We start from the raw sequence: 115734 nt of genomic DNA on the forward strand, positions 1-115734 counted from the left end.
CATATGTCAATATACATATGGAATTTTCTTAGAAAAATAAAAAAAAACAAATACCTATGGAAATTATATTATCCTATTGAAAATTATAATTAATTTACGAAAATAAATCAATCATCAACCTTTCAACATAAAGGAAGGAAGGACAAATAATAAGATACATGACAAAGTCTTTACTAATTTTTTAATAAGGTGAGGTCCAACCAAGAGGATAATAATTAATGCCCACCACGTCCAAAATGTCTCATTTAGGTGGTCCACATTGCTTGAATTCGCTTCCAAACCACAACCGTACAAATTCCAGCAATGTTCGACCCCATAATGATGCAACTTATAAGCCAAGCAAAAAAATCAAGAAATGGTTAAGTGTTTTGGTCTTGTTTTCTATGAGCAAAACTCGATGTTGGCATTGCATACATTGGATAAAGTAGGGTTAATGAGCTTTCGTTGGACTTTCTCCATCATCATACATAGTTCATAATGTCAGTCAGATTATTACGAACCATTTGATGTTTGAGTTAATGATGAATTGGTTTCTTTTCTTTGGAATCAGTGGCACATGAGAGAGAACGCAAACACATCTCATGCATCTGACCTACATCATGATTGGCCTCACTCTCCCACATGGATCCTCACGTGACTATGTTTTGCTACATCGATAATGAATCCAAATCGTGCAGTCCTACTTACATACAGGTGATTCTAACCACCGATGATTTTTCTCTCTTAATATAAGTCAAAATTTCATAAATAGTATAATATAATATTTTTTATTTAAATTATTATTGTCTATTTATTTAGTGTGATTAAAAAGATTGAAATTGATTTTCTTAATCATGTTGATAAGTTAAAACTTTTATCAATCAATTAGATTATTAATTAATTTACTTCCTAACGGATGATATAATTTTTAAAAATAAATTATTTGAAATTATTTTTATATATGAAATATAATAAATAATTATTACTTATATTTTTATTTGTGAAAGTAAAATAAAAATAAATAAATTATTATTTATATGGTGAAGTATAGTTTAGTTTATGTGACCAAACATGATACGATCATGACCGGCTATAACTCAGCCAATGTGACCAAAATGACTCCGCCCATGTGATCAAGCACGATCTAACTCGTATTATTAGACATGACCTATCCCATGTGGTTAACATGAACTAACTCGCAAGCCAAGTGTGACACGACTCATGAGTAAGACTTAGCTCAGCTTGTAAAGTTAGGCCTACGTAATTATACATCCTGGACACATTGTCGCCCCTCTACCTAACTCATTGTACTTAACCTAATCTACTATCTAGGACAAACATATGCCGTGTGTGTAACCCATCCAAAACTCATGTGTATTGGTTTGGTCTGAGCTAACACTATATGACATAGTCCAATTTTCTCACCCTTTATTAGTTTAAATTTACTAGTTAATTAAATCATACAATTGGTCTAAATTAGACCAATATATAATGATTCCACATTAGTTTTATAAATATTTAAGGTTAGTTCTATTTAGTTTAAATTGAGTTTGGTTTAAATTAATTGGATCATTCCAATTAGGTCATGTTAATCGAGGATTATTAAGAGATTGATGTCTTGTATCTTTATTATTTAATATACTTAAAATTTTTATATGAATGTATTATTTAAAAATTATTAGTAATTTTTTATTTTTATATTAAAATAATAATATTGATATGATTGTTACTAATATATATAACTATAGTAAGTGGTTCACGTTTGAACTGCAACTTGTGAAAGAAGTTATACGTCCATCGTAGTTTAGTATATCACTAATGGATATAGTATAGTCTACCTCAAGATCTCTAATAATAGTTTATCATATTGCTTCTTAGATATATGCATGAATGAATAGATATGTAAATGAATAATTATAGTTGAGTACGTATCTTAACCAAGGGCAAATAAGGTGATTTTCTTTCGGGATTAGTGAGTCGTTAGACATGATGGTTAATGAATGATCATAGTTGACTATGTATTTCTATCGAGGGCAGATAGATTTATTTCCTTTGAGAATTAACAAGCCATTAGATAGGATGGTTAAATGATTTTTTCATCTGCTATTGGAAAATATATTATTGGGTGTAATATACATTTTTGTTGTTTGACTATTCTATATTTTATGGAGATGTCTTGACATATGATTTTGTTTACCGTATAAAAATTATCATTATTTTTATGATATATTAGTTTCATAATAAATTTATATGTTATCATTTCATATTAAATTATTGATATTCGTATATATTTTATGAGTATCGACGAATCTTGTGGTAAAGAAACTTTTTAATCATTTATGAACATAGGTAAATGTGATTTTTTTTCTGATAAAAAAATTAATGTTGTAAAGACAATATTTGAATTCAATCAAATTTGTTGAATGATAGATTTATTTTTTATAAATATGAGTGATTCTTTGGGAAAATACTTTATTTTTGAGTTTTTTCTCAAATGATATCCCTTTTTCAAAATTTTCAAACCATCATTTCCTATTTCTAATATTTTAAAAAAAACCCTTAAAAATATTATTTTTTGGGTCAGTTGTTTATAATATTTTATGAGTTAGTTTTTAATCCATAAAATACAATATATTATTCTTTAAAAACACTATATAGTATTTTTGATATCATAGTTTTTTTGAAACAAAAATACTATATAATATTTTTTAAAAATATTATATACAGTTGGTGAAATTTTTTTGGAATTTGAGCTAGAAAAATACTGTAAATTATTTTTGAGGGATGATACTTTTAAGATTTTTAAAATAGAAGATAATGGTTTGAAAATTTTGAAAAAAAAAGTAAGGAAATTAATTATTTTTATAAATAAGATAGACGATTATAATAAATATGAATCACATGGTAACCCTAAGAAATCGAAAAATAAGGATAAAAGGAGGAAGATATCGAGTGCCTCCACCGTCTTCTTCGACCGCCAAATCTCTCTCGTTTTGCTGTCCATCACTTTTTCCCACTTACGCCATGTTGATCTGAAGGAGCTGCTTCCTTCTTCTTTCCCTTGTTAAGGGTTCGAAAGAGTACCTATAGCCAGGCGTGGCAGGCCTTCCTCACATTCATTATTATTGGAGTCGAGGAGCCGAAGGAATCCAATTCTGACAGATTGGTGCCGGCTGTCGCTGGAAGAAGCAGTCGTGCTCCCTTTCTGATCGTTCCTTTCATTTTCGGCTCTTCCGAGCAGGCAGATAGGCCGACGAGATCTTCCCACTGCCATTTGGAGTTTCTGGAGTCCGGAATCTCCTAGTCGTCAGAGACGGAGGCATCTGCCGTTTGCAGCTCGAAGATCCGATCTTGGAGTGTTTTCTTGCGCTTGAAGGGTCGGTTTCACTGTTTTCTGGCGGAAAGTTGAGATCTTGGCGGGTTTCTCCGCGGAACAATCCCCAAGAGGCCACTGCATTGGCCTTCTTCGAATTCTTTATCCCTGAATACTTCCACAGATCTCAGTCTGCAGAGAGATAGGCTTCCAATTCCAAGATAGAAGAGGAGGCAGTGCGTCTGGTGAAAACTCCCAAGTGTCGGGTTGTGAGGAGGGGTACTGTTGTCTCCACCCTGACTGTTGTTCACCTTTGTTTCCTTTGGTTTTTCTATTCCGCCACCAAAGAAGTATATGCTTTCCGTTCTGTGAACACTGTCCCCACGCGAAGACCACCTCTAATGAGCGCATCTAATCTGTCCTAGGGTTCCCGAGGAGCCATCGTCCTTTCCTCCTCCCGATCTGGTGCCACTCCTGGGGGCTCACTCGTGGAAGTGGCTTGTCGTGGCCACCGTCTTTTCCATCTTTGAATCTTTGGCCCATCCATCAACAGATCTTGGTTTGTCTTCCAAGGTATGAAGATTCATGGAATTCTGATTTGTTCTTGAAGTTATTTGTTCTTGTTTATTTTAGCTCAGGAAGTTACGATATCTATTTTCTGATGAGTCCCTAAGATTTACAGTAACTGCATAATCTACTGAAGATTTAGCTTTTTGTTGGTTTACGCAAATAAATCTGATCTGATACCTTCTGTTGCAGGCTCCCTAATTTTTTTTAAGAGGTGCTAGTCGTGTATAAGAAGATGCAGGGTGCTGTTCTTGTCGCCATAGCTGCCTCAATCGGTAACTTGTTGCAGGGGTGGGATAATGCCACCATTGCAGGTAAAACTTGTAGTTGTGACTATTTCTTGTACTTGTCTGTCGATCACTATCAGCAAGTATTTTATTCGATAAATTTTTGCTTGATTCATAGAGATTAGAGCTGAAATTAATATTATGTTCATCTTTTATGTACTATTTTTAAATTCCTAGAGTCAGGCTACACAACTTAACCATTCTCTATTGTTAATGTTTCTTGCTCTTGCTATTTTTGTGAATGATCCAGTGTTTTTCCTTCTCCTATTCTCGAAGGACTTTATTGCTCATATAAATAATAATATCGCAACTTGAGCATGATTTGTTATAGCACACCACATATTAGACATCCATGAATAATCTTGTAACTATTAGTTATCTCAGTTCCTAAGTTCATTATATGAACTCACTGAAATTAAAATCTTTTTTATTGAATTTCTTCAGGTGCTGTTCTGTACATCAAGAAGGAATTTAAATTGGAATCTGAGCCTACCATAGAAGGACTAATAGTTGCTATGTCACTTATTGGGGCTACTATTATCACAACATTCTCTGGAGCAGTATCAGACTGGGTTGGCAGGCGTCCCATGCTAATCATCTCATCAGTTCTCTATTTTCTTAGTGGTCTAGTGATGCTGTGGTCGCCAAATGTCTATGTCCTACTCTTGGCAAGGCTTATTGATGGATTTGGGATTGGTTTGGCTGTCACACTTGTTCCTGTATATATCTCTGAGACAGCTCCATCAGAGATAAGGGGATTATTGAATACTCTCCCACAGTTCAGTGGCTCTGGAGGAATGTTCCTATCGTATTGTATGGTTTTTGGGATGTCACTAATGGACAACCCTCACTGGAGAGTGATGCTGGGTGTTCTCTCTATTCCATCCCTCCTTTATTTTGCATTGACGGTTTTCTTTCTGCCAGAGTCTCCAAGGTGGCTGGTAAGCAAGGGAAGAATGGTAGAGGCTAAGCGGGTTTTGCAGAGATTGCGTGGAAGGGAAGATGTCTCAGGTACATGGTGCCTCAGAATGACACTAATTCATTTTGAGCAGACTAATAAAACCCTCTATTTAGTTTATTGGTACCATTCACTTTTGCTTTGAGCGGTTACATATGTTGCATATATGTTCTTCAAATACTTTAACGTTGCCTATATCTATATTTCTTTTTTCTTGTCTTTAAACCTTCTCATCCACATATGAACTTATACATGCACGTGAGGATTTCAGTACCTTTGCACTGGTTTTGGGTTGTAACTTTTTGGTGTAGCTGTGTGATGTCCATGGTGATCATGTGACATTTTTGTGTCAATCACATGCTACTTAGTATCTGCAATTAATATGTGGTTAGAATGCAGCACAAGGCAGCTACCACATCCAATCAATGACCCAGTTCAACTTTAAAAAAGCTTTTGATTGATCCAATTATTACTTTGAGCTATCCAATCTTGTTAGCCGTGATGTAATTTCCATTAAAGTACTTGCAAACTATATGAGGTCACAAGGAATGCTATTGGTGGCCAGCAAAACAACCTCTCAGAGTTAGACATGTTTGGAATCGTGAAATGAACTTTCAGTTTGTTTCTTGTGAATGCCCTTCCTAAAATGATTCAATCTAAGTTTGCTTGAATCCCGGAGAAGAAAGATAATTAATTGGTATGATATACCTTTTGAACTAAAATTTTTATAAGACCTGAAAACATATGCTAGATTAAACCTATTTGTAAATACATGCTATCCAATCATGTTATCTGTGATGTAGTTCGATTAAAGTACTTGCAAGCTATATGAGGTTGCATGTAATGCAATTTGGTGGCCAGCAAAACATGTCTCAGAGTTAGACATGTTTAGAATCATGAAATGACCTTTCAGTCTGTTTTATGTAAATGACCTTACTGAAAATGTTAAATCTAAGTCTAATTGAATCTTAGAGAAGAAAGATACTCTAACTGGTATGGTATATCTTCTAAACTAGTATTTCTCTGAGACCTCAAAATGCATGCCAGACTAAACATTCTTGAAACCTCTCTTGATTTGATCTTCTATATTTTGTATAATACTAAGTTGATCCTTTTTTCCTTTATGCTACATCAAAATACCCCATTCATTCTTTAACATAAAGTAGCTAAACCCTTAAAATATAGCACTATCATTCCACAATAGCTTATTATTTGATAATTTTTATGCCCAGTAATTTGTGATCTTGGTCTTCAAGTAAAATAGAATGGATATATAAGAAACTTCAAGATGTGATATGCCTTATTTTCTTTTTAAATATACAGGAGAATTGGCTCTTCTTGTTGAGGGTTTAGGGGTAGGCGGTGAGACTTCCATTGAAGAGTACATAATTGGTCCGGCTAATGAGCTTGCTGATGACCAGGGTGCAATTGCTGATAAGGAGCATATCACACTGTATGGTCCTGAAGAAGGCCTTTCATGGGTTGCTCGGCCTGTAAAGGGACAAAGTTCCCTTGCTCTTGTATCTCGCCATGGTAGCATGCAAAAACAGCAAAGTGTGCTGCTGATGGATCCTGTGGTTACCTTATTTGGGAGTGTCCATGAGAAGCTACCTGAGATGGGAAGCATGCAAAGCACACTGTTCCCCAATTTTGGAAGCATGTTTAGTGTGGCAGATCAGCAACACAAAACTGAGCAGTGGGATGAGGAGAGTCTTCAACAGGAGGGTGATGGTTATGCATCTGATGCTGGTGGAGGCGATTCTGATGACAATTTGCATAGTCCTTTGCTTTCTCGCCAAACAACAGGCATGGAAGTGAAGGATATTGCTCCACGGCATGGAAGCGGTATGAGCATGAGGAGAAATAGCAGTCTCCTGCAGAATGGAGGAGAGGCAGTTAGTAGTATGGGTATTGGTGGGGGATGGCAACTGGCATGGAAATGGTCTGAGAGAAAAGATGCAGATGGGAAAAAGGAAGGTGGGTTCAAAAGAATCTATCTACACCAAGAGGGTGTTCCTGGGTCAAGGAAGGGTTCCCTTGTTTCCCTCCCAGGAGTTGAAATTCCTGAAGATAGCGAGTTTGTTCAAGCTGCTGCTTTAGTAAGCCAACCTGCTCTTTTCTCTAAGGAACTTATGGATAAGCACGCAGTGGGGCCAGCCATGGTTCATCCTTCAGAAGCAGCTGCTAAAGGACCAAAGTGGGCAGATCTTTTTGAACCAGGTGTTAAACATGCTTTACTAGTTGGAGTTGGGATCCAAATACTTCAGCAGGTTAGTTTTACTAAATTCAAAATAAAGATGATGATGTTGACTTACATAGACTTTTTATTTTGTAGAAACATTCAGATTGTTTGTCAAAATCGTCATTCCTTTCTATCACTTCAAAAAGTCGCTAGTTAATATTTTCTTGTATTGCCTTTTGAGCCCTGAGCCAAACCGTGTTATGATTATTTACAGCTACTTTAATGGGTATATCCATCAGCTGTCTGTAAAAGTTCCCTAGGAAGCTGGTTTAACTTCAGACATCCATTAGCTTCTTCTCAACTAACATGATATTTATTGCCATATGTTGTTTTTCTTGAACTTAGAAGACTTGGCTACAGATTTATATTACTACTTATTCTCTACATTAGCAAGGACATTGTACAAAGAGAACTTTCCTTTGTTGTCGTAAGTTTGTTACCGTCAAGTACGATAAGAAATAGAAGACAAAGGTGAAGGTTATATGTCAGCCAAAATTTGGCAAATATTAGTCTAATAATTATCATAATGTGATATCCATTCCTTTATATCTTCACAAATTTCTGATCACTTGTCACTTAAATTAATCCATTTGGGTTACTTGGGTATAAATGTCATTAAATAAATTTGTCATTTGATCTCAACATTTATTAACCTGTCAGTCATTCAACTTGCTTGTATATTTCTTCATATATATATAAAATGATTTGAAAAATATTTTCAAGATCCTTTTTACATTGAGTTCTAACCAAAATTTGAAGATTACAACCAAGAGTTATTGCTTCTTACGCCTATGACTCCTATTGATTAGTTCTATTCCATGAAGTAAATTAATTTCATCTTTATTCTGTTGTTGATATTATTGCTAATATAAATTCTTTGCTCTTGCAGTTTGCTGGCATAAATGGGGTTCTCTACTACACCCCTCAGATACTAGAGCAAGCTGGTGTTGAAGTTTTACTGGCAAATATTGGTATTGGTGCGGCTTCAGCATCTATCCTCATTAGTGCTCTTACAACCTTGTTGATGCTTCCTAGTATTGGTGTTGCCATGTGGCTTATGGATATCTCCGGAAGAAGGTACTTAACCTTTTCTTTCCTTAAGTCAGCGTCCATCTCTTTCTTTGTTGCATTATAGGTTAAGAAAGAATCCCTATTCCCAATCTTTCAACTTGCAGGTTTCTTTTGTTGTCCACAATCCCTGTCTTGATAGCTTCACTGGTTGTCTTGGTTGTGGCCAACCTTGTGGACATGGGCACAGTAGTTCATGCTGTGCTTTCCACTGTAAGTGTTGTTGTCTACTTCTGCTGCTTCGTCATGGGATTTGGCCCAATCCCTAATATCCTTTGCGCGGAGATCTTTCCAACACGAGTCCGTGGCGTGTGCATTGCCATCTGTGCCCTCACCTTCTGGTTCGGAGACATCATCGTCACATACACACTTCCTGTTTTGTTGAATATGATCGGCCTTGCTGGTGTCTTTGGAATATATGCGGTCGTGTGCACCTTAGCTTTGGTATTTGTGTTCTTGAAAGTTCCTGAAACAAAGGGCATGCCTCTTGAGGTCATCACAGAATTCTTTGCTGTCGGCGCAAAACAAGCTGCACTTGATTAATGTGTTTTACTTATTTCGAACGGGAATGACAATTGTCATTAAATCTTTAGGTCATCTTCTTTGCTAGTTAGAAGATCGAAATTGTTAAAGCGGTGAGCTGGTTAGAGAGGATAGGATTGGGATGATTTGGAAATGAAAGAGGGATTGAACTTGATTTGGCTAAAGGCACAAGGTGGGATTCGATTTATGTTAAAATTTATATGCATTTACTTGGCTTTCTTTCGTCCTTTTTCTTCATCATGTTGTCTCCTATTTAGTTGGTACTTTTTCAAGAAGTTTCAGTTAAATCTCTGCAAATCTTTTACTACTAAATTTGGTCATATTTTGAGTGTGTGTGTGTGTGTAACATTTTGTCTCGTGTGTGTGTGTGTGTGTGGTCGAAGTTTCTTCAAGAAGCCTTCCGATTTCTCTCCAAGTCGAATCAACGTCAGATGTGGTCGAAGCTTCTTTAAGAAGCCTATTGTTGGATACAAATATGTTCTATATGTTCCCTCTTGATTCGCAATATTGAAGGAATAGACTTAGAAGCATAAAGAATAAATCCCTTTATAAATCCTTCCAAAGAATAAGGAAGTTCTTGGAAGTGCAGAAGATTGTTCATTGTTTCTTGAACCATATTCTACGATAGGATCCACATAAAGATCATCGACCAAACTGTGAGTGCCAAGGCAGCCAGCATGTACGTCCAGAGGAATATTACCGAGCATTCTTCTTGGCATGCATCGAATAATTGTGTCATTGTACCTGCAATTCATCCCCATCCTCATCATAAAGTTGCATGTAATAAATAGGCATCAGCAATCTTAATTTGGTTGACAGCAGTAACAGTGTTTCATGAAGGAAGTAAGAATGTTCATACCAATACTCATGGCAGGGGGCACTGTAAACTGTATAAGCAGCACGTAGCGGTACAGTGGCGATGGTGGCAGGAAACCCACATGCCCTGCAGCCATCACCACCGCAATGCCAAAGAGGGGAAGGATGACATACCGCACACAAACGATTGCTGTGATTACCAGCGGCCTCACCGTTGACTTGCGCAGTCCTGCTTGTGTATTCATGACAACAATGCTGAGTTTAATCTAGATTTTGACTTCCATCTCGACAAATAAGAAAAAGCTTGTAGATGGTAACCTTCCGTCAGATTGCCTCCTAGAATGATAATTGTGCAAGGTATTGTGCCATCCCTGCGCTTCCTCGTATCCAATGTTAATGACAAGCAATGGAAATCTTGCTTGTAAATATATGATCGAACATTGGCATAGTTAGCTCGGAAAAAAGAACATATCACTTACCCTAGCAATGCCACTGAATCTTGAACCACATGTAATGGGGCTGTTTCTCCTACAATGAGTGCCTTCAACCATGGCACAACACCGACGATAAAGCCACCTACCTAAGATGAATCAAGCTTATCGCAAGTCAGGCTTTTCCTTAACAAGTTCTATCCTCTTAGTTCATGTCCAACACTTGATAACTATTCTTCAGGGAGATGAAAAGATACCGCAGCAACTGTTGGTGGTGATAACAGTTCCTTCGATATCTGGTAAAAAGTTCCCTTCGATCTTTCCCATATGTGCACAATTATGTCACTGAGCTTTCTGCTGGATACTCTTTGTTCAATCTCCTTCACAACAAATATATGCGAATATTAATTCAATCGACCAAATTTCATTTCATGTTTTTATTCATTTTTACCCCACGAGGTTACTGTTTTTTCTTTCTCATCTCAATTTAAGATTCCATTTTTCGAGATCAAAGTGCAAATGTAGACCCGAAGGATAACACTTACATTATGATGATCTGCAGTTCTATCACTTGGTTCTGAATCTTCAGATGATGGCAGAAGTAAGGCCTCCTCCTGATCACTGTAATCTCGTGGATCAAATATTGTAGTTTTCCTGACCACCTCTGGATTCCTGTTCTTGTTTGTCGGCACATCATCTTTATGGATCCTGCCACAATGACTGATCGATTTTCTTATAAGACCGTAGGTATGGGTCCATATGAAGAAATTTCCAAGCTGCATGAACAGGTGAAAATGTATTATCGACATATATTGCAGTGCCAAATCTAATGACAGCCTCTACTTTACCGCCATCGATAAAGATGCGTATGAGATTCCCTGGACACGGCAAATCTTGGAAGCCCCAAATGGATTGCCCTCTTCCTCACAGATTGCTGGGATGATGATCAAGGGCATGGCACCTAAATTACCTGTTTATGTGCATGCAGGCTGAAGACCATGGAGATCCGCACACAGACATCAGAAGCTATCATCCATGGTCATGGTTACCTGCAGAGCAGCTCGCGATGACGAGGGCTTCAAGGTGACGCTCCGGTCTCAAGATCTTCACTGCAGCCCATCCAAGAATTCCACCAGCCAAGAACGTGATTCCAACGTTGACAGGCATAAACCACCTTAAGCACCCAGAAACGTGTTAATGGAAGCCACCTCATCCTGGATGAACGATACCAGACTTACCAAGAAATGATGTCCTTTGCTGTAACAGTCTTTGCTAGGCTTGCAAATGTTAGGGCTGGAACGAAGACGACGAATACAATCTGTATAGGACAAGTTCAAGTCATCGAGGCTCGAAGCAAAGAGAAGTGTATGTTTAGTTGTTGTATGAAGGCTGATGCTACGGGTATGGTTTGTCTGACCTTGTTGATATCGCTGCGGGCATTAGCAGAAAGGATGTTGATGTAGCCGGATGCAAGAAAGGCTCCTAGCAGGCCAACAAGCAGCACCTGCAGCACTGGCATGGAAGCCACCATGAGCAGAGACCAGAACTCCATCCTCTTGTCTTCCTTGAGGAGCTATAAGAAGTTGTTCTTGATCCAAGTTTTGGATGCTGCTGCTCATAAAGCTGTTCTGTCCGTGAACAACAAGGTGCCATCATGACAGATCATTGCAGCTCTTGCAGGTGATAGCTTTTCTGCTAGTTTGCATCCAGTGGTGCAGAAGAAAGAAAGGACAATATATAATTCTCTGGCAGATCTGAAGCTCAAGTGACTTTTCTCTAATTTAGTCGATCAAAGGTATGTTTCATGTACTCTCTTTTATCTTAGAAGTCAAAAGGAAATTACGAGGGTTTAACCTGTTGAAGTATCAAGCAAAAAGTTCTGATGAGTCAAAGTTGAAGATGATACGGTTCTCGTATCATGAAGCAGCTGGTGAAGCCTATCTGCATGAAATCTCAGAGAGAGAGAGAGAGAGAGAGAAACCTGGGAGCTACCCTGTCATGGCGAAGCCTTGAATGAGGAGTAAAAGAGCAGTACGAAAGAACAAGGCATCATCAACACGATTAGAAGAGAAAGGTGATGGGGTTTGTTCATGAGCTGAGCTGCTGGCTTCCATTTTAATAGGAGATTCGAAGGCTGCTTGGTCCCCTTTTGATGGGTCCCACCGTGAGCAGGTATATTTCCCAAACCAGAGGATCCAACGTTTCTATTTTTTCCCACCTTCTAAGCCACCTTATCACATTTTAATGGCAAAGAGAAGGCCGACATGCATAAAGTGGCGAGTGGATGCTAACAAAGAACACTTAGCACTGGTTAATTCTGTTCATTTAAATTGAAATTGAATCAGATCAGAACTGGATTTAGTAGGTTCGTTTATTTGTTAATCTTAAATCGAATGATTTGAATTTTAGAAATCAAAATCAGTCGAATCTGAACCAGAATCGACGGTATTGATTTTAGTTCGAACTGATGATTGATAATTAAATAAATATATATATTATTTTATTTTTAAAATATAATTTTTTTATTTCAAATTATTTTAATTAAAAATTAAAAATCAATAATTTGAATCGAAATCGAAACCATTCAATTTTCGGCATGGCGTAAGTTATTTTCTGGAACATAAATAATGGTCCACATTGGGGCCACTTATCGAGGAAAAGAAGAGAATACAAAGCCAAAAGGTAAAGACAAAGTAGATAGATAATGGCTGCGAAAAAGTATGTGGTCAAAGCAATAATGCAAAGCACGCATCATTTTCAATCCACTTTTGTGAGATGCCCCATTACAATAAAGAGGCTGAAGAAAGTTGTTGCTTGATAGCAACTATAATCATAATAAATATGATGATGATCTTATTATATGATAATGATATTGTAATCCAAAATGTGTTTTTGGTGGTTAAGAAGAATACCTGTAACATTTTTTAAGGTCTAATTTTTCCTAAGAATTCAAATAGCGATTATTATTATTTTTTATGTTTAATCAACATATATAATCAATCATACGGTACACGTGGCAGGATCATCATCGAGACTGGAACAATCCTAGCCGTTCAAAAGCCCCAATACTGATGTAATCTGACGATTACGAACGAATCTCCAGCCGCACCGGATCCGTGTCGCGCCCGAAAGCTCCCATCTATAGTCAACGGTACTGTTCGTCGACACGTGGCTCTTCCCTATCCTTTCTCCTTTCTTTATTAAGATAGGGCCGCAACCGGGTGACCTCCGATCGCCGGTCCGCGGCGCTACGATATAAAAGATGCCCGATTCCTCTTCGCGTGTGCCTTCCTCTCTTGCCTCCTCCCTGTTCTCACTTCTAAGCTATTTCCTTTTCTCTGTTTCTCGTTGCCCCTTTTGCCGCATTTATTGTTTCCATTTTCTCCTAAAATAAAGATTCGTTGAATTCAAGAAGAAAAAGGAGAAGGCGACGACCTCTGATCGGTGAATTATTCGGACGTCACAGAAGCACCTGTCTTTTAGAATGGTCAAGGGTCAGTTTTGAAGAAAATTTATGCGATTTCTGCATTTGGTTTCCCTGCTTAGATCCGTTTATCTTCGTGTTGGCATTGATAAAGCTGGGAATTTGGTGAATTTTTTTCAGGTTTTATTTTAATGTCGATGAATTTGGGGCTAAAGATCCGATCGTTGATTTCATTATGAGCATTCTCCGAAAGGAACCTTATTGGTTGCGTATTTTTCGATTAGGTTTCTATCGCCGAGGAATCTTATTTTTATACTTTTGCTGATTTTGATTGTGTTTGGCTCTGTTGATGAGTCTTAATTGCTTCAGAGCTATTCGCTTCTATTCTTCCGTCGTTGTCATTTGGAGTTGGGACTGATGTCTTAAAAAGAGCAGTTTTTCCTGAGGTATAGTTGACTTGAGGTAACCCTTCTTCGAATTGGATCTCTTCAGAGGCAAAAACCATCAAATCGTGCAATTGTATTTAATGTCTAGAGTGAGAATATTCCAAAGAATATATTACATTGACGACATGTACTAGATAGGCACTACTGCTTAAAGGTTGCTATGGATCGTTTCTTCTATTTCTGGACAGTTGCATTAATGGTTCCGAAGGGATCATGTCACCCGGCACCGAATCCTCACCCCCATTGATTATGGACAGCAACTATACAAGCAAAGAGATGGGGTCTTTAAACAATGGTGGCGCAGAAGGTCCTAAGCCTTCAGAGAGCATGACGGGGGCAAAAGCCAGGAAACCACCTCGACACCTCTCGATCATTCGGCATTCTGTGAGCAGTGCTCGCCTGGTTTGTTCTGGCTGAACTAGTGTTCTTTTATATGAGATTTTTGTCTATCTGTATCTGGTATTTGCATCACCATGTTTCTAATTATCATGACCAAATTTCCTACTTATTCTAGGGCTTCAATTTGGGGACTCTTGCCTTGATTTCTCCGCAGCAAGGACAGACTGGGTTCTGGCCTGTGTTTCGGTCGGGTTGCTGCTCAGAGATTGGGCCGAAACCACACATGGAGGATGAGCACATTTGCATTGATAATCTCGTCGAATATCTTAGAACTTCTGCCAATTTTCCATCGCCTGGTGCTTTCTATGGAGTGAGTGCCACTTACGTGGGTTCAATTCTGTGCATATTGTAGAGTATTACATGATTACTATTTGATCATTATGTGTTCTGTTATAGGGATGGCAGAGGGTCTTTTTTTTTGGGGGTACCAAAGTCTATTGAACCTGCTTAAACAAGATTTAACACCCTTTATCAGGTCTTTGACAAGTTCGGATAGAAAAGTAGGTATCTTTGAGCGTTCAAATTCAATTTCTGGTACCTACATAGTTGGCAAGTACCCTTTAATTGGGTTTGAGAAAAGTTCTGATAGGAAAGTAGGTGTATAAGTGGCATTTGGATTTGGATTCAGTTTACGAGCTGGTTAGTCAGATTTGTTTGGGTGAAAATGTGAAATTGATGTCTACAGAACTCGTTTCCATTTCTATTTTGTGGTTACTATTTGGTTGCTCTCTTACTCTTTTAGATGATGTGCTCAGCATTTCATGGTTGATATAGGTCTTGTAACTCATTCTCTTTTGTTACTATGATAAATGGCATTGATCATTTGGACTGTCGTTCCTAGGAATCTGATGAGCATTTACTGAGAAAATGCAGTCTGAATATGCAGGTGTTTGATGGACATGGTGGTATAGATGCAGCATGTTTTGTTCGAAATAATATCCTTAAATACATAATTGAGGACGTTTATTTCCCTGCTAGTGTGGAGAAGGCCATAAAGAATGCATTTATGAAGGTTGATCATGCGCTTGCCGATTCCCGTTCACTTGATCGCTCTTCTGGAACTACAGCACTTACAGCCCTTATTTTAGACAGGTAACATCTGATGTCACTTTCTAAAGGTATTCATCCTGTATCATGTAAGAAAGTTGAAACATATTGAGAGTTGCAATTTGACTGCAGAAAGAAAGATTCACGAACATTTGCCTGTTCGATAAATTAGAAATGAATTATGCAAGCAGTTCAAGGCCTTGGATGCATTATCCTTGGTATCTTGTGTGGCAGCACATTGTATTCCACTAGTGTTTAGTATCTGTAATTCACATTTAAGCTTCATCATTAATAAAGTTGTCAGGTTGCTGGAAAGATTATCTGATTGTTCAGTATTTTGATTTCATAGAGAAAAGGTAGTGATACATAACATATTTAAGGTTTCAATGCAATTCTTTTGTTTGATTTTCTTTTTTAAGTTTCTTGAGATTGGCACTCTTTACCAGCCATATCACTGGATAATTAGATCTACAGAATGTTTTGTGTTGTAGAATAATGTAACGTGAAGCCGAACAAGTGTCGGGTAATAGAGTTTTAATTAAAAACATTTTATTTTGATTGGATAATTTGATGGGGCATTTAGTATAAATCTATATCCAAAAACAACACAAGCTTAACTGGTTTCTTATATCTGCTCTCTTTCAAGGGATGCCTGTGCTGGTTAATATTTACTTAAATAGTTCTTCTTCTTTGATGAGATGCCTAAATATTGACTCCCAATTTCTTCCCTTTGTAGGTCGCTGCTCATTGCTAATGCAGGTGATTGCCGAGCCGTATTAGGGAAGCGTGGCCGAGCAATTGAACTTTCCAAAGACCATAAGCCTAACTGCAATGCTGAACGGCGTAGAATTGAGAGGTTAGGCGGTAGTGTTTACGATGGATATCTTAATGGTCAGTTGTCTGTCGCTAGGGCTCTTGGTGACTGGCACATGAAAGGCTCCAAAGGATCTGCCTGCCCGCTTAGCGCTGAACCAGAGTTACAGGAGACAATTCTAACAGAAGAGGATGAGTTCTTAATAATGGGCTGTGATGGCATTTGGGATGTCATGAGCAGTCAGTGTGCGGTGACAATGACTAGGAAGGAACTCATGCTTCACAATGATCCAGAGAAATGCTCGAGAGAGCTTGTGCGAGAAGCGCTGAAGCGAAACACTTGCGACAATTTAACTGTCATGGTCATCTGCTTTTCCCCAGATCCGCCCCCTCGCATCGAGATCCCTAGAACTCGAGTCCGGAGGAGTATTTCTTTGGAAGGCCTACATGTCCTAAAGGGAGCTCTGGACGATAATATATGATATCGGACTTCTAGTTATCCATTCTCCTATTCTGTAGCCTGTAGAGAATGGAGTCTCTTGACATTCTTGGCCTTCATTGGCAAATGAAGGTAAATTTTCAGTGAGGCTGTAGGTGAATTTTGTAGTTATTCATTGCGATGAATAACATTTGATGAGTCTGTAATTTAGATAAATTGTTTTTGAGAATGTGCTACGTGTTGCAGTTAATTTTAGCTTTTTGCAAACATTGATTACTTGATTCTTGTGTTCTATAAGAATTAAAAATAATGACTAAGAGACTCCAGTGTTTTTGCTTTTTGCTTATTTGGTATCATTTCTTTAGATTTTGATACCTTGAGTTACCAAATATCAGACCGTCTCCGTGCGTGGGTGCGGCGGGGGATGCGAGGGAGGAGATGGAGCCAGGGGAGGAGGGGGAGGAGGAGACAAACGGGCTCCCCCCTTATACTCCTTCTCCGCCTCCCCTCGCCCTCTGTGCCCTCCGACTCCATCCCTTCACCGTTCTCTCCTCCCCCTTTGCATCGTCCCCCCCCCCCCCCCCCTCTTTCTCTCCTCCTCTCCTCTCTCCGCCTCCTCTCCCTCCCTCTCCCTCATCGCCTCCTACTACCCTCCCCTTTCTCTCTCCTCCTTTGCCTCCACCCTCCTCCTTCTTTCTCTCTCTCTCTCCCCCTCCTAACTCTTCCGTCTCCTCCTCCCCGCCTCTATCTTCCCACTCCCCTTCTCTCTCTGATTGTTAAAAAACAAAAATGATTGTCATTTTCTTATTCGATCAGTTTTCTTACTTAGTCGGCCTCTCTTTCTCCCTTGTATTTTTTTCTGCATCATTCTCTCATTGTTTATCGGTATTTCAAATTTTATTTTAAATTATTTATATTTTTTATTTTATTTTAATTAAATATCAATTCAATTAGTGATATAGTAATCATTCATCTTATGTCTCTTGATGTCACTCGTCTTATTACATCATGCGATTAGACACTACATAGACTTGTGATCTAAGTGTTGCATATCTTATGTCTCGTACATGTATATCAAATCGATATATTTTGAAATTGCATATCTCATGCATTTATCCTCGTGTGCACTTTAAGTTGATCTTTTTTGAAATCCTTAAATACTTAAAGTTAATATTTTTTGAATTTCTTAAATATCTCTAGCATCCAATATCTCATACGTAAGTGGTTGACGTATCTCAAATTTCACATATGTCATTATGCTTGACACTTCCTACATGGGTGATTTAAGTGTGTATATTCTAACATCCTCACATGTTTAATACATTCGATATTCTTTATTTTGACAGATTAAGATGACATGTCTTAATGTCCTTATATCTAAAACCCCTTACATAGGAAGTTTAAATTGGTACACCTCAATGCTATCACATGTCTTGTGCATCCAAAACCCTATATACGTGCACTTTAATTTGACATGCCCTCGTACCTTCATAAGAATTAATATATCTCACATTCTATTATACATATATTTTAAGTCAGCAACGATCTTGCATATCTCATATATCTGACACTTTATAGGCATACATCGATATGCTCTTATATACTTATGTGTCTTATATGTTCGACACGTCTTATGTGGGTGATTCAATTCGATACCTTTGTCCTATGATAACCAATAAGAGTGATATACCTTTGTCTTATATACTTATGTGTCTTATACCTTTGTCCTGCGTTTCATGATTTAAATCATATGTGAGACAATATTTTCCAGTGCGTAATACACGCAGCTAAAGAATCTGCGAGACACCATTGTCAAACGTTAGACATGATACCTCACTTCCCAATAATATGTGAGACAACACGCAAATTTGTCCTCCTTCAGTGTTTGGTGGACATATATTTTCTCCACTGATCAAGCATACCTCTCATTTCACTTAGCTTACTGCTTAAACCAACACGACAGTTTGCATGCATCGTACAAATGGCATTCCAATCTCTGCTTCGTATCTCACAGAGCCCATTAATGTACTTGGTGTCCAAGAACCTAATCGTCAACCCTAATTCCCTGAGGAACGCGTCGTGCTTGATGTAGTTGAACACAGTCTGATCATGATCGTTAGGATGTTTTGTCCTTGCTGAGTACCAGTACTTGAAGAATGGTATGGTTCTATCGTTGGACTTCACGTAGTTAAATCCATTGCTAGGCCAGTTCTCCAGATCAGTGGCGTTGCCGAAGAACCTGTCACAGGATACCTGGAAGTCCCCCTCCGCGTAGAAGTGTGGTAAAGGATTCCGAAACCACAATATGTCTGTGTCCTGAAATCAGACCGTGGCATATAGTTCGTCGAGTTACATATTGACCTATAGCATTTTTGCTGGGAAAAAAAGTTTCATCTCGAGTAATCACAATTAAAGATGACAGTGGTGTCACAAACTTAACATGATTCATGCAAGTCAAATGAGTCCAGTTCGAGAACATACCGTGGCTATGAAGTTGTATCCTTTCTCGAGAACTTGGCGTTGGAAATCCAACCTTTGCCACATCATATTCAAGTAGTCGGGAGTATTGTAGTCCTTCTGTTCGGACAAGTTGGCGCCCTTGGTGTTGAGATCGAAGCAATGGCCACGCATCGACAGGCAACGCTCGTGCGCCTTCTGGTCCATGGTGATGAACACCATGTGGTTCAGAAGCTGGCTTGTCCCGTTGCCGATGCGGAAGCTCTCGAGGAACAGATCCAAAATCGATCCAGGTTCGGCCCATGCATCATTCAAGGTGGTCAGTATCACCGTCTTGTTCCCCATGTCTGCTGCCCTCAGAATCATCTCCTGGTACAGTATCATAACATGAGCACAATTAAAAGGGTGGCAAAACCGACAGAGGTGGAGCAGGGGACGGAGCTCGCCAATTGGTCTGCGGGTTCGGCGGCATCGACGGCCACGCCCATGGGAGAGCTGAGAGGCCAACGGAGGGAAGACGTCATGAGAGTGTCGTAGAGGAGAGCGCAGGAGACGGCGGCGGTGACGAAGACAACGATCGGGACGAGCCCCCTGCGAGCGAGAGATCTCAATTCCAGGCCGGCGGTGGCGAAGTCGGAGAAGGCCATGGACGACGTCCTGACCAAGCAATCGCCCCCTCTTCCACCAGGGAAGCTTGTTGGTGTGCGACCGTGGGTGAAGCAAGAAGCGCGCAGTTAAAGGGCGGGAGGAGACACGGTTGCTTGCGAATCCGTATTCGGATTCCGCGATCTGTCATCGAAATGTGTGCTCGCAACGTGATTTGCTTTATGTTACTGCTGCACGCGACCGTCACCACCAGTATGTATATATATACACACCACTCATTCATGAGATATGTTGACCATCTATTTATTTATTTATTTTTTATTAGGTTGACTATCTATTGGTTTTGAGATTCTTCTTCTCATTATTTATAGGCCTCGTGTCCGTCTTGGAACCTGCACCTCTAATCCCGAGAGAAGAGCACATGAGGAAGTGTGACTCACAAGTTGGAAGCATCAAAATCGTACATTAAAAGACATCATGCGCCGAAGTTTCTCTCCCCCCGAGCCAAATAAGTGTTGAACACAATTCTGGCACTGCCGTGCGGTCGAAGAAACCAGCCACTCGCCGGTAGATTAGGACTTGTTGAGGAGGAGCACATCTCCATGCCGCAAAGGAGTCGGTGGCTTTTACTTTGGAGGCCAAGAAGTGGACAACAGGAAGCATTGTTAATGCTTCACCCTCAAGAACTCGTTCAAAAGGAACACGATTTCTTTCGTGGATGCGTATGTACAACAAAAAATAATGATCTTCTTGTAGATAGGATTGTGCTCGGAGTTCTGAAACAATATGTGATATGTGACAGATTTTGATGACATCGACTGCAACAACGCCGTGCTACTTGGAAAGAAGCAAACAAATCCCTTCGTCATCTGACAGAAGGAATTTATATTTCTTTCAATGAACACCCAAGCATGTGAAAATTCCATCTTTTTCGTTTAGCCTAATCTTCCATTATCGAACTAACTTGTGGCAGGCTTTTCTGATCGTCTGAAGCATCTACAGACGTCGCATCAACAACGGATCGATGAGTTGAGGAAACTACGAGCAGGAATCAAGAGTGAAGTTTACAGCTTCCATGAGGCTGAGGTAAATCTCAGGTTGCTTATGCTCCCTCCTCACAGCAACATTGCGCCAGCATCTTCTATGCCATCTTTGAAATGTTCCCCACAACACAGTGAAAGAAGGTTAGAGATCCAAGAAGTCCCACCACAGTAGCATCTTGGACCTAATTCAAGTTGATTTTTTAGAAATTATTTATTCTTTAACTTTCCAAGTATTTGCATTGTAATTCACTGAATATAGCTTGTCATGATGATTTATTCAGCAAAACTTAATTACAGCTAAATTTGGTCGTCAGGTAAAACAGAGGAGTCTTGAACAACAAAATCTTTCAGAGGAATCACCTAAAGATCTCCAATGTCTTGAGCTAATTTTTCTTCTTACTCCAGCTGTCTTTTTTTCTGAATTAACCGGGATTGAAATGAAATCAGGAAACGAAAGAAAAGAAAATATTCATTTTTTTGTCTCAGGAAACAAGAATTTTTGGATGATTGTAAATAGAGAAAAATTCTGTGATTATCAAATGCCCATACTGTCGAACTCTTGATAAATATGCTTTTCTATCCCAACTTTCCGTTCAAAATGGTTGAATTTTGAGGATGCATGTCAATAAAACAAAATGATGTTTATCGTTTGTGAGTGTATATCGACAAAATTGACATCAGAGCATTCTCGACATCTTCATCTAAAACTGCTTCAACCTGAGGTCACAAAGCCGCTTGAGGAAGAATCTAAGGGTGATTGCCAGAGATATACTTCTTCCACTCTTCAAGCATGCCTCTCAATTCACTGAGCTTACTGCTTAACCCAATACGGCAGTTTGCATGCATCGTGCAAACGGCATCCCAGTCTCTGCTTCGTATCTCACAGAGCCCATGAAAGTACTTACTGTCCAAGAACCTAATCGTCAACCCTAATTCCCTGAGGTACGCGTCATGCTTGATGTAGTTGAACACAGCCTGATCATGATCCTGGGGATATTTTGTTCTTGCCGAGTACCAGTACTTGAAGAATGAGATGGTCCTATTGTTAGACCTCACGTAGTTGAATCCATTGCTAGGCCAGTTCTCCAGATCAGTGGCGTTGCCGAAGAACCTGTCACAGGATACCTGGAAGTCTCCTTGGGGGTAGAACTGTGGAAGAGGATTCCGAAACCACAAGATGTCTGTATCCTGAAACAAGACCATGGCATGTAGTTCATTGAGTTCCATCGTGACATATAACACTTTTGGTTGAAGAAAGTTACAGCTCGATGGATCCACAAATGAAGATGATACATAAACTTATATAACATGATTCATATGGAAGTAACGTGACATTTGTTGCCCTTCTGCGTCCTTCAAAAAATGGAAGGAGTGCAGTTGGAGAACGTACCGTGAATATGAAGTCGTACCCTTTCTCGAGAACTTGGCGTTGGAAATCCAACCTTTGCCACATTATATCCAAGTAGCCGGGAGTATTGTAGTCCTTCTGCTCGGACAAGTTGGCGCCCTTGGTGTTGAGATCGAAGCAATGGCCACGCATAGACGTGCAACGCTCGTGCGCCTTCTGGCCCATGGTGATGAACACCAAGTGGTTCAGAAGCTGGCTCGTCCCGTTGCCGATCCGGAAGCTCTCGAGGAAGAGATCCAAAACCGATCCAGGTTCCGTCCATGCATCATTCAAGGTGGTCATTATCACCGTCTTGTTCCCCATGTCTGCTGCCCTCAGAATCATCTCCTGTTGCAGTATCATAACATGAGCACACTAAAAACACTAGCATGCACAACTGGCAGAGGTGAAGCAAGGGGCGACGACGGAGCTTGCCAATTGGTCTGCGGGTTCGACTGTCTCGACGGCCACGTCCAATATGGGTGAGCTATCACGCCCACGGAGGTATGATGGTATGAGAATGCCGTAGAGCAGAGCGCCGGGGACGACGACGGCAACGAGGACAAGGATCATGGCGAGCCTCCTGACAGCGCGAGATCTCATCTCCCGGCTGTTGGTGGCCGAGTCGGATAAGGCCATGGGTGATGTTACGACCGAGTAATTGCGACGCCCAAGCGGCGTGATGCGGAAGCGTGTGTATATACTTTCATATGAATCAATTCCTTTAATAATTGGATTCACCCTCCATCATTACAATATATATATATATATATATTCTTGTCAATTTTATTTACAAAATATAATTCTTGTAAATTTATATAATCACTCTTACCAATCAAGTTAATTAATTTTCCTTCACCACAATAATGGAATATATTAAGAATGAAGTTAGGAAACATTTAAATAAAAATATGTAAGGAAACAATTCAAATCTTTGATTCAAATATATCTTTGTCGTCCATGTTTCCGAAATATGATTCATGGTGAATTAATGTGATTACTTTTAGAGATCATATTGATTATGTTTATTTTTAAATTATTATTATTATTATATTATACAAATAATGATGGAAGGTATTAGAAATGATGATTATGCAATGAAATGATTAAAATAAAAATATTTAACGAAATAATTCAAATCCTGGGTTCACATTTGTTATTACTATACATGTTTAAGAAATACAATTAATTAGAAATGAACATAATTATTTCTAGAAATGATTTACCTTGGTTTTAGATCATTGTTTTCTTGCTCCCAATCTCATTTGAGGCTAACACAACATAATTATCCTAGTGTTGGTTCATGGTATAACTTGCTTAGTTTCTACGGTAACATTGTAATATTTTTTACGAAGCATACGAGTAAAATAGATTATTTATGATTAATATTATCATCTGATTTGATAGGATAATTAGTATATCAATATAGTTTAACTCAAATAAAATATCTAAATTGATGTACAATAATATGTCCATTAAACTCTTATATATGCGACTAATCAAAGTATTATAAACTCTCATGCTTAAGGATTCAGTGTATTTGTTAAGATCTAATATAACCCAAATCAAAGCATGATACATGTGAGGTAGGCTTAGTGATGGCTCTATATTATAACGTATCATTTAATCTTGTCATGAATATTTATTTTCTATTTGAACCCCTCATTATGTTTCGAACATCAATTATTATGGCCCGACTTAATAGGATAACCAGTATATCAAGATAATTTGGCATAAATTACTAATCAAAATAATTAAGTTAAAATTAACATGGATATACTCATCATCATCATACTCTTATAATGAACGAGAAGTATGTTCGTGGTTCTCCACGTCTCTTCTTCATGCGACTCTTGCTTCACTTTCCAACTAATCAGTCCATTGGGTGGCATCCGTAGAAACTTCACTAGAAGTATGGATGAAGCTTCAAAAACTCTATGCTAATCGACACTGTTCACGCATCACTCATCTAAATTAGGGACTCCATGATGATTTATTTGAGCATGAAGCTTTTCTAATATAATGGAGCATCGGGTGCAAAAGTAATATATTTTTGACAAATATATTTGATCATGACAGATACTTCATATACTCTTTTGTCTCGATAGAAGCATCATAGAGAAGACACCTTTATTATATCGATCACTTTAGATGTTTCTTGTTTTTCATACATCATTACATCTCATGTAAAGGGTATACTTTAGTTGTGTAGAGAACTTTAGATTATTATTATTATTTTTTTGTATTAGACAGAAGTATTGCATATAAGGGATGCCTCAATCATGTTTCGTATTCTTTTTTTGTTTTGAGTTAACACATTAAGACATTTTAATCATTGGACACTTTGAGTATTTTTTTTTTTATCATGGATGACGGATGTATTATGCATGAAGAACACTTCGATCGCATTGAATATTTTCAATATTTTTTTCTCAAGCAGATGTCTTACATGCAAGAGAGACGCTTTAATTATGTTGGATATTTTGAATATGTTTTTCTCTTAAAATAAAATAGATCTTTTGTTTGTCTTGAATGTTTTGAATATATATTTGTTTACTTTATGCTAACTCATCATGAGTGGAGGAAACAGTTTTGAGTGCGTCGAAAGCTTGGTATGTTCTTCAATCGTGAATTACATTACTGCTTCTTATACATAGACATAAGAAGCTATGAACATGAGTTAGCACATATGCGCAAGCATAGATGAATGAAGAAGCTTTGAATTTATGTATGAAAACTGCTACTTTAATTGCAATTGCATTGATGAGATTCAGGTATCTGTGGCTCGCAGAACAGTAGACTCTGTCTGAGGGGATCCACATGGATCGTTTATGACTCGGGTGTCTTCTTCCGCAATTCTCTGCTGCAAAAGCTACAAATAATAAAGGGTACTTTGTTGTCGCCTGGCTTCAGTAGGAAATGGACCAAAGACCTTTCTCGTATTCTATTCTTGCGACTTTTCAGTTGGCAGGTCTGCCCTTCGACAGATGAGAACGAACAAGGCACGAGTAGCAGTGATATGACACCTGACATCTTCCTTTATTCCAATCAAAAGGCCACTGTTTGTGCTTACCATGAGAATTTTAACCTATAACATGTTCATGAATCCTGGTGACTTCCAACAACTGCTCAGAAACACTTGTCCGATTGAGGATAAGACTTGGCTGTAAACAGAGTATTCCCTTTCAGGTCTTCCAAGTGGTCTTTCATCTTTCTCACACTACCTTGGGATCTGTTCATCTTTCCCCTGGTACCAGGTCCTGCAGTATGGATAATGGTTGGCTCCTGCATCAAGTTCGATGAAGAGAACAAATGTTTTACCCACTAAACTCTGTTGATAGAATGCATCAAGACAAAGTTCACTGGTTTCATATCTTTTTACAGAAGCATTTAAAATACATTTCATACAATCACTTGCAAGAAGTAATCTTTTTATTTGACTAGTTTTTGTAAATACTTGGCACTTATCCCCGTGGATCATCTCACATCTGATTTTTCTTGGGGAGTTCTAATATGGAAGAGATACATCAGAATCAGTTCGAAATTTGTCACCGAAGGCTTTCAAAACAAGTCTTTAGTCGCTCTAAATCAGAACTTGTAGCAACCTATCAATTTTAACTCAGTAAATCAAGCCATAGAAAAAGAAACAATGTAAGAAGAGGATTCGCAAAAAATAGAAATTGAAGAACAAGATATGTAAGTGATGCAATTCAAGAGTCGCAGATCGACATGGAGAGCTCCAGATTAGCTCTGTTATGACTGACAGAATAATGTGAGTGATCATTGAAGTTTCTCCCTGAGGAAGAAGAGAATGCACAGCTTCCTTCACTTGATGATGAGTTGTTCCTTCGAGATGGATGCACTGACAAGGACAGTGACAGAGAACAACCATTGGTTTCCTTGCTCTCCACAAACTCATTGCTCAACGATGGGGATTTGTATGACGGATGCCCATTCTCGTACACCTCTGTAAACATGAACTCTTCTGTAGATCTGAGACACTGGCGATTCAGTACAGTGGTCTGCAAGGATGATAATGATGTTACACTGTAGCCGACGAGCTAATTTTTGACTCAACAATGAAGATTAACAACAAAGTCATAGGATTTAACGATCTGATTTAGGCCATGCAAAGAAAGAAAGCTTCTGAAAATGCAATAAGAAGCTTTTGTTTTAATGCTTTGTATGCACATGAGAAGCAAATCCATCTCATTTTCATTGTAGCCATTGTTATTTTAATTAGGATTCAATCTCAGACTATTACCATTATATAATCTGCAATGGTTAAGACATTGAAATAGTGATCTTCTTGAAAGTTAACAATGTCTCATCACTGTAAATCATCACATTACTTTGTATCAAATTTCATACCAAGAGATGTATAAAGACCACTAAATATCAACCATTCAATACTTGCATTTTTCATATATGCCAATATGATGCAGTTAATTATTCACTTGTACCTAATTTTGTGTCTTATTTTTACCTTGTGGATGAGTGAAGAAAAGAAAAATAAATGTTTAACATAGTAGATGCAAGAGGATTGTTTAGCTCCCAATCACTAGATAGACAACAAAAACATGAGGAACAAACTAGCCATGCATGATGATCCCTGCAATCTTTGACACAGCAACTTGATGAAAGAAATCCTGTGGCAGTTGATCAATCAATAGATAACTAGAAGAGAAATAAAGCTGACATTTAAGGAAGGAAGACAGAGAAGCTTTACAGGTGAGAAGATCAGCAGGGTGCAAAAGGCTTTCTCACTTTTCTCATTTACCTTAAAAGGGTCAGATTCTTCCACCATGTATCCAAGAACTTTGAGCTTGGTAGGGTGATCAGCTGCCATGTCCTCAGTCTGCAGAGCATCCCTTTGCCAGCTGATACCCTCCTCCTTTATTCCCCTATCCACAGCTAAGGTTTGCATGCAATTACCAATCCAGTACTGGGAGGTGACTGTCTCACAGATTTGCTGACTGCATTGCCCACTTTTGGAGTTGGGTTGTGCATCCAACCTAGCCCTGTTAATATAATGAACAAAAGAATGGGCAAAGGATCAGCAAAAGGTAAAGAGAAGAGTCTCGGATGAAGTCTTTATATGCTGCTCTATGACTGATACTGCATTAGCTGGAGATAAAGCTAGTAGCTTACCAACCTTTTCAGAAGGGGAAGAGAAGAGTACATCGGTTGATACTGGAACTCCTCCTTAGTTGGGTCCCAAGCTTGGGTAGAACCAAGATCATCTTGCTCATCGGCACCTTCATCATTGCCTTGGCATGAATGCTTTCTTCCATGGAACTCTGCTGATGACGAGGAGAGAAGAACAGGAATTATAGCCTCCTTTAGATGACATCTTTCTTTCGTCTTAACAAATGAAACAGTCAACGCAATGAAACCTATGGAACTGAAGAGGCAAAAGAAGGTGAAGTTGTTGCTTGCAGTTCTTAGTGACAGAAAATAAGAGATAGTCATAAAAGGATGGGAAGCTTAAATTGAGCAAGAAAAGGTTCGCTTTGCTTAATTCGCATCTTTTTGATGATTTTTGCTCCTCCAAAATCTCTGCAAACAGATTACAAAGAGATGGGAAGCAACGAGTGGTACAAATATCGTAGCTGAATGGAAAGCATGCCTTTCTTGTTTCATGGACTCATGCAGAACTGCTACGACGCCCTCACGAGTAGTTCCTTGTTTCTTGTCACACATACACGAAATGAGATGAACTAAGACAAAAATCACAAGGAGAAAACTATTTCCATACCTTGCCTGCCCATGTTATTCCTTGTGCTTCTATACATCTGATTAAACCAGTGAGTGGCATAAAGAAGAAGAAGAAGAAACAGAAAAGAATGAAGTCACAATCAATCGTGTACAGGAAGCTGCAGAAGCGAACAAACCTGGAGATGACTCTTGACATGGGATATGGTTAGTCCACTAGTATTCATCAACTGGAGCACAAGCTTAGGTGTGGCCTCTGCGTGCGAGATAACACGAACAACAGCGCAAACTCTACATCTCAGAAACCAAGCAACAATGATACGGGAAGTAGATAGATAAGGGAGAAGCAGATACATACTGTCTTGGCCTCCAAGCCTTTCTATGGCATGAACGAAGCATTGGTGGAGCTCAGGCGTCCATTTCAACCGAGGAACCTTCGATCTAATGTACTGTCTCACGGCTCCATTCCTTCTGCAGTTCCCCATCTCTCTCTTCCCTGCTGTAGGCTTCTATTGAGATCAACAGTGGTGTCTCATACAAGAAAAACTGAGAGGAAAGAACCAAACAGAAGTGTTTGGTGACTTGATGGTCCTGATCACCTATCTCAACCTGGGGCTTCCTATCAAAAGAGCTCTCTTTGTCTTGCACCTTCTAACACAAATATTTCTCTTTATCTAGAATGATTTATGTAAAGGTCTTCACCTTTGAGCTGCCTGTGCTACATGGGACCTCTACAGATCGATGGGACCGTCGAGGATTAACACAACACTCAGTATGGGAAGCCACGGATCACGAGAACAGTTCTTTGTTAACAGGATTTAATGACCAAAGAGAGAGAGAGAGAGAGAGATGGGAGAAGACAAAATCCTCATGCTGGCCTTACTGTCATACACTCCATCCCTCTACCTGAAAAGCGAGAAAGAATTCGCATATCATCACCTTCTCCAAATTATGACAGTTGGGCAGATCAGCTTTTGACTCTCTACGCTGAAAGAATTCGCGTGTCACCACCACCTTTTTAGCTCTTTGTGAGCTACCGTATTACTGGTAGAAACTTCACCCTCTCTCTCCTTCCTGTTGCAAACACAGCGTGGTATGTTTACACCATTCTATCCATCATTGTCCTATCTTTCTTTCTTCTCTCATCAATGTTTTTCTCCTCCTTTCCCGTCACTTGGTCAACTATGTGGTGCAGTATGCATGAGACCGAATGAACAGTCTTCGGTCCACATTATACAAACAATTAATATTCTTATTCCCAGTGAGATTTGGCCTTCTCAAATCTATCAACATCAGTGCCAACCCTGTGATGTAGGACAGAGACTTCCTGCAGTAGAGCTGAGATACACAGGAGAGGGGCTGTGGAGACAAGTTTCCAAAGGAGCGCTTGTTATGTTATATATAGAACATCGAAAACTTCAAAGGCTATCAGTCTCTGCCTAGTTCTGAATTCCTCCTGTCGCATGCAGGATTTGGCAGACCTAATATAGGGATGGTGGAACATGGTGAGGGTCCCTGCACCTTGTGGGTCTTCATGGCTTACAGTGGGAAGCAGAGGAGAAAAAGTAAGCTAGCATAATAATAATAAAGAGTTGGACTAACTTCAGCTACAACTAGATGACAGTACTGCTACCTCTCATTTGCTAGCATAAACTGTTACGATGGAGGAGAGGACAGGTTTGTTCCAGAGCTGATATATATAGCTTTTTTTGTACATTATAAAAGAATTTTTGGGTTGAGATCTCATGATTGATAAGTTTCTGAACCTACTAGCAAATCAAATGCAGCAGCATCATGCACAAAGGAAGCTGTCTTTTTCATATCACCTAGTATTATGACATCTGAGCTTTGAATACAGATCCAGAGATCAAGGAATTTAGGCTGTTCATCTCAGCAAATCATTTAAAAGGAATATTAGTTCATCTCTGTCTCTTAATTGTCCCTGAGACAGACAGGGTGATTGTAAAAAGGAACATTGATTGTGTCAAATTTTCTTGAATTATAAAATATGCACACACAGGTTATAGATTTCAAGCTATTCCAAAGAAATATCATGTCTATGTAGGAGAAGATAAAAGAATTGGAAGGTTTTAGTAAAAGAATATTTGCTTGGTCCTCCATACTTACAATCAATCCCTTTGAAGATCAAACAATGGGAGGTGAAACTCATGAACAATTAGGAGCAAATAATCCACTTTCTTGTCTTGCTTACTGCCCACAAGCCTAGTCGGCGGCGATGGAGAAGCTTTGCAGGACTACAGTACCACCCCAAGTTTCTCTTTTGAGATCCTATAATACCTACTTTGCAGCTACACAAACAAGTCTACACCTTGGAATGACAGGCCAGTTTTGTGCCTGAAACTAGGAGTTGTTATCCCATCACCATTCTGGTAACCCTGACCAACCCTCAGCTCCCAATCACCTCCCTCGAAGGATTATAGAGACGAAGAAAGAATTCTGACTTGAATTGATATAGTCCCGTTTACACATTACCTGCTTGCTTTTTGTGCTTTCCGCTAAATACCATTTCCAACTCCAAGCTAAAAAACGATTATTTTCTTCTAATTGTTTAAGCTCATCCTGTCACCATATAGAGAGTGGGAAGGGGTGGGGTGGCAGAGGAATGATGGGAGTTGCTGCAGATGGAATGATGGTGGAGAGGACGGCAGAGCGATCCAAATATGTGAATAATTATTTGCTGTCCTCCCGGGAAAAGGTTTCATAGACAGACAAAACAACAAACAGGTGGAGTGCATGGGAAGAGTCCAAACATGGCATTCAATGGCCTCTGTATGTGCTTGACTCGCTCCTCAATTTGTGCCTCCTACTTCTGGTGCTCTCTGTGAGCCCACTTCCTGTCATATTTTGTGTAGCTTTCTCTGCGTTACTCGAATGGATGCTCTGACATAGACGACGTGAAGCTGCCGAGTAGTCGTACCACGTACACATGCGTATGTCTCTCCAAGTTCATGTATGGATCCTTCATTACCGTTGAATACGTCCTATCTACCGCACATCACCATTGGTTCTGACTCGGTTGATCACGAGTAAGCTCTGCGTCGGAACAGAGAGAAAGATTCGGTCTCTCCAACTCTATAATTGACACGAAATTAATGTGGCATTATCAAATTTGAAGGGAATAGAAAAGCTATCACTTTAGGTTTGGGAACAACATCAGTATGTTAGCAATATTTCAGATGACGAGGAGATAATTCCGACATGGCAGAACTGTTGCCAATTGTCATCATCCCCATCTCAAAATCCTTCTTACAGAATAGGAATGTATGTGTGCGTTTTGATTCAAGATGGTCAGAGTTACGTCCACGTCGCCTATAATCAATCACATTTTGTGCATGCATTGGCTCGAAGTCTACGACAGCCAAAACATCGGATATACTGTAGCGGCGTAGCCCGTTACCTACCCCGGACACTGTGGTGATGAAGCACACGTGAACTGGCAGTGGTGGGCAAAAGGACCTGACCATCATCAACACGCCCTGAAAAGAGAGAGAGAGAGAGAGAGCTCGATATCATTGCATGCTGTTCGAGTTGAACGATCAAAAGACGAATCGATGGCTCCATCGATTCAGAAGCACACACAGGATGAGAGAGAGAGAGAGAGAGAGAATAGGGGGTGCAGGCACCTAAGGAGGTGGTCGGCGGGAGAGAAGGATGACCTGATGACATCGAGCAGGGAGGCGCCATTGGAGACACCACCGAGAAGTAGCAAATGCGTGCATGGGACCGAAAGCGCCTCTCCGCCATCATCATGATGGTGTCTCCTCTGTCTGTCATCTCCGTCTGAGGGCAAACGGGGGAAGTCTTTTGAACAGGATCCTTCACCGCCACCACGTACAAGACAATCATGGCGACTTCTGGTTCACAGGAAATTGCCCCCCGTCGCTGGCCTCTCTCCTCTGTAACACATCTTAGGAAAAGGTCGATTAAAAAAACAGATGATTGATCTTGGTGTCCCTGTGGTCGTTTAGTAATACAAACCCGCTAGCTGGGTCGTTTTGACCATAGTCGATAAGAACTAGCACAAAAGCTTACTACCAACGGATGAGCAACATCAAATAATATTCATACCAACTATAGGATTTCCCATGCTTTCTGCCATGTTTGGCATCTGGACACAAAAATCACGCTGATCATCTGCGGATGCAAAAAAGATGAATCCAACATGTACAGAAGCAGATCATTTTGCCAACATGGACTGAGAAATATATAGCATGCGATACTTTCCAATCACAACTCTATACACAGTTGATATGAGTACATCTTCAAACACATGGTTCTTTTAAACAAATATTTGCATATTTGTGAGCATCATTAGATATCAAATTATTACAGATAAATGAGCTCCACCTTAGAGGATGAGCATTCGGGTCTTATTGAAGATATTAGCAAAACACCGAAACTGAACATTCTCCAATTGTCTGATCAGAAATTATTTGTAGAACATTTCCAACTGATCTAATCAAGAGTCAACTATCCTTGTAGACGAGTGCGTATGTCTACATTTCCCAACCATACATTGCAATAATGGGAACAAAATATCAATGTTACAGGGGATCTCAAGGAAAAAAAAAAAGACGGGACTCTCGTTCACCAAGAAAAAAAATCATATAGAGATCACCCTCTACTCCAGTAGGATCTGTATACTCTACTACAATTCTAATAATATATACTGATCTCAATATGCAAGAAATTTTTGAAAAATAAAGTCTTTCCCGACCAGTTATTCATTAGGCACCAGGAATCCTCTTCATCTTGTAAAAGCAATCACTAATAAATTAATAGAAGTTTGAGTGATAGGATAGTAGGAACCTACATCATGGTGGTGTGCCTTCCAACTGTCAGAAGGATGGATCAGCTACTAACTGTGAATTAGCCTTAACATAGCAGGAACCACACTCGGATTGGATTCTGCTCATATGTGAGTCACTTCACAGGAGAAGTGCAGACAAAATTTCTCCCATAGTCTTCTCTGGTACATCGTTTTCATTGTCCAGTTCAGCTCCAGATTCGAGCACTGCAGCATCCAATACCAGCTTCCGCCTTGCAATCCCATATATGTTCTCGTCAACAGTATCCTTGGTTACAAACCTGCAAAGTATTTTCGAGTGAATAATGGCAAACTGGGGACACATGCAATGCTGGAAAAACCATTAAGAATAAACTGACATTTCTACCAGCAACTTGGCAACCATATTTTGTCTGTTCTATCAAATCCTTGATCAGAAGTTTATGGGCCTAAGAAATTCTCCAAATTATTTTGTGGAGCAGAACAGCAAGAAGCATAAATGTAAGTTTTGGAGGCCACAGAAAGTTCAATGATTCCAAATAAAAATACATCAGATAGACTTGTCTCCATCACTATAGGAGGATAGAGCTTGTCTCCATCGCTAATGGCAAAGCCACTGCTCAGCTCACTCTTCGTTTCAAGCTTGTTTGGTTAACTTTAACTCCGTGATTCTTACAATTGAAAACATGAAGCTGCTTTATTATAATTCTCAGTATCATGTGCTTCCAATTCCATAGCCTCCATATAATATTCATCATCACTAATAACTTAAACCATACCTGTAAATAGTAACCGGTTTATCTTGGCCGATACGATGACAACGATCTTCAGCTTGCCGGTCCATTTGTGGATTAAAATCCATATCATGGATGATGACTGTGTCAGCTCCAATCAAGTTAAGCCCCTGTCCTCCAGCTCTTGTTGAGAGCAAGCATGCAAAGATAGATGGATCATTGTTGAAGGTGTCCACTATAGTTTGTCTTTCTAGCACTTGAGTACTGAAACAAGCAGTCACTAAAAGCTAAGAAAACCACAAAGTTAAAAACTAGATAATACGAATAGCACAAACCACTGCACCTTCCATCCAAGCGTCTGTATGTGACACCTATGACTTCCAATGTCCATTCTAATATATCAAGCATCGTGGTCCACTGGCTAAATATCAGGACTCTGTGTCCATCCTTTTTCAGAAGAGGTAAAAGTTCGGACAAAGCCTGACAAAATACATCAAACTCAGATAAGCAAATGTATTTGATTATCATTGTTCACGATGGCACAACACATTGGTTTTTGTTTCACCAACATGTGAAAGATAATGAACACCCTTCACAGTTTTTATAAGATATCACAGTAACTAAAGTTAGCATGACATAGTGCAATCACCTTAATTTCAAGATGAACAGAAGGAAAAGTTACCTGACACTTTGCTGAAGCCAGGACATGTTCATCTGTTAAAGCACCCTTCGTACCATTGTTACCATATGAAATCAAAAGCTGCAGAAACGGTGAGAGAGATGTGAAAAGACATTCATGCAACTGCTCATTTTAGATAACCATTTTCTCATTCCGAAAGTATTCATTTGAAAATAGTCATGCATGACACAACCAACTTTAATATTGTCCATAAAAGAAAATATCAATGTTGACTTTGTATAGCAACATCAATAGCGTTGATATTTAATCCTACACTAATAGTGCATCAACAAATCAGGCTATAGACAATGACTAATGACAAAAGTTGAACGACGCTAGATTACGTCCAATTCGTGCGCAGAGTTTGAAAGTTCTTCATGCATATATAGTTTGCACAAACCATGACTGCTCACATTAATTCAGTATTTTCATGTAAAATACTAAAAACATACATGTTTAATATTGTTATGGCTTTGTAAAGTCAAATTTGATGCAAATTGCAAATATCAGAATTGCTTGGTGTGCTCCTAACCCTCTAATTTCCAGATTTAATAATATGTGTTACTCAACAAAACAATTAAAGGAAACAGCTAGATGCAAGACTAAAGGTCTAAGAACAAAATATGTGAGCTTGAAAGGATGAGAAGAAAATAACAACATGCAGGAAAAATGCATAAAATGCAAGAAGTAAAATAAGATAGTGAAGAAGATTGAAGAGAGAAAATATGGACTAGCTGGGCAAAAAGACCTTATTCACAATAAAATTTCACATTAGAACCTAAAATTATTGAAACTACTCACATTCATTGAATTATATGTAGACATCAACACCTACTAAAAATTGGACTCGTAAATTTTTTAGAATTTCTTAAGGTAGCAAGATAACAACCAACTAAAGTTTATAGCTGGAGACAAACTGAAAATAGTAGCAAGATGCTCATGCTTCATTAAATTTTACTCAGCCTAGAACATCGAAAATGAACCACCGTCAATCAGAATCCTTCTTAGTTGGACTAGGTTACATCAAATTCGCTTCTGTTGCAAAGTGAGGTGGTGTGGCAGTGTTAAAAAAGAAAAAGGATTAAACTCATATGGACGCCAACTTGACTCAGTCCAAACCAAAAATCAAACCAAGCTTGCATCTTAACTCTATAAACACCTAATGTATAGTTCTTTGCATGTAGTTTCCCTGGTTCCCTCTTTACCTTACATGGTAGGAACGAAGTCTCTTTTTAGACTTGAGCAGTTAATTTTTTGAAATACATAAGATAATAAAATACTTCTTTTTGTCTTCAATGAAGTGTATTCATAGCTTTTTCCATGTTTGTGTATTAAGCAACTGTCAACCGAAAGGTTTTAAACATCTAGCTAATCCAGACTCAAGCCAAAGGATGGAACAATATATGGCATGCTTGTGTTCCAAATAATAACCACTGGTTCTATGGTTCCAAAACTTGGTAAAAAGCAGGCTAGATGCATTAACAATTATCATATTAACATAATGGTCTCTGAAAATCTTAAATATTGTAAACGCTGAAGTAGATGCTTCCTCACTGAATGAACAAAAGCAACTCATACCATCACCACTTTATAGGACCCACAACAACAACAGCATGGCAAAGAAATAAGAACAAGTACAGTAATAGCAAACATAAATCAATTATAAGAACAAGAATTAAAATTAATACACTAGTTGGCATCCCTACTGGATGCATCTTCAAGGATTATCAATGATCAATCTGTAAATAACATTAAATGGCATCCCAAAATTACATCTGATTATTTATAAAGTTGAAGCATGCATGAAAATGAGATCCTAAGGCATATTCATTACATTTGAGACAAAGCCATTTTAGCCAATTTTCTAATGAACATTGTGGAGCATACCATGTTTGCTATGGAAGTTCTGCCTTGGTATTCAGGAAATAATGGCATCACATAGGGATATAATGGTTCTTTTTCAACTTATGCAATATTGGGAATGAAACTCAACTTCAAACGTAGTAGACATTTGATAAAAAGCAGTCAAAGATAAAAGTTATTGCAGAATAAATATAAAATCTACTACTGTCCTAAAACAACTGATTATGGATGCCATAGAAAGTAGGAGCAGATAAGTACTGGAAAAAATAATTACCCGGTGTATTTCAAAATCATTATAACTCTTGATCTCTTGAATGGCTCTTTGTATGCTACATTCAAATCCAAATACACCCTTTGGATACAACACTTTAGCAACACAAACAACATCTTCATCACTGTATATTTGTCTAACTAATAAGGGATGATTTGCTATCTGACATAAGAATGCCATCCATCAGATTCAGAACAGCAACAAAAATGAGAATGAAAGTAAATTTCAAAGAAAATTTAAACACCTTCCGGAACTGCATAAAATAGTTGGAAATCTGGCGTTTGGGGAGGAGACCACCAACACCACCAGATTTGCATGTGGTAGACTTCAAAACACGAGCCTCAGAAGCTGCACGGTACTCATTTATGGCTTTGGCATATGCCATTGATTGTTCTGAACCCATGTAAACATACTGAACCTATGAAGGTTATAGGAAAATATGCTAGAGTTATGTTGGCCATGAATGAAAGGACATGATATGTCTTCATCAGCTAAGTTAACTTCCAGAAAATACAAATGATCAAATTCAATTCAAATCAATCTAAAGGCTTACATGTTGTATCTTTGGAACAAGTTGCTGCATAACATCTGACTTCAAGCGCCTTAAGATGAATGGCCCTAAAATCGATTTTATACGTGGAATCAAATCACTATCTTCTGCATTCAATAGCTTTTTCAGGTCAACATCCCCAGTGGCAAAAATATCGGGCATCATGAATTCCAACAATGACCACAACTCCTGCATATATCATTTAACATTTTGTAAAAATTCTGCTGGACATTGATGGTGACAATTTTAACATACTAATCAATACATCAGAAACACAAAACACCAAGCAATTAGTTATACATTATACAAACAATAGTGATAAAAAAAACAAGTATAGCAAATTAAAAAGTAAAGGTACCAGGTGCCTGTGTAATGTGTTAAGCAACTAGCAACATGGAACATACCAGGGCATGTGGTGTAACATGCTGCACAAAGCATGGCTATCTGACCATGTAATGGGTTGCTGCTTGCTGGTGAGGTATCATCATGATAGGTACAAGGTTTACATATTGAGGTGCAGATAGGCACCATAATACATGTTATCATCACATCAAGTATATCAGTGCTAACCACAGAACATAAGCAAACCTAAAAGCATTTAGTTCCAAAAATAAACAGGAGCAAAATTTGTGAATTATATGATTAATTTGTAAAATATAAGAAAGAATCATTACAACATTCACAAGTCAACATAAAGTTAGGTACAGATAGTCCAGGTGGGAGAAAAGCATGCTGTTTAAAGCAAAAGATAAGGCTTCATCTCTTGATAAATAGGATGAAAAAGAGCTGAAGTAAATCATACAAATAAGAAAATTAGATAAAATATAGAAATACGAGCGTGTCAAAGAAAGACATATATATGCCCCAGCTAAATGAAGTCTAAATGATGCAAGAAGAGATGAAGAGAGACTTAGAAAACTTTATTAAAAATAATTTCTCATATTGCTGTTATATAATGAGAAAATTGTCCAGGTATTTTGCAATTTTCCTGTGTTATATACCTCACATTACATTTTTAATGGACAGCAAACCTTGATGAACAAATGCAAACATTAACTATACTTCAGCAGTTCAGCTAATGTAACAAGTTAAAAATTAGCATATGGCGTGAATTCCACAAAGATATATAGGTACCATCCATCACTTGCCACTGGCTGTGGAAGGATAAGAGACTAATGTGCATGCCTCTCAACAGAGGCAGTAGGTATAAACATAAATATCTCACATTAGTGGAACACAACATTTAGCTTATGGTGACTTCCAAAGTTCCTAGCATAAAGGCAAGAACTGAAGCACCTTTTGATAAGCCCTCCCATCCATGAAAAGATGCCATGCACATTTCCAAATTTTAATAGCTTTCAATATTGTCAAAGATGCTAAGTGCCAAGGTCCTAAAACAGTCACGGCGCTAGGCACTCACCTGAGCAAAGTGAGACGCTTACCAATATGAAATTATAAAAAATATAATTAAAATAAAAATTAAGATAGTGATAATCACTAAAGATAAAGACAATCATTAAAATAAAATGTGAGTTATGACATATGGTTATCATGACTTAAGATCCTATAACTGCAGTAAAAATTTAGTAATCAACACAATTAAATTTTTTTATTAACAATAGAAGACTATTATTAATAAGACAACTATTATTAACAAGAATTAAATGTGAGTTCAAAAAGCAAGAGCAAGGTATACTAGTGGAGTGCTGCGGTGATAGCGAGGAGAGGTTTAGTGGGCGAGAAGGGCAATGGAGTCCAGCTAAGTCCAAAGGCAACAAGGTGAATAGGGGCAAAGAAAGATGCTTGGTGAAGAGGAGGCTATGCTGGAGAGGGGTGCTGTCAAAGCTGGATGGAGGGCTGAGAATAGGCTGTCAGGGTGTGCGAGGTAGGAGCTGAGAGACTGATGACTATCAAGGGGAAAGCAGGCTGTCCAGTGGCAAAGCAGCAGGTGAGGAAAGTGGGGGGCAGGCAATTAAAACATTCTGTCAGGGGTCTGCACACCGGCTGTCATGTGATCGTCCACAAGAGCCAGTGCAGCCATCACAGGATTAGGGCTAGGGAGGGTGTAGTGGGATATCACTTCATTGATGGCTAGCTCCCACACCAATAAAATTTGTCTAGCCAAACATTGCCAAGATCATAAAAAATAGCATATATGTCTACCATTTATAAGTATGAAGTGATCATGTGCACTATATTAAGAACACAAGAAAATCTACCATTAATGGTGCTATAAATTATGATTATGAATAGCATATTTCAGGCACAACATGTATACAGTTAGGAAATAATTTAAGAATCCTATATTGTGTACGAATCATGTTAGTGCAATAGGTTTGCTAATAACTACAAAAATCAACCAATAACTTATTACAAAATCATCAAGGAATAGCTCTCACACAAATGATTAATCACTAAAGAACAAAAGAAAAAAGGAGAGGGAACGAAACAGCATACATGCAAATCATTTTGAAGCGGTGTTCCAGTTAACATCAGGCGTTGGCGTGCACTTTGTGCAATGGACATAAGGTTTTTCCATCGGTAGCTATTCCTATCCTTTAAAACATGAGCTTCATCCATTAGCACACAGCTCCATTGCCATCGCTTCAATATCCTGCGGTCATCTTTTTGTTGAGCACTGAAAGAAGACACAGGAAAGATATTTATTAAGCTTATCGTATGGATTCTGAACAGCAATATATTGATAAAATAAACAAAAATTTACAACTAACACACCTGTGACGTTCAAATAATGAGTAGCATGCAAGTAGAACATTGAAAGGAGGAGGCAAGCCAGCCTTGCCAAACGAGTTTAATTCCTTCGAGTAAGTTGTTCTCCCGCTTCCATGAAATAAGATGACAGAAAATGATGGACACCATCTTTTCAGTTCTCTTTCCCAGTTCTCTAGAACTGAAGCTGGGCAAACAATCAGGTGAGGACCTGGGTCCCTGTCCAGGTGTTTCAGCAGGTTTAGATATGTTACAGCCTGTAAGATGGAAAAGATCAATAAACAAACATAAGCAGCTCATGATTAAGCAGTAACAAACTTTCACTAAGCTAAACCTACCTGCACTGTCTTACCAAGTCCCATCTCATCTGCCAAGATGGCTGCACATGAAAACTCGTTAGAAGGCATACATGCATGTCATGGGAATCAACACTTAAAGAAAATTTGAACCCAATAAAAAAATCAGAAAGTTTGAACCTAATAAAAAAAATCAGCCAACTAAAAACCGCTCAGAAGTAGAAGCACAAAGGACAACTAGCTTAACATTCTAAAGGTCATGTTTCTAAACCAATAAATGATTTAGAAAAAAACTATGGGATCGTGTGGATTCTTGCCACCGTTGCCATCAATACGACAAACACAGACTAACTAGATAAAGCTTATATTATCAAGTATCAACAACTACGGATGCGTCAACCAAAGGTCTTGAAACACTTGCTTTTTGCAAATAAATATATTTAGGCTTGACAATTAGGTGCTCATATGATGTCATCACCTCTTTCAGCTCCATAGACAATCCAATATTCACATTTTGCATAACAGTAAGCAAGGGAAGGTAAGTTGTCCATGGTCAAAAGTTTCAATCTTGACTTAAGCTATAGATTGGTTTCTGCTCATGCTCCAAATAAAACAGGGAGATCAGTAGAGATAAAGAAACAAAGATAGAAATGTAAAGAGGTTCTATAAGTGGGGGCCTTCTATACAGTCTTCAAACAGGTCTTGGGACATGGGATTCTCCATAAAGAAATATAGTGCTGGGAAGTGGGAAAAGGAAACTATTAGAACTAGCAGAAAGACCCTTTTGTTGTTGATGTTCCAACTCTCCAATAACTTCTGACCACACCAAATATGCCACCACTCAAAACACACGTCGTTTGTCACCAGCAAAAGCTAGAGAACAAGGTCATCACAAAAAATCAACTGCTAGTCTATTATATTTCTTTTTTTCCATTTCTTTCTTGTCACAGTCCATTTCCAACACTCGTCACTTCACTTTGTCTAAACAAAGTGTAGCAAGTTTTCCACATTAAGAAAAAACTGATTGCAGCAGTTAGTGTGTCAGGTCTGAAGATGGGCAAAAGGATAACTATTGGAACATTAAGGAATAAATCTGTAAACACCATTTGACTCTCATTCTGTACAAGCAAAGTTATATTTTCCTTGCCAAATCCAGTCTCAAAGGAAGGGAGCTTGGGCTAGGTATATGGCAACCAACAAAATATTTGTACCAAACAAAAATGACTATGGACTTCAAGTGATGTAGTTGATCCCCAACAAAAAGGAGAAACAAAAAGAAAAAAAAAGAAAATCTCACTTCCTCTTATGTCTGCTCTTTTTGTTTCATTTCTGTGCCCATCATCGGCAATGGCTACTACTCTTTTGTGTGGAGAGAAAATTAGTAGACAATGCTATAACTTTTACACGACCCCAGGTTTTAAGCTGTAATCCACCATCTGCTGTCATCAAGCACCATGGGAATGATCGGCATACTCTAGCTACCTGCTAAGTTTCAATGATATGGCCATGCCAATCAACAAGATCATTCCCTATGGATCATTGATATATGGTGAAATGAAGATTGAGCAATGGGAACATGAAGAACATAACAAAGGTAAAAAGTTTCAGCTTTTTTTTTTTTAACAACAAAGTAATAACTTCTCGGGTCACCATTATCAAGGCAATCTTCGATGACTTAGCAAGAAACTTGAATTATTTTTTTATAACAACTTCAAATAAGTGTAATCAGCCAATGAATGACCACTTCAAAAAGCTCTAGACAAAGCAGGAAAAGTGAAAGATCAATTATGGTATCTGCCTGTTGTGCACCATATACACTACTAGAGGCTTCTTCAAATAATTTAATTATGATTAGATTTGGACCATCCAAGACCATGGATATGCATCTCAATTTATTTGCTTCATAATGCATGGTATGAATCTTTCTGATAATCAAGCTAAAACCAAGTTTAATCCTTGAACTTTAAACCGTGCTTGACTGTCTCAAATAACTTTATTCCTAAGGAATAATCTAAAAGTTCTCTGTAGAATCTGAAAGTCACAAGTCCAGCTTCTCTCTATCATTTAAAAGAACTCGGGCGTGAGCATCATGCAGCTCCCAAAAGTCAAACAGAGAATCACAAAGCTGAAGTATCATTGAGTCTCTCTCTCTCTCTCCCTAACAAACATCTATGGATATATTGCTGAAAGATACTCATTCTAACTAAAAGTAAATTGTCAGAAACTCTATGCATTAAAAATAGTACACCAATCCTATCCATAAACCTGCTGATTCAGGTTAAATACAAAGAATGTCCATACTCTCCTCTAAAAATAGATATAAAAGTTCAAATCACATAAAAAAAAAATTCTTATCAAGATAGTTCTTTGAAGCACTATCTCTCAAGAGGAATTAAATCGAATGGATTCCAGTATAAAATAATTTACCTCCACCAATATTTTTCCTGTACAACAGTAGAAGAAAATTTACACCAACAAGCTGATAAGGCTTCAAAATTGGCTCAAAGTCCGATTCTTCATCAAAAAATACAGCGTCTATATCTTCCTAAACATGACACCATCCAAAAGGAACATATTAACACGAGTAAATTATAAAGTAAAGGCTGCTAAAACAATACCACTTGAATTTTTAATCAACAGAATAGTAGAACAAGTACCTGAGTGACAATCCTACTGGAGAAAGCTTCGACCTCGGCATATCTATCGCAATTGGAAACGGACGAACCATACAGCTCCCGTCTCAGTGCCAACGATATCTTTGCACACTTCTGCAGAGCTTTGCCGACAACATCCACCTCTTCTACCTCCTCTTCCTCAGCCGTAACCACTGCCTCCTCCGACAAGGCCTCTACGTCATCCTCGTCCGTCCAAGAAATCTCCTCGTCATCAGCCATAGTAGACCGGACTTCTAATACCTCCACTGCGTTCCCCGCCTCACTATCTTCATCCACTACGAACCGCCGGCCCCGTCCACCGCCCTGCGGCGGCCGCACCACCTTCAGCTCCGCGTTTTCTTCCTCATCGTCGTCGTCCAAATCGACGGGGCTCTCGAAGGATCCGGTGGCGTTGGAACTGGAGTAGCCGCCAAGGGCTTTGGGACGATAAGCAAAGGATTCGATGGGGGGAGGCGAGGGGGTCTTCGTTCTCTTGAGGACTCTCGAGGGCCTGAAAGTGTGGCGCTCCCACTCGTCGTCGGATATCTCGTCGAAGGCGCGCTTCATGTGATCGGGTTGAGGCGGCGATCGAGCTAGGGTTTAGGAGGGATCGAGCGGTGGGGATAGAAACCCTAGCGGAGGCTCCTGGGGTTCCACGAGGGAACAAAGGAGAAAGCGTGAGAAGGGGGAAGAGGAGGGGAGATGGGGTGCACTGTGGATTTGGCCGTTCGACTATTATGGCGTCGGTGGAAGACCGCCATTTCCTTCCTTCATGTTTTCTTTTTTTTATTTATTTCTTTTTCTTTTTGGATGCGATGGGTTTATGGGCTACGACTTGGGCCTTAACTCTCTTATTAATAGCCCATGATAACTTAAATGGTGCCAACGGGATAGGATGAGGAAGCTTTGTCAATAACAAAGACAGGATTTAAATTAGTCAGCATATTCAAATATTACCATGCATTATTATTTATGGTCAGAATAAGTCAACTCATGTCGTTGTATATTATATAATGTAGACAAGACATTCATCTTTCTATCTCAAATGATCTTTTTGATTGTGGTATTGTGGTAAAGAATTTCTTATAACAAAAAATAAAATAAATTTAAAAGATAGTGAACAGATAATTTATGTGATTATTGGATCCACTATCTCTATCTTCATGAAGAAAATCCTTTTTTCTTATTGTACAGGAATAATAAAATTTAAAGAAAATACTACATCACACTTTTGTGTGTATAGATTCTCAGGTAGTCAATAGTGAATGTCTCCTAAGAGAGAAAAAGAGTCTCCAACAAAGTGCATAAGCCAAACACAGTACAACCTTTTTGGTTCTCCACCACTCTCTAGTGTTTGCCAACGCACTCCTCCAGGAGCAGCAGACCTCTTTGACAAACCCCCTACATGGCCCTTCCCTTCATCTAACACAACCCACCAAGCATGACCTTTACACCCACATTCTCCTGCACTCCGAGGTGAACCAGGAAATGACACCTGCCTCCTCGGTCTTCATATGAAACCATTCTTGTCACCGTCCATTCCCACCAACCTTAGTGGGAAGAGGCGGAGTTGCACTCCAACCTGTGCTTGCTTGCTTGTCCTTTGGTAGATAGAGACAGAGAATGAAGAGAGGAAAAAGTACGGAAGAGAAAGGAGAATTCCTGTGGCTTTTAGAGAGAGGGAGAGACATTGACAACTCGACAGCCTTTAGATGATTGGCAAATGCTGTGTCGACATGGATTATATGTAGATCTCATTAGCATTAGATTGTTACTAGTTAAGTAAACGAGTTCTCCCCTCCTACTACTTATCCTACTCCAAAAGAGGATGTTGGCTACCACTAAGTGAGATAATGGACTCATTATTCTTTTGGTTACTTTAGCATCCATGAAAGATGTTACGAGTTATTTGGCTTGGTGTTGATGTTACTTATATCTTTAATAAGAAAAGTTATGTTTATAGGGTTTATTTATGAGGTCTATAGATTTGGCGTGTACAAGCACTCGAAAAGAACTCATTTCCTTTTGAGCAAATGTCTTTTGCTGGTTGAGTCATTCTCATTCTGTCTTGTCTTGTTATACTTACATTTAACTAGTTAATGAGAACACAGAGCACAAGGTTTCCTCAGACCAACCAAGCGACAGGAGGACGACGGCGACAGATAGAGGTAAAATAATTATTTTTTAAAAAATATTATATATTTTTTTTCAAAATAAGGGTGTTCTATGGAAAATTAAAAAAATAAAAGTTTTTTTCGACAATTCATCCTATACAATATAACTCTAATATTTATAACTTCAATATTCTAACATTAACCACTAAATTAATCTTTATTTAATTTTATATATATATTGATATTATTAATTAATTTTGATAATAATTTTATTTAAAAAATAGAATAAATTTATTAGGTGAATATAGAGAACACGTTGGTTCTTTGCCCTTAATGGAGATTTTGCATCCATGCTCTTATCCATCTAAATAGGGAATGGATGGAAAATGGAAGATAAAGAATTGTTCGTTGTGGCATTATCCTATTGATATTTCTATTCTCAATTTGATTATTAGAGTTCACATATGTTTCTAGAATAACATCACTCGTGAATTTTGTTTAAATGGAGAAGAACCTGCATGTATTTGATCGGTGGAGGTTCATGAGGGGTTGAAAGGTGCATCAAGAGAAAGGGAAAGCCACCACACCTACAAATAAATGCACGGATTAAGCAAGCATAGAATATAAATATCACCATTAATTCAAAGAGAAAGATGATAGATTTTGGGAGAAAGATGTATGAAGGATGAGTATTCCTGTCCAAGGTGAAATGGTGAAGTTAATATGACACTTGGATAACCTTTGCAAGGAGATGGGGTTATAGACTCCAGTGTATGCTTGATCTACAAAAGCAAAACTTAAGCTGCAGGGTAATTACCAAGTCACGTTCTCTGTGTGTGTTCTTCGCGGTTCGATAGCAGTAAGGAGCAGAGAAAACTAATACTAGATTCCAGTTAGATGTAGTTGGATTCATCAGTGCTGAATTAATCTTGCTGCTATGCTCTGTTATCCTTCTTTCTCTGTCTACACCTCCTCCTTAGCTTCCACATGATTTTTGCCTTTAGGTTCATATTTGTCCTCCAATGCTGCAAACATCATGATGGTCATTGCACCATAATTTTGCTGCTGTTGTCAGTCTTCACAGCATATGATCTTTGAAGTTGTTCATGCATTGATACTAGATCTGCTGAGAAAATGGATTTCAAAGGACTACGACTTAGGATCATCCTTCCACTCGGTGAAGAACAAAGTCTTTCGCTGTCAGCAGTAAAAGATCAGAAGCTCTCATACGTGCTAAAATCCATCAACATAGAAAGCCATCTTTTCGAGTTCAGGGTACTAGGAAGATCCAAGCCTTAACGATGGTACAACCAAGATGTGATTAGCTCAATTGAAGTCTTAAAATCCACATGAGAGACTGATCAGCTGGACGAAGGACTGCTTCCTTTATCCCTCATGAGAGATTAGAGGGAGCCACCACCTCCAATTACACAACCTCAGTGGAAAGAAGACGAGGATAGGCATACTTGTTTGCCTCCACTTTCCTACATAGCTTTTGCTCATAATTCAGGCTCATAAATGGCTGCAGACTGATGTCATGCCAATAGCTATAATCTCCTTTACAAGCAACCATCTTCTTCCGACCATAAAGCCGACGGAAGGCCGTATCTCGGTGTCTACATGCGCTCCTTCCATGGCACAAGAAGCCTCGGAAACCTCGGTGGCTAGCTCGTCGGTTTCAGCCAACAGCCGGTGGGAGATCCATGACGACTTCCCCTCCACTTGGAGCGCCATCAACCAGTGGCCTCAGTCGAGCCACCGCTCCATTTCATCATCATGCGATGAGGGCCTCTGCATCTCCAACAGCAGCTCATTCACCAACACCTATCTCTCAGGAGAGCGAGTGGAGAACCAGCTATGGAACCAAGTCCTGTTGTAAGTATTATGGCTAGAACCCATGGCCATGATTGATCCTAGTGGGGAAGAATCAAACTCTTTAGATGATGTTATGGTGCGAAAAGACTAAGATTCTTGTGACAGGGACCCTGTTCTTTAAGAGATACTCCAAATGATGACTAGCTTGCTTATTGATCTTTGTTCTTTACATCATATGCAAAACATTCTTCTTATGACGAGAAATTAAGAGCTAAGAATGGAATCTGGATGCCGCAGAAATGTTGGGAGCGGCGGAGACATGCACAACCACCACGGCGACGGAGACAACTTCCTCCAAACGCTGACCTCTAAGGGTCCATCGAGGAGGAATCAGATGTCCAACCCTGCTTGTGATTACCCGAAGAAGTTGGACACTAGTTTCGACTTCCCAAATCCTCTCTCACTGAACACATTCGAGAAACACTTGAGCAGCTACAACGGAAGCACAAACCAAGATGAAAGAACCCCTCAGCTCGATCAACATATTGCGCCATCACCATGGAGTTCTCCCATGGCACCTTTTATGGTCCAGTATTCTACTTCGAGGATCACTCCTGTCAAGCATGAACTTCCTACATCACCATCATATCCCGGTAATAAATCGGTAAGAGAAAGAAGTACAAGTTATAAACCGCCCTACGGCCGTAATATTGAAGGAGAGATCGAGCATCGAGACATGGAAGCTCCCACAGCTTTTCCACCTCCACCCAGTAATAATGGCTTTGGATACCAGTTTGGTGTTAGCAGTTTGTCGGACCTTATCTCTTTTGGTGATTGCGTAAACAGGCCATCAACGGAACTACGACCCTCACGGTCCTACTTGAGAGGTTCGGATTCATCTTATGGCAGGATACAAGGACATGATGGTTCATCTGTAAGCATGCTACACTTCTCTCCTGATTGTTTTTGTGTGATCAACTCCTATTATTTCCCTTCTGCTAAAAGGTAAAGTCCTTGTTTTACTTACAGAGTAGAGAACATGGGAAAAGTACTGGGACAACTGAAGGAAAAAAGAAGAGATCTGATGAGAATTCACAGACACAATTAAAGAAGTCCAAGCATGAGAACTCCACAGTTTCGTCTCTTCAGGTACGGCAAGAAGAGAAAATTCTGTCCATCTTCTTCTGACGTTTAGTTGTTCATCTAACTGAGTAATTAGGATGGCAAAGAAATCGATGAAAGCAAGTAATTCTCGGAATGTGCTAATATGATGCTCTGCACAACCAATTGCAGGCACCCAAGGTCAAGATGACAGATAAAATCACTTCACTGCAGCAACTTGTGTCGCCTTTTGGAAAGGTTACTACTCCGGCAATACATGTTCATATCCAGACTACAAAACCTGACCTTATTCCCATGCATTCTCTTGTTCAATTGCAGACCGACACTGCATCGGTGCTATTTGAAACGATTAACTGTATCAAGGTCTTGCAAGAGCAAGTACAGGTAACTCTGTAAACTTCTCGATGTTCCCATCTTCTGTAAAGTAAATGGTCACTGCATTAATGTTCCAGAATAGCCATAATTATTCGATAAATGACTGTTGCACGGTTCCTAGAATCGTCAATGAAATAAAAGTGGAAAGACCTGAGAACTACTGAATTATTCTGCTGAAATCTACCAGTCATATACATGTGCATGCTATAGCAGTCTTGAATCCATGAACTGAGCAGCTCTTGTGCCTCCATGCAGTTGCTCAGTAACTTGTACATGAAGTCAAGTAAAATCAAGGTACTACAAAAAACCAGTTGAATGTTATTGCAGAATGAAAGGACTTTTAGACACTGTGAGAAGCCTGTTCCTCTGTTTCAGGATCACAGTTCCTGGGGAGAGATGAGCAAGAAGGAGAAAGCAGAGGCAGAGGCTGATCTGAGGAGTAATGGGCTCTGCTTGGTTCCTGTTTCTTGCGTTCCGCAAGTCCACCAACAAAGTCGCGGACCCGAATACTGGATGCATGCTTTTCGAAGCTCTCTATTCCGATGACTGATTCTTTCAAGTTGAACACTGATTAGGTTGATAATGAAGGAAATATGTACCTTCATAAATGTTCTTGTGTGATGCGATGCAATCATACTAAAAGCCTATAACCTAATTTCAGTTGAGATTTATTGCTGGAGCAACTTTCAGAAAACTTCACTGGGATCTTTATGAGTGCTTTGATGGAGCTTTGTATCAATAGATGCCACAAATTTCTCAAATGTAATTCTTTTGACTGGATATCAAATGTCTCTCACACTAATGCAAGTGGTCTTAACCAATAAATCCTTAGATTTCTGCGCATTTAAGCTTTCAATGGATTTGCTTCAACTTCTTCATAATGCGGCAAACTATGTGATGTGTCTCTTGGAGTTGTGGGTGCAATAAGGTGACGGTATAATAGGAGGCCTGCGACGACGAGAATATATCATGGCCGGACCGTCAAACCCTTTGCCTGGAAGCTCTTCGTCGACAAAGCCAAAAAAAGGTGTTACGTTCGTTGACTCAGATAAGGATTTCGTGGACGTCCTCCTCAGCTTCCTCACACTGCCAAATGGAACTATCGTTAGCCTAACAACAGACCAGCAACCTTCCCTGGGTTGCATGGATAAGCTCTACGGGATGGCAAGTGGCTCAACAAGCAGTACCCGAAGGAAGAGGCGAGCAGGCAGATGCTGCTTTTTCCGAGGAATGCATCTGCAACTGAATGCAAGAGCCTGAAGGTCAACATTGACGACACAGATGAAGTTCACTACGCCTGTTCATCACAAGGACTGCCGCCTCTATTCTCACTGTCTGTCAAACTATTACCCCAACTCCAAATGCCGGTGCGGTAAAGACATGACTGAGCAACTCCGGTTGGACAGCAAAAGGAAGTACTACTTTTTGCAAGATATGCTGCTTTCAGTTAGATCTCGTGAACAGGGTGTGTTCGTCAGAGGCACCAGATTCGTTGTAGGGGAAGATTTGGCAATAGCCCCTGTGGACGACTTCTCCTGATTGCTCCACGATCTTTGCATCAGCGAATGGAGCAACCTGGAACGGAAGCTGGCGAAGATTGGTCGTACCGATGTATTTAAGCAACCACTAACTTCTTTCTCCGATCTAATGATTGCAAGGTTTTTACCCTGTTCTGTGCTGCTGCCGGTTCTGCAGCTTCTGAGGCGATCATTGATCTCCGGGACTCCACTCACAGATATGCTGTTGTAAAATAATGTAGCTGAGGCCTCTGGGCCGAGATCTTTGCCGGACGACGTGAAACCAACCGAGAACGGGAGTCATGATCCCCATGCTTCGGTTAAAAGACCATACGAGATCAAGAGGGAGGTTGACATAAAGGCCGTCGCAGTAAGAACGAGGTGGTGTATGCTGGAGCGAAACGAGATTTCGTTGATTTGGTCTTCATCTCCCTTACATTTCTGGTAGGCTCCTTAACGAAGCACTTGGGCGGTCAAAGTCACGTCGGTTGTCTCGATAACTTGTACGTGAGTGTCGAGTACCTACGTTCGACGTTCCGTGTAATCCCAGACATGCGAAGAGAGGCTTCCGAACCCTAAACTTGCAAAGCATTTCAGCTGACAGTCAAGTCGAACGAGTAACCGAGGAAGCGTTGCAGTATTTACATGTGCAACAGCCAGCACTGCACTCGAACGACCATTGCCATGGATGTAGTGAATCCTAAACAAGGCACGTTCGCAGCGAACCAGGTGGAAGCTTTTCCAAACCTCACGCACCTCATCACGGACGAGCTTATAGTCACCCCTTTCTCCTCCGGTGCTCTAGTTGCAGTCTGCCGGGCGACTCGTCGGCTGCGCATAAGAGACGAGGTGGGTCATGGTTTTGCAGGCTCTCACCCTGTTCAGGACCTTGCTGGCTTCGAAAACGCCGCTGACAGGTGCTTTCATATCCAGTAGCATCTGCAATGGAGCTAAGGTTGGGTAAAAGAGACGGATGGACGAGATAGCTGGGCGCTAAAAGGTTTCTCATTCAGTCTGGCATATACAAGACAGCTCTCAGGCCTAGTCATCAATTAAGAAATATGAACTAATAAAACAAAAAGAAAACCTGTCATCAATTTGGTGCTGAGCTCCATCAAGATGCTATCGGACATGGATCATCGAGAATCACTGTACCTTGCATTTTGAGTGTTCCCAGCTTCATCACCATCCAAGTAGTCTTCCTAATACCACTGTCATTATGAAAACTATAACATTTAGAAAAGAAACATCAAGACAAGTTGGAACTGCAGGCCAAAGGTTGCTACTCAAAACAAGTAGTAGTTATACAAGGAAACAAACCAAGACGATACTTGTTCAACCATATCGATAAGTCCTAGTAATTAGGATTACAGTCACAGTAAATGTTTAGTTTATTCATCCAGTTTCGAACATGTAGAAGAGACCCAGTTATTCCGAGGTACAATTCATAGATCTTGCACATCATACAGAATAACCAGAACAACAAAATCATGGGAGTCGTCGCTGAGAGTGCCACTTGAGGGCTGCATAGGAGTGTGACCTGCAAAGCCAGAAAATAAGATCAGATCTTGCTGAACTACTATGCAAACACTACATAACACCAATGTCCTCTGGTGGTTCCTATTTTACTAGCATTGCAGTGTGTCAACACAATCCGACCAACTGCCAAACAACGATAAGTTTTCTGAAGTCTTTCTTCATATGATTTTTAATCCAATCAGCAAACCCCACTGCTGGCTCAGTTATACCAAGTTTATGAGCAAGCGCAACCTTAACCGACCATTTTATTGTTTTTCATTATTAACTATCAAAAGATCCAATTGTTGAAACTCAATCAAGATATTAATTTTTTTGGTACCAGCCTCGCAGACTCCTTTTAAAATCAGCACAACATGGAAGTACTTGGTGTGTGCTGGCATATCACTTTTACACAATATAATATGGTATACAATGATTGTCAAATTCTAAGTCAATTACAGCAAGTTTAAGAAAAAAGGACAAATAATGGCAATAATTAGTGGAAGGATGTTGAGAGTTGAGACATAATTTGATAACATCAGCAGAGTAAAACAACTCAATAGATCCATTGCCCAGCAACTCTGACTAAAAAAAAGATTTCTGAACCACATGACCCAAAAGGTATAAACCCGAGTAACTAACAACAATCCTGCCATGGCATAAATTCCAACGCAATCCATCATCCAACTTATAAATATCACAGTTTTCCCTATCCAAAAACTTTATCTAAGTTTACGATTATAGAAACAATTGGAGCATATCTATCAAGTTTTTCTTTGTAGGTAATACCACTAACAACGACACGGAGTAAGAAGATTCAAAGCAGAAACAGTAGTTTTTACAAATGTCCAATATAACATGCAACAACACTTATCTATAGAACATACCCTTGTTCCTTGAACTTCAGTGAGGACTAACAGAAAGAGTCAACTCCCTGTTTTCCCATTTTCAGCACATCCTCAGGTGAAAGTATTTTGATATACCAAACATTATTCACAAAGGACCTGCATTGTAATGTCAAATGTCCAGTTAAACAATAAAAACTTAAATTCCAACCTGTGCAATTACATAGACAGCAATGGCCTTAAACTCCATTTTAACATACTCAAATCCTGACAGATTATCTGCCATTCACTAAGATACAAAGTTTGGACTGAGAACTGTGCTTAAACAGGTAACTGATTTTAGTGGGTTATGCAAAGAAACATCATGATGGGATGTACAGATATTTCATTTTTATGTTCAATTTTGATATCATATGTTTATTGCTTCTATAGAATCCATAAAGCACGAGCACTTACATTTCTGGCAAACATCAATGTATTGACATTGGCAGGAAGCATATTTACTGGATAGTGATAAGTTATGCAGACAAATTCTGACTGGAATGACAGAACACCAAGCTTAGTATTTTCAGTACTGACTCAGAGAAAGTTTATTCTGTGAGTACTTGCATGGATTTTATTGTAGAGGAGGCATTTGACAGTTGCATGAAGGTTTGATGTTAACCTGAAACTTACATTATACTGGTGGTATTGTCCTACCTTAGTGATACTAGACCTGCAAGTGCTCGATTTTATGTTTAGCTACCATGACTTACAACTACCTGGCAGACACAGCACGTTGTACATTGGATAAGTGCCCCTTTCCAAATCCAATTGATAAATGGCTGCCGATCTTATTGAACTTTATCTTGTTGATCTATGGGAGTGAAATCATAACTATTAAACAAGGCAACAAATAATGTTGCCACATGCTACAATAAACTACAGGTACAAAATAACACAAACAAGAAAAACAAACGTATGATCTTCTATGTAAATTTACTGTGGACAACGGGCACCCTAAAAGGTAATATGAACTCCAAAATAAGAACTAGAAAAGAATTTTTGAATTTGCTCATACCACCGCATGGCTCAGTGATCTGCATGTCAGCCTATGTTATATGGTCGTGTCAAGGCAAAATACATGGCCAAATTGCATCAGCAACAGAAAGCACGGACAGGATACACACCATGTCACTAGAAAGATTAAATCAGCTACTGTATAACTCGATCCCTTAATTGGCTGACTTATTTTTGAACATCTGAAGGAAAATGACTTCTAATAGATAAAAAAATTCTTAACAAAAATATTATAGAATGAAGTTCTTTCTAATCTCAAAACAAGTGACACATCTTAATGGCCCTCAGTTGATGAACCTTTTTAAGACCCTCTCCTTCCCTTCCCAAAAATAGACTTAAATGACAAGAATGAGAAAAGCTGGCCAATATTTTTCACATGCAAGGTGGCAAAATTGCCAAGTAGACACAGGCAGAAGAGATGAACTTGAGTACAGGTCATACTGAACTAGTTCTAAGGGAGTAATCACTTTCTATTTCTTTCTGCATTTCATTTACCATGACAACTAGAATGTTCAAAACAGGAATTTCACTTCCAGTTTTCGACCTTAAATGTCTTGCTTGTTAAACCTGAGGAAATGAGTGCATGCCTCTTTGTTCTTGGTTCCAGTTGAACCTGAGGAGTATTCTATTTCCTGGGCACATCCGAACTAGAGAGATGAATAAATTGTCTTAACTTTCATATGCAAAAGCATAAACAAAAATGCCTATAGGTTCAGCAAATAGAAAATAATTCCTGGATTATTTTTTAATCGAGAAATCTGGATCAGGAGAAAATAAATAAAAGAGGTGACTAATGATAATGCAAAGCAATACAATCTTCAAACATGAAGAAGAATCGAATTAGCTAAACATCTAATTCAAACAAATGTAAAACCAAAATTGATTTAGTAAAGAGATAAAAAAAGAAAGAGGTCATATAACATGAACTCTCCATTCCCTAACATTGACATGGAGCTCCAACAAAAAACTATTGGTTGGGAAGTTGTCCTATACTCCTAAGAATATTTGCATCTTTTTGTATTATTAATTTTGGACAGATGTTTCTTGATCATATCCTTGACAAAATGAGACATAACTGATGCTCCCTAATTTCGTCTTCATTAGTATCTTGCTGATTCCTAGCAAGACCATCAAAGGAGGCACATTTCATTCTTTCACCAAAACACCTTGGTGTTCGACCTCGAAAAAAAATACAGAAGGCTGATACACACAATTTAGTTTATTCTAAATATTGAAACATGAAAACATAGGGTAGATTGACAAGTAATTGCATATGCATCTACCAGTGTGGTACTTTGTAACTAAACAATATTTAAATGTTTCAAGTAATTTCTTACTCCCATGGGTCGTCTCCAAGGAGAAGCACATCGTTCTCCCTGTCGACAAATACAAGCTGCCAGCCTGATCTAAGAGGATCCTCCAATAGACCCTCGATACCAAACATCTGACCCAGCTCCTCGCGTAGTTCCTCGTAGTTGCTGAACCGGGAGATATCTAGAGACCTCCCAACCGATCCTGACTTATAAACCTATAAGAGAAAACAGAGTATCTTCGGTTAACAGAAAAAAAGAATATTCACCTTATGTACAGCTGAGTGCATATGGTGCTTTGGAAAGGGCAATCTGAAGTAGTGGGCATTTGATGCAGCTAAAAACTTTGCTCTTACCTTCACAAAGGTTTGGGATTGCAGATCAGTCTCTCCTGCACCATGTAGTAAGCTAGGCGAGTCATCTAAATACCCATAAAAAGAATTCTGGAAACACGAACTAGTGTATGGCATTGTTGACACATCATTCACAGTTCCTGAATTTGATAATGCACTATTTAGCAGAGAGGAGGAATCTTTGCTAAAACCAAAAAGGGTGCAAGTCTGGGTATCTGTGAAATTATCATTTCCCACAGTACTGTTCTTAGCAGGAAATGATGAAAGGAGAGCTGCACCATCAAAAGAGATCATTTGTGACTTCGTAAAATTTAGTTCCCATGATTTCTGACCAGGATGGCTTATCATGGATTGATTGAGTCGTGAATAGTTGGAACCACTGACATTTCCTTCACGGTAAGCAGATCCTAAGATATCCTGGTCAGAAATTGGTGTGGGAACTGAGGAGAAATTTAAACTAGAATCAGGAATGGTTGAGTTTTCAAATAATGGAGAGGGCAAAGCAGATTGCCGCTGCACATGATTGTTATGCATTGTAAATGCCTGTGTATAAACATTTGCTTCTTGAGGCAGCTGCTTTTGTTGTTCAGTATGTGGTGGCTGCAACTGCTGGTATGGGACCGGATGTCTATGGTTTTCTGTTAAGCATTGTGGTTGGGGATTAACAATCTGCTGTTGATTGTCTTGAGGCTTGAATAGTGAACTGGATGTGCAGGATTGTTGGAGAAATTGAATTGGTTGTTGATTTTGTAGAAATTGCTGCTTCAGAATATCCCCACATCGTATGTCCTGAAAAGCTAGAGGACACATGGCTTGGTACTGATCAAACTCACTTCCCAACAGCAATGTTTCATGCCTCTGCTGGATCCAAGGACCCGTACCAAGTGATGGGAGGTTCAATGAGTACATGCCTTGATCAACAGGAACCCCCCTCGGCCACATGAAAGTATTAAACTCTTCTCTATTGTCTGAAAATGAAAGTGTAGATAAATTAGAATGTCAGAAGCAATATAAAATATTTGTATTTTCTGACATCTTCAAGAAGAATTCAACCATAGTTATCACCACACAGAGTATGTAGAATGATGTATCCTCAAAATATTACATATTTGCCTCTAGAAACAGTACCCGTAGCTATTAACAGTAGCTACAGGATCTGCATCATAGTATTGCTTTCAAGATACAAAGCAATTGTTTTTATGAGTCACACAATCATACACCAAGAAATAAAATAATAACATAAAACCATCTCCATTTTGTTGTTCCTCTTTAACAAAGCATGACAAGGCCAACCAAAGCAATAAAGGATCAAATAAGAAAGAATGCATTAGAACATACCATGAGGAAAGGAAGCTCCAGGATGCCAAGAACGTCTAAGGCCAATAGGGAACAATGAAGGGTACATGGGAAAGGTAGTTAAAGGTTCAATTTCCCACAGTGATACTCTGCGCTGTCTTTCACCTGCTGTGGATTCATCCCAACCAACCTGCAAATGCAATTACTAAAATCCCATATTAGTTCAAACAAATACTTTTTTTTTTTGAAGGGTGGAGCAACTTGAATACTAAGACCTTAATTCTCAGCAAGGAAAAGTAATAAAGACTTAGTGAACCTCTGAATACCATTCAGATATAAAATTTAAAGCAGAAAAGTCCAGAGCAACCAAAAAAATGATAGCAGTGGCTACAACTTCCAACCTACTAGGTATCATGCTAAAATCCAAGAATGGCAGGATGATAAGCTATTAGGTGCCTATCTTCTAAGTTCTAAAACATACTCTATTCTACCATCATGAGACTCCTTTAGGACAGCCTTTCGGATAAAAAAGAAGTGGCACGGTGAGTAAAATAAGAGTGTTACCAATCAACTTAAGCTTCTAAATGTTCTAACAGAACCACAGCCATACATCGGTTACTTGACTTCACTACCTCACAGCAATCTTGCAGTGCTATTGCAAAGTAGGACTAAGATATCAATATCTTCATTTAGAAGTTGAAAGGAATAAAACAAAAGCTTGACTAATAACCCTTACACAACAACATGAACTTGGTACATAGGTCTGCATCTATATATAAACAGAAACAAGTACGGAGTTGAGCTATCATCATAGCGGATGGATTAAGGCTCAGTTTTAACACCTTAGAATCAATCATGGAGGATCATGAGAGCTCCAAATTGAAGGTTGACTCCATTGAACATGAATTAAGATATTTAGACTAAACTTTGAAAAATATTTAGAAATGCACATCATCATGGACCAAGAAATAAGCAGTTTTAATCACCTACAATATATTATGATAGGATCAATATTCAATAGTATTTTGAATTGTGTGCATTTATCTAACAATAAATAGATCATGATCAATCATTTGGATGATTAATAAAATAGGCTTATATCACATGTTTTTGCATAAATTCAATTTACGCCATGCATTTTTTTGTTAGTTTGGTGAATATCTAAATTTATCAAAATCACATGAATTTTGATAAATGTATTAATCTATCATATCCAATGGTATGATTTCTGATTTGGAGCCTTCATGATTGATTTGGAGGTCATAGGATTGAGGCAAATTACAGCTCAAGTCATAGACATTTACACACATTAAAATAATAACAACACAAATACTTACCTGGACAGTTCTCCAATGAGAATTCGGCCAACGAACAGGATCCAAGTCACTTATGCCAGTGATTGTTCCCATATACCTTCAGACAACATAAATCATAAATAGGAATATTAAATATGTTTCAGACATGAACTGGCTACCACATAAAACACAAACCAATCATTTTAATGCAATCCCATAAGATCACATTTCTTAGCCTACCACAATTTAAAATTCATATACTCTTATTATAAACACAAATGAGAGGAACTATAAAAAAAACAATGTTTAACCACAAATGGGAAGAACTATAAAAAGCAATGTCATCTTAATACAATCCTGTAAGATCACATTTCTTATGGTACAAAAATCTGAAATTCATATATTCATAACCACAAATAAGAGGAACTATAAAAATAAGTATTTGGCAAATACTGTTGGTTTATTATATTACCTACGAACGCTTGATTCCTCAGTCTCAAAAAGCATACGGAATCTCATCCCAACTGATACACGTGCGTGGAATACTGCTTTAATATACTTAGAAAGAGGTATAACAAACTCTGATGGACTGGCCCTGTGAAAATTGCATCTATAAAAACTATAACACAAGCTCCTACAATATAAAGAGAGTGACCAACACAATGTACTATGATGGTAATAGATACCTTGGATTATAAAATATAGTAAAACGACTATTTGTAGCAGCAGCATGAGCAGCTGCAGCAAGGAGTCCAATGTGCATGCTGTCACTTGATAAAACTGATGATGGTGTCGAAGTTTGTGGCCGATTAGCATGCCTTATTCCCAACAAAAGCTGGTTCTTTTCATTCCTAACAAGAAAAAGAAAAAAATCAAAGTCATAACACATATAAATTGAAAAGAAAGGGAGACAGGCTTTCCATCTTGTGCCACATTTAGCATGGAAGAAATGGATAAGGAAATTAAGTTAACCAAATAAAAAGAACAGAATCCCCAGCAACAAGTCTCTTGGCACTGACGAACACACTCCAGCCTGTGGTGAGGAGATGCCTTTTTGGTTGACCTGTGGTAAAGAAAATGATTGACAATAAAATTCTAATGATGTTACAATAGTTATAAGAAGAAATAGGAACAAAGAAACTAGATTGTTCATTTGCAGTTGCTTTCAATAAATCACGCAAAATACTCACAATATTTGCTTAATATATGATGTTAAAGTCTTCTACCAATAAAAAGCAAGACATCTCTTAAAAAGAAATATACTCAAAATAGCACAGAGACAAAAAATGACAAAGCAAATACCCTCTGATGCACAATATTACAGTGGAAAGTTTATAGGGACTATCTAAACGGGAGAGGAAAGGATCCAAATGATGTGTCTTTGATTGAAGTGACCCAAGGCCCAATTTCTCAACTTCGGAGACGTCATGCTCTTTAAAAGAGCCTACAGAAAGCATTCTGAAGCAGCAGTGAGATTGAAAATGGGATATCTTGGCTACAACTTGATTTTGTGGATTGTCTGCTGCAGGTGATGAGGTTGCTCACAGATACAAGCAGCAAGTGCATGAGTCAAGCTGTGGATAGAAGATTAACACACCATTTGTTTGTTTGATGTAAAATGCCAGAATGTAGTATCATGACAGGAAGAATAGAGGTGATCGCCTAAATAGCACATTCAGATAGCTCAACTAAGAGAAATTGATTGGGTTACCATCAAGACCATAAAAATTACATACCCCAAATAATTTTCTTGCCGAAGAATAGTTGGGACTATAATGCCAACAGGAGTAAAAAAAATGTATGATGCTAAACATCAGACTTCTTTCATGTTCAAGAAGCATGAAGTGGGTCCTTTTCACTTAAACACAAAAAAGAAAACAACGAATAAAATAGCAGTCGACCTAAGGAACTTCTGTTTCAATGGCCAGAGGAATGATATTGAGCAACTGAAGCCATGGAAGGGCATCCTAGGTTCGGATCCAATCGAACTGATGCTCCTAAAACATGAATCAAAGGAAGGTCTCATCCTTGACTAGGTAATTGTTTATTCTATCAACATGTGGTGAACACTCCTTCTTTAATCAGCAACTGCATTGACAGTTTCTTGAAAGTTAGTAAAGTAATTCTAGATAGATGTTTAATGGGGACAGATCATCAAAGTATCCTTCCTTTTGCTAGTGACTCCTCATAGAACTCTTTTCTGAACTGACTCATTTGAAACAGTTCATTTGTAACCAAATTTATTTGGCTATTGAAAAGGTATCTAAGATAGTTTTGACAAACTCTTTTCTCTCTCTTCGTTCTTAATTTATAAAATTTGCAATAGCCAATCTGTCTGATATATAAAGAATTATTTACTATTTGAAGAATGAAAAACTTCCATCATCTATCATTTTTATTTACTGTTTGAAATTTCAGATCTTTGGGTTGTCTTGGAGAATAAGTCTGCTTGCCATTTGTTTAACTTCCATCATTCAAACAAAAAAGTCATTTCCTAACTACAGAGCTGACAGGAATGGTCTACGGGCTGTCATATTCTAGATATTACAACACTTGCCTTTTTCTAAATTACAATTATAACATAACCAAACTTCAGTTTTCTTGACCATACAATCAAATTTCTGTACAACTCTAGGGTCCATCAACAAGCTTGAAAGCCTCAAAAGTATCTTTTTCAAATATAAAGTGAGGTGAGGGCATGTTCTGAATCCAAGGGAAGTTCTAGAAATTGGCTCAAGCTTATAACCACCACAAAATATAAGCATTAGAAATTTGCAAATCACAATAGTTAAGCTTACGCAAGCTATTGTCAGCCTAAAGTTGTTTCCAGTAATTTGGCACCAATATGTACATGCAAACACCTTGGTCATCTAAAGCCAATTCAGATGTACCTCGCTAACTAAGGATTTTTGTCTGTGACATTGAGTTCCAAGTATAAATTTTAAAAATAAATTTATAATTAAGTTATATTCAGTAAAAATATTGGCTGAGCACAATTCAATTTTTTTGTAATTGCCCTCGGTCTATGCCAATAGAACTAAGTCTATCAACAGAAGCATGAACTACAGAGAATATACAGCATCAAAATAGGTTCAATCACCTCGGAAAATATGCCTAAACTTCCATTCAACATCATGAAGGTCACGAGCAATAAGCTCCTGTGCTGGAGGCTGCTGAGAGAAATCCTAGAATCAATGAGACAGAAGTCATTACTAACTTTTATACCTGGCGTTTCCAAAAAATTTCCAAGAGATATTAATACAACTTGCTCATGACCATCGCACCAGGGGCGGAAAGACTTTTTCAGCTGCACGACGAGGTACAGAAAAACCTCCATGGGTACTTGTATCACTCGCTGTCAGAGTCTTGCAGAAATAGTTCGTTGGTTGCTTGCTCGCAATGCCCATCTCCATAGGAAAATAAGCATCTTTCTGCTCTTCCTGCAGATATTGTGGCATGTTCCACAGGTCCTAATAAGAAAATACAGTATAGTTGCTAGTAAACAGTTACAATTCAGATCAAACTTACGGGACTTAGAGGCTGCAGGGTCATCTGAGCATAAACTTCATCTGTTTCCACATCTGCCTGCAATCCGTACAGCCACTTAAATCTGAAATTGACAATATATAGATATGTAGATCAGAATAAATAAGTGCAAGAACGAACGTGCAGCGTCACGTTATGGAGCTGGCAGAGCAACTGAGGCAGCAAGCTCGGGTAATTGGGGATATGGCCCTCCACTTCCTTGTTCGTCGATGCAGCGACCTTGATGAAAACTCGTCATCATTAAACAGAAAGTGTACCAACCATCCATTTGTCAAGGAAACGTATCAACGGTTCAATCTTTCACCTGCTCACTGTGACCCTGAGGGAAGTAGACCACTCGAGTACCGGCCGTCGGCAAGCAAACCAGCGGCCCGGCACAGGCGTGCCAGAGCTCCGAATCCAAACATCTCTTCTCCTCCTCTAATTCAACAATGAGAAAACAACCTTCATTTTTCAGAAACAGAGGTAAGAATGGAAGCAAGATCGAAGGCAACATAAAAAAGATCACCTTCCGGTGCTTGCTGGCTGATACCAACAGTGGAAAGCTTCATCTTATCTCTGCCAATCCGATCATTTCCTCCACTGCAAATGCGTTCCCTCTCCAACCTAAAATCGTAAGAACCACTACTTGATGTCAAGGAACAATAAAAAGCCACAGCTTTAAGATCGAACCAACAACAGAACTAGGGTTTCAAAACCTAATCAAGCCATCAACACTCCTAGCCAAGTCGATACCGTAAACTAAAGAAACGTCACTAGAAGAAGCAACGGTCGTCGAAGCTAGACTTCGCCGCAAGAATTATTCGACAAAAACCCAGGTTTCTTGGACCCAGGAGTTCATCCGAGCTCGGAGGAGCTCTCGTCCCTCGAAATCGCCATGCCGAGCTCCCCAGCAATCTGCCAAACCCAAAGAGACGAGACGATGGCAGATAAATCTTCGGCAACAAATTAAAAACCTCTGTACTCGCTCTTTTGCCTCTTCGGGCTTCCAACTTTACGCAGAAGAAAAGCAAAAGGGTAAAAAAGAAAGAAAAATCTTCGCTTTTATTCCCATCGCTATCTCTCCTCGCGAATCGCGACCAGACTCGCTCGCGCTCTCGTACACACTTTTTTTTTTTTTTTCCGACAATTCTCCCCCAAAGAAAACGCTTCTAAATAACCGAAATCTTTAAGGGCAACATCACTTACCCATGGGATCCGACTCGACTTGTACCCGTGAATCGACTGGACAGGAAGTGAGCCTCATGAAATCGCCTGACCGGGTACCCGTCGAAACGAGTATGCGTGGAATTTTCGATTTGAAACCACTCATATTTTTTTCTGAATTATTTTATCCCGAAGGAGAGCTTTAAGACACGTCCGTCATCTACCCTCTTCAGCTACCCAATGATAAGTGGAACGTGTTTGTCGGGCCCGACCGGGGTCCACCTGCCGTCACCAAGAACTCACGACTCGGGGGGGAGAGGACCACCGGTCGCAAAGAGGAAGGAGATCTACGCCGTCCATGGGTGAGACAGACGGATCAGGGCCCGTCGATGGGCAATGACCGACGTGGCAGGAAAGGGGTCGCTGCCGCATCCGTACGGTCTTCGCCTTCGAGGTGGGCTCCAGCTAATCTTTTTATGGCGGAAATACCCCAAAACTTTTTTCCCGAATCACGAAAGAGGGCAGCCGTCTCTCATGCGGATTACGACCGACGAGTGGGGCCCCCGTCCCTGCACGAATTATTGGACTGCTCCTCGTCCCCACATCCTGAGAAGCGAGGGACGAAGCGGGCGGCTCCAACGAAAGGGTGAGATTACCGCAGGGGCGGTCGGAGCGGGGCCGCCGCATCAAATCCAAATCTTCCTTCATCATCATGGTTCCTCCTCATAGTCCCTCGTGAGATTTTTATTTATATGACTACTACTACTACTACGACATAAACACCTGTCTTCGATCTCAAGCATATAGAAAACATTAGTATATAGCAAATTAAATAGTTAGTGAATTATAATTTGATATTTGCGATAGCATAAGAAACTCCATATTCCTAACGGTAGACGTTACAATTATTGGATCCCGTGGCGCAGGGGAAGGGGCAAACCGACGAGTACTGTGATGCCTGTCATGTTGATTTTTGATTGGATGGAATCCCATTAGATTCCTAAGACCGAGTTAATGGTGACTGAAATGGAGACGACACCGATACGGACAATGACGCAAATCGTCTTATCTTAATAATAATTTTCGACAGTAATTTCTTGGGTCTCCATGCACGTTATTTGCATGTGCATGTGTATCCCAAAACATCAATATATATATATTATTTTTATAAAAATAATTTTACATGAAGAATGCACCATATATTTTTTTTTAAATTTTTTTAATCAAAATAATTATTTTAAGTACACTTATTATAAAAAATAAATGCTTATTATTTTGTAAAAGATTTTTTTTCTTTTTTGCTTTGTCTTATTGAATGATCGATGATAAGTATTGACTGTTTAATCTTCCAACATATTAATTAACATAAAAACGAAAATTTCTATTTATTATAACAAGTTTTTTGAGCAATATAACAAGTTTTTTATCATGAACTATAAAATATTTACTCGCAATATTTTAGTATCGAAATATATTTCAACGTAATGAAATACATCATACAAATCAGATGTTGAAGAACTTACTTTCAGCTTATCCGTTTTTAATCAGATACAAATAATTAAATCTTTGAATATTGTATGAATTATATAAGTTATCGACAATTGCATGAAGAAAGAAAATTAAGCCTATTGACATGAATACGTATTATCTTAAATGATTCTTTATTATCTTATCAAAATTACACATAGATGTTGAAGATATAATTATATTCTATGATTCAAAATATATTATGTATCTGTAAATACATTTGAAAGATTATTTATTAGATATTCTACGAACCTTGAATGCTCTTCTTATTGGACAACAACGAAAATATTGATCGACATATAAATAATTTACAAGTGCATAGTTTTATGTGACCTGAATACATGTCAACTGCTGTCAAACACTTTGTCAGTGCCAAGTGAAGCCAACACATGACAGCTGGTTGGCAGCAAATGGGGTCAGACTTCATTTTATGGCTTGTCTTCAAAGGTTGGTCTCTATCAACTATTGAATGAAAAGTTGAATCTGAATTGATGTGAACTCTACTTGTGATATTGTTTTAACAGAATCATATCTGAAATTATGATCTCATACTACTCTATTTTCTTGATCGTATAATATGATGATACGTCAGAATTAATCGAGAGACCAACGTGGCTGTGAAAATACATGATGATATTTGATTAAATTTATGATATAATATTATGATCCTCAAAAGGAGAGACGAATGCATGAGAGTTGTCGACAAGTTGGACTTTTTACTCGCATATGATTGGCTAAGATAGTGTTGGAAGTACAAATTGTGTTGGAGATGTCTAATCCCGATTGTCAATCAATCGAATTTTTTATATATAAAAAATTATTCTAATATCATAAACTTAATTATAATTGCTTAGGCTTGAAGCTCTTATCTCTTGGAAAATATCAACCTAAACACAATCTTGTATAATCTATAAGAAAAAGTTGAGCGAATAAATGATTGACAAGTTTAGATGTCTCGTAAAAATATAATTTTGCAAGTAACTCGCTAAACACTTATAGAAGATAAAAATGAAACTTTGATGATAAAAATATAATTATAAGTTAGTGCAAAGTCATTCCATGGTAAATATTACTGATATTTTTACTAGCTTTGATGATAATAATAAGTACATCATCCAATACATTGATTGATATGATATGGATCATTGAGATCGATCATAAATTAAAATTTAGAATCTTGATTATGAGATTAAATAGTTGATAACCATATAGTAAATAAACGTTTAGATGATATTGATTCATTATCATACTAGAACTCGAAATCGGATTTAAAATTCCTATCTCCATCAAAATTAGCTTACTTTTTGATATACAAGTCATATATAATTATGACAACAATATGTCTTATGATCATAAATTATACCTTTAATTTCTCATATTATTATTATTATTTATTTTTCATATAATATAATTTTAATATATGTATAAAGAGTTGTATTTGAACTTTTATGTAGGCTTTGGAATGAGATTTGAAATCCCCTACCACGTCAAAATGGTTTGTTGTCAACACGACATTTGGAGAGTTGAAATTTTGTCATGTCATGTCTCCTCATGTCATATCCGTGTCAGAAGCATGTGAATACATTTTAATGTCACATCAATCAGAAGACACTTTCGACTTGGTTTATCGAAACATCAAGGAGAATTAACTTTAAAGCTCTTTGAACCTTCACGATGAATATTATTTTCACGGACTAACAATTTAATGCCTAGTACTTGTACGATCAAAATAATAAACATGAAGAAGCTAAAGGAAACTAATTTTCCTTGTAAAAATCTATAGTAGTCAACGTGAAGGGTAGAATATTAATCCTACAAGAGGCGTGCCACAAATCTGGTTCTCAAACTCATGATCTAATATGAGATACTGTTCTAAGAAGACATGTATGCCTGATGACAAAAGTGAGCTAGCCACCAGGAGTCAGACCTTGCAAAAACACCATGATGTTTTGGTGGCAGAGCTGTGTCGAAGACATCATCTTTTGCCTGCAGGGGATCTGAAAAGCTCACAGGCCACCATTCATTCCATCAAGTACAGTCTCACTAAATAGATCCATCAGTCTTCCTCTGCACTCATTTCTTGTGGGAAGAATGGCTTGCAAAAACTAAATGAGACTTTCATTCATGCCCACTGCATGCACCTACCTCTCCTGTGGATGCCAGGGTTCCGAGAGAGACCAGAAGAAAAAAGGAGGCGGCTGCTATTCATGGCTTTCTTCACCTCAGTAAAAGCATTCACCCATGAGAGACTGACTGTTCTACTAATGTGCATCAAGGAGCCACAAATCTTCTTAGGTTCTCTATCTTCTCAACACTTGCATGTCCAGCTGAAACTGCGTCTCTGCCCATGCCATTAAAGCTGCATGGGACCCTCCCTGGTAGAGAAGTGGGACAAGAAGATATGGTGGAGGTGGGGAGAGACACAAGGCTGAGAGGACCTCGTAGGACAGGCGTGAAGCAACAAGACAATGTGAGTTGCATTGGGTGAAGGGTGAGTGAAGCCAAACTGCTGTAAAAGGCCTACTGGTCCATCGTAAAAAAGGACCCGAGTACATTGAGTTACCTCTGAGGGGGGACCCATGTGAACTTTAAGATCGATGCTCAACCCATGGGAAGATCTCGAGGGACCCCATGTGAACTTTAAGATGGACGCTCGGGCAATGGGGAAATGATCCTTGTTCGAGCCCTGCACTCCCACCATGGCAGGAAAAAGATGATGAAGCCTTGGCATAATCGTGCATTGGATTCCCACCACTATGATCCCATTCACTCCTTGGCCATTTCAGTGCTTGGACATCGTTAAACTGGTCGAAGAACACCATGTTTGACTCAAGAAACCATGAGTAGAGAGTCTGACCAAGTCTAAATTATTGTGTAAACAGTATGGGCAGTGAAAAAGAGATATCATTATCACCAAAACTATGTCAGATTGCTTGTCTACTGCTCCAGATGGAAAAAGAGAAGTCACATAAGCAGTACTTGCTTGCATTGTCAAACAGGAGCTGGATTAATACAGCCACGGATCAGCAGACCATGTCTCAAAAGGTTATATCGGTGTCCAAAGGGCAACAGGAAGAACGATAGTGATATAAGCTGCAAGAGAAACATCATGGATATGAAGCACACCATTTAAGACTTTCTTTCTGGTGCACAGTGAACACCCTTGATGTGACCTTTTCATGGTGTGGTACAAAGATCTGCCATCTCTACTGCTCCATTATCCATCATCCATCGGTTAGAATCAAGTTACTCAGTCCTCACAGTCACAATAAACAATTTTTATATATTTTATCTAATGCACTCTGTTCATTAGCATGGTAATGGAGCCGAGCTTATATCAGCAATGCAACATGAAGGATTTTACAGAGGCCCTTGTCAAAAGCCCAATGGAGACTGTTCATTTTCACAGAGGTCTTGGCTTCCAGCTCAGTGCTGTTCATTGCTTTCAAGAATTTGGTCTTCAAACACTTGTCAGATGGAATCACTACTCGCACGATTGTGGTAAAAAGATGTTGGACTTTTTAAAATGTTAAGCAAAGAATGATATTTGATGATCATGCATGCTATAAAATAAATCATCTATCCAACCATGATTCCTTTGTGATGCAGGGGATGTGTTCGTCACATACAAAGAATGCGAAGCTTCCTTTGCTGAAGTAATGGTTTGACGATGAGACTGTAAGGATGCTAGGATCACTGAACATTGTTGTGACAAGAAACAGACACTGAAGCTGGTTTCCTGCATCCAGCTTTTAGCTCATATAACATGTACTATCGAAGGGTGAGTGTGACATTTGAAGAACTTGTCTACATTTCATGATTGAAGTGGAGAACTAAACATCAGAAACTTAAATTGGTTGATCTTATTCCAATGTTCTTCCGCATTATATAATCGGCCTCTGAAAAAATTGAAAGGTTACATGATGTACATGCCACTAGGATTTAGTTTCAGATGCTCATATCAAAAACCAAAACTCACAGCTTTACATCTGTGTCTTGTCTCCTGTCATGATCTCACCTTCTGTATCGTGTGTATGGATCGAATTTTCCTAGGAAGAGAAAAAGCCATGTGAAATTGAGTTATATACTATCGATCACTGTGTACAAAGAATCAGCTATTCCTGATCTCAAAGAGAGAAGAAATCACTGCACAGCTCCAAGGAGGCCTGCTTCATCTTGGCATACGGTCATATGTGCCAATGTCATCAAGCCATACGACTAGTTGTTCGGTCAGTGGTCTCAGTTTCGGGGAGTCACTTATGCAAAAACAAGCGATCTCAAGCATGGCCATCAGTTGGAACTCTAGTGGTTCATCGTATATGTGTGGGTCAAACACCTCTGCTGCCCTCTTCTCCTTCTTCATCTGAAGGACCCATGATACCAATTCTCTCCCTCCCCTCGGTTTGCACATGTCCACTGGCCTCTTACCGGTAAGTAGCTCCAGTAGAACGACTCCAAAGCTATATACATCACCCTTAAAAGTAGCAACCGAGGATTGGCCATATTCAGGAGGAATATAGCCTAATGTCCCAACTAAGTCCGTCGTGATGTGAGTATCATACGGCAAAATAAGCCTTGCGAGCCCAAAATCGGCCAAATGAGCTTCAAAGTTCTCGTCGAGTAGGATGTTACTGGACTTAATGTCACGGTGCAGTATGTGGGGGTCACATGATTGGTGCAAGTACGCTAATCCCCTTGCTGCTCCTTTAGCTATCCCAAGTCTTTTCTCCCAGTGCAGCATAGATCCACCATCAGGTTTCTCATGGAGCCAATAGTCTAAGCTTCCATTTTGCATATACGAATAGATCAAAAGTCTGTCGGTGCCAATCTTGCAGTATCCTTGAAGCAAAACAAGATTTTTATGTTGAGCTTGAGAAAGAGTTTCTATCTCAGCTTGGAATTCCCTCTCCATCTGAAAATATTCACCGGAAAGCCTCTTGATAGCTACCTTTCTCCCGTCTGGTAGAGTCGCTTTATAAACTAGGCCAAAGCCTCCACAACCAATGATGTTAGATTGGTCAAAGTGGTCGGTGGATCTCAAAATATCACCAATGCTTAAGTCACAGTCGTTCATGTTCTGAAACTGAAACACCAATCTAGACTCTGCCTCCTCCAAATTGCCACCTGAATCTGCCACACCCCTTGAATCGTCTTCCTGTCGGATAGGATGAGCCTTTGACAAAAGAAAGTAGATAAAGGCCATAAGGAAACATGCTCCGAGTCCGATTCCAGCTGCCAGTCCTATGATCACACCTTTATAATTTTGCCTTCTGTGACTGGTCTGTTGAAGAACTTCAGGCGTTCCAGAATTACATGGATTCAAGTGAAAACCACAGAGACCTGGATTCCCTTCAAAATCAGAACTAGAAAAGGTTGAGAACTGGGCGCCAGTTGGAATAGGCCCGGACAGATTATTGTAGGCTACACTGAAACTCGATAGAAAATTGAGCTTAGACAGCGAGGAAGGAATGCTTCCGGTAAGATTGTTGTGTGACAAATCCAAAAACTCCAAGTCAGATATGTCTGATATCTCATCTGGAATAGGCCCTGCTAATCTATTTCTGCTTAGATCCAGTGCAAGAAGCCTCGTAAGGCTCCCAAACCCTGGTAAGATTGGTCCAACAAGCATGTTCTGGCACAGAATTAAGGATGGCGGGAAGCTGCCAACTTGATTGTATTGCAGTGCCTTGTCACTAATGTTCCTTTTAACGTAGAAAGGGAAGTCATCTGTTCGAGGTCCAAGCTGTGAGGTGCTGCCAGAGATTAGGCTTTTCATCTGTGCCAAACTTGTTGGAATCTCCCCACTGAGCGAATTGTTCGATAGGTCCAAGTAGAAAAGATGATCAAGATACCCTATCCATGAAGGGATGGTCCCTTCCAAATGATTCCATGACAAATCCAGTACATTTAATTTGGTAAAATTTGACAACCATGGTGGAATGGATCCCAAAAGGCCACAGCTTGCAATAGCGAGAAGCTGTATGTTTTGAAATCCCTGAATTCCATCCATTGGAATTCTCTCGCTACCAAGGAAGTTCCTTGTGAGTGCCAAACCGGTGAGGCTTTGGACATCCTGTAGGATTATCAATGCGGACGATATGTTGGATAAGCTATTACTGGAAAGTGAGAGGTAAGTTAATGAAGCCAGTTTCTTGAAGCTGATCGGAACTTCACCACTCAGGTTGTTCCGAGCAAGATTCAAGGTCTTTAATTCCACACACTGAGAAAGATTATAAGGAATGGGGCCGCTGAAATCATTTGAGCTAAGATCAAGCGAGCTAAGATGATTCATCACCGTGCAATTCAAAGTGATTCCACCACTAAGCGAATTGTTCTTCAGGTTGAGCACTCTAAGTGGCGGTAAGTTTGACAAGGAGTAAGGCATAAGGCCACTGAAACTATTGGATTGAAGGGACAAATACTTGAGATTTCTTAAGCTGCTGAAGCTATTTGGAATGTCGCCTGAGAAAGAATTAAATGAAAGATCCAGTTGCTCAAGGTTAGAGAGATTACCTATTCTTGAGCTCAGCCAGCCAGACAGCTGATTCTCCTGAAGGTATAGTCTCCTCAGAGATGACAGCGCGAACAAATCATTCGGCAGATTCCCGGAGATATCATTGGAATCAACAGAGAGCTCTTCGAGGGAAACACAGCTACCGAATCCAACAGGAAGGTCACCAGAGAAGGAGTTCGCCAATAACCGAAGGACTTGAATTCCAGATGAAAAATTACATACGGATGTGTCGACGGCACCAGAAAACTTATTTGAGCTGATATCAAACACCACCAACTTCGTCGACCCGGCAAGAATCGGATGGCTGCCTGTGAAAGCATTATGAGAAACATTGAGAACCTCAAGTGACGGAAGGTACGAATCCATCGGAATTGGTCCGGAGAGTCTATTCATGCTGAGATCGAGGCGCTTCAATTGGCGAAGACGAAATAACCCTGATGGAACTGTGCCTTGAAGAGAATTAGAAGAAAGGTTAAGCCATGATAGGTATTCCAAATCTGCCAAAGAATCAGCTAAGGATCCCTTCAAGCTCTTATTTTGGAGATCCAGCCCGATCACCCTTCGTCCTGAGCCTACCGAGTCGTCGCAGGAAACGCCATCCCAGCTGCAGCAACCGGAAGCAGAGGCATTCATGCTCCAACCTGGTATGCCTGAATCCAGTCCTCTCAAGAAGCCTTGCAGGGCATTTAAATCACCAGAGATGCAGCTCTGGTTCTGGGAATTGGAGCGAAGAGGTCGGATAAAGAGGAGCAAGCACGCAAAGCTTAATCTTTTCATCAAAATATTGACAGAAACATCCCCTATCTTCCCCATAACATATGATGACTAGAGCCGGACTCGAGTTGTCGACAGTGTTAAAAGCGGCTCTTCCTCGGAAGCTACAGCTACAGAAAGTGAAAACTTTCGGTTGTCCCAAGAGCAGTGCAATCCAGAAAAGCCAAGAATCCTATTGCAGGGGCAACAGAAGCATCAATAGGTTTTGTACTCAGTTAACCAAGAAAGGAGGCACCTTCATGCTTGAGAAGCAATGGCAGGACTCGAAGCAGCCGATTCACATCCACCAAGCGACACATCCATCTTAGTTCATCTCGATTTGCGGGTATAAATGGCTAGAGAAGATAAAAGAGAAGAGCAGGAGAGAGAGAACTCAGTTTGGCTTTGACTTCCCCATCCTTCACTTTCAACCCCTGCATCGCCTCATTTTGGTCTTCCTTTAATATCATATGTCGCCTTCCGCTTTCTGGAACCTTTACAATCCAAGTAATGGTTTGCAATGAGAATATCTTTCATAGTTATCTAATTTTTAGAAATTAATTGAAATGGGTGGTCAGAGAGGAAGGAGAAGAAGCTGCCTTGTAATGGAGGTGGGCATTTGGCGGTATCGGGCAGGGACGGCGATCGGAAGTAAGCGGAAGTTGCCGGCTCGTTACGCTGCCGGGTAGAAGAGTCAACGGTCAACGAGTTGCCCCAGAAATAACATTTTACCACCTGTCTATTTCTGCACTACAACTGCATATGCGGAGAATCCGAGGCACTTATTATTATTATTATTAGTATTATCATTCAAAAATCCCATCTTATTTATAATTTATATTAATTTATACGACGACATATTTGTCTTATCCTATAATTTATAAAAATACAAATAATTACATATATTAATTAACTTTCTAAATAAAATGAAAATTATATGTATGAAAAGTTGAATTCTGATAAGTTCACGAAATCTATATTTGGATCCGGTCTTGCCGGCCGGTGAGAGTTGGTCTGACTCGACTCGATCATGCCGAAATTGAATCCAATGAGTTTAAATAGAAGGTGACGCCACGAACGCGGACTCGATTGGGCATCAACGGGTTCGTCAGGTCAAAAATTTCCACTGCGGATTAGACCGACCGTTTCCTTGTGTGTCAAGTCAATGATCTGCACACGATAAATCATCCAGGCTTTATATATTGTCTCAGAACACAGCAGGTAGCTGTTGGTCAACCTGATCTCAGCTCCCGTTTTTACTGCATTTTGACTTCCGGTGATAGGGTCCCAGTAGATCACCAATGACGACTTGCCACATACACCATCCACTTGCACAAGAGAGGCCCAAAGAAAAAGGGAACAAACTCTCTCTAACTCTCGTCTGAACGGATGTATTTGGTGTCATAATCTAATTGGTTGAAGATTGAGATGTGCTCCATCCAAATCAGCATCACTTGTTTGTTTGGAAGCAAATGCATGTTTATCTCACTACATACCTGCTCTTCAATTTTAAACTCGCTCCGTAGACAGTATTGTCCAATAAATACAACTTACAATTCAATATCACGGCTTGACTTATATGATTGGACTTTATGGTGGAGGGTAGCTTAGCTTGTTATCCATTAGCTGGTTTTTCGGTTTCCTGATTTGACTATTTGGTTGTGAGTCAGACTCTGATGGCTTACTTTTTTTTTTGGGGGGCCTAAACACAACTGGAAAGGAGTATGATTTATGTACTTCGGAGTTCGAAATAAAGAAAAGATTCATAGACTTATCTTTTGGCGATTCCTTTGCTTCAAACCCTGGCCTCTGACATTTTGTTCTATGCGAGTTGCTAGTCAATGGCAGTATCGCAGTAATTCTCAAACAAGGGACTGAAATGTTTGGAATCAGTCATGACTAGGAGGTGATGTCCTCCATGCAGTCAGAGTTGAAGGATTCACAGATCTTGTTACGTAGTCAACAAAGAAGGGTGCATGGAACTCTTGTTTTGTATTGTTCCATCCACAGAAAGTTGGGTGCAATTGGACTACTATATCATATAGAATTCCTAACTCAGTTTGACTCAGTTCAATCGGATCTAATTAACTCTATGATTGAGAGGAACATCCAATCTTTTCTTGTCCAGTAGCTCCCTTTCTTTGTCAGCAAGGAGTGACAGTTTTCTGGCTTTGAAAAGCTCACGTTCTTGAAGACAAATTGGTTGGTTTCATGTTGCCATAGGACAAAAGTATGCCGCACAAACCATCCAACCGAGTCTTTTTCTTCTGCCATGACTTTGAGAATGTTTCTAGCTGTAGTCAATAGGCCATTTGTAATTCGAACTGGAGAACAAAACTGCACATGAAGAACGGGAAAAGAATGATAACAAATGTTCAGATGTTTCTGTTCTTCCAACAACGCTGTATTGTGCAGTCTGCAGAAATCCCTGCTCTTCTTACTCAGCTTAACATTATCTGGACATTGTTGTTTATCGTCTGCAGTAAAAGCCTGCACGACAATCTACAGATCTAATTGTTCACATGAAACCACAATAACGATCTTTGTCATCTGATATCACATTAAATTATTGATCTTAAGCCAGATGTGGTTCAGGTTGCAAATCGAGTTGGGTCGAAAACGGGTTCAGGTATCAAGGAGACGTGTATCATAAAATCTGTATCTACACATCAAGAAACGAGAATAAATAAATTTACATTCGTGAACCTTTTGTCTTAAAATATAAGATAATGATTTGATATCTTCCACGCGAGCACAGCTTATAGTATAGCCATCTGAACCTTAACATGGAAAAATGAAGCCCAATCCACCGATCTAAGAAACGGATCATTAGACATGCAATGAATCCGGATATAGGAATGAAAAATCCGATTTCTTCTTGATTACATCCCTAAGTAATACGTCAAAAGATCTTCGGCGATTCTCCTTTTAAGTTTTATCATCCAGCTAGTTGGAAAGTTATAGTCTGGATTTTAACCTCTTTTAGCTTTTCCCATAATTGTCCGTGTAATGATGATAAGAACAAAGGATAAGGATTGTGTGTGCATATATATATGGGCTTCACAATTCACTGTCTACGTAGAGAAGGACGATGGAGGCCTCCAAATACTTGTTCTTCTTGTTGATCGCTTCTTCTCTTTGTTGCATTGCTCGTTCGACGACGGTCTCTCACGATGGACGAGCTCTGGTCATCGACGGCCAACGTCGGATTCTCTTCACCGGCGCCATCCACTATCCGCGCAGTACTCCTGAGGTTAGCATCTTCAATGATGACACTTACAGCATTAAACAGATACATTTCACGCTCATACTTGATCGAGTTCGTCTTGTTCTCCAGATGTGGCCGGACTTGGTACAGAAATCAAAAGAAGGAGGGCTTGATGCAATCGAGACGTATGTTTTCTGGAATGGCCATGAGCCCAGGCGACGTGAGGTTGTGGTTTACCAAGTGTGTTTACATGTATGAAGTGTGGAGTATAATACTTGATCGTTCTTTTCGTTTCTTCTTCTTTAGTACTACTTTGGAGGCAACTACGATCTCATTAGGTTTCTCAAAGAAGTTCATAATGCTGGACTGTATGCCATCCTTCGGATCGGTCCATACGTTTGTGCCGAGTGGAATTATGGGTATGTAACAAGAATTAAAGTCATAAAACATTGATCATTATATTGATTTTTATCTACCGTTTTAATTTTACTTTTATGTTTTCAAGAGGACTTCCTGTCTGGTTGAGACAAATCCCAGACATAGAACTGAGGACAGATAACCAGCCGTGGAAGGTCAGAGTTTGTAACTTGAATTATGTGTCTTTAGACTCACCTACTTTGTGAATAAGCTCATCTGTCTGAAATCACTTTCGACAATGAAGGATGAGATGCAAAATTTTACTACCTTAATAGTAGACATGGTTAAGCAAGCAGGACTCTTTGCAACGCAAGGAGGACCCATCATCTTAGCTCAGGTACATGAAAATCTTCTGTGCTCAGATTGCACTTGAGAAGATGAGATTGTTTTTTCTTCCATCTCTAATTAATATTTTTGATCCAAATAGATCGAAAATGAATTTGGCAACGTCGAGACCAGCTACGGCGATGCCGGGCCGCGATACGTCAATTGGTGCTCGCAAATGGCAGATTCTCTAAGCATCGATGTGCCATGGATCATGTGCCAACAAGCTGATGCTCCCCAGCCGATGGTAGTAAATTCATCGAAACCTAGTTTGATGATGTTGTTCATGTTTCTTGTCTCTTGATGAGAAGAAACTTTGATTCTGATGCATCTAACTTAGATCAATACTTGCAACGGGTTTTCCGGCTGTGATGCTTTTACACCCAACAACGAGAACAGTCCGAAGATATGGACAGAGAATTGGACTGGCTGGTGTGTTTGGATCCTTCATTTTTCTGTTGTTGATGAGCATAGAGTGATCATCTTTCACTTGTTTGGTTTTCGCTCTTCTGCTCGATGATATGCCGCAATGATGATTGCAGGTTCAAGAACTGGGGCTCTCCGGATCCACACAGGCCTGCCGAAGAACTGGCATTTCAAGTAGCTCGCTTTTTCCAAACAAAAGGGACACTGCAAAACTACTATATGGTTGGTTAGATTTCTCTGCATCGCATGTATTGTTATGTTCAAGACCAAGATCCAATGGATGATTAATTGCTCATTCTTAGTATCATGGAGGAACCAACTTTGGCAGAACCTCAGGTGGCCCTTACATTGTCACAAGCTACGATTATGATGCTCCACTCGATGAGTACGGTATGTCTGTGTACTCCTCTGATCATTGAGTTCATAGATCCCGGGAAAACATGGAAATGCTCTGATCATGAATGTATCTTTAGGTTACACAAGGCAACCAAAGTGGGGGCATTTGAAGGAGTTGCATGCATCCATTAAGCTAATGGAGAAGGCCCTCACCTATGGAGAAGTCGAAGAAGTTAATCTTGACAATGAATTGACGGTATCGATGATTTCGGATATGAATTTATCTTTTGATCTAAGGGTGGGAGCATGATGTGATGATGCTGTGGTCATTGCAGATCACCAAATACTCTGGTGATGGAGTCAATCCTGCTTGTTTCTTGAGTAATCAGAACAGCAACTTAAATGCCACCGTAGACTACGAGGGAAGTACATATTTCCTGCCTGCTTGGTCTGTCAGCATTCTTCCTGACTGCAAGAGCGAAGTATATAACACTGCCAAGGTAATTACTGCCACTTCTACACAACCTTTTGCCTGCTTTCTGCTGATCCATCTAACTTCCTGTTTTACCCGTTCTTCTTATAGGTAAAGACTCAGACTTCTCTCATGGTGAAGAAGCGAAACACTGCCATGGAAGCATCTGAAGTCTTGTATTGGTCTTGGAGACCAGAGAGACTGGGAATCTCTGCAAAAGGTTTTGGCAGTACATTCACTGTTAACAATCTCTTAGAGCAGAAAAGCGTCACTCTTGATGAAAGTGACTACTTATGGTACACAACCAGGCAAGTATTTTCTTGAAATATTAATCAAAGCACGCATACAATTTAGCAAGACAGACCGTTAACCGTTGAATGTAACGAACAACGTCCAGTGTGGATGTGGGCGAGAAGGAAGAATTTACTCTCAGTGTCAACACCACCGGCCACATCCTCCATGCCTTTGTTAATGACAGGCTAGTAGGTAGTATCGATAGCATAGCTAGGTTTTCAGACATTCTTCTCTACTTCGAACAGAAGTATTTTAGTAACACTTGGAGGTTGGATCAATGAATAGGTTCTCAATATGGCCTGGCTGGACAGCTTAACTTCACTTTCGAGCGAAAAGTATGGTTTAATCCTGGCCGAAATGTGATATCATTGCTAAGTGCAACTGTTGGCCTTCAGGTTTGCTCTGATTCGTATCTCCAGAAGTTAGATTACATCTGCTGTAAAGATTGTAGCTAATGATTGTTATCATGTTAAACAGAACTATGGTGCATATTATGATCTGGCGCCAACAGGAATTGTTGGTGGACCTGTAAAATTGATTGGAGAAAATACCACTTTGGATTTGTCCAATTATACTTGGTCTTACAAGGTAGGCATACATCATAGCACACTCCTGTTTCAGCTTCACTCATCTTCCGTTCTTATGCAAGTCTCGCATCGACTAATTATGAGCATTACAATCAGATTGGACTGGATGGGGAGGTGAGACGGATCCACCTTGATCGACGTGCAGTGAAGTGGCATTCGGGCATGCTTCCAACAAATAGACCATTCACTTGGTATAAGGTGCTGCCTTTACCTTTTGCATATGTGATCTATCTAACTGTTATCAGAGATGACAGGGAAGTGACATTTCTTTTGTATGTACGGTTGAAGGCGACCTTCCAAGCTCCATTAGGCTCGGAGGCAGTGGTGGTTGACTTGCTCGGCATGGGCAAAGGAACAGCATGGGTGAACGGCAATAGCATCGGCAGGTTCTGGCCGAACTACACTGCCTCAGCCGATGGTTGCCATGAATGCGATTACAGAGGCACATTTAGCTCCAATAAGTGCCAAACTGGATGCGGCGAGCCGTCCCAGCGATGGTAATATCAAACTACATGCAGTTGAAGCGGCTTGTTCCACGATTCTGTTATCTAAGACGCTACCTTTGCAGGTATCACGTCCCGCGATCCTTCCTGAAGCTCGGTGAGCCGAACACCCTAATGCTATTCGAGGAGGCCGGCGGCAATCCGCTGCAGGTGAACTTCCAGACTGTCACTGTCGGTGCGGCATGCGCCTCCGCCAGTGAGGGAGACACCCTGAGCTTGTCGTGCCTTAGAGGGCGTACGATCTCGAGCGTTGACTTTGCTAGCTTCGAAGAGCCGGAAGGAACATGCGGAGCATTCGAGGGTGGGAAAGGATGCAGTTCCGACGAGGCGTTTGCTGTCATCAAGGACTCATGTCTCGGAAAGGAATGGTGCTCGATCGAGATCACTGAGGAGTTTGGCAAATCTTGTGGCACTCTGCCCTCTCCCAGGAAGCTGGTAGTTCAAGTGACCTGTTGACCAGAGGCCAATAAATGTTCCTAGACATGAGATCTGTAGGCTCCGTGATGAAGTTATGTTCTTTTTTTTCTGCCAGCGGTTGTTAATCTAAATCAATTATTAATTAGATGTTTCAAAATCTTTACCATCACATAAAAACACACTAATATCAAAACTTAAACATCTCTACGTAACTTTCAAATGAAAGAAGTGTGTGTGTATATAGGCAATCTATTAAGAATAAGCATGACGGTTTCCATCTCCTCCGTGCCCATTCCTATGGGAACAAGAATCTTTTGCCACTAAGGAGAAGAAGAACATAAGCTTCAGGGTTGGGGTTTCCGTGGAAAGAGAAGAGTTGCACAGAGAAGCAAGAAAGTAGGCAAGAACCTTCTCTTCAGAGAAGGGGAAGGAGAAGTTGGGGCGACGATGCTGAGGGGGATTGCTCCAGTCGATGCTGCTCGAGCGGCGGCCATGACCGGTCGCGGAGCTCGAAGGGAGAGCGGTGCGTGGTTTAATTGTGGGATTGCCATGGCGACTATCATGGCTTTAAGGGGATGATCGAGAGAGGGGTCATCTCGCACGCATGCGGGATAGAGTTTGGGTTTTATCCAACAAGATAGCTAACACAAATCCTATTAATTAATTTAATTGATGATTCAGTAATTTAGGAACTATACATATATATATAATTATTTATAAAGATTTTTATATCAAAACAAAGCAAAAACCTCAAATTGAGATCCAAGTTGCCCTTCACCCTGTCACACATTGGCGCTGTAAAGCTATCAAGGAATTCTATATCAACATCTTCAAATTGAAGTAAATCTTATCATTATTAAAAATCAATAGTAAGTAAGGACATTCAACCATGACGAGTTTAAGTCACTCTGGATCTTATCAAATATCTCTAAATTGACACAATCTTATTTAACTCAAACTTTATTTAGCCTAACTAATTTTCTTGATCGTATGAGTGCTTTGAGATTCGTAAAACGTCATATGTATTAGGCACTATATCTAATAGATTGGTACATTGTATTCATTAGCATTCTTATTCTTGATAGTTGCATGATCTAATTTTTTAAGAGGGTCATTAGTAGGACTGATATCTTGTCCTATTTTATTTTAGGCTAGAATAAGGTCATCCACCATGATTGAAGATTTAATATAGAATATATTTCTAAGACATCCTCTATTGATTTTTATTTTATTGGACACACTTTTGACATGTGATTGGTGTATTAGTCTATTTTCGTATAGTTATATCCTTCTCGATTGATACATAGGAAATATAATACACTTTATGATACTTCTTAGAACATCATATTATCTATCTTATAATCCTTTCTTTAATTATATCATTTTTTACATCATTCTTTTTTAGTGCGTCATATTGGTCCACTGTATTTATTAGTGTTCTTATCATTATATTTTTGATAGGTGATGGTCATTGGTAGGATTGATATCTTGTCCTATTTTATTTTATGCTGGAATAATATCATCCAAGTTTTCAAGATAGAATATATTTATAAGACATCCCCAGTTAATTTTAATTAGACATACTTTTGGCATGTGATTGGTGTATCAGTATACTTTCAGTTATATCCTTCTAGATCACTTGGGAGATATGAGAAGTAATTTTCTGTAACAAAATATCAGATCTGATCACAAATTTATTGTGCATTTTATAGTTATTTGGGGTGAGAAGATAATACAAATATACTCAGGTTTGCTTCAGAGACACAGAGCTGCAGTTGTATTGCAAAGAATTATGAAATGTCAAATTGCTAGTAATACAATCGGGTATACGTGGTTGTATCATGAGTTAGTTTAGAATTAGAGTATAAATGTATTTGGAATAACCTATTTCTTGCTTGCTCATCCATGCATTAAACAGTCATCTGTTGATGGCTCGTAAGGAGGCTTTCTGGAAATGCTGCTTTGCTCATTTGGTTACGTCCCAGCATGATTACGTCCAACACATTTATCTACCATTAACCAATTTCCCGTTCTCCTATTATTCACTAGAGTTATATGCAACAGAAAAAAGAAAATTTTCCTCTTGATTGTGAGTTGAATGAAAGGATTCTTTAGATTTTTAATGATAGCAGCAGTCGGTTTACCATATTAAAAGTTATGTATATTATTCTTCCATCTGTGGTCTGTAGTTCAGGAAAATATGACCTATTTGTCCAAATATTCATTAATGCAAAGATCTTTGGTGAAACTCAACACAAACTATTCTTCACATTTTTATTTTTATTTTCTTTTTGTTGGATGAAGTGTACTCGTTGGGGTAATAAGAAAACTAAGATATGACTTTGGCATAACTGTGCAACACTTGAAGGACACCAAACCATTAACTCGAACCATCGTGGAACCATAAGAAATATTGTTCGAGTTACTAGATCTTGGATGGATATATTACTAATCAACTTTCTATCATGTATGATATGAGGGCAAAATCGAGCACAATAATGTGGAATCAATCGAGTTTTCAAACTGTGCATCACCATCAACTCATTAGCAATTATAACTTCATATTCCAAGATGGTTGCTGCTTTTGTATGATAGTATTATACATTAAGAGAGAATAAAGATATAACATTAACAAATCCTCTTTTCAGCCACAAATATCAAACTTTGCTCCTAAGAAAAATTGTAGAGCAATTTTGCTATCTGTCACAACAAGATATTGTATTGATGCCTTCTCTTGACTCCATGTACTACTCATCTTGCTCATTGGATTGCTGAGATTGCCTGCTGCAAGTACCTGAAGGATCTCTCACAGTTGACAAAACCCATAAACCAGAACTCGAAATCATCCTCTGTGAGTATCTGGATGAACTTCTGGTTTGGCTTGTTAGTGTTCTCACTCTGGATGGCTTCCTTTATCCTACCGAGTGGAATCAAAACCTGTAGAATACAAACAGTTCATAGTTTGTCACATTGGATTATGATACATAGTTGTGTCGGTCACTTTGGAGCTTGTGATTACCTTGTAAGGCACTCTAACCAAGCCTCCTTTAGGAGAAGTTAATTTGAGGGATCGATCGCTGCGGAAGGCGATCTTGTCAGTGGAAACGAAAAGCATGCCCGGGATGGGACCAGCTGTGGTTGAAAGATAGCACTGGAAGGCTTTGAGCAACTTTTCGCCTGGTACGATGGAGAAGGCTTGTCTGAAGACCCTCTCGACCCCACCTGCTTGAACAATCCGAGCTCCCATGCTCAGCTTCCCCTTCATGGTTTCAGAGATCTTGGGACCCAAAATCACTGCACTCAAAACAGTCGCCTACAATTATAGTGCCAGTTTGATCGATCACTGAAGAAGTGTTGTTTTGTTCATGAAGTTAGGGGATGATGATTACCATGTTCGCGGAAGCCTCCTGCCTTCTCTCCGAGCTTGCTCATCCAGTCGACAACAGAGTCCTTCTCTGCAATCAGAGGAAGCACCACGTAAATTACACAACCTAAGCGCAGTCCAGAAACCAAGGATGGGGAAGGCTCTGAGTCCTCTGAGAAAAGAGAGAGAGATGAAGATTACTCTGTTTGCAGTGGGAAGGAGCAGGATTTCCTGGCAGTTCCTCCCCTCCAGCATATGCGATGGAGCTCACAGGAATCCCGATGACATGCTCACGGTGTAGGCTCTCCATTTAGAGAAATCTGCTCGGTCTGGCTCTTCTTCGGTTGCAACTCTTGTCGATTTTTCTGGTCTCTTTCTTTCTCCATGTTTCCTTGCTTATAAGGTGATGCAGCCAGGGTGGGGATGGTGTATGTAGCACTCAGAAGACTAAAGTGGTTATCTTAATCAGAACTTTATCATCCAGTCATCATCATCCTCATCAAGGATAAAAAGCCACTGAAATATAATCACACACATTTCGATTCTACTTTCTAGATAATAAAAGAAATAGTAAGCAAGCAAACCAGCTGCCTAAAACCGAAGATTAAGTTTAATGATTGATCTTTGTTCAAAATCTAGTGTTGGATGACGCAGCAATGACTCAGAACCGTCATTCTTAGCCACTCGGTAAGCAAGTCATCGCCACCAACCCCTTCGGGTCTCTCTCCATGTGGATGTCGACTACTGCAGGCAGCGCGGGGTCGTCATCCCATCGCACGCGGCACCGAGTCAGCTCCAGATTGAGATCGATCGTGAAAGGAGGCTTCTTTCGAGTTGGAACAGGCGGTTGTATGGATCCATACTAATTATAATAAAAGATAATTAGGTGAACCTAATTCCAGGTTTCGTTTGACGCTTGTCACCCCACCCGTCTTAGGTGTGGTGGTTTGTTCTTCTTTTCGTCATCAAGGTAGGTTCAGGTCTTGAGGAAGTGATGTCCATCATTTGAATTCTTCAAGCTAACGAGAACAATAATGGTTAGCAGTGCATTTTTCTGGTTCTGATCCAGGAAGAAAACCTAGGAAAAGCGGGTTCAGTCTCGTTGGACAGAAGAAATTAAAATGACATCCCACTGAGCTTATCTAACTCTCTCTTATTACTTTCTTCCATGTGAGCTGGAAGTTCTTTTGACGGAGGACATGACCCACAGAATCACATGGTGGGTGGGAGGAGCATCAGCCACCGCCATGGGGGTATGACTGAGCACCACGTCGGCCACCGCCGGGGTGGGCTCAGGCATCGGTTTGATGCACAGACCTACTCGTTTCGGTGGAAAAGTTGCCGACAGGGCGTAGTGGATTAGGCTCGCCATGCTGCAGCCACGGATAGATGCATTTGCCACATGATTTGCCACCACCAATATCCATGATTAAGTAAGCGTCCGACAGAGACATCACTACCCGAAGAGCTTTTAAGTGATGAGAACGTTCAAGGAGATCATTCAATGCCAATATGAGGGCGCAAAGTGAGATAAAATGAGCACCATAGTAATAACAAATATTCAAATGAATACTTCAAAAGTGGCAAATGTTGGATTAGTTGACGTTTTAATTGCCGAAGGAAGCCCATCCAATTAGATTCAATTCGACTGTTTTGATTCCTTCAAAATGGAATCGAAATCGGATTAATTTCAGACGATTTCAGTTCGATTTTGAATCGGAATCATTGTTTTTAAATTATATATATTTCCAATCGAAACTATTAGTTTTGGTTTCAAATTTATGGAGATGGAATGGAAACAGAACTGCTCAGATTTCGATTCGGAACCATGGAGTCACTGATCGATTCGAATCGAATCATAGTAAGCTATTCATACGATAAACCATGATGATGGATTTGAAATCAGAATGGTTAAGTTACAAATATGGAGATAGAAAGTTATATAATATTTCATTTGCACTAAGAATACTTTCGACTGTTTAAATTAAGAATTCTCGTATTTCTTTTGGGCATAAATTATCCACCCCAAGCCCTAAAACCTCCAAGAAATCGACAAGGAGCAAAGAGACGAAGCGAGAAAAAGTCGTAATTGAAGATTAAATGAATGAAGGCGTTGAGGTCGTGGCAAGTGAGACGTCTTACGGCCCATGAGATCCTCTGCAAGACGCCTTGATGATACAATCAATCCAACTTGTGTCGTGAATGACCCACTTTATGAGCGACTGTGATAGCGAATTAGACTCGTGCAATTTGGGAGGGTTCCGAATCCGATCAGGTGAAAGGTTTGTGATGCCCGACGAAATAGGATTTCGCCTTTAAATTGTATGACGTCGCACAAGGTCAGCAAACTAAAGTGATCGTGGCCATCTATCCAAATGACGAGCGGTTCAAAAATTTGAACTTGATTCGCATACAGGCACGTTTTCAAACAAGTCATTCTGTCCATTACCCAAATAGATAAATTAGGAAGCATGATTAACTGTGAGACTTCCGACTTTAAACTAAGTAACACCCGCACTTTAACAATCAGCTTCACATGAATAATCAAATTCATTTCAAATACAATTTTAGACTGCAAGTTTTTTGAAGTTCGAGCTATTAAACCAGATTTAGCTGCTATCTCGCGTCATCTTTCCGTATGCTTGCAGCTAACCTGATCACACTACCGGTAGTGCAGAAATAAAAGGTCTGTTTAGAAGACATGCAACAGGAAATTATGATGATAGACCAAAGAGACTACACGAAGAGTTACCTAGTGTGGACGTTGTTGTTGAATGTCCTCAAGGTAAAAGCTTCAGTCAATGTGGTTCAGCCTAAAACAAATAATCCACACTCAATAGGTAGCTTCCAACGAGTGCAAAGGAGGCAATTCCACTGCATAACATCCGCAACTTGAGTCCACGAAACATGATATTCCTGTCTGCCGGAGACATCCCCGTAACTCTCTCTAGCCAGATTCCAGGGCGTTCCCATCTCAAAAGTTTCCTTTCCATGGCAATATACTGCACAAAAGACACCGAATAAACATGCATCATCAAGTATATTATCATGAAAAGGAAAAAAAGAAATTAGCTTTCAGTAGTGACTGAGAACTATCACGTTTCCGTCAATTAAAATTGCTGCAGAAATTGAATAATGATTTCAAGGTAACTTCAATTGTAGTCAGGTTAGAAGACTACATCATATCACTATTGTTGGTTGTTAGCCATCTCAGAAACACACATGGACAAGCTAACAAGGGCATTCTATAGTAGTATATTGTCATGGAAATTTATAATTTAAAATTTTCCATACATCATATATGTAGATACATTTCATCCATAAATTAATTAACCTATAAGAAACATAAAAATCACTGAGACTTTGGATGTATCTGTAGAACACTAATTCAAAATCAGAAAGCTAACAGTTCTGAGTCCATACATGTCACCATCATTTGATATGCCAAAGAAGCCGTGTAGATGATATATGCGTTCTAAAATTCCCAACATTAGGGTAAACAAGTCCAGATTGACTAGATGGACTGAGATAATCCAAGTTAACCCAACTACAATCAAACTAGAGTGGCAACTAAACTCAATCCAAATTAAGTAAATCAAATCCAATTAAAGCATGTCCAAACAGACCAGAATCCATCACAAACACCAGTTTTGATACTAGCAAAAACTGCAAATTATCTAGGAATCTACTGCCTTATTTGCAGCTAAACCACATTGGTTTGGCGGCCAGTGATATCTATGCACGGTCAAGTTTTTGTTTGAAAGGAGGATACTTCCAATCTAACCAAGGATTGCCATGTTGCTCAGTTTCGGACCGGTGTGCTATGCATAAAGGTATAGGTATGCACCATGCTGAGTCATGCTAACTGTTTCGGCACATACTTATGTTTAGACCCATGACCAAAAAAACATGGTTCCATGCCATTCCAGGAAGGCATCTGCGTGCCCCTTGAGAAAATACTATTTAGTCTAGTAATAATCTAACCCAACCATGTGATGAACGTACAGATGCAGTGTGAAGCCTTTCTGATAGTAAAAGCTTAACATTTAAATCTCCAAAAGAATTAATTTCAAATTTAAAAAATTGCTAGAATTTTTGTATGAGAATGCAAACTAATACCTTGGGTGTAACAATACAATGTGACCGAGTTTTGGCAGTGTCAAACGGGTGAGAAGCAGCGGCAGCTACCATTCCAGAAAACCCAGCAGCAAGACTTGAAGCCAGAGGGGAGACAGGGCCAACATCATCTATCGACCTAAATAAAATAAAACAGACAATTAGATGAACCAGCATTATGATTGTTCCATAGATAATTTTCTAATTAAAGCTTTCAAAACAAAAGCACACATTAGATCCAAAAATTCAATAGAACTTTGAAGATGAATACTGAGTGCTAAATTCTGCAATAATTATATTTTACAAGCTGGCTTTGCCCCTCTTAACAGACAATTCAATAGAACATTTTATATCCTAAAACTACCTCCAACGTAGGCCAGATCCAAATCCAGCAGTCAAAAAGGTGAAATGAGAGTATTCCATCTCCTACTGAAAAGAGAAAAGCCCACCTATCAGGCTACGGTATGGTTTTATCATGCAGCCGAACAATTTATTGAGGAATAGCACATTCAAAATCACACCAGTTAGGTTCAGTTTTCTAATCTATATAAGATGATATTCTTAATACAAAGGCACAACATTTCGTGTGCAGTAAATAACGAAAAGGCATTTATATTTACAACTATTTTAATTTTTTTATCCCAAGAGATACCCTATCGAGGATGATGATTTTAGCTCAAAACAGTAGGTTTTATTGGAGCCCATATTCAAGATGTGAATTACTAATTATGCAAGTTCCAAGACAATCTTGCCTAATCAAAGGGTTAAATAATGGTTCTTTTTTAAAACAAGATATATAAGTAACTTCATTGCTGAAGGAACTAAAAAACTGAAAACCGATTAAGGGAAAGAACAGGGAGCATAACCAATTTGATCAACTTGTCCACATTCTCTGGAATATTAAGTAGTTTTTTCACTCCAATTTAATTGGATTGAAACAATGTAGAACAGGAATTCTATCATATTTTAAATGGTCAGCTCTCCTTATCAAACTTGATTTCCTGGAGGTCTAGCTTAGCCCATGACAACCAACATACTTTTTTATTAGATGAAAGTGCTCTTGACCGACCAAACTAGCCTGTCCAATATCCAGGGTAGATCCTACTTTGGAATAAATCATCAACAGGTCTGGTCATTTCTAGTCACATGTACGTGATCCTGATAGTAAATTTTAAGCTTGATTTGGATCCAAATCAATTGCAACCTATAACCCAGATCTGGAAACCCATCGACAGTTGACCTAAAATTAAAAAAGCTACAAGTCTGTGCTCAAAGCCTCATTCATTTGTTCACATGAAGTTACCCTCAAAATCACAACATAAGCCAATAAACATCCTACTTGGCATAGAAAAACCTAGTAATAATTACATAAGATATTTTAGTACAGTTGAAGCATATACTTTTTAACTTATATTTGTCAATCTGTATGCACACTGTAGTGTACTTCAATCAATAAAACACAGTGACTTATAAAAAAAGAGACTCGGATATAATTCTTATATATCTGAGAGTATTTCTTAGTTCATGATTAAAAGCAGATGCAGGAAACTAATATTTTTGAGAAGAATACTAATTAAATATAATGTAAATTCTGATAAGAACCTGGGTGGTGGATTCAAATCGAGAGCTTTCCAGTCAAGCATTGCTATGTGAAAGAATTGCCAGGTAGAAAAGAAAAAACCACCAAAAACACATTTTTGAGCTATTCCAGGTCGAAGTCCTCTCCATAAAGCACTCCATCCCTCCAATGATACAATTTTAGAAGGTTCTTTGACCTCAGAAGCAAATGGAGGCCTCCCAGAACCAGTCAGCATCCACGGATACTGCTTCAGCACACCAACAATGTCGATATGACTGGTCGAAAGAGTAGACAACATACCAAGAGTATTATTCCATGCCTTCATATTAGGAGTGGAACCAGGTAGTAATTTTGAAATAAGTGGAGTTGATTCTTGCATAACCCCAACAGAACCAAGTTTCCTAAGGAGAGAAGCAGAGGAGACCTGACTGCGAATTTTAAGAAGTTCAAATGGGGTACAAATAACAGCTTCCATGGCACCTGCTGCCATGCCTGCCAAAAAAGCCTCAGAAACATGCACATAGTTGTATGTTCTTCCATCTACCAAATACAACAAACACAGCATAAGAGTATTTAACAAGAAGAAAGAATATGGAGCTCACATGAACATACCATGACTACAGCATTACATAATTAGTATTCCCTCACATGTTTTATGAGGTGATCCCACACACACAAACTAACAAATACACAAATAATGCTCCATGACCTGCAGCATGTTGTGCTGCAATATTCCAGTCAATGTTTCAAAAGCATATTGGACAAAAACATGGTCAAAGGCTAGATCTATCCTAGCTCTCTGACTAGTATGTCTGGCAGATCTTAGCCATGACAAATTCAATGTTCCTAGAAGTAGTCTAGCTTCATCCATGAAACATGAAAGCTTGAAACAAGAAAGGAAGGAAAAGAAACCTATAAATAAGTAAAGCAAGCAACAGATAGAAGGAATTTCCCCAAAGGCTCAAATTAAGTTTTCTGATATGTCCTTTAACAAAAACACCAACCAATATTCATAACAAGAGAGAGAGAGAGAGAGAGAGAGAGTTTATTGAAGGAAAGGAAAGAGACTGTGAGAGCAAAGACTTGTCACTGATTTAGAATGGGAAAAAAAAGAGAGATGCAATAAAGAGAAAAATCTGCACCTGAAACTCATATTAATTTAATTCTGATATGCTTACCAAAAAAACCTACAATTAGGATTCATATTAAAAGCTTCAGAGCTGGAGTTAAAATTGTACTTCAAAAAAGTTTATGAAGTTATGGAATATTATCTTCTTTGCACTTCATTTTTATTTTTCCACATGAGAGAGATTGATGTAGGCACATATGAGGTTCTTGCCCAGACTCATTGAAGATTCAGATAGCTTGGTCTGTGCCTAGTGCTTAAAGCTTATTTCAATTAGTACAAGATGGACAAGACACTGAAAACAAATCACATCTCATGTTATTCAAGTGTGTATGTGTAAGTTGCACTAATGGTTTTCTTATTGACGCTTAAGAAAGATACCTTTGTAGTAAGCAGTTAATATCTCATAGGTTCCAAAACGTGATCCGAAACCAAAAAGCTTACCAAGTACCGACCATCCAAGGCCACTGTAAAAACCTAAAAGAAAAATAATAGGAATGAGAAAAGAAACCAAAATCAACAAAATAAAGAAAATATACCATTCAGAAAAATCTAGTAAAAAAGATTTCTTAAAACATAACTAAAGCAACTACAGTTATAATCTAGTTTTATTAATCTGTAATTTGTTGTAACATTATAATTATAAAATAAACATTTTAGATATTAAAAACAAATTATTTGAGTTATATAGTTCAACTTCTTGCTCTTCTTTAATACTGCTAGTTCTACCACCACTATAAACTCTGATTCATATCTATATTCAATCTGCAATTATCTGTAACTTTACTCCTTAGATAATACCCATGACAGAGAATGAAACCAGATCGAGCTTCATAACTTTTTAAGAGCTATAAGTAGTGTAACCAATCGTTTAACAATCTTGTTTTGTGCACGCAAGAGCAAGGACGTTCATGTTTCTAGAAACTGAAACTACTGCAGATGCACAGTACAGGAAAAGCCTGGGATTACGGCAAGGTTGTGCACATTAAACATCCGCTAAAGCTGAATTGGTGGTAGCCTTGTTATTTGGGCTACCGACTATAGATATCCACAGATAAAAGAGATTTGATTTTAAAACCTCATCATATTTACTAAAAATATTGATGGAACCATGCCATACAACCAATTCTGTGACAATTATGACTAAGTCAAGAAGCTCAAGGCATAGAAACTAGGTTTTAAGGTAGTAACAAGGTTCAACAAAACAAGAGTACCAATCTGATGTGGGCAAACCAGATATGTCACACGGTCCAATTACCTAGTCAGAAACAAAGTAAATCTTCAACAACTTCACAGAATACTTTTTCGATACTCGTATAACTTAGCCATCGCAATAATCACATCAACTCATATTGGTAAACATACACTCAATAGACCTATTGAACAACAGATCCCAATTCAAGCCATCCCGTTTCCGTCTTTCTTGACAAACAACTCAAATGCCACAGAAAGAAATTGAAAAAGGATGCAACTTAGAACAAGCAATACCTGACAATCCTGAAACCATCCGAACCCTCTCGACCACCTGCCAAAGACCCACCTGTTGGCTTGACCCCGCACCAACCTGTTCATGCGCGAAATCTCGACGACTCATCATCGATCGAAAACAAAACCAGATATCAATACCTAACAAATCTATAGTAACATCACATCGATACGCAATAAAAGGGCAGGGATGGAGATGATACACATCCAATTTACCTGGAGGAGGGTTTTGAGGGTGTCGAGGGGATGGGTGAGGAACGCGGCACCGGCGACAGAGCCGGCCGCCGCCGCGGCGTGGCCGGCGAACAAGTTCTCTGTGAGGAGATCGAAGCCCATTTGATCAAATGCTGATCTACCGCCCCATCTCATCTCCGGAATCTGACGCCAGGGTTTTGACAGCTCGAGATTGGGGTTTACAACCGTTCGGCTGCGAGAGGTCTTAGGTCACCATTGGCCGTTGGATAAATGCTTTATGAGTTGTGCTTGAAGTAATAATTTATGCAGGCATTCATTTTACCCGCTTCATTGCGCGTGAAAGCAGAATGGGGCCGATGTGATGTAAGTCCCGGGTGTTGCCGTGGACGATTTCGATCTCAAATTACGTAGTGAGTCGTGTTATCCATAATTACTTAAATAGCTTATATATATATATATATATAGCCTTCGTATTCCATATAGTTTGGGCTCAAAGGATTTGTAGATATGAGAAATTGTCGAATCATGGCACACTGGATCAAATTAATTAGCTTCATAGGATTTGGCCAATTCCCAAACCAAACCCAGATGCACATTTGCAAGTGACGAGAAGAAATTGCTTCGTGAACTAATATTGCTACGGAAGCCCGAAGGAACATGTCGAAAGGCAGCACAGAAGTGGTGTCAAGAGCGTGCTGAGCCCAACAAGGTCGCCCCGTGCATGGAAGCCCACACGCCGAGCGTAACGACATCACGATAAGAACATGCTACAGAAGCGGCTTCAGCCACCTCTAGACACCTCTCCCCGACGTGCCACGCCTCGCTGCGACCTTCTTCCCACGTGTCCCCTCGCCTCGCCCGCCCCTTCACTTGTTATAACCCCTCCCCTCCTCCGGAACGGTTTCATCTCCGTTTCCTCCCGCGGTTGTCCATGAGAAGCCTCGCTGTGCAAGAAGGTTAAGAGAAAGAAGTAGGGTTGAGCGGGAACAGGTCGCGCCGCAGCCATGCCGCCCCGCAGGTTCGCCTTCGGCCGCACCGACGATGCCGTCCACCCGGATACCATGCGTGCCGCTCTCTCGGAGTTCATCGCCACCGCTCTCTTCGTCTTCGCCGCCGAGGGCTCCATTCTCTCTCTCGGTGAGTATGACTGTAGGCTTGGCTGCATGTGGACACCGAACGAGGCATGGATTCATGCATGCACGTTGTTGGTTGCAGGAAAGCTCTACAAGGACACCTCCACCGCAGGGGGGCTGGTGGTGGTGGCTATAGCCCACGCGCTAGCTTTGGCTGTAGCCGTGGCCATCGCCTTTAACATATCGGGTGGCCACGTCAATCCTGCGGTCACGCTCGGCGCTCTCGTCGGCGGCCGGATCTCCCTTGTGCGGGCGGTATTCTACTGGGTGGCGCAGCTACTCGGCGCCGTCGTAGCCGCCCTCCTCCTCAGGCTCGCGACCGGTGGCATGGTAACGATCCTTGGTCGTTCACATGCAGCGTGCCATTTATGTTGTAGATGGTGAAGTTGGTGGGTTTTCCTGTGACATGCAGAGGCCGGTTGGATTCTCGGTGGCGTCGGGCGTCAGTGATTGGCACGCCGTCCTGCTGGAGATAGTGATGACGTTCGGGCTGGTCTACACCGTCTACGCGACTGCGATCGACCCCAAGAGGGGGCACCTCGGCACCATCGCGCCTCTGGCCATTGGCTTCATCCTGGGCGCCAACATCCTTGCCGGGGGACCGTTCGACGGCGCGGCAATGAACCCGGCGAGGGCCTTCGGACCGGCACTTATCGGGTGGAGGTGGAAGCACCACTGGGTGTACTGGGTTGGCCCCTTCATAGGTGCAGCACTTGCAGGCGTTATGTATGAGTTCCTTATGATCCCAGCTGAGGCTCCTCGCACTCACCAGCCTTTGGCTCCTGAGGACTATTAGCCTCTCTCTCTCGCTCTCTCTCTCTCTCTCTCTCTCTCTCGTTGTGGGGTGTCTTTTTAGTACAGTATTTATCATCTTAAGGTAGGAATAACTGCTATAGTTAATAAATGTTAAACTGGCTTCCATATATGTATGTCTATATGCAATGCTTAGGCTGGAAATTTGGATGCTTATTTGTAACTTTCTAATCAGTGGAGCGAGTAGTATAAGCTGCCTGTTTCTCTGCAGTCCCTCCATTTTTCCTTCGAGCTCTCCATGCTTTCTATATAATTCAGATTATAGTGATTGGCTTATGGGGGAGAAACCATTTTGGCTGAAAATTATAATGTATATGGCGTCTCCGTTTCATAGATTGTACGATCCTCTCTCGATTTATAAAAAAAATTAAATTATTTCACCGTACTCATATTATTAGGTTTTAGTGTCATCTCTCTCTCTTTTTTTTTTTGTTTATCCGATTTGAAATCTGATCTTAATTTTGATTTTATTATTTAATAATTGAAATCGAATTATATTGCTCTGGTGATCCGATTTAAGTTGGGGTTATCTAGCGATTAGGTTTTATTTTGATTTGAATATAACTGTAATCATTTTGCTTGTATTCAGATATAATAAATTGATTCAAAAATATAATAAATTCATTCAAAATAAAAAATATGATAAATCGAGTCGAACCAAACTGTGGTCATCTGGTGCGTCTTATATTTGTATTAACCCCCCAATTCATATTAATTGAAGTTTTTTTAAACTTTTTTTCCAATGTATATTTGGATCAACGCCCCAATTCATATTAATTGGAGATTTTTTAACTATTTTTCCAATGTATATTTGGATCAACATCCCAATTCATATTAATTGGAGATTTTTTAACCATCTTTCCAATGTGAAGGAGCTATCAACACCCCGATTCATATTAATTGGAGATTTTTTAACTATTTTTTCAATGTATATTTGGATCAACACCCCCAATTCATATTAATTGGAGATTTTTAACCATCTTTCCAATGTGACGGAGCTAAGACGGCCGCGTGTGCTGAGACACATCAAATTTTAAATCCGTAAGCCAATTTGCTTTTGTGTTAAAAAAAAAACATTTGCATACAAACCTAAATCATCAAATTTTAAATCCATAAGCCAATTAAAATATTTACTTTGTGTTAAAAAAAAGAGAAAACATTTGTATACAAACCTACATCAAATTTTAAATTCGTAAGCCAATTAAAATATTTACTTTTGTGTTAAAAAAAAAGAAAAAACATTTGTATACAAACCTACTTGGTGTCCCAGTCTACGTGGTCAGCTCAGGTTAGTCAACAGAATGTTCAATTGCACCTCACCTCATTCTATCACTGAAATATAGTGATACATATCCAATATTGTATAAAAGTTTAGATTCAGAGTCATCCTCCTAGTAAACTGATGGCAAATCCAGAGTTATCATCTTAGTAATTGCTGGTAATGCATTTCACCAGAATTATCACTAAAATCCACACACACACACTACATATATACCCACATGCTACTTCTCTTATTGTGTATAAATAGTAAGTTTCTATTCACATCAACTTCATTAAAATTTAAAATTATATTATAGTTAATATCAATTTTGTTATACTAGATACGAGGAACTTAAATATATTCTGATAACGAAGTAACATAGATGATTTTATCCCAATGAAATGTATAAAGGTACTATTATTTCATTAGAATATCAAGTTATTATGTGATTTTGAGTGATAAATATTATATTAATATTATATTTTGATTATTTGATCAAATTGCTTTATGATTTGATCAATTTAAAAGAGTTTATATTTAATCATTTAAAAAATTATCAAATACAAAATATTTTAAATTTTTCAATGATGTCAATTGAGATGGTAAACATCTTGAACATTGGTAACATATTCTTGAAATCTAATCAATACTACTTATTTTTATAAAAAAAAATAGATTACTTACTGTTGTCCTTAAAATTCTTAAGAATTTTTTTAATATTCTTATATTAGTAGATTTATTCATGACTACGAGTATGTTAAAACCAATAGATTTTTCAATAAATTTGGAAGGTCATATCATTTAATTTCTTTGAAGAATATTTTATGTATTATTTAATAATATTTGTTTATAAAAGATAAATCTCCTTTGTATTTCTATTGCCATAGCTTCATCGATTATGAGATATATACCATTTATATATTTTTTATTTTAATAATTATATTTTATATTTATGTTTATATTTTTTATTTTTATACTAATATTTTTATTTCTATTAGGTGCATACAAGATATATCTTGTTAGAGCTCAAAAAGAATTATACAACTTGAAATTTAATTATACTAAGAATTATTCATATATTAACAATTTAATCTTCAGTTGTCAAATGCAACCACCAACACTTTTTATCAAGATTATACAAAGAATATAAGGTAATTTATTATTTAAAATATTAAATTATTTTATAAGAATTAAAATATAAGACAACTAATTATTATATAAATGTTATAAGAAACAAAACATGTATTACTTACTTATATTTCTACTAAGTTTTGCTTGGGTATTTTTTCAAGAGAAATAGGATAAGGTCTCTAAACCTTAATCATATTTGACATATTAGCATTTAAAAAAAGTAAATTTCTATTCACATCAATTTCATTATAATAAAATATTATATTAATATTAATATCCATTTTGTTATATTAGATGTAATACACTTAAATGTATTCTTAAGACTAACATAAAGTAATGTGGATAATATTAGTTTTAGAAGGTATAAAGGATGAAGTACCTTTAGAAGGTATAAATGTACTATTATTTCATTATAAGATCTAAGTGATTTTATGGTTTTAAGTGATAAATTTTATATCAATGAAATATTTCTATTATTCGATCAAATTACTTTATGATTTGATCGATTCAAAAGATTTAATCGATATTACTTACTTTTATTTAAGAAAAAAAATTGCTTACTAGTGTCCTCAAATTTCTTGTCTTGAAAAGTTACAAAGAAAATCAAATGATAATAAAGGAAATAAGAGACTTGAGAATCATTCCTCTATAGTATAGTTTTAAAATAATAAAATATTAAATTGGTATAAAAATTGGTATATAATACAACTCATTGTTTTATAAATGTTATAAGAAATAAAGCATGTATTAATGACTCATTTGGTGGATTTTTGTAAAAGAAGTAGGGTGTAGTCTCCAAACCTTACCCATATTTAGCATATTAGCATTTTCTAAAATGGTAAGTTTCTATTCATGTAAACTTCATTATAATATAAAGTTATTGATAGAAATGAAATACAAAGAAAAAGAATGTATTTTACATTGAAATAATACAATACAATACTCCCTATTTATACATGTTAGAAGAGAGAATTTTCTTGGCTATTGTTGAGGTTGTTATCACGGGAGATCTTGACTGTTATCTTGATTGTTGTTGCGGGTGAGAGGCTTTGTGAGAGAGTCCGCTAGTTGATCAACTGTATGTACATGAGAAACACGTAGTTGATGTCTGACAACTTGTTCTCGCACGAAGTGAAAGTCGATGGCTATGTGTTTCATGTGTGAGTGAAATACTGGATTAGCGCATAGATAAGTGGCTCCGACATTGTCACAATATATTGTAGGAGTAGAGGCGATGTTGATGCCAAATTCCTTGAGGAGATTCATGACCCAATTGAGTTCTACAATAGCGATGGCTATGGCATAATATTCAGCTTCAGTTGTAGAACGTGCAACTATCTTTTGCTTCTTAGAACTCTAACTGATTGTATTAGATCCAAGGAAGAGAATATACCCCGACGTGGATATTCTTTCATCAAAATTTTTTGCCCAATCAGCATCGGCAAAGGCATGGAGATTAAAGGGGGAGTGTTTATGGAAAAAGAGGCCATGATTGATAGTCCCATGAAGATACCGCAAGATTCGTTTGACTGCAGATCAATGCATAGTAGATAGTCGATGCATGAACTGGGATAATTTATTGACCGCAAATGAGATATCTAGACGGGTGAGAGATAAGTACTGTAAGAAGCCAAGGACTTGACGGTATTGAGTTGGGTTTGTAGCAGGGCTTCCATCACAAAGTTTGAGCGACTTGCCAGTAGATAGAGGTGTTGTAATTGCCTTTGCATCTTGCATGTTCGTTTTAGTTAATAGATCTTGAATATACTTTCGATGTGATAGGAAGAGCCTAGAAGATGTGTATATTGCTTCTACTCCTAAAAAATAGCTCAAGGTTCCTAGATCTTTAAGAGAGAATCGATCTGCTAAATGCTTGAGGAATGCCTTGATTTCTATAGGATTGTTACTTATGACAATAATATCATCCACATATACCAGAAGATATATTATATTGCCACTTTGGTGACGGAGAAATAAGGAGGTATCAGACTTGGAGTTGAGAAAGCCAAATGATGCAAAAAACGAGCTAAGTTCGGTGTACCAAGCTCTTGGAGCCTGACGAAGTCCATAAATAGCTTTTTGTAGTCTACAAAAATGCTTTGGATATTGAGGGTGAATGAAGCCAGGAGGCTGCTGCATGAAGACATCGTCAGTTAGGGTCCCCTGTAGAAAGGCATTGTTAATGTCGAGTTGACGTAAATGCCAACCTTGGGAGATGGCCAAACTTAGAATAAGTCGGATTGTTGTGGGTTTAACAACAGGGCTGAATATCTTTATGAAGTCAACATCAGGTCGTTGATGAACCCTTTGACCACTAGACGCGCTTTATATCTGGCTACGGATCTATCTGGGTTCTGCTTAATTCGAAAGACCCACTTACACCCGATGATATTTTGTGTGGGATGAGAGGGCGCATGGGTCAATGTAGAATTATGGAGGAGTGCATCATATTCTTCACACATGGCTTTACGCTAATATGGAGATTTTTGGGCTTGAGTAATTGTGGTAGGTTCAATGGTCTCTAACGAGGATGTTGTGATGGCATGTAGGTTAAGGATTTGTCGTGGTTTAAAGACACCACTTTTGGATCGTGTTGTCATTGGATGTCCAGGGGCTATAGGGTGTGTTATAGGTATGAGCGGTGGAGGCTGAGGGACTTCAGTGTCATTGGTACCAGGAGAGGATAAAGATAGCGATTGTGATTCCGAGGGAATGCCTTTAGGCATAGGGGAACATTGTGAAGAAGGGAGATACACAATGGAGGGGGTGAGGAGCTGTTGCACCGGGAGAAGGAGAGAGTGTGAATCCTGATGAGGACTGGATGATATTTTGGGAGACTCGGTTGATGGGATTGATGGCGTACTCCAATGATGTATATATGATGGAGTAGGTCGCACAGCAGGAGACTCAGGGTTATGAAATGGAAAGGTAGTCTCTATAAAAATAACATGACGAGACGTAAAGACTTTTCGAGATTAGGGTTCATAGCATCGAAAGTGATTATGGTCGAGGGAGTATCCAATGAAAACACAAGGTTTAGATTTTGATGTTATCTTGTGTGAGGCATATGGATGCAACCATAGATAACATAAACAACCAAACACTTTCAGTTTTTGAAGGTTTGAGGATTTGTGAAATAATTTTTCAAACGACGACTCGTACTCAAGGACTGGAGTGAGCATACGATTAATAAGGTATATGGCAGCTTGAAATGCTGCAGTCCAAAAAGGTGGTGGCATAGAGGCTTGGTGTAGGAGTGTGAGACCAGTTCAACTATATGTCGATGTTTGCGTTCAGTAGAGCCAACGAGTTGAGGAGTGTGTGGAGGTGACTTGAGGTGTTGTATACCACAAGTAGATAGGCAAGATGTGAGGGCTTGATATTTTTCGCCACTATCAGAGTAAACAGTCTTAATTTTAGACTAAAAGAAGTTCTCGACCAATCTTCGAAAGTTGGTAAAGATTGTTGAAACTTCAGATTTATGGTGAAGAGGGTATAACCATGTATATTTGGTGAAATAGTCTACAAAAATAATATAAAATCTGAATTTATCAAAGGAAGTGATTGGAGCGGGGCCCCAAACATCCATGTAAATAACCTCAAGGGGTTTAGAGTAGGATATGAAGGATTTTCCAAAGAGAAGTCTATGACTTTTATTACTTAAACAAGCATCACAATGAGTTATGATGTTATTGGTTTTAAGCATAGGAAGAATAACGAGAAAGCCGTTTTTGCTGAAAAAGAGTTGAGGGATGACCAAGACGATGATGCCACATGTTAGTTAGAGCTGCTACCGAAGAGTAGACAGTGGGTTGGGTGATTTGTGGAACTGACGGCCACTCGTAAATGTTATCTATACTCTAGCCTCGGACCAAGGATGCCCCCATGCTTAAATCCTTGACAAAAAAGGAGTTAGAAAAGAATTCAATTGAGGTATGATTCTGTTTGCAGAATTGAGAAACGGAAATGAGGTTTCGTTTGATGTGGGGTGCACACAAAATATCATCTAGCCTAAACGAAGTACTATGTGAATTAAGCATTGTGGAACCAGTATGAGTAATGGGGAGTCCATTACCGTCGCCGATGATGATGTCTTCATTTCGCCATAGTCGTTGTGGATGGACAAGTTTTGTAAATAAGAGGTAATGTGATGAGATGCGCCAGAGTGCACAATCCAATTTTGATCACCAGTAGCCAAAGTAGTTGTAAGATTTACGTGAGGCCAATGTGACGGAGGAGGAAGTCTGGGTCGAGTTCTATAGACTTTTGTAGAGTGGCCAAATTTGTCACATAGCTGGTAGACAACTCTTTGTTAATATGTGTGATCAGGACGCCAAGGATGAGGATAATTGAAGTAGCCGCCTTGATGGTTGCAATTGAAATGTTAAGAAGATTGAGGAGGGGAGGTTTGTTTGGAGCCTTTATTGTACCGATTGCTCTGCTTCTTAGATTTTTGACTGACTTGAGCTGTAATGGATGGTCTTGGTAACTTATCCTCATGCTTGAGATATATCTCATAGTCAGTCAACTTGCCATAGAGTTCTTCAAATGACACTGGTGAATCACGTGCTCGTATTATTGCTGCCAATTCCTTATACTCGTCTCCTAGGCCGTTGAGGATATGGACAGTAACTTCTTCGTTACTGAGGGAATGACCTATCAAGGTCAAGTTATCGATGATAATCTTTATGTTGTGTAGATAATCAACAACAGTACTTCCCTCTTGTTTTATCTTCATGAGACTGGATATGAGACTAAGCATGCGAGTGCGGGAACGATTGGCCAGGGTTGTTTGTAATTTGCACCAAGCTTCGACAGTAGTGTCATAGGAAGAAATGAGTGGGGCAAGGGATCAAGCGATCGAGGCTTGAATTACTTGAAGAATGAGGCGATCCAGGCGTAACCATAGTTTGTGGTCCGGATTTGGTACTGGATTGGATGCGCCTGAGATGTTGAGCATCGCCGATGGACAACAAAGAGAGCCATCGACAAAGCCTAAAAGATTATGGCCAAATAATAGATTAGATAATTAAGCGCGCCATGATGCGTAATTACCACATTTGGATAATTTGAAGGGGATGAGAGTGGCAGCATTGATAGAAATAAGGCCTGTAGAGAAAAGGGTACTGTGGTTTCCTATGGGAATATCAATTGGAATATCAGATAAAGATAATGAGGATATGTTAGGCATATATACCAATTTAAGGGAGCAAGGTGGGAGTCTGTAATGGTTAGATGGGTAAAAAAAAATGCTGAGGCCGATCACTTGCCAACTTTCCAAGCAAAAGGTCTTCGTTGAGGCATTAATGACAAGCAAGCAATGAGATCCATGCTGCTACTGTTCACAATGCAGCTGTAGTTGTTGATGCTACCGCAAGCAACAATGACTGCAACAGTAGTGGCACCATCGTCGCTGCACGTGCTGCACCACCGTCGCTGCGATGAACTTAAATATATTCTTAAACCTAAAGTAATGTGGTTGGTATTGGTCTATTAGATAGTATAAAGGTATAAATGCACTAATATTTCATTAAAAGATCAAGTTACGATATGGTTTCAAGTGATAAATTTTATATCATTAAATATTTTTATTATTCGATCAAATTACTCTATGATTTGATCGATTTAACAATTTTTAGTACCTTCTTTTACCCTATGAAGTTTCAAATCTGAATCAAATATGAGAATGCTATTCATGATTATTGTGCATATATGTTGACATAAATAGACATAAATTAATTAACAATTGCTTAAGAATACTAAACTAAATATAATTAAAAACTAATAAGAATATTATGTTTATTATATTATTATACTATTGACTATTAATTAGAGGATCATCAAATGATCATATAATTTCTGTTATTTCTAGAATATTATGCTTCTCTATAGATAAGAAGAAACTTAAGATTAAAAAGTTGGATCTAGTACAAATCTATCCCATCATTATCACTGGTTGATATCATTGTTATTTAATTAATTTCCTGTAAAAAAATATGTGTATTAGTTTACATAATAAACTTTTAAGTGAATGATATAATAAAGAAATATTTTATATTTAAAATAATTATATTTTTCATAAATAAATTCTCGATGTTGTACGGAGCAAATACTCTAAGGTTTTTTTAGACCCATTATCTTTTGATTGGATATTTTATTATTTTAAAACTATACTACAAAAGAATGTTTTTCAGAACATTTTTTTTCTTTATCATTACCTTATTTTCTTTGTAATTTTTAAAACTTATATTCAAACCTAAAGCATAGCAAAGAATTAGAGGGAAAAAACCAATAACAATAGTAGTAGAAGTATTTGTTATTTCCTCAATTTTTTTTTTAAATTATGTGCATTAGTTTAAATAATAAACTTTTAAGCGAATAATATAATTAAGAAATATTTTATATTTAAAAATTTATTATATTTTTGATAAATAAATTCTTATCATAAATTAGTTAGAATTATAGTTTGATACAATACTAAGCAAATACTCTTAAGTTTTTTTTACCCCATTATCTTTTGATTGGATATTTTATTATTTTAAAATTATACTACAAATGAACGGTTCTCATAGCTCTTTTTTTCTTTATCATCACTTGATTTTTTTTCATAATTTTAAAATAAAAAATTTGATAACAACAACAAGTAATTTATTTATTTATTTATAAAAATAAGTAATACCGATTCAATTCCAAGAATATGCTACGATTAAGATATTTACTATCTATGATTAAGATATTAAATGTCAAATCTTTTAAATTAATAAAATAATAAAGTAATTTAATTGAATAATAGAAATATTTTATTGATATAAAATTTATCACTTAAAATCACAAAGTAACTTGATATTTGAATAAAATAATAATACCTTTATACGTTCTAATGAGCCAATATTGATCATAAATTTTCATTTTAGTCTTCATGACACATTTAAATTCATCGCATCTAATGTAATAAAATGGATATTAACTATAATATAACTTTAAATTAAAATAAAGTTGATGTGAATAGAAAATTATTATTTCTGAAATACTAATATGTGAAATATGAGTTTGATTTAAAGATCATACCCATCTTCTCTCGCAAAAATCAACTAAATGGAACTCAAGTAAAACTTTTTATAAATATAGGTACACAATATAAACTTTATTTCGTATAACATTTATATAACTATGAGTTATATTATATTCAAATTATTACAAAATAATTTAATATTTTAAATAAAAAATTTTCTTATTTCTTTGTGTAATTTTGATAAAAGGTGTCTAATAATAAATAAGTATTAGCCACATTTGAAAACTAAAAATTAAGTTTCATAATAATAATATAAAAAGAAACAAATATTTATTAATATATGCATAATTTTTAGTATAATTAAATTTAAAGTTAAAAATTATCATGTAGTTATAATAGTTTTAAGAAAAAAAGAACAATTTATTTCCTTCATAAATATAATCTAGAATTACCAAACTAATAAAATAATTTTGATAAGAAGAATCACCATTCAAAAATTAATTGGTACACCCTCTTTTTGAGGTATGCACCTAACAAAAAATTATTATTATTAAAATAATAAATATTTAATATTAATATTAAAATAAAATAATATAAAATGTATAAACTCTATATTTTTTATATATAAAAGTAAGTAATATCGATTCAATTCCAAGAATATGCTACGATCAAAATATTTACTATCTAAATTGACATCATTAAGAAATTTAAAATATTTTGTGAGTTTGATAGATTAATTTACTGGAAAGAATGTGAACTTCAAATACAATCAAGATTGCAAATAAGAAGATCCTAATACTATTTGTATTTGTCCAATGATCTTCATTTTAACTTCAGTGTTGGTTTTAACAAATCAAAAATATTTTCATTTCTATAGTTTCTCCAATTTTAGAGATTTTTATGCTTTCAATAGTTTTCAGCTATTTATGTCAATTTCGGTGGTCTCAGTTTTCCATACTAAAATATATGGTTTTCTGTAGCTAAGAACTAAAAAAGCATAAGGCTACATCTTTTGTACATTATAAGATAAAAGATCTTAGTGTAAATAGAATCAGTTCATCATTTTCAACCAATTTGTTGATTTGTATTGACAGTTTTTGCCAAAACCATTATGTTTCAAACTCTCAGAGAAAAATTTAGATTGGGACAAACTACATAAGGTCCTTTTCTGTCATCTTGACATGAGTCAACCTAGAGATAAAACATGATTTGCTAATTAGTTAATATTACAGATTCTCATAAGCTGATTATCGTTCAAAATATTCCACCTGAAAGCGATATTTAATGTTATACAATAGAAGTAACAAAGAACAAAATCAATTATCTATAAACCAACAAATGATTCAGGAAGAAATAAAGAGTCTAGGAAGGACTAAAAATACTTAGGTAAACACTCATCTATCCATACACAGTAATAATACACATATGTAAATACATACGTGTAGAGACCTAGAGACACATATTTAACAACAAAGGTTTTTAGTTTAAAAACTGCATATATCATGATAGAGAAAAATATAAATTAGCAACAAAATCACATCAGACCTATAGATCAAGATAGATAATTTCATAGAATTTTTTTTTATATAATAATACCTCTAGAATGTCAACAAAGAACAAGTGATATCTATTTCTTGTATAGAGCCCTATATGCCTCATTAGTCAATTTTTCTAATCATAGTTGTTAGCATAAGTTATTTGGAGTACTTCTGTAACAAAGATGAGTATATGTACTTGTATAAGTTTGTGTGGACATACGTTGAACTCCATATGAATTTTTCACATACACTTACTCATCATTTGCAAGTGTAGGATACTTAATTTTTCACTATTGATTTCCAAATAGATAAACCACAATACCACAGCCTATGCCACTAATTCTATCTTATGATGTTATCTTTTCAAATGAATAGTAATATTTTTAGTCATCAATTAAATGACCTTATAGGATTATGCATATTAGAAAATCATATAATTTATTTGCAACTAGCATTAATAGATAATAACATAATATTCTAATACAAAAATTTCTAATTCAAAGGAAAAATATTAGAAAAGATAACATACTTCTCAAATATTCAAGGACACCAGCACATAGCTAACAAAAAGAAATAATATCATTGCTCCTTCAGTGCATATTGCAGCACTCTTAACTGTAAGTGATAGAAATTATAAGTTAATAATAGATAGACTGAAAAACCAAGAAAGAGCATATATATGAATTAAGAAAGAGAATAATACACATGAACTGAAATTGAATAATAAAATATTTAATATACCTTAGCCATGCAGGCATATAGGCAGCTTTAGACCTTTTAGTTTAAGTAGTGCAGCAGGCAGGTACCAAAGTCTCTCTCAACATATAATACCCCAAGCAAGTGCAGGTCCTAGAATTTTCACATGGACTATATGATACTTTCTCCAAATAAAATCTATAACGAGTCCTATGAGCATGCTAATGACAAAATAAGGCCGACCAAGAAATGGAATTGCAAATTCATCTGGATCGGGCACATATTGAGATCATGAAAATTTCTTGTTCTCTAACCATTCGTGGAGAATATTGAGTAATATTGAAATGAAAAAGAACATAATGGATAGGTGAAAACAATTTTGAGGTAAATGCTTCCGGTTATTATTTTCTATGAAATCCATTCCCCTATAAAGAGTTCCATAGGGCATAATATAATTATTTTTTAAAATATAAAATATTTTTTATTATATCATTTATTTAAAAGTTTATTATTTAAACTAATGCACATAATTTGTTTTATAGAAAATTGAGGAAATAACAAGGATATCTGATGAGCATGATGACAGATTTATACTAGATCTAACTTTTTAATCTCAAGATTTTTCTTATCTATATGGAAACATAATATTCTCAAAATATCAAAAATTATATGATCATTTGATAATCTTTTAATTAATAGTCAATAATGTAATCAAATAAGAAATATAATATTCTTATTAAAATATTTATTATATTTAGTTTGGTATTCTTAAGCAATTGTTAATTAATTTATGTCTTTATTTATGTCAACATATATGTACAATAATAATGAATAATATTCTCATATATTCAAATTTGAAATTTCATGTGGTAAAATAAGGTACTAAAAGTTGTTAAATCTATTAAATCGATCAAAACATAGAGTAATTTGATCGAACAATAAAAATATTTTAATGATATAAAATTTATCACTCGAAACCATAGAGTAACTTGATCTTCCAATGAAACAACAGTACATTTATACCTTTATACCATCTAATGGGCCAATATCAATCACATTATTTCATTTTGGGTTCAAGAATACATTTAAGTTCATCGCATCTAATGTAACAAAATTAATATTAACTATAATATAACTTTTTATTATAATAAAGTTTATATGAATAGAAACTTATAGTTTCTTAAATGCTAATATACTAAATATGGGTAAAGTTTAGAGACTACACTCTACATGCAAAAATTTTTCAAATGATTCTTTAAGTAAAGCTTAGTAAAAATGTAAGTACGTAATATATGCTTTGTTTCCTATATTATTTATATAATAATGATTTTTATTATATTTCAATTCTTATAAAAAAAATATAATATTTTAAATAATAAATTACCTTATATTCTTCATATAATCTTGATGAAAAATGTCTAATAATGTATAATAGGTGGCTGCATTCGAGAACCAAAGATTAAGTTTCACGATCATAATCTAGAAAGAAAAAAAATATTTGTTAATATATGCATAATTTATAGTATAATTAATTTTTAAATGAAAAATTACCCACCAAACTTTTAATAAAAATAGAAATACTTACTTTTTTTCATATACATAATCCAAAATTACCCACATAATAAAATCATTATGATGAAAATAATCATCATTCAAAAACCGATTGACACATTCGCTTTTTGAGCTCCAACAAGATATATATTATATGCACCTAATAGAAAAATATTAGTATAAAAATAAAAATAAAAAATATAATTATTAAAATAAAAACTATACAAATTATATATACCTCCCAATGTAATCGATGAAGTTATCACAGCAGAAGTATAATGGAGATTTATCTTTTGCAAATAGAGATTATTGAATAATACATCTAATATTCTTAAGATAAATTGAAAGATATGACCTCCCATATTTCCTAGAAAATCTATTAGTATTGATATACTCGTAGTCATGAATAAATTTACTAATATAAATGATAGTATAATACTTATTAAAAAAAATTTAATAAGTAAGATACTATCAATAACCTTATACTACGGGTAGGTCATTTTATTTCTTTTAATATTCATTTCAAAAATTTTAAGGGCACTATATAAAAAAAACAATCATGAATAATCATATATTTTAAAATCCATAACAATGTTTACAAAATAATTACTATTTTTGGACATTATGAATATCACATGGTGAACACGATTAAGCATTAAAAGTTTAAACATTATATTAAGTATCATAATAAAACTAAATATAAAATAAATTATATAGAAAGTAATATCAAAAGAATACAATTATAAAAAAGTGATAATATCTTGTAAATGATCAATAGATATTGAGACCCAATTTGATAAATTGAGTTATATGATAGTCTTATTGATTTTGTTTCAATACAATGTTATCACACAAATAATCATATATTTTTTAGTAATTCTTTATGTCTTATGATTATGACATTAGAACATTAAATATTAATATAATTTATTTCTAATGTTTAAATGTGTTTTGCAGGCTTATACTTATATTGTAATTAATATTGGGGATGTTGTTTTTCAGTTATTTAAAATGATTATGAGATGTGTTAAAGTCATATTACAAAGGGAGGGGGTAAAAGATGTTGATACCGAAGAAGAGGGGCAAAGGTAGTATTTTATTCAGGAGTTAATTCCTATAAAGTTTATCAGTCCTTTGCATATATGCATTATAGTCCTTCATTTTGTATTCATCCCCCTTATTCTTTCATTAAGATGGTACCATATTGTTTATATTATAATCATTTCCCCAGTTATATAATTTTTTACATCATTCTCCTATAGTGTCGTAGATTGGTCCATTGTATCCACTAGTGGTCCTAACATTGTATTCCTGATAGCTGCGTGGTCTGGTTGACATCTTGTGTTGTTTTACTTTGTGTGGGAATGAGATCATCCACCATAATTGAAGATTTCAAGATATTATCACTTTTTTTAATACATCAATATCTATAGATCATTTACAAGATATTATCACTTTTTTTATAATTGTATTCTTTTGATGTTACTTTCTATATAATTTATTTTATATTTAGTTTTATTATGATACTTAATATAATGTTTAAACTTTTAATGCTTAATCATGTACATAAATTAATTAATAATTACTTATTTATTATCTATTAATGCTAGTTGCAAATAAATTATATGTTATTATCTATTAACACGGCCTATGCCACTAATTCTATCATACAATGTTATCTTTTCAAACGAACAACAATATTTTTAATCATCAATTAAATGACCTTTCTGACTTATGCATGTTAGAAAATCATATAATTTCTTTGCAACTAGCATTAATAGGTAAGAACATGATGTTCTAATACAAAAATTTCTAATTCAAAGGGAAAATATTAGAAAAGATAACATACTTCTCAGATATTCAAGCGCACCAACACAGTTGACAAAAAAATATGACATCATTGCTCCTTGTGCATATTGCACCATTGTAAGTGATAAGAAATTATAAGTTAATAATAGATAAGACTGAAAAAAGAGCATTCATATAAATTAAGAAAGAGAATAATACACATGAACTAAAATTGAATAATAAAATATTTAATATACCTTAGCCATGTAAGCATATAGGTGGCTTTAGACCTTTCGGTTCTAGTAGTGTAGCAGGCAGGTCCTAAAGTCTCTCTTCACATATAATACCCCAAGCAAGTGCAGGTCTTAGAATTTCCGCATGGACTATCTAATACTTTCTCCAAATAAAATCTATAACAAATCCTATGAGCATGCTAATGACAAAGTAAGGCCCACCAAGAAATGAAATTGCAAGTGCAACTGGATCGGGCACATACTAGGACAATGAAAATTTCTTTTTCTCTAACCATTCGTGGAGAATATTGAGGAATATTGAAATAAAAAAGAACATAATGGATAGGGGAAAACAATTTTGTGGTAAATGCTTCCAATCATTGTTTGCTATGAAATCCATTCCCTTATAAACAGTTCCATATGGCACATTATATCTCCCAAGTGATGTACCAATCAGAAAGAATTTAACTTTAAAGAAGTAGACTGATACACCAACCATACTACTTAAGAGAATGCCAAAAGTGTGTCCAATGAAAATCAATCGAGGGGATGTCCTAGAAAGATATCCTATCTTGAAATCTTCAATTATGGTGGATGATCTCATTCCCACATAAAGTAAAACAACACAAGATGTCAACCCTACTAGCAACCCTCCCCAGAAAGAACTAGACCACGCAGCTATCAGGAATATAATGATAGGACCACTAGTGGATACAATGGACCAATCTGCTGCACTATAGGAGAATGATGTAAAAAATGATATAACTGGGGAAAGGATTATAAGATAAACAATATGGTACCATCTTAATGGAAGAATAAGGGGGATGAATACAAAATGAAGGACTATAATGCATATATGCAAAGGACTGATAAACTTTATAAGAATTAACTCCTGAATAAAATACTACCTTTGCCCCTCTTCTTCAGGATCAACATCTTTTACCCCCTCCCTTTGTAATATGACTTTAACATATCTCACAATCATTTTAAATAACTGAAAAACAACATCCCCATCACTAATTGCAATATAAGTATAAGCCTGCAAAACACATTTAAACATTAGAAATAAATTATATTAATATTTAATGTTCTAATGTCATAATCATAAGACATAAAGAATTACTAAAAAATATATGATTATTTCTGTGATAACATTGTGTTTAAACAAAATCAATAAGACCATCATATAATTCAATCTATCAAATTGGGTCTCAATATCTATTGATCATTTATAAGATATTATCACTTTTTTTATAATTGTATTCTTTTGATATTACTTTCTATATAATTTATTTTATATTTAGTTTTATTATGATACTTAATATAATGTTTAAACTTTTAATGCTTAATCATGTTCACCATGTGATATTCATAATGTTAAAAAATAGTAATTATTTTGTAAACATTGTTATGGATTTTAAAATATATGATTATTCATGATTATTTTTTTTATGTAGTGCCCTTAAAATTTTTGAAATGAATATTAAAAGAAATAAAATGACCTACCCGTAGTATAAGGTTATTGATAGTATCTTACTTATTAAATTTTTTTTAATAAGTATTATACTATCATTTATATTAGTAGATTTATTCATGACTACGAGTATATCAATACTAATAGATTTTCTAGGAAATATGGGAAGTCATATCTTTCAATTTATCTTAAGAATATTAGATGTATTATTCAATAATCTCTATTTGCAAAAAATAAATCTCCATTGTACTTCTGCTGATAGCTTCGTCGATTACATTGGGAGGTATATATAATTTGTATAGTTTTTATTTTAATTTATATATTTAAATGATTACTAGCTAAGTTGATGTATGAAGTACAACTCTCAAGGAGGTAGATAAAGTCAAGTAACTTTGGCATTCTCAACTTTTGAAAACATGGGTAAATCTAAGTATCCAAGTTCTCTAAGTTATCTAGTAAGAGTTCTGTATATTTTTGAAGGTCATTTGAAGTGCTTAATAATATATAAAAGTTATCGAATCCTCACTAATGGTGATTGATTTTACTAAAGATCATTTATTTACTTTATTCTCAATAAAGTGGCAATCAAAACCTACTTAGAAATGACAACTATGCATAAGAAGAATTGATATGCAAATATTGTGAAGGGTAAGGTCTCAAAACTTTGACTTTTATAAGATGATACTGTTAAAGCTCCAATAAACTTCCATCCAGTCCAACAAATACAATATATTATAAATGAAGGCCTTTTCCTCATTTGAAGGATCTACTGGAACTAGTGAAGATCAGCATAATTCGATCCACTAATAGAGTAAAAATGACTAGTGAGTTGAAGTAACACTAGCGATCAAAGTTCGATTACTCAATAATAACAACAAATGACTAACTAAAAGCTAGGAGGTACATTATAGTTGGGTCCTCGGAGTGGCCCCTCAAAACTTCATTCATCTTAGACCTTTGGAACTCCCATGTCACACATGATAATTTCTAGAATAGTGTCATATGAGTGCTTGTCCTTAGGTGACTTTATGAGATTATGAGGAGACTGACTTTGTGTACAAGCAAATAATAGACAAAACTAATTAAGTCTATGATTATATATCATATTTGATTCTTTATATGGGTATATAATTATATACTTTAGATTAAGAATGTATCTAAAGGCTAGTGTTGAAGACTTCATGCAAGTCTACTACATAAACATTAAAAGAGATAATAAATTTTGGATAATAGAATATTTAAATTAAGAGAAGGTAAAAGATATGAAATTACTTTATATCCTTCGAGGCTACTTATATTAGAAAATTTGATGTTTTCATTATACCACTGGCCTCTTTTGGTTTCCAAATATGGTCACAAGATTCCCCATGAGATCACTACTCCAAGAAGCATGGAAAATGTATGTCTCTTGGGAATTATCATGCCTAGACTAATATAGGTCGTGGAGAAGTCAAAATAGAACCTGTAAATAGAAAATAACAAGAAGATCAGTAAATTTGTCATCATAACTTTTTTTATCTAAAGTTAAAAATCAATAACGAGAATAAAACAAAGTAAATTGTTGTAAGCTTAAATTATTTTTTAATATTACATGGATGTACAATCTATAAAATCTAATCATTATATTAATAATATTAAATTATCATTATTAAGCTCATTATAAGAAACTATAATATGAGATTTTAAAAATTGAGTTCAAAGATAGAAATTGTACAGAATAAAAGATAATTTACTTATTTCAAAATACATTTAAGTTCATCACATCTAATGTAACAAAAATGATATTAACTATAAAATAACTTTTAATTATAATGAAGTTGATGTAAATACAAACTTACTATTTCTGGAATGCTAATTTGCCAAATATAGGCAAGGTATGGAGACCACACCCTGCTTCTCTTGCAAAAATCCACCGAATAAATCCCCAAATGAAGCTTATTAGAAATGTAAGTCCATAATATATGCTTTGTTTCCTATAATATTTATAAAACAATGAGTTATATTATATTCAAATTCTTACAAAATAATTTAATATTTTAAATAGTAAATTACCTTATATTCTTCACGTGATCTTGATAAAATGTGTCTAATAAGGCATAAGTGGTGGCTGCATTTGAGTATTGAAGATTAAGTTTCAAAATCATAATCTGAAAAAGAAAGAATAATTGTTAAGATATGCATAATTTTTAGTATAATACAATTTCAAGTTAAAAATTATCATATAATTACCATAGTTATAATAAAAAAAAATACTTACTTTCTTCACATACATAATCCAGAATTGCCCACCTAATGAAATCACTATGACGAAAAGAATCATCTTCCATAAACTCATTATAAGAAACTATAATATGAGATTTTAAAAATTGAGTTCAAAGATAGAAATTGTACAGAATAAAAGATAATTTACTTATTTCAAAATACATTTAAGTTCATCACATCTAATGTAACAAAAAAGATATTAACTATAATATAACTTTTAATTATAATGAAGTTGATGTAAATACAAACTTATTATTTCTGAAATGCTAATCTGCCAAATATAGGCAAGGTATGGAGACCACACCCTACTTCTCTTGCAAAAATCCACTGAATAAATCCCCAAATGAAGCTTATTAGAAATGGAAATCCATAATATATGCTTTGTTTCTTATAACATTTATATAACAATGAGTTATATTATATTCAAATTCTTACAAAATAATTTAATATTTTAAATAGTAAATTACCTTATATTCTTCACGTGATCTTGATAAAATGTGTTTAATAAGGCATAAATAGTGGCTGCATTTGAGTATTGAAGATTAAGTTTCAAAATCATAATCTGAAAAAGAAAGAATAATTGTTAAGATATGCATAATTTTTAGTATAATACAATTTCAAGTTAAAAATTATCATATAATTACCATAGTTATAATAAAAAAAATACTTACTTTCTTCACATACATAATCCAGAATTGCCCACCTAATGAAATCACTATGACGAAAAGAATCATCTTCCATAAACTGATTGACATATATTTTTTTTACGCTCCAACCAAGTATATCTCGTATGCACCTAACAAAGAAATATTAGTATAAAATAAATAAATAAAATATAAATATTAAAGTAAAAACCATACAAATTGTATATACCTCCAAATATGATCGATGAAGCTGTCACAATAATAGTACGAAGGAGATTTATCTTTTGCAAATAGAGGTCATTGGATGCTACACATAATATTCTTCCAAGAAAATGTAAAATATGACCTCCCAAGCTTACTGACATACCCGTAGTCATGAATAAATCTACTAATATAAATGATAGTATAATAATTATTAAAAAACTTTTAATAAGTAAGATACTATCAATAACCTTATATCATGGGATGATCATTTCATTTTCAATAATATTCATTTCAGGAATTTCAAGGGTACTGCATGAAAAAAAATACAATCATTAGAAATAATAGATTTTAAAATCTATAGCAATGTTTAAATAATAATTAATATTTTTTAACATTATGGATATCACATGGTGAATATGATTAAGCATTAAAAGTTTAAACATTATATTAAGTATCATAATAAAACTAAATAACAAAATTAAATTATTCAAAATGTAACATCAAAAGAATACAATTAAACCAAAGTGGTAACACCTTAAAAATTATGAAAAGATATTGGGAACTGTACAATAGGCATATTGATTTTGTTTAAACATAAAGTTATCACAAAAATTAATTGTACATTTTTTAGTAATTCTTAATGCCTTATGAAATATCAAACTTTGAGTACCATTAATATTCACAATTATTACATATACATTAAGAATTACAAGAATACAGATTAATCAATCTAAAGATAGTCAAGAATACTATGTTTGGATTACTCTAGTAACCAGAACAACTGAGCCAATATCATCCATTTTACTTCACGTTAGGTTTTTATCCAATTTTTATATTTCCAAGTAAAACATGTTTGATAATGGTGACATGAGCATATCATCAATTAACATGTTATGCTATACAAATTCTATTATACATTTACCATTTACTGATGTACTAAGAAATATATGAAACATTATTTTTATCTTTTATTTCTCAAATAAGATGAAGAAACAAATGTTCTTAACTAAAGAAATGATTTTCTATAGATCATAATGATAGCAAAAAGATAAGAGATGATCGGAACTTTACGACTTGGCTTTATTATTATTGTACTTCTCAAATAAGATAAGAGATGTTGAAAAAAGTGTCAATATAGATTTCGTATTTTATAATATTTTACCTGAAATATGATATTTCTGATATGGAACGTCTATCACTGTGCTCATCATCATCACCGACTGATATCATTGTTCTTTCCTCAATTTTCTATAAAAAAAATTATGTGCAATAGTTGACATAGTAAACTTTTAAGTAAATGATATAATAAAAAAATATTTCACTTAACAAAAATAATATTTTTTAAATAAATTTTCATCATAAATCAGTTAGTATTATAGGTTGATACTACATAAGGCAAATACTTTGATGTTTTTAAGCCCCATTATTTTTTGGTTGAATATTTTATTATTTTAACAATGTACTACAAAGGAATTGTTCTCTGGGTTTTTTATTATTTGGACATTTTCTTTGTCCCAATAATAGATTCCAAAATTATGCTATCAACTATCAACTATCTAAATTGATATCTTTGGAAAATTTATAATATTTTATGTTTTATATTTTTTAAGTGGTTAAATGTTAAATTATTTTAATCAATCAAATCATAAAGAAATTTGATCAAATAATAAAAATAGTTTTTGATATAAAATTGATCACTTGAAACCACCCAGTAACTTAATCCTCTAATGAAATAATAGTACCTTTATACATTGAAAAGATCTCTATTCTAGTATCAGTTTCTCAATGGTGCTTTTTTTTCTTCAGATGCCTTTCTTTTTCTTTTTTTTCCTTTCTTATTTTATTTCTCACCTAAAATTTGGTTTTATATTTTTACGGAACACACGGTGAGGGTCTTCAGGTTCTCCATTATGAAGTTGGTCAGAAATATGATCCGCACTATGATTATTTCCATGATGAATTCAATACCAAGAATGGGGGTCAACGTATTGCTACCCTTCTCATGTATCTGTAAGAATCATCCTCTCATTATACTTGGAAACTGATAACATTGTCAGTAAGCTAGTGCAGTTCTCATGCAACTTCTAACACATTTTCTTCCATTTGCAAGTATATCTGTTGCTCAGTTCTGATGTTGAGGAAGGTGGTGAAACTGTGTTCCCTTCTGAGAAGGTAAATAGCAGTTCTTTACCATAGTATAATGAGCTATCGGACTGTGCAAAGCAGTTTCTTTCTGTTAAACCAAAGGTGGGAGATGCATTACTCTTCTGGAGCATGAGGCCAGATGCCACTCCAGATCCATCTAGTTTGCACGGTTAGTTGAATAGTGTTTGGCCACCTGAGTGAAGTTTAAATTTTCGAACCTATTTGCAACGAAGTCTAAATTTCCAGATGTATTTGAAACGTTCAGAATGTTACGACACTCATTGCAGGTGGATGTCCTGTCATTAAAGGAAATAAGTGGTCTTCTACAAAATGGATGCGCATGCATGAGTAAAGAGCTTAGTTACCAAACTAAACAAGGTACTGTGTTCGATCCTTACTGTGTCTTGACACCTACACTAGAAAGAAAGTTGAGCTTTGACACCTACACTAGAAACAAGGTACTTCCAACATTCCGATCTTTTGTTGTTGCAACCTATCATAAGCCTTCTGTGGAGCTAACTTTGTGGTCCTCAAGTCCTCGTATCCTGTGACCACCTCGATGAATCACTATGCCACCAATTACATATGGGTATTTTGATAGACACTTAGTTCTCATTTTTAACTATTCATTGGATGTACAACTACCCCATCCCATCTGTGGAAATCTTCATTTCCTGGATCTTATTTATGTTTGATTGGTTTATGGGACGATGGTATGTAGAAACCCAAATGCTTGCAGTCAAGTTGACCTTTCAGGTTAATGATTTTTATTTATAGCACGTAGATGTAAATTTATTCTATAGTAATGTGATTGATCCTTCTTCTTTCATATATCCAAAGAAAAAAAATCAAGAAGTTGCCTATTGGAGTACTTAATTGCATGTTTTGATTAGAAACTTCAATTCTTTTTCCCATTTGTATACTAACATTGTAACGCCTCCAATCCAGCAGAAAGTCGAGGATGGTATAATGTCGCATTCCTATGAACTAGAATAAATAATTATCACATAATAATTGTTGTATAATTCAATTCATATGGATATATATATATATATATATATATATATATATATATATATATATATATATATATATCTATATATGTATTTATATGTATATATGTATTTATTTATATGTATATATATATTTATGTATGTATATATATACATATATATGATGATTTCTCTAACAAATACTGATATTTTGTGTATTTTTCAATTGATACCAACAATTTTATTTTTATTAAAAAATGCTCCCAATTTAAAAAAGCCTAAATTACCCACTAAATTTTTTTGCGTTGGTTATGTTGTTTTGGTTCTTAGTATTTTTGGCCTGTTAAAAAATAATGTTTGGCCACTATGATAAAAATAATTTAACTTTAAAATACGGTAAGTATTATAAATAAACTCCTAAGCTCAACAAACTGACTATAAATCTACAAATATGGTATTGTATCAGCTTATGCCCAATAATAATCAAAGAGACATAATTTGATATCATTTATAAAAATTTTCAGTAGTATTTACAATATTTTTAGTACATCCATAAAATACTATAAATACTATTGAAAATACTATAAATGAGCCAAATGAAAATATTATAAATATTAGAAACTAGTTAAATTAGGTGAAAAAATTAAACAAAAATGAGATATTTTGGATATTATTAAATTAAAGATATTGTTTGGGAAAAACAAAAGAGAGGATATCTTTTGAAAAATACTCAAAATATGGGTATTTTCTAAGGTAATCGCCCATATATATACTAGGGAAAGGCAAAATACGAGTTATTTTACTAGTTTTCAATTGTTACAATATTTTCATTTGCTCATTTATAGTGTTTTCTAATAACATTTATAGTATTCTATTGATGTAAAGAAAACATTATAAATGATGTTAAAAATTAATATAAGTGATATCATGTTATTTTAATTTAATTATCATTTATCATAAACTATTACAATACTATATTTTTAGGTTTATATTTAGTTTGATTGAAGGAATTCATTTAGATTATTTATTGTGTTTTAGTGCAGGACTTACAGTATTTTTATTGTGGTACCCACTATAACAAGCTAATTTTTTATTTTTATTTGGGTGATGTTGTTCCTAAATTATTATGAATATCTAATTTTTAAATTAAACCTATCATTTAGGAAAAACCAAAATGAGGGATATGGAGCGATTGAATGACCTATTCACTGTTAGAGAGAGTAAGCAAACGTAGCACTGAAAACTAGACTCAATTAGAAATATCCAAATTATGAGCATTTTATAGAGAAATCACCCTATATATAATAATGTGGTTATAAGATCTCATTCTTTAAGTAAA

The 115734-nt window shown here is 37.2% G+C and overlaps 14 protein-coding genes across 28 annotated transcripts; 5 read left to right on the plus strand and 9 right to left on the minus strand.

Moving 5' to 3' along the window:
• The first annotated feature begins 2914 nt into the window (after positions 1 to 2914).
• LOC135636143 (monosaccharide-sensing protein 2-like) lies at positions 2915 to 9194 on the plus strand. Of its 2 annotated transcripts, XM_065147738.1 has the most exons (7): positions 2915 to 3571; positions 3718 to 3865; positions 4052 to 4173; positions 4591 to 5157; positions 6428 to 7374; positions 8236 to 8423; positions 8522 to 9194. In XM_065147738.1, the coding sequence occupies exons 3-7, from the start codon at positions 4095 to 4097 to the stop codon at positions 8955 to 8957; spliced, it is 2217 nt and encodes a 738-aa protein (XP_065003810.1). In that variant the 5' UTR covers positions 2915 to 3571; positions 3718 to 3865; positions 4052 to 4094; the 3' UTR covers positions 8958 to 9194. The 2 variants fall into 2 exon arrangements, with proteins under 2 accessions (XP_065003810.1, XP_065003811.1); XM_065147739.1 differs by lacking the exon at positions 2915 to 3571 and having other exon boundaries at positions 3578 to 3865.
• Positions 9195 to 9487: 293 nt separating this feature from the next.
• On the minus strand, positions 9488 to 12308 carry LOC135636144 (protein PIN-LIKES 7-like). Its single transcript, XM_065147740.1, has 11 exons — positions 12186 to 12308; positions 11622 to 12058; positions 11443 to 11522; positions 11254 to 11378; positions 11053 to 11174; positions 10750 to 10980; positions 10462 to 10584; positions 10253 to 10353; positions 10092 to 10144; positions 9817 to 10002; positions 9488 to 9701 (listed from the first exon to the last, which is right to left on the minus strand). The coding sequence occupies exons 2-11, from the start codon at positions 11754 to 11756 to the stop codon at positions 9577 to 9579; spliced, it is 1281 nt and encodes a 426-aa protein (XP_065003812.1). The 5' UTR covers positions 11757 to 12058; positions 12186 to 12308; the 3' UTR covers positions 9488 to 9576.
• Positions 12309 to 13471: 1163 nt separating this feature from the next.
• LOC135580852 (probable protein phosphatase 2C 47) lies at positions 13472 to 17027 on the plus strand. 7 transcript variants are annotated; one of them, XM_065146664.1, is made up of 6 exons: positions 13472 to 13912; positions 13998 to 14090; positions 14263 to 14476; positions 14589 to 14783; positions 15360 to 15565; positions 16257 to 17027. In XM_065146664.1, the coding sequence occupies exons 3-6, from the start codon at positions 14288 to 14290 to the stop codon at positions 16813 to 16815; spliced, it is 1149 nt and encodes a 382-aa protein (XP_065002736.1). In that variant the 5' UTR covers positions 13472 to 13912; positions 13998 to 14090; positions 14263 to 14287; the 3' UTR covers positions 16816 to 17027. The 7 variants fall into 7 exon arrangements, with proteins under 7 accessions (XP_065002736.1, XP_065002738.1, XP_065002734.1 ...); XM_065146666.1 differs by having other exon boundaries at positions 13998 to 14074; XM_065146662.1 differs by having other exon boundaries at positions 13472 to 13698; positions 13809 to 13912; positions 13998 to 14476.
• Positions 17028 to 18413: 1386 nt separating this feature from the next.
• On the minus strand, positions 18414 to 19921 carry LOC135635538 (uncharacterized protein At4g15970-like). The gene is made up of 3 exons (XM_065146668.1): positions 19676 to 19921; positions 19254 to 19598; positions 18414 to 19088 (listed from the first exon to the last, which is right to left on the minus strand). Exons 1-3 carry the CDS (start codon positions 19874 to 19876, stop codon positions 18651 to 18653), a joined length of 984 nt encoding a protein of 327 aa, XP_065002740.1. The 5' UTR covers positions 19877 to 19921; the 3' UTR covers positions 18414 to 18650.
• Positions 19922 to 21625: 1704 nt separating this feature from the next.
• LOC135636448 (uncharacterized protein At4g15970-like) lies at positions 21626 to 22607 on the minus strand. Its single transcript, XM_065148137.1, has 2 exons — positions 22269 to 22607; positions 21626 to 22066 (listed from the first exon to the last, which is right to left on the minus strand). Exons 1-2 carry the CDS (start codon positions 22587 to 22589, stop codon positions 21626 to 21628), a joined length of 762 nt encoding a protein of 253 aa, XP_065004209.1. The 5' UTR covers positions 22590 to 22607.
• Positions 22608 to 25860: 3253 nt separating this feature from the next.
• LOC103983419 (myb family transcription factor MOF1-like) lies at positions 25861 to 28873 on the minus strand. The gene is made up of 6 exons (XM_018825029.2): positions 28339 to 28873; positions 28160 to 28236; positions 28024 to 28060; positions 27421 to 27565; positions 27046 to 27286; positions 25861 to 26287 (listed from the first exon to the last, which is right to left on the minus strand). The coding sequence occupies exons 1-6, from the start codon at positions 28463 to 28465 to the stop codon at positions 25976 to 25978; spliced, it is 939 nt and encodes a 312-aa protein (XP_018680574.2). The 5' UTR covers positions 28466 to 28873; the 3' UTR covers positions 25861 to 25975.
• A 3524-nt stretch (positions 28874 to 32397) lies between these two features.
• Positions 32398 to 43311, minus strand: LOC135637167 (protein CHROMATIN REMODELING 19-like). Its single transcript, XM_065149666.1, has 12 exons — positions 42568 to 43311; positions 42338 to 42455; positions 39953 to 39993; positions 39621 to 39871; positions 39342 to 39522; positions 36888 to 37073; positions 36579 to 36752; positions 36338 to 36496; positions 34204 to 34281; positions 33865 to 34001; positions 33567 to 33785; positions 32398 to 33089 (listed from the first exon to the last, which is right to left on the minus strand). The coding sequence occupies exons 1-12, from the start codon at positions 43129 to 43131 to the stop codon at positions 32930 to 32932; spliced, it is 2268 nt and encodes a 755-aa protein (XP_065005738.1). The 5' UTR covers positions 43132 to 43311; the 3' UTR covers positions 32398 to 32929.
• Positions 43312 to 46127: 2816 nt separating this feature from the next.
• On the plus strand, positions 46128 to 48818 carry LOC135634971 (uncharacterized). Its single transcript, XM_065145747.1, has 7 exons — positions 46128 to 46553; positions 46791 to 47427; positions 47523 to 47642; positions 47787 to 47852; positions 47934 to 47999; positions 48246 to 48284; positions 48366 to 48818. Exons 1-7 carry the CDS (start codon positions 46216 to 46218, stop codon positions 48534 to 48536), a joined length of 1437 nt encoding a protein of 478 aa, XP_065001819.1. The 5' UTR covers positions 46128 to 46215; the 3' UTR covers positions 48537 to 48818.
• Positions 48819 to 50752: 1934 nt separating this feature from the next.
• On the minus strand, positions 50753 to 61839 carry LOC135637346 (auxin response factor 12-like). 6 transcript variants are annotated; one of them, XM_065150042.1, is made up of 16 exons: positions 61486 to 61839; positions 61238 to 61335; positions 61034 to 61149; positions 60850 to 60948; positions 60712 to 60768; positions 60468 to 60623; positions 60284 to 60368; positions 58156 to 58246; positions 57870 to 58034; positions 57656 to 57793; positions 57226 to 57301; positions 55931 to 56078; positions 54596 to 55560; positions 54267 to 54457; positions 51913 to 52029; positions 50753 to 51047 (listed from the first exon to the last, which is right to left on the minus strand). In XM_065150042.1, exons 2-15 carry the CDS (start codon positions 61278 to 61280, stop codon positions 51939 to 51941), a joined length of 2421 nt encoding a protein of 806 aa, XP_065006114.1. In that variant the 5' UTR covers positions 61281 to 61335; positions 61486 to 61839; the 3' UTR covers positions 50753 to 51047; positions 51913 to 51938. The 6 variants fall into 6 exon arrangements, with proteins under 6 accessions (XP_065006114.1, XP_065006115.1, XP_065006112.1 ...); XM_065150043.1 differs by having other exon boundaries at positions 57656 to 57778; positions 61465 to 61839; XM_065150040.1 differs by having other exon boundaries at positions 61465 to 61839.
• Positions 61840 to 67242: 5403 nt separating this feature from the next.
• On the minus strand, positions 67243 to 71120 carry LOC103982690 (phytosulfokine receptor 1-like). The gene has a single exon (XM_009399679.3). It carries the CDS (start codon positions 70727 to 70729, stop codon positions 67574 to 67576), a length of 3156 nt encoding a protein of 1051 aa, XP_009397954.2. The 5' UTR covers positions 70730 to 71120; the 3' UTR covers positions 67243 to 67573.
• A 2640-nt stretch (positions 71121 to 73760) lies between these two features.
• On the plus strand, positions 73761 to 77755 carry LOC135635336 (beta-galactosidase 1-like). The gene is made up of 18 exons (XM_065146349.1): positions 73761 to 73922; positions 74007 to 74102; positions 74184 to 74296; positions 74383 to 74449; positions 74539 to 74631; positions 74722 to 74865; positions 74959 to 75050; positions 75161 to 75266; positions 75347 to 75434; positions 75518 to 75636; positions 75716 to 75880; positions 75964 to 76160; positions 76250 to 76338; positions 76432 to 76541; positions 76624 to 76734; positions 76830 to 76931; positions 77022 to 77230; positions 77302 to 77755. Exons 1-18 carry the CDS (start codon positions 73761 to 73763, stop codon positions 77690 to 77692), a joined length of 2454 nt encoding a protein of 817 aa, XP_065002421.1. The 3' UTR covers positions 77693 to 77755.
• A 2439-nt stretch (positions 77756 to 80194) lies between these two features.
• LOC135634583 (putative GEM-like protein 8) lies at positions 80195 to 81427 on the minus strand. Its single transcript, XM_065144969.1, has 4 exons — positions 81219 to 81427; positions 81043 to 81108; positions 80673 to 80947; positions 80195 to 80590 (listed from the first exon to the last, which is right to left on the minus strand). Exons 1-4 carry the CDS (start codon positions 81325 to 81327, stop codon positions 80414 to 80416), a joined length of 627 nt encoding a protein of 208 aa, XP_065001041.1. The 5' UTR covers positions 81328 to 81427; the 3' UTR covers positions 80195 to 80413.
• A 1950-nt stretch (positions 81428 to 83377) lies between these two features.
• Positions 83378 to 89791, minus strand: LOC135634741 (uncharacterized). 3 transcript variants are annotated; one of them, XM_065145292.1, is made up of 7 exons: positions 89540 to 89791; positions 89327 to 89402; positions 88283 to 88315; positions 86736 to 87252; positions 85137 to 85272; positions 83770 to 84019; positions 83378 to 83679 (listed from the first exon to the last, which is right to left on the minus strand). In XM_065145292.1, exons 1-6 carry the CDS (start codon positions 89690 to 89692, stop codon positions 83831 to 83833), a joined length of 1104 nt encoding a protein of 367 aa, XP_065001364.1. In that variant the 5' UTR covers positions 89693 to 89791; the 3' UTR covers positions 83378 to 83679; positions 83770 to 83830. The 3 variants fall into 3 exon arrangements, with proteins under 3 accessions (XP_065001364.1, XP_065001363.1, XP_065001365.1); XM_065145291.1 differs by having other exon boundaries at positions 88220 to 88315; XM_065145293.1 differs by lacking the exon at positions 88283 to 88315.
• Positions 89792 to 90443: 652 nt separating this feature from the next.
• On the plus strand, positions 90444 to 91627 carry LOC135635498 (aquaporin TIP3-1-like). Its single transcript, XM_065146602.1, has 3 exons — positions 90444 to 90655; positions 90734 to 90981; positions 91064 to 91627. The coding sequence occupies exons 1-3, from the start codon at positions 90523 to 90525 to the stop codon at positions 91445 to 91447; spliced, it is 765 nt and encodes a 254-aa protein (XP_065002674.1). The 5' UTR covers positions 90444 to 90522; the 3' UTR covers positions 91448 to 91627.
• Positions 91628 to 115734: the final 24107 nt, after the last annotated feature.

The sequence above is a fragment of the Musa acuminata genome, chromosome BXJ3-4, assembly GCF_036884655.1.
Source record: "Musa acuminata AAA Group cultivar baxijiao chromosome BXJ3-4, Cavendish_Baxijiao_AAA, whole genome shotgun sequence".
NCBI classification, from domain to species: Eukaryota; Viridiplantae; Streptophyta; class Magnoliopsida; order Zingiberales; family Musaceae; genus Musa; species Musa acuminata.

Bases quoted from the DNA above. Each gene is read 5' to 3' on its own strand.
- LOC135636143 (XM_065147738.1), top strand. From the start codon at position 4,095: ATGCAGGGTGCTGTTCTTGTCGCCATAGCTGCCTCAATCGGTAACTTG. The intron at 5,158-6,427 runs GTACATGGTGCC...TTAAATATACAG, and splicing joins TGGAAGGGAAGATGTCTCAG to GAGAATTGGCTCTTCTTGTT. The intron at 7,375-8,235 runs GTTAGTTTTACT...TTGCTCTTGCAG, and splicing joins GGATCCAAATACTTCAGCAG to TTTGCTGGCATAAATGGGGT.
- LOC135636144 (XM_065147740.1), bottom strand. From the start codon at position 11,756: ATGGAGTTCTGGTCTCTGCTCATGGTGGCTTCCATGCCAGTGCTGCAG. The intron at 10,003-10,091 runs GTTACCATCTAC...ATACACAAGCAG, and splicing joins AGGAGGCAATCTGACGGAAG to GACTGCGCAAGTCAACGGTG. The intron at 9,702-9,816 runs GTATGAACATTC...GATGAATTGCAG, and splicing joins GCCCCCTGCCATGAGTATTG to GTACAATGACACAATTATTC.
- LOC135580852 (XM_065146664.1), top strand. From the start codon at position 14,288: ATGTCACCCGGCACCGAATCCTCACCCCCATTGATTATGGACAGCAAC. The intron at 14,784-15,359 runs GTGAGTGCCACT...CTGAATATGCAG, and splicing joins CGCCTGGTGCTTTCTATGGA to GTGTTTGATGGACATGGTGG. The intron at 15,566-16,256 runs GTAACATCTGAT...TTCCCTTTGTAG, and splicing joins ACAGCCCTTATTTTAGACAG to GTCGCTGCTCATTGCTAATG.
- LOC135635538 (XM_065146668.1), bottom strand. From the start codon at position 19,876: ATGGCCTTCTCCGACTTCGCCACCGCCGGCCTGGAATTGAGATCTCTC. The intron at 19,599-19,675 runs GCGAGCTCCGTC...ATACTGTACCAG, and splicing joins CCGAACCCGCAGACCAATTG to GAGATGATTCTGAGGGCAGC. The intron at 19,089-19,253 runs GTATGTTCTCGA...GTCTGATTTCAG, and splicing joins GATACAACTTCATAGCCACG to GACACAGACATATTGTGGTT.
- LOC135636448 (XM_065148137.1), bottom strand. From the start codon at position 22,589: ATGGGGAACAAGACGGTGATAATGACCACCTTGAATGATGCATGGACG. The intron at 22,067-22,268 runs GTACGTTCTCCA...GTCTTGTTTCAG, and splicing joins GGTACGACTTCATATTCACG to GATACAGACATCTTGTGGTT.
- LOC103983419 (XM_018825029.2), bottom strand. From the start codon at position 28,465: ATGGGGAACTGCAGAAGGAATGGAGCCGTGAGACAGTACATTAGATCG. The intron at 27,566-28,023 runs GTATGGAAATAG...CGTCATCAGCAG, and splicing joins GAATAACATGGGCAGGCAAG to AGTTCCATGGAAGAAAGCAT. The intron at 27,287-27,420 runs GTTGGTAAGCTA...TTATATTAACAG, and splicing joins TCTCTTCCCCTTCTGAAAAG to GGCTAGGTTGGATGCACAAC.
- LOC135637167 (XM_065149666.1), bottom strand. From the start codon at position 43,131: ATGAAGCGCGCCTTCGACGAGATATCCGACGACGAGTGGGAGCGCCAC. The intron at 42,456-42,567 runs GTACTTGTTCTA...TGTCATGTTTAG, and splicing joins CCAGTAGGATTGTCACTCAG to GAAGATATAGACGCTGTATT. The intron at 33,786-33,864 runs GTGCAGTGGTTT...TGCTTGTTTCAG, and splicing joins TACAGACGCTTGGATGGAAG to TACTCAAGTGCTAGAAAGAC.
- LOC135634971 (XM_065145747.1), top strand. From the start codon at position 46,216: ATGCCAATAGCTATAATCTCCTTTACAAGCAACCATCTTCTTCCGACC. The intron at 46,554-46,790 runs GTAAGTATTATG...TGGATGCCGCAG, and splicing joins CTATGGAACCAAGTCCTGTT to AAATGTTGGGAGCGGCGGAG. The intron at 47,643-47,786 runs GTACGGCAAGAA...AACCAATTGCAG, and splicing joins CCACAGTTTCGTCTCTTCAG to GCACCCAAGGTCAAGATGAC.
- LOC135637346 (XM_065150042.1), bottom strand. From the start codon at position 61,280: ATGAAGCTTTCCACTGTTGGTATCAGCCAGCAAGCACCGGAAG. The intron at 56,079-57,225 runs GTAAGTATTTGT...TTGCATTTGCAG, and splicing joins CTCATTGGAGAACTGTCCAG to GTTGGTTGGGATGAATCCAC. The intron at 52,030-54,266 runs GTAAGAAATTAC...ATTACAATGCAG, and splicing joins CTTGGAGACGACCCATGGGA to GTCCTTTGTGAATAATGTTT.
- LOC103982690 (XM_009399679.3), bottom strand. From the start codon at position 70,729: ATGGGGAAGATAGGGGATGTTTCTGTCAATATTTTGATGAAAAGATTA.
- LOC135635336 (XM_065146349.1), top strand. From the start codon at position 73,761: ATGGAGGCCTCCAAATACTTGTTCTTCTTGTTGATCGCTTCTTCTCTT. The intron at 73,923-74,006 runs GTTAGCATCTTC...CTTGTTCTCCAG, and splicing joins ATCCGCGCAGTACTCCTGAG to ATGTGGCCGGACTTGGTACA. The intron at 74,450-74,538 runs GTCAGAGTTTGT...TCGACAATGAAG, and splicing joins CAGATAACCAGCCGTGGAAG to GATGAGATGCAAAATTTTAC.
- LOC135634583 (XM_065144969.1), bottom strand. From the start codon at position 81,327: ATGGAGAGCCTACACCGTGAGCATGTCATCGGGATTCCTGTGAGCTCC. The intron at 80,948-81,042 runs GTAATCATCATC...TTTTGAGTGCAG, and splicing joins AGGAGGCTTCCGCGAACATG to TGATTTTGGGTCCCAAGATC. The intron at 80,591-80,672 runs GTAATCACAAGC...TGTATTCTACAG, and splicing joins TGGTTAGAGTGCCTTACAAG to GTTTTGATTCCACTCGGTAG.
- LOC135634741 (XM_065145291.1), bottom strand. From the start codon at position 89,692: ATGAGATGGGGCGGTAGATCAGCATTTGATCAAATGGGCTTCGATCTC. The intron at 89,403-89,539 runs GTAAATTGGATG...GCGCATGAACAG, and splicing joins CCCTCAAAACCCTCCTCCAG to GTTGGTGCGGGGTCAAGCCA. The intron at 87,253-88,219 runs GTATCTTTCTTA...TGTATTTGGTAG, and splicing joins ATTAACTGCTTACTACAAAG to ATGGAAGAACATACAACTAT.
- LOC135635498 (XM_065146602.1), top strand. From the start codon at position 90,523: ATGCCGCCCCGCAGGTTCGCCTTCGGCCGCACCGACGATGCCGTCCAC. The intron at 90,656-90,733 runs GTGAGTATGACT...TGTTGGTTGCAG, and splicing joins GGGCTCCATTCTCTCTCTCG to GAAAGCTCTACAAGGACACC. The intron at 90,982-91,063 runs GTAACGATCCTT...TGTGACATGCAG, and splicing joins GGCTCGCGACCGGTGGCATG to AGGCCGGTTGGATTCTCGGT.